The sequence below is a fragment of the Tubulanus polymorphus genome, chromosome 9 (assembly GCF_964204645.1).
Source record: "Tubulanus polymorphus chromosome 9, tnTubPoly1.2, whole genome shotgun sequence".
NCBI classification, from domain to species: Eukaryota; Metazoa; Nemertea; class Palaeonemertea; order Tubulaniformes; family Tubulanidae; genus Tubulanus; species Tubulanus polymorphus.
The window spans coordinates 5,972,247-6,099,498 of record NC_134033.1 but is presented as its reverse complement, the minus strand read 5'-3'; the positions used below and the strand labels follow the sequence as shown (position 1 = coordinate 6,099,498).

Sequence of the window (127,252 nt, the reverse complement as noted above, 5' to 3'; positions counted from 1 at the left end):
TCTGTATCGCCGTCTTCGGTTATATCGGGCAAATCGTCGTAATCATAGGCGCAGACTCCGCTCGTCGCTGCAGCCGTAACGGAATCATCCCCCGGCACCGCCGACGTCGGTTTGTCTTCGTTGTCGGATAATTTACGTCTGGCGTTGTTCAAACGATTCAAACAGGCAGACGTGTTATCCCTCATACGATCGCGTTTACGCGGACTGTAAAACGTACGCCCGGACGCGCGGTACATCCGTCTGCGCATATCACGTGCCACCTAGAGTCAAATAGATACACTGACGTAATCGATAAGCGGAGTAGTTTTCGACTATGCAGTTATTTCCAGACCCCGACTACATGATATCTCAAATTGTAGTATTTTTCACCGAACATGAGTGTAATTTGACAACAAAATAGTAGTTTAACTCAAAATGTAATAGAAATACTCTGAGATTATTTTGAAATTTTTTGGTACGTAGTTGGGCTGTTAAAAGAGTTGAAACTACCTCATAGTAGTGTCTGTGAATGCAGTTCTGTTTTTGTCGAGGTTAAGGTAGTACTATCCTGCCAGATGGCTCGACCCAGATTCAATCGACCATTGTCAGAACTAGCTCTATTAATTAACGTTGAACTTAAAAATTTCAGGATCCCGAATCCATATTACAGGAATCTGTTTTCATCAACTCTAATCTTATTAATTATTATGATTGGAGTTGATATAGCGTGTTGAGCTGACTACAGCAATAACATAAATCATGTGGTATGAAAAATACATTTTCTTAAACATTATAAGCCAAGTTAAAACAACCTGTAGTAGTTCTATCTTTAGCTCTACCGCTATTTTTGGCCTTATAGACAAGTGTCAGAGCAGGGATAAACAAAGAACCAGTCATCTACGTATGAATTATCAACGACTTACCCTAGATTGTCGGAGGAACCCTTCCACGGGCACGGCGAGAGGCTTCTCATTGATAAAGTTACTGAGAATTAAAGCAATGACCTCAAGTGTTTTTCCGAGACCCATATCATCGGCCAGAATACCTGAAAACATATACATACATTTAGACTTTAATTAAGTATTTTATTGCGAAATTTCATGAGTCATAATCAGGGAACTTGGTAGCGTTGAGACTGCTGTAAATATTTCACCGAGTTGAGAATTAGGGAACTTGGTAGTGATGGGACAGTTCATATTTCACCGAGTTGAAAATCAGGGAGCTCATTAGCGTTGAGACTGCTGTAAATATTTCACCGAGTTGAAAATCAGGGAATTAATTCATAGCCTTGGGATTGTAAATATGTGTTGACAATCAGATAACTCGGTAGCGTTGGCACTGTTGTGTATATTCAACCGAGTTGACAATCAGGGAACTCGGTACTGACTGGACTGCTATGGATCGATGAAATTGTTTTGAAATGTCTTCTTACCGCCGCGAACTGGTTTCGGCTTGCGTCTGGTCGAATAGTGCGTTAACGAATTGAAATATTCTCCGTTGCTTTGTTTCTCCCAAAACGGCGGCAAATTGTCGCGATTTTCTCTCGAGATCATCCAGTGTAATGCCTGTTTCTGATGAGGGAACAGTTTCGTAGCTATAGCCTGTATGGTGAGTGTGAGGGAGTAAGAAAATTCTGATCACTTAAACAAGATGAACCAGTCATCCGACAATTATTTTCAATTCCTGATAGCATAAATTCTTTTCATTGTTCATGAGGAACTTCAGCACTGGCAGATGGCTTGACGAGCACCCACTCAGACTTATATCTTCAAAATTGGTCACTTTCAATCAATTTTGAACTAAGATTTTATTCAAATCAAAACATTACCATATGAACCTCCAATAAGAAGATTCACTTTTCTACTCCCCAAGTTTGGTACTTAATTAAATCAATGAAGTTGATTACATTTTCAATTAAAATGTAGCAGAACTTGACACAGGGAAGCCCGAGTAGACCGGCTATAGGCTTTGTCAGTATGTGATTGAATATATTTCCACGTATATTATATTGCCCTGTATAAACATTGCCCTGTATTTTCCGAAACGCACTAGATAATCCATACCACAAAATGCTCAAATACTTTCTGTAATCTGCAACTGAACTTGTAGCGGTATTACCGTAAATTTTGTACATAGATACATAGGTCAGGATTTTCAACTCTTAACTACTGTTTTACCTGGATCAAAATTAACATTCGATTTGTATGATAAGAGAAAATTTGCATCGTTGACATCGTTGAAGATTTTAAACCTACCTTGCACGGTTCTGATTCTGTCGTTTTGTCGCCTTCTTTCAAATTCTCGAACAAATTATCCAATTCATTCTTCATCTGAAAAACAACGAATTCATTGAATTTTCCAACTGTGGAACTGGGCCGTGGATTGAACTTCGACTGAAGAGTGGAATCCTCTGTTGCCGCAGTAGTAGAAGTCCTGCACACTAGTAACACCTGGTGGATCCTCACTTGCCACAAGTGGAATCCTCTATTGGCGCAGTAGTTGATGCACCTGCACATTAGCGACACCTGGTGGATCCTTACTTGCAAAAAGGTAAATCCTCTATTGACACAGCAGTTCATGTCCTACAACTACACACTAGCGACACCAGGCAGATCCTCAATTCCCACAAGTAGAATTCCCTATCGCTATCATAGTTAAACTTTGAAATGAAATATGAAAATTCTAAAAATTTATTTATCCTCATCGTCTGAATGAGAGGTATACAATGGGACATCAAGAAGTATTTAGAATTTTATGTCCTACTGCACACTAGCAACACCTATTGGATCTTCACTAGCCACAGTAGAGACACGCCACCGGTATCTCATTTTTTTCAGGTGAGGATCAACTTTTCTTACTCACCTCAGCAGTAGTCAGCACAGTTCTATACGACGACGACGACGAAGGTTGAGACTGATATTTATTCTTATTCGCCGAAGCCTCATTCGCCGCGCTTTCCGTCATGTAGTAACCGGAGTAGCGCAGTTTGTCGACAACTTTCTGGCGATTCTCCGACGAACCCCAAAAAGTCAACAGAACCGGCATCGAAAACACGTTCGTAGAACCACTCGGTATCGTACTGAAATATATTCAATCAAATAACGATGTATATGCAAAGCAGCGATAATAGGTGGTTCCGTACATATGTCTTGGTTTCCCAGTCGAATTGTTCATTTAACCTCACAACGGCACCACAACCTTTGAAGTGTCGCCCACACACTATCAGCAGCCAGCAGGACTTGAACCCGCCAGTCACTAGGTACTGATAGAGAATAAAACGGTATCACGCCTTATCCCGCTAAGCTACCTAAAGGCATTTAAAATGAGCTGAAATTGACTTCATTTTCAAGTTGGAACCCTCAAGTGGAAATTACTGATGTACTTTTGCATGCCTAATTGTAGCCATCAAACAGGATAGTAATGTTAGCAAGTGAGTCCAGCAAATTATGAGCACTCACCAGGCATCAAACCCGGGTCTTGTACGTAGAAAGCAAGCGTGCTAACCAGTAGACCAATACAACGCGAATGGCCTATGCATAACACTGCCCTCGCCTCTAATTTCAGCTGTCCCCAGGCATATATCAATATGTATTTAACCCTTCATTTTCTGTCCTGATGCCCATGTAGGATGAGAGGGATTACCGAGGTCAAAATCGGGTATTCTACCAATGTAATGATACTAGAAGTGGCAGTGAAATTACGTGCACTCACTGGGAATCGAAACCAGATCTCATACGTAGGAAATAAGCTCGCAAACCAGTAGACCAATGGAACTAGTCCACTTGGCCGGTGGTTATGCAGCTTGTCTGAGTAACAACACGAAAATAACTTACGCGTCGATTCTACATAAATCATTGTCCATAATAAATGCTAATGGAACGGCTAACTGTCGCTTGATATGTCCGACTTGATCGCCATCTACATTAGTCACTCGTATTGCGTTTTTATCATATAAGTTGTTAGGCTCGCGCTGCAAGGCGACCATTTCACCGGTGTTTACCTAGAAATGAAACCCGGCACATCGGTCAAGTTTTACAAATTAGTTGCCGATGTTGGAGCTATAAAACATGCCCATTTTCAAAAGATTGCTCGGAACTTACGCGGCCGAGCAACTGCGCTGCTCGGTTTACTGCTCGGACATTCTGCTTGGTTTTGATAAATTAGCCCATATAGATTTTGATAAATTAGCTCATATTGCGCGGGGCTAATTTATCAAAACCGAGCAGAATGTCCGAGCAGTAAACCGAGCAGCGCAGTTGCTCGGCCGCGTAAGTTCCGAGTAATCTTTTGAAAATGGTCATGTTTTATACCTGGATGTTTGGTCCTTGGTTTAAATTCAATAATTTGACTCTGGATCCAGTTGTGTGGTTTGATTTGATCCAAGATCTAGTTCAAAAGTTGAGTGCGTTTAATTTAACTCTGAACCCAGTTTCACAGTTGTGTGGGTTTAATTTGACCAAATGCACAGTCATGCAGGTGTAATTCATCCTGAGATCTAATTCCACAATTGTGTGGGTAATTATGACTCAGGATCCAGTTCCACAGTTGTGTGGTAAAATTTGACCAAAGATCTAGTTCAACAATTGAGAGGGTTTAATTCGACTCTGGACCCAGTTTCAGAGTTGTGTAAGTTTTATTTGACTCAGGACCCAGATTCACAGTTATTTGACTCTGGACCCAATGCACAGTCATGCAGGTCTAATTCGACCCGAGATCTCTTTCCACACTTGTGCGGGTAATTATGACTCTGGACCCAGTTCCACAGTTATGCGGGTTTAACTTTACTCAGAACCTAGTTCCACAGTTGTGTGGGTTTAATTAGTTTATGAACCAAGTTCCACGATTACGAGTCAAGAGATCGAGCGCAGTTCATAGGGAATATATTTAATCTGTGTAAACTCACCGATCCCGAGTAGAACTGTTTACCGACGACGTCACCGCGAACCGTTCCGTACGTCACTTCTTCCCCGTTGAAATCATCCACGCCTTCGTTGTCATCGGAGTCGCTCTCCATCACAAGCCGTAGCGCCTCGCGGTCGGGCGGGGCTGGACCTGGCGCGTTAATCACGCCCGGGAACACCGACGATAAATCATCGCGCATCCGTCGCCATTCGCTACGCCCGACGTCATCGTCGTACCATCTGCGCTTCCGTGGCCGGCTTTTCCACCCGCCCCAGCGTTTTCGGCCCCAAGGCATCGCGCAGGTGGGTATCTAATCGCAGAATGTGGCGATACGTAATTCTCTTGTCGATCACCACAATACAGTCGAGCACAAACCCTTTAAGAAACGAAACGTACTAAGATTATAGAGGGACCTTGTCGCAACAAACTTCACGGGACGGGATAAATCTGTTTGCGATATGTTCTGATAGTTCTAAAACAGCAGAACCTCATTACAACAAACTTCCATGAAGACTGAACAGCGAACTGGATACTTTAAGATTGTCGAATGTACATTTACCTTTCTATAGTGAACAACAGGGGCTAATTTTCTCAAAGGCAAACTAGTGCATGCGTACACTTCATGGATTAGTGGTACTTATTAAACTAATTAAAAAACTCATGCTGAAGAGCATAAAGAACTCATGAAATAGAAATTGCCACTTAAAGAGCAAATGCCATCTAAATTGTACTAACTAACCAGATGAAACTTAACTTTAGTATAGGCCTATAGGCCCTAATGACCTGAGATTCAACTGATCGAAAATCTCTAATAATCTGTCAATTAGTCATTTATTTATCTTTCACTCGGTGTTGTGTAGTTTGCATACAGCCCGCAGTGACTCTATTGACGATATTATCTGAAAATCAACACAAGCACGTGTGCGCACTAGTTCGCCTATGCACAATTGACAATAAATAAACATTGATTTAGAAAGATGATCATTCCTTCACTGCATTCACAGACTTATATACGTTTATCATGTCATTTCTCATATTTTATACCTCTTTTTTCATCTTTATTGTGCAAAACCAATAATGTAAGGCGTTATGGAATAATAAAGATATTTTAAATTGAATTGTCATTTATAACAGTAGCAACACTATACTATGTTAAGATTTTATCATTTTAAAAACTTCCACAAACGGATAAAATACCATAGGCCTATATGTCTAGTGAAATGACTGGAAGCTGTGAGCATTTGTCAGAGATGACGTCAGAAACGCGCACATGCTAACATAAACAATAACAGTGAGGACGTGCTGAAGTTGCCGATTTATAAGTCGGATTTCTCAGTAATGGCTGAACTAAAATTCAAACCAGTGTTTAGTATATTTGACATTTGCGAATAGGCCTAGGCCTATATCAAATTTCAAAATAGCTTTTACACAATATTCTATTTTGATGGCACTTGCTCTTTCAAGCAGTCTCAGGCTATTGCGATCTTGAGTTGGGAACCACATCAACTCATTGTTTTTCAATGGAAATCAATCACTTCAAAATGTCCTAGCAATTCCGGCTGTGGCCATTGCCTATTTCGATTCGTTTTTCCGTTACTCATTATAAAACATGGCGGATTATCGAAGTAGGAATAAACATATCGCAGGTGAAATATTAAATAAATATCTATCCATTATCAAACAAAGCCCATATTCAAGTGCCTATGGCTGTGCCCCAGCAGTCGTGGCTAGCCCCCGTTGTGCGCTATTGGTGGATGGATTACACACATGGAATGAAAGAATGAACGTCAATTGGAATTGAATCTAGGCCAATTACAGGCGCGGATCCAGACTGTCGCACATGCAGCACGTGCGGTAGTCGCAGCTTTCAAATGCCCTTGAAAGATTTTGGGAACAAAGTAAATAAGAGGGCACACAATTTGTGAGTCATAAGAAATAATTGCCATTCTGTAATAGGCCTAAAGCAATATGTGAATACAAATAAATTCCCCAAAATCATAAAATGCAATCTAAGGCACTCTCATTTGCTCAAAAGGGCACCATTCCAAAATATATTATTGTTGGTCCATAAGTTTAATCGAAACGCAGTGGATATTTTACCGTATACGGCTGAGTATTTATTTCCGCTATTTTACCGTACATCGTCGCTGATTGGCTGATTTGCATGCGCACAGAGCTGCGCGACTTCGTAAATTAAAAAAAATGTGGAGAACAGATGGCACAGAGAGTCAGATGGAGCGGATAGAGCGAGACTCGAACCCAGGCCAGTAAATTACTAGCACAGCGTCATACCACTAGACCACCGAACTCGCTGAAAATCATCAAAATGTTTAACTATCTATAGTATAGTACTTCACCTTACCCGAATCCTATCCCTACCCTAGGGGTAAAACGGAACCCTCTGGACCCTCTTCTCACCCACTCAACACTAACCCTATCCTTAAACCCAATATACTGATTTAATTGCTACTGTTTTAGTTAATACTGTGCGGTAAAATAGCGGGAGTAAATACTTTGCCGTATACGGCTAAATATCCACTTCGTAACCGAAAAAGGGCAAATTTTGCCAAAAAATCCACGAAAGGCACTAGCAAATTGATGTGAAAGCAAATTTAGTGGCACGATGATGTTGATACTGCTGTGTCACACAGACTGTGTGTGGCACTATCATCTCAACAAACTCGCTCGCGCTGACGCTGGGCAATATTCTACGGATCACTTATCAAACTGCTGCTGCTGCTGTTAGAATCTGTAACTGACCCTGTAACTGACCCTTTATCCTGTAAGCCCAGTGGAGAGAGTTTAATCAGAAATAGTCACTTTTTTCTTCAATCCTCTTCAGCATTTATCATCTGGAACTCTGCGGAGCTGCAACAGCGCGCGCCAGATTCCCGCGAGTAGCTCCACACACCACCCGTATCCCTATTTCACGGTTAATGGTTTCGGGAACAGTATCGGACCAGCTGTAGATCTTCCGTAAACGTTATCGGGAACGATCAAAAGCAGTGAAAATCGTAGGATATTGTGTCAAGGATCCATTAACTACCAATGCCCCTCCCCGCTTGCTTTGTTGGTGTGCCCTTAATAAAATATTCCGCTGTGTGTCCTAAAATCCATCTCCAACCTTTTCTTGGAGAAGAGGAACACTAACACGAAATAGGCTGTGTTTACCTTGCGGCCAGTTTGGAGCAGAAACACATTGTTTATAAAAAATCTTTTTCAATTTGTGACTTCAAAGTTGTATAAGCTTAAGCTTTATATTATATTTTATCTTTCTCAAATAATTATTTTGTAGTCAGATAGCCTAAGGCCAAAAGATAGGCAGGCATACAGTATAGTACATTGTTTACGGTCCACGTCCAAAATTTCATAGGGTACATGGGGAGGGAAACTATTTCATATTAAAAAAAAATATATCTTTCACAATATCAAAAAATATTTAAATAAAATTCGATGTCACCAATCAGAGGGTGGCCGAATATTGGAAGTCTTGGAAACCTCTCCCAATGTAGGGCTGCTGAAGCTAAAATACCGGTACCGGTACTGTAAAAAATCGGCCACAAAAAAAAATCGGAAGAGATGGGTGGTCAGCCTTAATATTTGAGCAAGTGTTTAAAAACATAATTTTCAAACAAAATCATAATTAATATTATTGAGGGCCTGTCGCCAAAACAAAACAATGCCCAGTTGAACAATACAAATGACTGTATACTTTTATTTCCACTGGATTCAAGAATAGCTCATATAATCAACAATTTTTAACGATGTTTTACATCACATGATTCAACAATTACACTATGAAAATTAGGATGTGTAAAAATAAAATGTACACGCATTACCATAAATTTGAAATATTATTGCACAATTTTCTTACAAGATTTTTCTAAACATATTTTTTACAACCCATTTTGATTAAAACCATTTTACATTATAACATCATACTAGTATAGGATATTAAAAGTACCTGATATCAATAAAAACATGCAGTCTGGAAACTTATACCTTCAGACATTCCCTACATGTTCCTTGCATTGTTTGGAGAATTGCGGAAGACCACTGATCAAATGTCTAATGTTTGGTTCATTTTGTTCATTTTCAATTAAAAAAATGTCTCGGGCGAAGTGCTAAGCATGTATGAAGAGTGGATGGGCAGTTTTTGAAAGTTTGCTGATAAAATGTCTAATATCTGGTGTTTGTAGTTCATCATGAATTGAAAATGTCTCAAGTGAAGTACTGAACTCATGTGCATACAAAAATTAGAAGAATGTCTGCGGGTATGACGGAGGTGCAGTGTCCAAGCTACAAGTCGACACCAGTCTGGGCGGTGGAACCAGACTCGTCATGATTAGATACATAATATATTTCATGGAGAAATTTCGCGAAAAATGTTCACGAATGATGAAAGTGAATATTCCCTGCATTCGGATTCGCGACGATTCGCGTTATTTTATCGGGACGTTTCTTCAAATTCAACAAATATTCGTTCAAATCGACGCCGACTTCTTTCAATTTACGCAATTCGTCGATTTTCTGTTCGTTCTCTTTTCTTTTCGCCTGCAAAGAAATCGCACGAAAAACGGAATATCAATTTGAATTATTTTCAAAGCGCGAATCCCGTTCGAAATAAGTACTACAATAACTAGATCCGAACTCAAAACGTTAGGGTCGACTATTGTTTGGCAAACTAATTTTCAGCATTTGACCGGGACTTTGAAGTAAAGACCCGGAGGGAGTCAACAGTATTTCTCAAAAATCAGTTATTGTCGACACCAACTTGGCGTAAAAGAACTTAATCATAGTAAGAGACAGTGACTCCTGTATTTCTCTTAGCTACTGGCTCTTAAGCAGCATTTAAAAACGTTTGGGTAGAATTTCCAGGCAGTAAGGGACAGAGTTTATCGGATTTCAAAAACTCTTACTCCGTATTTGACATCGAATCGATATCAACTTAAACTGCCACAGCAAGACACAAACTACCATAAAATTCATTTTCAATCGATCAATTTCGCGATTACTCCATCCATTTTTCAAAATAATATAACACAGGCCTATATTAACTTCATGGTCCCCACTAGGTTTACCGTATTTACCTCAATTGTATTCAGGCGTTTTTGTTCGACGACCTTAATCGTGTTCAAGTGACGTTTCATTTCCAGCTGCAAATGATGTTCATGTTTATCCCTGAAATTACGACATCCGAAAAACAAGTTTCAAGTTGAGGGATACACTATACTTCATCACTCATGTCCTTCCAACCTCGAACCACTCTCCACAATCACTATTGTAAGAGTGAGTGGCATGTGGTGATCAGTTTTTGGATGTGTGCTGATAAAATTTCTTATGTCTGGTGTTTGTAGTTCATTTTCTGTTTGAAATGCCTCAGGCGAAGTTTTGAATTCATGTGATGTGTGAACGATCAGTTTTCTAAAGTGTGAAAGTTCTGAACATATGTAAAGTGTAAATGACTAAAACTTAAGACAAATGGTGAATAATGTATTGAATGACTGAGGGACGGATCCAGGCAGTAGGTTGACTGATGTCTGGATGAATCCAAAGATTAGGGGGAAATCTTTCAAACCCTGATATCGACAATATACTCTAAGTACTTCACTTACTTCTCAAGTTTTTGTGTATGTGTCAATTTATCAATTTCCATGGCACGTTCTGAAAGATATATACCGGTATGGTTGAACAGTGTACATGTGATAGAAATTGACTATGATGCTATCGACTGAACTAGAGTGCTTAGTGTCCTAAATGTACCTTGTTCTGCTCTTTCCGTTTCATTTTTTAATTTCATATCGGTCAAATGCTCTTCCTGTTCAACTGTTTCACTCTACAACATAATAATTAACCGAATACCAACATAAGAGGATTAGACTCCGGATCCAATTCCACAGTTGTGTGGGTTTTATTTGACCCTAAATCAAGTTCCACAGTTAACGCGGGTTTATTTTGACTGTGAATTCAGTTCCGCAGTTGGGTGGGTTTAATTTGACTCCGATCCCAGTTCTACAGTTGTGTAGCTTTTATATTTGACCCTGAATTCAGTTCCACAGTTTTGTGGGTTAAACTGAAAACAATTGTAGCTAATAAATTTGACAACTTATATCCTATGACAACTTCAATCAGTGCAATTGCATTTTTGACCATACTGACCATTATTTTGAGTTTAGTTCGTTCTTTCATCGCGTTGTCATGCATGTCCTGTAGCATCTTACTAGCGAAATAACCTCGGAAAACGACCTTCGTAATCTCGTAGCCGATTCGCTTGCAACACTCGAGCAAATTCGAATAGTTCGACAGATTGTTCAAATCCGACGACTTATCGATGAATTCCATGTACCTGTCGATTGAAAAAAATGAACAATTTCTATAAATCCTTTTTTTTCTAAATTAATCAAAAGATATGATGCATGTACGGGACCCAGTTCAAAAGTTGGCATTTGACGTAGGAGAACGTTCTAGGAATGAAAAACTTAAGTCTGAAATGTTTCCTAGGGTAGGACAGTAAACCTTGCCGTACTTGGACATCGCTAACTTTTTAACTAACTTGGACAAAAACGAAATCATTTTTATGACTTTCTTACGTATTTCCCTATATCCTAAACTCGAACTTTCTTTGCGTTGGACTGATTTTGCCACGGTCTCCATTTGTTCGAGTAAGGCGAGGTTCACTGTTACGCGTAATAATGGGCACTGTTCATTTGTAACCAGTCAAATACACCACGGTTTTTGAGCTTCTACACCGCATTGCAGTGTATAAATTGGCGATGGACTTTGCTATTACACTCTATTGATGTAATTAGTTTTCAAACTATCTCTATGATGACAGCACCGGTGAAAATGTTGAAATATTAGTACGGGGTAACTAACAATACACCGCGCAGCAGTGCAGATGCACTGTGATGTGCCTGTTATACAACACACACGGACGGAATTTCAAAAATTTTCATATATCTCTAGCACTTTTCATTTCGGTATCAATTAGTCAGCACTGAAAGAGTTAACAATCTGTTCACTACCAATAGCGACCAAAATCTCGGAAATTTCGAATATAGGCATCACCACATACATGTATCGTCAGAAATGAGCTAACACAATCTGGTACAGGGTCTGTACAATTATCTAAGAGTGAAGGGTAAAACTTCTGCATTGAGATCATTCATTTATTACATACGCATAAAATTTTTCCAACCCCCTCCCCCTCTGTACGCAAAATCGGCCATATATATACATTAAGCATTACAGTACGCAATGGCACTTACCCCTACTCCCTCCCCTAATGTGTACGTAATAAATAAATGATCCCCTTAAGTTTCTAAAGCCAGAGACAATCAAATGACAGCCAATACGCTGGGAATCTCTGCCCTAAAAATCAACTGCAAATATTTTTCAAAGCGATTATGCCCCGATTCATTAAACTTACGTGTATTTCGAAGCGAACGCTATCACGTCGGCAGAGACGCAACTGAAAAATTAGAAACAATCACACATATATAAAAATATGAAATGCATATGAATTTTTACTGTACAAAGTTACCGCACAAAGTTGTGAACCCTACATCCAATTCAAAAAATTTCATTTCTTCTATTTTGAATGAATGAATTTTATGTCTCAATAAATATTAAACGGTGTACATAATCACCATATAGAGCATGGACCAAGTCTAATTCATTGAGAGGACACTCTTGAGTCTAAAGACTGCACCAAATGATGGAGGTGTGCCCCAAAAAGATCAATAGTTAACTCGACTAGTCAATCTGGACTATGCATTATTGCAACAACCGGTAACTCGAAATAGAAACAATTTCTCAACGTACTTGATGAAATCTGCAATCGGATCTTGCGTATTAGCCAACTGAAAAGAAAACGCAGAAACGAGGTATTCTTCAGAAGATTGATAAAAGAGAACAGAAATTATCGACATTTTTCTGGACTTAATCTGCGAAAATCGTTACCATTCGAGGGATGTCTTTCAGCTCGTAAAATATCATCAGTTTGATTCTCATCAACGCGTCGTCTGCGGTGCGTACTTCATCAACCTGTATGATGACACATCATCAGCGACTTTATTAGAAACTACTGCAGAAAGTTGAACTTCTGAGAGAGATACTTGTTTAACTATTGAACAACAGGTGACCACAATCCATCCACTTGTGAATTCGCTGTGTTTTTTTCGGTAAAAGCGATGCTTTCCATGTATCCTGATGAATGGCAGTAGGTAAGACCAGAGAAGTAAGCTAGCCCAGCGAATATTCTGATCTCATTCGTCTGTGTTTTTCCGTGTTACGCAGAATTGTGGTCACCCTCTTCAACAGAGAACGGTTGAACTCAAGAGAGAACTGTTCAACTAAGAGTGTTCAATTTAGAGATAACTGTTCAACTCGCAAATGACCGTTAGCCAAATCTTTATGGTCCAAAAAGTCCTGTTTAGATGCACATATTTGACTAAAGCTATATGAATTTAAAAATGAAAACTAGGGTTGATAATGTGGTGAAGTAAGGAGTGATTATTGCAGTTTCATACTACAGTAAACCCCCGATATACTGCCCTTCCATTTTATGTCACCCCGCCTACCGCCAGGTTTCCAGGTTTTCTCAATGTACATCTCAATAAAGATACATAGTAAAACACCCTCGATATACAGCCATACTCTGTGTACCACCAAGATCGTTCTGCAGCCATATGGCCGGTATATCGGGGGCTGACTGTAATTATTTTCCAACTCAAATTTACTTACATTATAATAGAATTGGTCTGGAATTACTTGAAGTTTATTAAACTTCAGTAGACCAGGAATTTTCTGTGTTTTATTATCTGGGTTTGTACCGTGCCAATTAAACGTGTGAAGCCTAAAAAACAAGCAAATAAAACTGCAGGTCCAGGAACACCATGCCCTATCGGTAAATTGCTCGACAATCTGGCAATGACAAAAGTTAACACCCCTGGGCAGGGTTTCATAGTTGTGGAAGCAAAATAGTCCCTGTGAACATTTTGAAATTTGTCAGTTATATCCATGGTTTCTCATTATCACTATGGTAGTTGTCACCCAGATTGAGGATTTAACCCTAGGGATAACTTTGATACCCAGTCTATGAAAGCGGGCCCATCAGATGCAGTAATCAACACCTAAGAAGTGCCACAATAACATAAGCGAAGGACTTGAAAATTCTTGAATAAATCACTTCATATTTCAAGCAATGTTTCGGCTACAGACTAATAGCCATCATCAGTCATAGCGTTGGAACATCTGATGTCTATAGCCACAAATTGCTTGAAATATTTAACCTACACATATATAGCCTACACTCATTTATTCGAGAACTTTCCCACCATTAGCTGAAATTATTGTGAGCTTTCATACATATTCATCTAACACAGGATATTCTATATTTTCCCGACCTAACACTAATCGATGACCTTGATGAATTGATTGTGCTTACAGGGATTGCCTTTAAGATAGCAATATATGGAAACGCCATGTTATTCTGCTATTCAGCGCCCCCTAGGGATCATACACAGATTCAGATTTGCCTTGAAACTCACCACAATCATATAATCAATGGGCAATTACTTGCAGTACCTACCATTCATTTGCTTTAGGTATGTAGATGGTCGGTCCATCTTTTAGATAGCGCATCACTTCTTTAGTCTTTTCATTTTTCGAATAGACGACGAGCAGTTCATTCGCGTCTAGCGGAATACCTTGCATTTTATCGATGGACGTGTGCTTGCTGGGATCACGAAACATCGAGCACGGCCTGAAAAGAATGAGTAACCCTTGAGTGTCAAACGTTTGTTTCCACCCGTCGCGTGATCCTTACCCTATAGATGGCAATACTGTTTTTATCAACTATGTAGCAGAACTACTTAATTAAACTTTAGGCCTTACCCTAAACCTTAAACTTTCTGCCAGTGTGGAGGTATTTGCGATCGTCCAAGGCGCCAAGCAATGGTGGGGATCCGGGTCCTCTTTTTGAAAAAGCTTTTGAAATGTTTAGAATCAGCCAGAAGATGCATTCTAACAACATTCTGGCATGAGAGATTTGAAATAAATCCCCTAACATCAGGACAAAATTCACGGCAGGATGATAATAGTTTTTAAAATTATGATTATAGACATTAATACACATAACATCAAAATGCAAAACATGATGAGCAAAGTTTTGGTCCGGCCGCGGTTCTGCCCCCCTGAGATGGCAGCTGTGTGTCCATGTAGCAGTCACTCTAGATTAAATTTGATATCAGACCCGTGTGTGTAAAAAAATTCAGGTCATGATACTGATAATTCATGTCGTTTTTTAAACCTGAATTAATGATAATCATTTCACTGTGTGATGAAGTCCAATGATAACTTGTAAATTTTGGGAAAAGGGTAAACTGTAAAGGGTCAAACGAAACTGATATTGTTAAATAATCATACCGTACAATGGTTCAGAATTACATGTACTTGTAAATATGTTATTGTAGGATATCGGAGATAAATACAAATTCAAGGCATTTAAATCATAAATGAGACGTTGTAAGAGATTATCGAAAAAATCATATTTCAAATCTGTACGTTTTCAATCGGCTTTTCAATCGATTTTCAATCCAAGTGCCCCTTTTCGCAGCGAAAAAGTGCTCTTTCCCTTGAAACAGATTTGCTTCGCAAAAAAGCTTGGCACAGCTGATACCCATTAGATTAGCCTATTTAAAACGTTAACCTATGGATGGAGACACTGGCTCATTACTCTTGACACATGTGAGAGCCACAGATTAAACTTTACCTATAGATGGCGACAGTGTTTCAGTGGATCTCAACTCGGTAGGAATGTATCATCTGCAAACCACCGCATTAAACTTGACCCTAAAGATGACGTCACTTACCCGGGAATGTGATCAACTTTTCCATCAATATATTTCACTTTCAGAAACTCGTTTTGATTCGCCGACAGTCGAGAAAGTTCCGTAAACTTCTCGCGAAATAGAAATAACTATGAAAAAGAGATGAGAGGCAGAGTTTTTAAAAAATCCGTCGATCGGGGCTTGTAGCCTACTGGCAATCCTAACTGTGGCAAGTAAGGATTCCAGATTGTATCCACAAGGTGTCCCTAGTGGTTATATAGTTCCTGCACTTAAATTCCTGCCCGATTCAATAAGGCAGTCTTGCAAGTGAGGATTCTGTGAGGCCCTGCACTTAAATTCCTGCCACATTTCAATAAGGCACTCTTGCAAGTGAGGATTCTGTGAGGCCCCACCAGGTGTCGCTGGTGGTTACCCATTAAGAGCAATTTAATTTCTTCTACTACATTTAAGTTAAATTGAAATAATCTTTTCTGATGAAGCTAGGCGCACACAAGCGTGTTTTTTCGTTGGATAGCATCAATTAAATTCGCCAGCAAATTTATACGCCCAGTACGAGTGAGGGGCGGGCACATGTAGTGATCAAACCGGAATTCGGTCAGCGACTGCCGTTTAGCGTGGGAGAGTTAAACTAGGGGTCCAGGGATGCCATGCCCACTTGGGAAGTGGTTTCAAATGCTCAACAATCTAACAATTTAAATATAAAACCAATGACCTTGAAACTCACTTCAATCATAGAACATGTCAGCAGCTATGATTTTGTAATTTATTGTGATAACAAAATAAGTCACCTTCCCAATTTAATATGGAAATACTAAGTTATTCTACTACTCAACGCCCTCTGGTGACCATATGCAAAACCCAATGACCTTGAAACTCATCATAGAACATGTCATGAGCTACAACTTTGCAATTGATCATGGTAATAAAATATGCCTAGGTACCAATATAATAAGAAAATACCAAGTTATTCTAATATTCAACGCCCCCTGGTGACCATATAGAACAACTAACTCACCACAATTATAGACGATGCCATGAGCTACAACTTTGCAATTGATTGTGGTTGCAAAATATGCATAGGTATAGGACTCAGAATTCGGGCCAAAATTGACATTTTTGGGCACAATAAAGGTCATAGGATGGCCATCTTGAGTCCGATCGACCCAATTTTTCTTATGCTTATGGGCCCTTGGGGGTTTCAAATATATTTGAAAGATCAAGGTAATTGATCAAAGCGTCTTTAAAATTTCCCTCAAAAAGTTCTAAATGTGTAACTAGGGGTCCAGGGACACCATGCCCACTTGGGAAGTGGTTTCCAATGCTCAACAATCTAACAATTTCAATGTTCAACGCCACCTGGTGACCATAAACAAAAACCAATGACCTTGAACCTCACCACAATCATAGAACATGTCAGCAGCTATGATTTTGTAATTGATTGTGATAACAAAATATGTCTCGTTACCAATTTAATATGGAAATACTAAGTATTCTACTATTCAACGCCCCCTGGTGACCATATTCAAAACCCAATGACCTTAAAACTCACCATAATCATAGAACATGTCATAAACTACAACTTTGCAATTGATCATGATAACAAAATATGCCTAGGTACCAATCTAATAAGGAAATACTAAGTTATTCTACTATTCAACGCCCCCTGGTGACCATATAGAATAACTAATGTCCTTGAAACTCACCACAATCATAGATGATGTCATGAGCAACAACTTTGCAATTAATTATGGTAACAAAATATGCTTAGGTATCAATATAATGTGGAAAAACTTTTTCCCACCTTCCAATGAGTACTGATGATACCAAGATGGCCGCCAATTGCGTCACAAATGGCCGATCAAAAATACCTGGCTCAGGTATAAAACAACCCTTTCCAAGGAATATGCATCAAAAATTGCAATGAGAAATGACAAACCAGTAGAAAGCTACAGGACTCAGAATTTGGGCCAAAATTGACATTTTTGGGCACTAAAAAGGTCATAGGACGGCCATCTTGAGCCCAATCGACCCAATTTTTCTTATGGTGATGGGCCCTGGGGGGATTCAAATATATATGAAAGATCAAGGTAATTGATTTAAGCGTCTTCAAAATTTCCCTCAAAAAGTGTAAAAAGTGTTGATTTTGCCGAACAACAATGGCTGCCAGTCGGCCATCTTGAATCTGAGAGGGCCAGTTTTTGGGCTGAAGATGTGTCTAGGGTAGACACATGTATAAACCAAATACCAAGACATTACCTTGAAGCGTCTTATTGTTTAATCGCCCGGCGCCCTGAACAGGCACACGGCCAATTTACAAATTCGCCAGGATCAGGCGAATAATAACGCTCGTGTGCCCCCAGCTTAAGTTAATCAATTTTCAGCTGGATCAATCTCTTATTTGATAACTTTAGGGATTAGGAGCCTAAAAATCCAGTTCAAATTCATTTTTCACTGTAGGCCTTACGAGTGTATTTTTGCACTAACTAGCAAATACTTACCCGTTTGGGACCCTCTTCAATGCGCGCACGTCCATGAAGATCGTAGATCAAAGCCTGAAAAAATATTGAAATTCGAATAGTCTTGGCTACTTTTATGCAAATGTCCCTGCAGATCAGTTATTCTTGGATATGAAGAGTTTCAAAGGAGAAAATTTACAAGGTCCGCTAATAAATTACAAACTAAGTAGTAGTAGAGGCTTCTTAACCCTTTCGCTGCGTACACGCTTGCACCGCCCCCTACGTAAGGTATTTTCCGAAAAATTCGATTTTTTTCAAATTGTTTTTAACCCCGATTTTTCGCGTTTTTATCGAAGATTATTATGTTATTTAGTGAAAATCAGTAAAAAATCATACCAACAGCCTTTTCTGTAGGGGGGGGCGTGTTGGGGGGGGGGTCAGGATGGGTTAGAAATTTTTTTTTTCAGTTTTTCACCCAAGTGCCTATCTCAGTCTTTGGTGATTGATGCTACGGTGTGGATGAAAGAAATTCAATTGATATGGGATATCCTTTTCCGCTGGTAGAGGTACGTAAGTGGGGAGCCATCTCAATCCCGCGCAAATTACCATGTGCTCAACAGGCTGACAGCACCAACTACTGACGCATTTTCGCCATCTGTTGTTTAGAAAGCTAACTATCTTGTCTTACATGCGTTTCCATACTGTTTGCTGTGTACGCGTTCGAGTTATAAATCAATAGGTGCATGACGTTTCTACAACGTCATACGCACAGCAAGTGTCACTCATATGACGTTTCCAAAACGTCACACGTAGCGAAAGGATTAAGGGCCTACAACTGACTACTGTCTGTCGTTTAGTTTCACGATCGGATATTTTCACGCAAGCCCATCCGATTATAAAAAGCTTAACACCAATGATTAGAGGTTACTTTGGAGCATATCGTGTAGCAAAGCGCGGTCAGTTTTGCTGCCACTCGATATCCTCTTGAGTCTGGGTTGAAGGCACTTGTATGGGCTTTGATTGCGGATAAATAGGTCTATTCAATATTTCACCAGCGGTATGTTATTCCTACTTCGATAATCCGCCATGTTTAGCAATCAATTTACCCATGATGCAATGCGTGTCTCTCGTTTAACTATACTATACAGAAAAGCAGGAAATGCTTCCTATCTCTGAAACGCTTAAATCTACCTGCAAATATGGGGACAGCCGAACACTGCCGACGATTGCTGAAGTTCGTTCCCGTGTCAATTTTAATCCTGATATATAAGGAGTGCCCATAATTTCAATTGTAGATGATTTTTTGGAAACATTGACGCTGTTTTAGCTCCGTTAAAGATTTTAACTGGCAACGAAATAGATTATTGAAAATTCGCGATGCCTCTAACTAGAGATAGGAGCGTTTCCTGCCTTTCTGTATAGTAAGCTTATAATAGTTAAACGCCGGACGCGCATTGGATCACGGGTAAAACAGTTGCATCATGGATGATTAAGATGGCAACCCCGGTGGTATTTTTATCGTAGATTACGATAAATCTTATCATTTTTAACACACCAACAAGGTCAAAGCCCATATTCTACTGCCTTTGACATGTGCATTTGAAATAACTTGTTTAGGTTATTCCATTGTATTTTGTATATCGTGTTTTCTTGTTTTGAAATTTGTAACTTTATTGAATTTGGGAATCTGATATGTATTGTTGTTATAAGGATCAATAAAGAATGGAATTGAATTGGTAACTAATTAGGCCTAACTAACTTAACTTAAACTACTGACCTGATCCCCTACATCCAATGTCACCCAACCAATCATCTCCCCTGTCAGGCCCTGTCTATTCTATGTTATCTACTTTACTGCACAGGATCTTAGATTATTTTCGGTGTCTTCTTCGTATCGGGTGGAAGGGAATGATAGCTTGATGATTTATGTTGAAGGTGGATGATCGAACTACTACAGACTAGTAGTGGCCTATTTTTGATTTATTTCCATTTTGTTTGTTGTGTAGTTTTGCAAAGCAAATTTGTTTAATGCAGATGTAATAGATATTTCATTTGCTTAATAAATATCTTTAATAAATTATTCATTTTTCATTTCCGATTTCTATTTATTTCTTTTTTATGAATTTCCTCTCTTATCACAATCTTTAGCAAAATGTTTTCTGTCACAAGCATCCTCTCACGGCAGGGATTCGAACCTGATGGCGCCAAGATCGCCACGGTTCGTGCCGTGGTAGACTGGTTGCCAGTCTCTACCTTCAGCTTTTCTGACTCTGACTGCGAATGCAGGTGGGAGAGGCGACCAGTGGCAGTATAGTGCCGTGGCTGAGCGCGATGCCATCCAGGTTCGAATCCTGCTAGTGAGGGGGTGTCTGGTTTCCCTGGCCGTATCATTTTCCAAAACGTATTCGCCCTACCCGGAATAGCCGACGCAACGCTGTTTTGAATGTTTCGGTGCAAGTTCAAGTTCAAGGTGCGAAAACAACTCGAGCCCCTTCTTATGTGTCTGACTATATATGAAGTAGGCCTCTGGCGTTGGATTCACGTGATTCCAATTGCTATCTGTTCGACTGTTTTTGCACATATTGGGTCATTCTTCACGAGTAGCAGCTATTCATGTCCCGGAGAGAGATTTATCACTAATTCAGACAAATGACCAATATTTCACGACCTTTGACCAAAAACTTCAGCAATAAACCAATTGTTTGAATACAATTTCAAGAAATTTTCTGCATTTAATGGTGAATTTAAATCCATTGAAAATTATTGTGTACGCGATATCGTCATGTCCCCGATACACGGTCCATGTTTCTTTCTCATGATATGACACCTCAAGTGAAGTTATAAGATGCAAAATTTGTGCCGATCTGATAAAATATATTGCATATAAATAAAGAGTTACAAATAACTTCTATTCTTAGGATATAATAAATCCATTTAAATTTATTTGGGGTAAAGGGCGTCCCCTATTTTTCCTCTCCGTCACGGCCGACGTAAAACCATCTCAACCAGTTTCCATTTGAACTATCTATGACGACTTATGGCGCCCCTGTGAACAAGCGCAATCTTTAAACGCTTGAGTGCATGACGCTCATCTTCTACACATTTGAAGGGAAAAAATAACCGCATCTAAACAAGTGATGAGTGCGTATGTTTATTCTCATTCATCTCCGAACGGTCTGTAGAGTAGGAATACTATACATTGTATCAATAAAAAATACATTTATTGATTGAGGACATTATCGCGCTTAACATCAACCTTCAAACAATTTGCTAAAAAAAATCAATAAAAGATGTAACCCCTCATGCTCACCTAGTCATTCATCTCCATCACGTTCATCTCCGTCACATTTTGGAATATCGGTTTCGTGACGAGATGAATTAAATCATAATATATATTTGTAATAAATATTCACAAATCTAATCTTATGATAGGCTCTGTTAACGCAATTTATTTTAAGTAATCCCCTAATTATGGTGGCTGATAAGGGCCATAGCGTAAAATTCCTGGTAAGTAAATGAGGGCGCCAGAACGCCAGAACGCCAAAACGAAAAAAAAACGTCAAATTTTCTTTGAAAGTTCGTTTTGGCGCGCCAAAAAAATGAAAATTCCGTTTTGGTGCCCCCGTCAAAATAACGAAGAACGTCGAAATATCTCTGAAAGTTCGTTTTGGCGCGCCAAAACAAAGAATATTCCGTTTTGGCGCCCCCGCCAAAACGAACTTTCATTACATATGCACACCACCTGGCCAATCAGAATTTCTTATTGCGCCCTGCATTAATAATGCGGCCAATCACCTTTCGCGATGAGCAGCCGCACATGAGCCGAGTGCAAACGAGCAAGGAACCCGCGCCATTAGAATCCTCCATCACCGCGCTTATAAAATAATTGAATATGATTAATTTATAATTATCGAAACTACATCATAAAACACGAAATTAAACAATGAAAAAAAAATTCAGAAACGATTTAACTGACACGGATAAGATGAGCGTGATTTTTAGTCGAGTTTGTCGAGGTTTTAGCATCGCAAATTTTAAGACACGTGAAAAGTTGACCGATTTTCACACGTGTTAAACCTTGCAGTGTATGCCATCTAAACCTCTACCTGTTACTTTTAGACTATTTAGATACAAGGGTAAATTTCTGGGGGGGGGGGGGGCAACATACGCGGAGCACCTTTTCGTATAACGGGGGCACCCCAGCAAAGCGAGTGCACCGAGTCGCGAAGCTGTGAGGGTTTTTACCCGGGAAATTAATTTATTGGTATTTCGTTTAAGTGGTAGTTTGAATTTCTTCTGTTTTTATTTTTCAGACTTCACGGAATTCCAAATGGAATCGATTCAATCGGGAGTTCAATCTAATTCAGCATTATCATGATATAACAAACGGCGCGCTCATAAAAGCTGTGAACTATTATCAAAAACAAGGATAAAGATTGACTGTGAAAATTGACTATGAATCTCAGGATAATCACTGGATTCATACATTACACGCATGATTGGATAAACTGTAAGTTAAAAAAACATTAACAGCTGAAATTATGTTTCATAGGTTTAGTTAGTTACGAGGAACTTACTCGGTGAGTTAGTAAGTTATAGAAATGCATGCAAATGTGTACAATTTCCAACGAACTTAAGAAATTTGGGTGCTATTTACATCAGGGTCCTGTGGGTCTCTGGGTCAGATGGAAAAGCGGCCTGTTTATTTTGATACTTAATATATTTATTTCAGGGTTATGCTTCTATTTCCAGGGTTTCTCTCTCTTTTCAGGTGTTTCCGTTTTTTTTCAGAATTTCCGTTTATTGAAACTATTCGTTTATAAAACACCGGACGTTTATGTAAAAATATTCAGTTGAAATAAACATGAGAAGTTCAGAGTCATCGCTGAGACAAGACCCCAGAAGACTAGGCCACAGAGTACGTGTCTTCACCCCCAGCACACAACAGAGTGGCCTGATTCAGGTGCGGCCTGTATGTTCTATTTCAGTGAAAAGAACAAGACCCCTTAGTCACAGAAGATTGAACCTGAAGTTGAATGATGATGACAGAGTGACTGAAGAATTCCGGTGTGACCTGTATAACATGTCTCTATTTCAGTATCCCCCTGCCCCCAAACCCTCGCCTGAATAGGTAGGCCGACTGGTCTTTATAGGTTAGGTTAGAATAGTTAGTTGATAAATCGTTGAATTAAAACATAATTTCAGCTGTTGATACAAAATACAGTTGCAATTCAAGTGGAACTTTTGAACAGTAAAAGTTGCATTTATTTACAATTGAACTTGATTGAAAATGTTTGACAGTTCGTGAGTTAAGTGTGATTTGAGTAAGATGAAGAGTTGAACAGTTGAACTCTACTTCTTATAAGATACAAGTGACATTTACTTACTACTGGTTTCAGGTTCAGACAGCACCAACCCCACCAGGTTGTGCCCTATTTCTGTGGTACGGATTTCTGGTCTTTTCTTTTTGGTTGAATTTATCAATTGATATTTGATCTGATTTTGGGCGCGCTGTTTGTTTTGATGTCGATATTTTTCGTGTTTATATTTTTTGGCGGTTTTAATGATGAAATTTAGTTTCATTGGTAAATCCGAATCATTAGACGATTATAACCCTGTACGGTACAGGTCAACCCGCGCCATTTTATTTTTGAAATCATTTCGCGTCGATATCATCACTACTGACGACATCGCGAGGTTCATATGAAATATACCGCAGCAAAATGAATGCTGAAAACTAGAGGTAAAATATTCTATCCGAATATCAAAACTGCGTTTAATACGTAATAACTGTTTGTCATGCATTGTGTATTTATAGTGTTGTAATACGCAGAATTCTGACACGCGTCACGTCGACCCGACCCAAAAACCTTCATCTGCCTGGACACGCGTCACGTCGTGCCTGACTGGATGCAATCGTGTAAGTGATAGGTTTCTATATTGCGACCTTTCTTTTCTTCGGTCACAATTCTCGCGCCATTTTCAGTACAGGTTCAACTCCTTCCACATTTTTTTCACAAGTCATTTCGCGTCGTTTCACCCGATCATTCTTTGAACCTTTACTTTCGTTTGCAACTAAATTAGAGTTAACACTTCTAGATAAAAACATTGATCGCAAAAATAACTAGATACAATGTAACAATAAAGGGCGTGATTAAGTGATAAATAATTCCAATATGATAGTAAGCAAACTTCCGAAAAGGTTCTAAAGCTTGACGAGGATTTGAATAATTAGAAATGAATAAATCTCGCGCCCTTTTACTGGACAGGCCAACTAGCACGCTATTTCTTCAGTCAAGGGGTTTGAAAACTGAAAACTGTGAATCTGTGTTAATCCACTTGCGCACTTGAATTCCTTGCGCAAAGACAGCGATTATATCATTTCACCGCATGGAATTGGAAAATAGTTTAGGGTTTACATGAAATCCCACTCTAAAATGAAAAATACGCACAGATCAAAATGTTCCCTTCAGCAAGCAGTTGATTTGTTTCTCTATAACCCCTGGTATTACATCGTATCACTTCATTAGTCACTCCTCATAATTTTATTATTGCAAACCTTAGTTTTCCTGAAGATGCCTATTAGGATCTAGTTGAAAGGTTTGATAAACTGCTAGCTCAAGGAAAACATTTCGGACTATTTTCATTCTTCGACTCGGAGTGTTTCATCTATGTTTTTTGATGAGGACTACATCAGTATTTCTGAACATGACTTATAGGATATAGTCGAAACGTTGGATAAATTGCACTAGCTCAAGGAATACAGTATTCCTGACTATGACTACATGTATTATTAGAATATAGGCGAAACGTTGAATAAACTACACTAGCTCAAGGAATACAGTATTCTTGAGGATGACTATTAGGACATAGTCGAAACGTTCAATAAACTACTAGCTCGAGGAATACAGTATTCTTGAGGATGACTAGTTGAATAAAGTCGAAACGTTCAATAAACTACTAGCACAAGGAATATGACTATTTGGATATAGTTTGTAAAACGGTATGAACGAAGGCGATGTTCTTACAAACAAAAACAATTTGTGCAATCCAATTTTAAACAAATGCACCTCTGATTGGTGCGATTGTACGCGACCATAAAAAATATAATCGTTTCGCTATTATATTTAATTCGCCTGAGCACGCGTATCAATTGCCGATCGAAATTGCTACGGTTGGAAATAATCGCTTGTAAGTAGTAACTAAATTGAGCTATTACTGCAAGATTTCATACTAGGGCTATAGTGTATCATCTGCTTGTAATTGAAGAGTTGAAGCACTGGGAGACGTTCGAATTGATCGTTTTTAGATATGCGGTCTCTGACCCGAGGTACTGTCAGTTAACACGAGTGGACTCTGAAGTATATCAGATATAAGGAGCTTGTTCCTGACGATGACGATTTTAATACATGTATAGTCGAAACGTTGAATAAACTACTAGCTCCTGCAGTAACATTTTCGGATCGTTTTTCCGTTCTTATTGTGGGATTCTAATAAGTGGAATCTGTGTTCCAAGAACGTCAAGCGACTGCTTAGATTCACGAGAATGAAAATATTACACACTTGTAGCCTTCAATGAAAAAGCCCACAGCAGCATTCTGGCAACAAACCCGGGCCCAAGAACATAAATGTATTTTATTGCGGCAATTTGTAATGCCTGGAAATATTCTTTTCATATATAGGCCTAAAGAATACAGTACAGTAGTTGTTTAAAAACGGACATAGTATTTCTTACAATAACATAATGTACTATTTAAACTTCGAGCCATTGAATGCGAAGCCAAAATTTGAATGTGCTCTCCAAAAAGTCTGGAAAAAAAGGGCGGGAGAATTATAGGGGGCGGGAGAATTATATTTTTATTGTTTTGAAAAAGAAAGATTGCAAGAAGCTCAAATTATATATAGAAGAGACGCAGGAGGGAAGTTTTTTACCAATGCCACGGAAAAATTAATGCTAGTAATGCAAGTAGAACATATGCAAACAATTTTATTTGGAATTAAGAAGCTCCTTTAAAATCAAACTATATCGTCACATTTAATCCAAACAATTATTTTTGCTATTTTTGTCACCGTAAAATGTGGATTACCGGTACGTGAACGATGAGCACGTAAACGTCCGGAGAAAAAAACACTGTCGCACATTACACAGCTATGCGGGCGAGCGCATTTGACTATTCAATTTCTATTTTGGGGACTTTCATGACGTAGACGGCATCTGACATCTAGGTTACATGTTTGCGTGGTCTAACAGCGAGCTAAATATCTGGGAAAATCAGGTCCAACTCGTATCGTATTTAGCCTGCACGTCACCAAGGCGTGGTTTATTAGGAAGGCGTGCTTCATGCAATTAACCCTAAAATGGAGTTCACTGTGTGAACCATGGACCTGTTTTAGAGCCTAATGCTTTGAAGATTCTGCATTTTTCCAGTTTTTTGAATATAAAAAAAAAACAATTCTTCGAATCCGGGATGAGTGCGATCTCATTGTAATGATTATGACGTTGGCTAGTACAATAGAATATCCTTCTCCTAATTGAAGGTGTAAAATTTTTTTGGCGAAAGCTCATCGTGCGTCTGTATAATAACCTATAATCTTTATGTTTAAGGCAGTTTTATGAAGTTGTATACAAGTAGTAGGCCTACAGTAACATGTATTATTGTATGAACTTGTATTTTTGTAGTTTGAATTTTAATATGGACCTCCATACCAACTATTGTGAATACGGATTTCTGTTCCGACCACTCCCAATGAAAAAATTCAGCATCTGAACATGTACACTCAAACCTTTATATAAACCATGATCATGTCTTACTATCAAGAATGAAGTGGACGATTAACGTAACTTCGTGTGCTTCTTGCGTTCCCTTATATACGGCCCGCACTGGTTCACTGATGTATAGTGGTCTTCGGCGACGTAACAAGTGATTTTTATATAACCAAAAGTAAAAACAGTGTTCGGATAGTTTGACTTCTTGCGCAACAAGGTGGAAGAAGAAAGGGTAATTAAGTGGCTATTTCAGTAATCTATGGTTTTACTAATTTCAACCTGGCAGAAGGCGCATTGAGGTTTTTTTACAATCAAAATTTGACATGGACACATCCGTGAACAGCCTAGCGCATTGAACAGCTATGTCCATTTCATTTGTCATCGTTATTGTAATGTAACAAATATGTCACTGAACCCCAAAAAGTATCAAAGAACCTTTGTTGCCTCAACGACGCGTAGGTGTGGCTGGAGCATCCAACTCGAGAGTGACTAAACACGATCAATATATATCGTTTGAAATGAAAAATCAAGTTTCCTAACATAGATGAAAACATAACGACGACAATGTTTTATTTTTTCTTGAGATTAAGCATCTTTTTCAATGCCTCTCGCACCTCTTTACCCGTTATCGCGTACAAGTACAAATTAATGGTATAATTTGTGATTAGCCAGAGCCACAGAAATTCGTGAATGACCAACAACTCGGCAGTCTCAGGTTGGGGGTAGATCAAATGAAAAATCGAATCAGGGGCGATGAATATTATAAACGCGATCGACGTCACTAGTAACATTATCGTAACTTGTCGGGAACGTTCGGCCTTCGAGCCACCGGTTCCGGAAACCTCCGAAGATCGCCGAAGTGCGATTATGATGCACAAATTACATACGACGATTATCGAGAGCGGTAAATATTGCCAAATAACGTTCATAATCAGGAAAAACGTGTTGTAATTCGTGTCCGGGCACGAAAACGTACAACCGAGACCCGACTGATAACTGACGCAATAACAGAGATAGGCCATCGACGAGAAACTTGCGACAAAAACCAACAGAGAGACGATTTGAGCCGTGCTACGTCTGCAGACTTGACGAGCCATAAACGGTATAACCACAGCGACCAGTCTCTCCATACAGACAACGCTGATGAACCACGAGCTGCTCATGTTAAAAACTAACGGTATAGTCTCGACTAGTTTACACTCGATAATGCTATCGATGACGATCGGGTACATTTCGATAGTGCTGAACGCAAGCGAGATGGCGAAACGAACCATCGTACAGTTCAAAAACAGCGTATCAGACAGGGCTAGATAGGAGAGATAGACACTGAACGAATGACGGCGCATTGTCGTGAATGACATCAGCACGAAGGTCAGTCCGTTTCCCACCATTCCGATGACGTACAGCACACCGAATATAGTAACACTCGCATAGCGAGCTTGTAACGGGATTTTGACTCCGATTTCGAACTGCACGGCCCAATATTCAATCCTTATTTCACCGTTATTGGCTGGAGTCTGGTTCGTTCGCTGTTCAGCCATTTTAGACTCGTAGTTTGATTCGACGACTAATGATACAATCTCGTATGATTGGGAGATTAAATTACTCTATTTCCAGATATGAAAAGCGAGTACGGTAGTAATAAAATCAATATATTCTTCGAAGATCTCCGTCAAAAATACAATTCCAGTCATATTTTGAAAATTCTTTTATTTGATTTTTTCTCGAAATGAAGTTATTTTTTATATCTCATAACAATTTTCAAGTCGCATAAAATGTTCGATATGATAAAAGTACTGCATTGACAACGACTCGCCTGGTGTTCAGATTTGAACTAATTCAATGGAAGTAATAGGGAATATCTTGTTTCAGATCAAAGGTCGAACGGTCGAGTTCATTAAAAACAAAACATTAAAAGTAATTTAAAACCATAATATATTTTCATAACCGTGTGCATTTTATATTAAAACTAAATATTTATTCTAAGATATCAATAATTTAAAAAGCATATTGTATTAAATCAATTGGTCGCTCCACTTCGCTGCCGCCCCGCTCCGCGACCAATTGATTTATTTACAATACACACATTCATATAATCAAATATATTCAAATAATAATAATAATATTCAACTGAAATACACACGGTTATGAAAATATATTATAGTTTTAAATTACTTTTAATATTTGTTATTAATGAACTCGACCATTCAACCTTTAACCTGAAACAAGATATTCCCTATTACTCTTAAAATATTCATATATATGAATAAGATATAAATGAATAACTTCTAAAATCAATTTTCATAAAAAATTTAGTATTAAAATGGAAGCAAATAAGTACTACTGTCCAACATGTAATATCAATATAAATTAATCCCAAAAAGCAAGACACAATAAAACTAAAACACATTTAGAGAATAAATTGAAACTAGAATATAAAGATGATATATTAGAATCTAAATTAGATGAATTAAAGAATTAAAAAGAAACATACAAATGTGATACATGTAATCAATCATTCAGTGATAAAAGATATTTTAAAGAACATTTAAAATCTAAAAGTCATATTAGAAATATGAATAATGATATTTTAGGTGAGGATTATTTTGATAATGATAACGATAAGAAACATAAGACAATTAAAAGAATAAGAAATAAATTAAACAATAAAAGACCATACATGGAAGATGTAAGAAATTATATTAATTCATTAGATAATAAAAAAGATATAGAGATAACCGAAGCATTAAAAAGTGATATTGGTCCAGCAGCTATTGAGTTTAAATTTCATAAAGGAAAAACATTAGAAGAAAATAAAAAACATTTAGAAAATATGAAAAATATTATAAAAATAATAACTGATGGTGAATACCCTAAAATTAGTATATGTTCTAAAGTAAAGTTTATAAGATCTGAAGATAAACCAATATGTAATATAAATTCTCATTCACAACATATTATTTCAAAACAACATATAGATGATAAATTAGATAAATGTTATAATGAAGTAAAAACTAAAATAGAAGAGAAATATTTTGAAGGATCTGGTTTAATATTTGATGAAATAATATTTATGACTTTACATGTTTATAACACAAAATATAATAAGTTAACTAAATCAAAACCAATTGATGAAAATAATGTATCATATTATAAAGAACAAGATATTAAAGCATCGAGTTATATTAAACTACCATTTAAAACTAATGCTGTAACAAATGTACAAAATGAAGATGATAAATGTTTTCTATGGACAATTATAAGTTGTTTACATCCTGCAACTTATAATATTTGTAGATTAACTCATTATAAACAATTTGAAAATAATTATAAGATAGATAAGTATCCTGTTAGAATTAAAAACATCCCAAAAATAGAAAGAGATAATAATTTAAGAATAAATGTATTTGATTTAATCAAATTACCAAATACAAAAGGTAACAACATAAAACATTATACATTTGAACCTTTATATCTATCAAAAGATTATGATTCAAATGATGTTATAGATATACTATATTATGAGAATCATTATATGTGGATTAAAAGAATTGATTTATTTTTTAAATCAGAAAATGATTTTGATAATAAAATATATCTATGTAGAAAATTTTTACATAGATTCAGTAATGAAAGTGCATTATTAAATCATAAACAATTATGTGAAAATCATGATTATTGTAAATTAGTTTTACCAAATGAAGAGGATAAAATATTAGAATTCAAAAAATATGATTACAAAAATAAAGTTCCATTTGTTATATATGGAGATTTTGAATCATTAAATAAAGAATTAACTGATCAAGATAGAAAAGAAATATATTATAAAAGAAAGAAATTAAATTCTAATGAAAATGATTTTTCAGATAAACCACCAAAAACAAATACTATTAAAAAGATTCATCAATCAGCTGCAGCTTTCGGGTTATATATTAAATCTGATTATCCAGAACTAATTGAAAGTGAATATTTTCATTATAGAAATGAAAATGTTATCAATCATTTTTGTGACTTATTAATTGAATATGAAATAAGATTTAGTAAATTATTGAATAAAAATATAGAAATTATAATGACAGAAGAAGATAAAGAAGCATTTGAGTTTGCAGGTAAATGTTATTATTGTGAAAAGATATTTAATTATAAAGATAAAAAAGTAAGAGACCATGATCATTTGAATGGAAAGTTTAGAGGCGCTGCACATGAGAATTGTAACTTACAAGCTAAGAAAATTAACTTTGTACCAGTTATATTTCATAATCTATCAGGATATGATGCACATTTATTTATCAAACAGTTATGTCATAAAATAGAAGAAATCAATAATGAAATAGAAAGATTAAATTCAAATAGATCAAAAGATAAAATACCAACTTAAAATACCAACAAATCTAGCATACTGCCCCGAACATAAAACTGTAACTCATGAAGAATTATCAAATTACCAAAAAAGAATTAAACCCGAAAATCATATTCATACAGAAAAGTTAATGGTAACTCAGGAAGATAAATATAATTATGTAGTACATTATAGAATGTTAAAGTTTTATCTAAAACAAGGAATGGTTCTAAAAAAAAGTACATAGATATATTTCATTTAGACAATCTAAGTGGTTAGAAAAATATATAGATTTTAACACCAAACAGAGAACTGAAGCTAAAACTGATTTTGAGAAAGATTTATTCAAGTTAATGAATAATGCTTTCTATGGTAAGACTTGTGAAAATATTAGAAATAGAAATGATATTGAGTTAGTTAGTAATGGTAAAAGGAGAAGGCATTTACAAACATATCCTAAGTTCATTGGTAACAGAATATTTGATGAAAATTTAGCTGCAGTTAAAATGAGAAGAACATCAATGAAATTTAATAAACCAATCTATGTTGGCGCTTCAGTTTTAGAATTATCAAAATTACTAATGTATGAATTCTATTATAATATATTACAACCACTTTTTGGAGAAAAACATATAGAAATATTATATTTTGATACTGACAGTTACATATTAAAGATAAAAACTGATAACATAACTGATGATTTAAAAACATTAAAACATCATTTTGATTTCAGTAATTATCCTAAAGATCATGAATTGTTTAGCAATGATAATAAAAAAGTTCCTGGTAAATTCAAAGATGAATTAGGTGGTGAAGAAATGATTGAATTCATCGGTATTAGATCTAAAATGTATTCATATAAAACTAAAGAACATGAAGCTAAAAAGTTAAAAGGAATAACCAAAAATGTAGTAGAAAAGAATATTCATTTCAAAGATTACATCAATTGTATATTCAATGAAGAAGTTAGAAAACATAAAATGAGATGTTTAAGATCTGAAGATCATGAAATGTTTATTGAAGAAATTGAAAAGATAAGTCTAAACCCATTTGATGATAAAAGATATATTTTAGATGATGGAATTCATACAGTTGCTTATGGTTGTAATTTAGATGAATACTTAAAATTTAAAAGAGAAGAAACAAAAGAGAACGAGATAATGAAAAGAATTCTAACGTTTTAATCAAATTTTAATAAAAATATGTTATTAAAAGGGAGAGTAAACAAGCGCACAGTGAGAACAACAAATTATTTCTAGATAGAATTAAAGATATAACAAATGTAAAATCTGTAGATTATAAATTTAAGAAGTTAACAGAATTGATAATCCATAAGAAATATCTAATTACAAATATTGATACAGTTACTAACAAATATGGAGATAAATTAGTTATACACTTAGAATATGAAGGATTAAAAGGAAATACGATTAAATTCAGAACATATTTACCAGATAGATTTCATAGATTATCAAGTGAAGATTTAGAAGAATTATGTTCTGGAGATTTCTATTTCGTATACAAAGGTAAGAATGAAAAAGGGCACCATGAAATAGATTTCGAATAAGAAAATATGTAAAATAAATGGTAGAATTAAAAAAATACAGAATATTTGTTGATTCTAGAAGACTTACTAATTATAAATCACATAATTTACTAGTACAATTAGATAGAGAATTTAAGAATTGTGTTGATTTAAAATTAGTTAATATAAGTTTATGTAATTCTTTTTATAATATTACGAATAAAACTATTGAAGATAATACTGTTTTAATTCATATCAGAAATGTAGATAAATGGTTTCATCTAATTTTAAAACCAGGATTATATAATTTAGAAACATTAGCTCAAGAAATTAATAGAAGAGCACGGTTGAAAATTAGAAGTGAAGATAAATTTATAATTAGATTTATAAAAAGTGATAGCACAAATAAAATTAAAATAAAGTTACATGATGAAAGTCAACATGCATTTATGGTAAAAAAACCTATAGCTAAACTGTTAGGAATTGCACCAGATACTGTTACAGGAAACGTAGATGGTAATTCAAATATAATACCTTTTACACACTTTTATATTTATTGCAATTTAATCGAGCCTACACAAACTTTCGAAGCAACTAAAGATATAACTTGTAATTCTGGTTTATTAAACATTTTACCATTGAAGAATGTTAAAGAATTTGGAATGCAAATAAATTATAATTTAACAGAATGTGATTTCAAACCATGCATTCCTCGTTTTAATAATTTAAGATTAGAAATAAGAAATCACAATGGATATTTAATTGATTTGAATAACTTTCCTGTAATTTATGAATTAGTTATAAGATGTAGAGAGTAATTTTTTCACAATATAAATGAATATAACTGTTGGACCGAGTATATGTTTTGGGTTTGATTTTAAACATGGTAAAGAAATAAGAATTAAACTAAATGATGTAATTACTGATATAAAAAGTAAATCATTTAACAATGCATCAATGATTAATAAAGAAAATTATGATATAAAAAAAGTAATTGATTTAATTAAATCACCTTTAGAATATTATGAATAAAATGAAGATGGAATTATTGATGATATTAAAAACATATTAACAAAAATATATGATAATCATAAAAGTAGTAATGAAATAAATGTTGATTTTATCATAAATAAGTTAACTAAATATTTTGATGATAGTAATTTTTTTATAAATAAATGAGTGATAATAAGTGGATAATAACTGGATTATATAATGGAGCATTACTATCAGTTGGAACTGTTGGTTATTCAATGGTATTAAAAAAAGTATTCAAAATGGGAAGTGTTAATGTTGATAGATTTGATATAAATGATATTTTAAAATTAACATTAGCAGTTACTTTATCTAATTTAACTATTGATTATTTAGAAAAACAAAAATATATTCCTCCCATATAAATGCGTAATTATTTTACTAAATAAATGGCTTCTGCTGCTGTAACTATTATAGGATCGGCAATTGTTAACGCTTTGGCATTTACTGGTGGTAGTTATTTATTCAAGAAAATTGATGGAAGGAAATTGAAAATGGTTCATTATCAGAACAAAAAAGACATAACTTAGCATCAGAGGAATACAATAAAGCTGCAGAAGAATATAGAGAAAAGAGACAAAACTATATGGATTATATCAATAAAGAATTAACTTATCACAATATTTCACATAGAGATTTTCAATCAGTTGATGATGCAATGAGTTTATATAACGCGGTAACCAATAAAGAAAAATTACATCTATACAAACCTAAATTATCAGATTATTATACCCCAAGTAACGAACAGAAGAAATATGAAATAATTTGGATTTTAGGTGGAACAGTTATTGTTATATTTGTTGCTTATAAGTTTACTAATTAGTAATTTTTTTTGCTAAATAAATAGAAGATAAAGTTGATAATATTGATATTATTCCTCATGATATAAATAAAACTAAATTAAAAATATATTTAGAAAAACAAATATTAGAATTTGAAAGTGACTTAAAGATAAAAAAGAAAAAATATTCAAAAAGTAAAATTATATATTATTTGATTATAATTGGTTCGGTTACAATTAGTTCTGTAATAACATTTCTAGCAATATTCAGTCCATTAACACCTTTAGCTATATCAATTGGTGTGTTAGGATTATCATCAAGTGTTTTAACTGGTATAAGTTCAAAATTAAATATAAAAAGTATTAAAAAAAAAATTAAAACTAATATAAAAGAAATTTATAAATTAAAGAATACACTAGATTATATAATAAGTTTAAATGGCCATATAACAGTTGAGGAACAAGATAAATTATTAAAAGAATTAATAAATTATTAATTTTTTAGTTATATAAATGGCAGATAGTTTCCAAAAGCTTTCCAATATAATAAATCAATTAAATATAATATTCCAGCAATAGATTTTAATAAAGATATTACATATAGAAATGAAGTTTTAAATTCATTAATTGATTTATATATTTATTTTACTGAAAGTAATAATTTTCATGTAAAGATGGAAAATATATTCAATGTTTATGAAATTAATTTTGAAAAAGAATTAAGTAAAGCAAAATTATGGATGTTAAAATCAAATATGCAATTCTGGCAAAACCAATTAAATTTTGCTGTTTATTGCGCAACAACAGGATGCGGAATAAGTTGGAATGATCATTTAAATAAACCAAGTTTACCATTAATATTATCACTCTTTAGATTTCATACATACTTTCAAATAAGATTAATATTAAATGAATTAGAGTGTCCTTTACCAGGGTCTAGATATTTTAAAGAATTAGATAATAACATTAATTTATCAAAGTATTATAAAATATGAAATGAATTTAATATAGATATAAACAATTCTGATTTTAGATCAAAGATGGGAACAATTACAGGGGGAGATTTATCTAAAGTAGAGAAAGCTTTGGATGCAACGAATAATTCATCATTTCCAATCGGAGGTTTTTATGTCCCTTATACTTAAGAATATAGAAAAGAAATAAAAAATACAAACTCAAAAACGTTTAAATGGAATGAAATACCAAAATATTATATTTATATCAAACAACAACAAAATAATGATGGTTGGGTTAATTTTATTTTAGAAAATAGTGAAGGTTTTACTAAAGCTGGAATACAAAGAATAAATCAATCAATTAGAACTTATTTGATATGTATTTTAGGCGCGCAAGTTGAAACAAGATCCCCAATAATTGGAAATTTAAATACATCATTTGATACACAAAAACAATTCAAAGTATTATTTGAAGATTCAATTCATAATGATAAAAATAGATCGATTCCGGAAAACATTGCAAGATATCAAAATTATTTAGATAAATCACATATTAGATTAAATTATTGTATAGGCCCTAATCTATTTATTATTTCTAATGATTTAGTATTAAAGATGGGAAATATAATTGGTTATAATAATCTAATTAAAACTGCAACAATAAATAATTCATTTGGATTGAATGATATAAATAAAAAGATTATTACTGCTCCAAAATTAATGGAAGGTGAAAAAAAATAAAAAACAAATTCAATCAACAGAAACTAAAACTGAAAATATTAAATTAAATAATGATTCTAAAATAAAAGATTACAATACATCAGAAAATATAAAAACTGATAATATTCAACATGATATAATTAAACTAAATGATGATAATAAATCCCATGAAAATGCTAAATTAGCTATAACTTGTATAGGAATTGTAATCGGAGGAATATTATATTTTAAATTTTAATTTTTTTATTATGTAAATGGCAGAAGGTTGGGAAGATATTCCATTGGATCCTTTTGGTGACACCCCCGGTATAACTGATGAACAACAACCTGATTTTAGTGAAACAAGTTTTAATGATGGTAATGAGCCAGGATATAATACTAATTTAGGTGAAGATGATGATTATGATGTAATTAATTCCGAATTACGTGAAAATTTAAATGAAATCAAAATTAAAATAACAGGTGTAGTTGTAAACGAAATATTGCCAAAAGATGTAATAGATGAAATTGGTTCAGAAGGTGTTGTAGAAAAATTTTTTAAAGATGACCCATTTTTCATGAATAATTTAGAATTTAAAAATGATGTGTGGTATTATAATCTTGAAATAAATGGTGAAAATGTAAAATTAAGATTATCTAGAATGGGACAAGAAAATATGTATGCACCTGTAATGTTAGCAAGATCTACAATTGAACATTCAAAAGGTGGCACAGAATTTCTCAGAATTATATGGAATGCAATCGATAGAATAAATGAAGAAGAACCAATTCCTAACATTGATATAAACAAATATTCACCATTTAAAAATCCAAATCCAAATCCTACTTTTATTGATCCAGAAACTGATGAAGATTTTGCAAATCGATTAGATAAATTAAGATCTTCAACACCCGAAACATCGAGAAGAGATATTCAACAAATTGATAATGATTCAAGTCAATTACAATTAGGAAAACGTTTAGATAACTTACTGGATACAATGAATTCATTTGAAGAAGATATGATTAGTGTTTTAGATACACCCGGTACTAAAACTGGAATAAATCGAATACAATCTTTACTAGAAAAAGGATTACTTAAATTAACTGATGAAGAATTAGAAGCATTTCCTGAACAAACACGTAGAGAAATTAAAGGTATACAAGAATCAGCCGATGTAAATGCTAATATCAATATGAGATTTTCTAAAATAACCATGTTAGAAAAAGAATTAGCTATTGCAAATGAAAAATTAGAACAATTAAAATTAGATAAAAATCTTCAAGTAATAGAGGAAGCTGATTATGAAAGCAGAAAGTTAGCTTTAGAAAAAGAAATAGATGATTTAGAATATAACATAAAATTACAGAAAGAAGAAAGAGATACATTATTAAAATCATATGATCTTAATCATATTAAAAAATTAAAAGTTATTTTTAAAGATTTAATAATAAAATCAGATTCTAAACTATCATTGAAAGATAGAATAAGATTATTATTTAAGTTAGAAGGAATAACAATTCTTTCAATTCTAACAGCTGTAACTATGTTATTTACAACAATCGGTTTAGCAATATCAAATGCTTTAAAATCTACTCCTACTCCTACTCTCAATAAACCGGATAAACCCTCAGATAATAATTCTATACAAGATAAAGTTAAGGATGGTTTAAAGAAATTAGCAAAATATTTATGGGAACTATCTAAAAAATCTGCTGCAGCTTTACCAGGAATTATTGCGTCAATTGTTGGTTTTATATTGAAATCTGCAGGAAACATTATTAACTTTGCTGCTGAACATATTATTTTATTTTTAATTACAGTTGTAAGTGCTATTATTTTTGGGTTAGTAAACATGATAAAAAATAAATAATTAATTTTTTTGTTAAATAAATGAGTGGGAGTTATATAAGTCCTTCTAAGATTTCTAGAATATCTAATGCTATTAAAGCAGAAAGATCACATCATATAATTACTCATAATCCTTCTAATATTAATCCCGATGAAACTTTATATGTTAGAATTCCTCGATTAACACAAAATACTTTTTACGTTCCAAATAGTATTTATTTATCTGCCGATATAAAAGTAACTGGTCATGATAATAATTATGTTGTTGATAATGTTGGAAGATATTTGATTAAAAAATTAACTATAAAGATTGGTCCAGAAACAGTTTTCTCATTAGATGATTATAATCTATTTATGCATTATAAAGATTTATGGTTAACTAAAGAAAATAGAATTAATATGATATTTCAAGGAATCCAATCAGAAAACCAAAATAAATTAAGATCAGGAGCTAATGACGCAATAGTAACTCGTACCGCAGATAATTTGATAAAAAATATTTATGGAAGCAAATATAAAATTCCATTAGACTTTGAATTGATAAATAACAATGCACCTTTATATAAATATGCAATTCAAGAAGACGTTATATTCGAAATAACATTTGCTCCGGTAAATGAAATTGTATTATCTAGCGTTGTTAAAGATATGAGTTATAAATTATCGAATATATATTTAGAATATGATACAGTAACTGATGAAAATATTGCAAGCATAATTCAAACTCAATACAATCAAGGATTTTCATTATTATATGATTATATTGATAAATTTAAAACTGTAACTATTAATGCAAATGATGAAATTATTAATGAGAATATTAACTTCCCAAGAAGATCTATTAAAGGTATATTAATATTTTTTACTATTGCAGCATACTCTAATGGTGCAATACAGGTTGATAAGTATTATAGTCCTGAAATAACAAAAGTAGAAATAACTATCGAAGGAATAGCAAATAAAATATTTTGTCAAGGAATGAGAATGATAGATCAATGGCCAGAAATTAGAAAACATTTTATGAATGAAAAAGTGAAATCATCTGAGAATTGTAACATTAATCAAATTGATTATTATACCGGTAATAGATATGCATTATGGTTAGATTTTAGAACAACAGAAGATAATTCATTACATGGTTCTGGAAAAAAATTACAAAACACTAAAGATGGAATACAATTATTCATGACAAAGAAAAAAGGAAGTCTAAATTTCAAAATGCACATTTATATTATATCTGACGCGCAATTAAATATTGTAAATTCTCAATTAAATAGTGTTATGTATTAAGTGTTATGAAATATTAAAATTTTAACTTTAATAAAAAATCTTATATTAAATGGAAGGAGGTAAAGTATATAAACATATTCCATACATCGATACACATGAAAATAATGATGGTTTATATCATGTAATACCTTGTAATATAGCTTTGATATTTGATCCTATTTTCAAAAATTATAAAACTAAACTAATAGAAATCGATTATAATAAAAGTGAAGTTGTTGATAATTTAAGTAATGTAATTGATAATAATGTAATACCTACTACAGTAATACCTACTACAGTAATACCTACTACATCTAATAATATAATACCTACTACATCTAATAATGTAATACCTACTACATCTAATAATGTAATACCTACTACATCTAATAATGTAATACCTACTACATATAATAATGCAATAATACTAAATGTTAGTAAAAATAGAAATTATTGTGATTATTGTAAAGGTGAATTTTCAAACGCTCCATCAAATTGGAACAAACATATGAATACAAATTCACATATTACTAATGTAATAGAACGTGTTGGTTTAAAAGAATTTATAGAACACCCATTTAGATATGTTACAAAATTTGTTTCAAATATAAAAGTAAATGGTAAAGAATTATATGAAGATTTTTATTAGCAACACCTAATAAAAATGAATTAGATTTAACCGATGCTAATGAAATATTAGGATCAAACACTGTAAATGAAATATTAGGAGCAAACACTAATAAAGATTCTCTGAAACATAAAGTAGAAAATAATGATAAATTTGATTGGATGAATAAGCATAACAATGAAACAACTATTGATGATTCGGTAAAAAAGGTGAAAAATAAGTATAAAAATAATAAAGAATTAGAAGAAGATACGGTAGAGAATTTGAATAAATTGTTAGGGTCTGATAGTGAAAGTGATTCAGAAATTGATTATCTAACACTCAAATAATAATAAAGGTTGAAAATTGTATAAAATAATAGTAAATAAAAAAGGGGTTTTAAGTATTTAAGGTATCTAACAAGGTATCAGGTATTAGGGTATCTAATAGGGTATCAGGTAATAGGGTATCTAATAGGGTATCTAATACATAGTTATATAAATAGTTATTTTATAAATTTATATTCATAGGGAAATTGTAGTCTCAGTAATAATTTTGAACCTTTATTATTCTTTAATTTATTCATATATTCATCATGTAATTCAGTAGGTATAATTTGATTTTCTTCCAATGATTTTTGCATAGATTTTCTATCTTTGTTATAAAATAAAACTAAAAATCTTATATTCTCCCTAAAGTCTTTAACAATTGAATTATATTTTTGATTTAAAACCCATGTTGTTATCCCGAAATGTCTCCCAGAGAAAGCTAAATAACATAACTCACTTTCTCTCACTTTTGAATCATGTAAATTTGCGCAATCATCTACAATGAATAATGTATTTGATCCTTTATAAGTATCAATTGCTATTTTTATACAATTATCTAAATTTTCTTTTACTGTTTTAGGATCTAATATAATAAACTTTTTTATTTTAACTATATCTCTATTATATGTTTTATTCATTTCATAAGTAGGACAGAATAATATTATATTATCAAAATGATTCTTATAAATAGTTTCTAACAAATCTAATATGAAATGTGTTTTACCACAATTTGTTACTCCAGTAACTAACATATTATGCGGTTCAAATATAAATAAATCTTTATTTATTTATTCTTTTAATTTTACTAGATAAAATCCATTCATTAAATTTATCATCATATCCTTTATATTTCCACAAAGAATACTTTTTTCCTTTAAGAGTTTTTGTTTTCAATACTTTTTCTATTTTGTATTCTATTTCATCTGGGTTTGGTACAAGTGATAATTCTTGTTCATAGAAATAACCTAATATTTCTTCATCTTTTAGATCTTCTAATTTAAAAACAAATGGTTTAGTTAATATTATCTTTTTAATCTTGAATATTTCTTCTGTAAAATTTGGGGTATAACCTTTATAAAATGTTTTTCTATATGTAGATATTCTTACGTGTTGTCCAATTTTAAATTTTGGTTCACCAAAATCATGCGTAACAAACGCTCCATATAAATTATTCCAAACTATTTCCGAATTATCTTCTTTTCTAGCTTGTATAGGTTTCATATTTATAGAACTATGTTTAGAATTATTATAACCTTTCACTAAATCATCTAATATATTTATAGACTCATCGATATAAATATATGTTTCATTAGCAGTAAAATATTTCCACATTCTAGTTTTCAATGTTTTATTAAATCTTTCTATAATAGATGCTTTTTTATCTGAATGTGTTGAAAAATAATCTACATCGTTAGATAATAGTTTTTTAAAATGTTTGTTATAAAATTCTTTACCTTCATCAAATTGTATCTTATCTGGAATAGCTTCTTTAAATATTGATTTAAAAGCATTTGTCACTTCTATACCAGTTTTATTTTTGATTGGATTTGACCATGCGTATCTACTGAATATGTCTATAACATTCAGTATCCAGAAATATCCTTTGTTGTATTCTTCTAAGTTCTTCATGTCAATTAAATCTGCTTGCCATTGTTGATCGATACATGAAACCGTAACTTTTCTTGTTAAATAAGTTTTATCCATTTTCTTGTGGATTTGATATGTTGGTTGATTTTGTTACCATGATTTTAATTCACTATATTTTATACCACCATTATCAGATTTAATTTTATTCCATAATTCTGTAACGTTAGAATATGATACTTCACTTTCTGGGTTATAATATAACTCTCTTAAATATTGTTCTTTTTTCATCTTATTTTAATCCATTAATATTAATCTTGGTTTATTTTCAATGACTTTATCATTTGACTTATTTGGTATGATAGGTTTGTTGTCATTGGAATCATTATTGTTATCATCAGATTTGAATTTTGATTTATATATTACACCGGAGAATATAATAATTGTGATTAACCCAATTGTAATATATAAGTAATTATTTCTTCCACTATTAGAAGAATCAGATGGATTATTATTTGAATCAATATCAGGTGATTCATTTATATCAGTTAATTTCTTTTTCTTAGCTTTTTTTTAATTCTGAAGATTTTTACCTAATTCTCTTGCCCATTTAATTTGTTTCTCGGATCTAGCCTTTTTCTTAACTCCATCACTCATTTATTTTAGTTAATTTTTGTTCTGATTCATTTTCTGTTTCGACGTTTGGTTGTAGTACATCTGTTTCGTTCTTACCTGATTTATATTCCATAGGCTTGATGTTCGAAAATGTTATGACACCAGTAGAAATTAATATCATAACCGATCCTAATTGAAATGAAGCATATCCAACCCATTTTTGTAATTCAGTCATAACTAAGTAGTCATTTTTCAAATCACTATATAATTTATTTTCATCATTAATTGGTATTAACTGGTTACATAACTTAGAATAACATTTGACAATACCATCTGAAATAGAATCATTTATTCGGGCTAATCTTGCCTCTTCATAAATCTTAAAATATTTTATCACTTTATGTGGTTTCATAGCATCTAATTCTTGAAAAGTTATTATTTTTCCCAAGAAATCCTTAGATTTCCCGCCAGCAATTAATAATTCGAGATGATGCTTACAATATAAATAGTATTCATAATCTATATTACAATTAACTTGAATAGAATTAGAAACAACTGGGTCCTTATTATCACTAATACCCAAATCATCTAATGTTTTTTCAATATCAATAATATTCTTACTCGATTTCTTTGACATTTATATTAGAGAAATTTAATAAGAAAAATATTATAAGTATTATAAAATGATACTAGCTAGTTAAAGCTAAAGAATTCTAGTATTAGTTATTGTTTTTTTAGTATTTTTTATTTGTCATATAAAGTATTCTTTTTTGAAAAGAAAATATTAAAAACATAATAGAATTCACTAGCTAGTTGAAGTTATGTAATTTTTAATACTTTTTATTTAAAATCTATTATTCTTTAACCACTCATTAAAGACTCAACGTATTGTTCATTATTTGGATCATTGTTCCATTGATCAATAAATTTCTTTGCCTTTGTTAACTGTTCTAAATATAACTGTAAATCTAGTTTATTTGATTTAATTATGTTTTCCTTCATTTCTAAAGGTCTTAAATTCTTCCAATTCCAAATAAGTTTTTTATTGTATTCATCATTCATGTTAAATTTAGATATTGGTAACACGTGATCAATATGGTAATAATCCCCATAATTAACTATATTCATTTTATCATCGAATTGAAATATAATCCATGATTTGAGAAATTCATCTGAACAACCCAATAAATTAGATAGTGTTTCTGAATGTGTTTCTTTGTTGAATAATTGTGTTAATCTAGATCTTAAACATTGTTTTAATCTAAAATTAAGATCTGTTTGATATCTTTCTCTCATATATTCTGCCATATAATAATTATAATGTTTTATATTATCTTCTCGATATTGTTTAATATATAGTTTAAAACAAGTTTTACAACAATATTGAAAACCATCTTTGCTAATCTTACGCTTACTAAATTCTGTTAAAGCTAATTTATCTAATTCACACTTAGAACACTTCTTGTAATATATATTTATAACACCACCAGTGTTATTTGTAATATTTATAGTTTGTGGTTGTTCTGGTTCCATTTATTATACATATTTTTTAACTAAATTGGTTAATATTTTAGAATCCTCTTCCATTTCTTCGACCAACGTCATCCTTTTTCATTCCTCGCTGCTTTTGATAAGTTGTTTCGATTCCTTGATATCTAAATAATACCAGTTACAATATCCGCGTCACATGCGGGCATACAGGAGCGTTTTTGCTTAATGCGCATGCGTTAATCATAATTATATATTCATTCTATAAATTCTGTAAAATAGAAACAACACATGCGTTACATGCGTCACATGCGGCCATTTATGGCCGGTTTTGCTTAATGCACATGTGTTAATCATAATTATATATTCATTATGCAAATAGAAACAACTGAACATAGAAAATTCAAACGCATTCATGTCCTCGTCACATGCGTTACATGCGCCACATGCGGCCATTGATGTCCGCTTTTGCTTAATACACATGCGCTAATCATAATTATATATTCATTCTGTAAAATAGAAACAACTGAACATAGAAAATTCAAACGCGTTCATGTCCGCGTCACATGCGTTACATGTGTCGGTCACATGCGGCCATTTATGGCCGGTTTTGCTTAATGCGCATGCGCTAATCATAATAGAAACGACTGAACATAAAAATTCACCAAACAGATTTACACAATACATTATACAAGTTGTTCAGTCGTTTCTTCCAATACATCATTTGATTTCTATAAATACAATTTATAATTACAAACACTTTTTCAATTGCTGGTAAATATTTAACTAAAACAACAAATGTTAAACTTAATCATTGGAGTCTTAATGTTTTTGAAATTCTTATATAGTTTCTTCGTCGATCTTTTGGCGATTCTTGTGTTTCTTGTGCTAATTTCTATTGGTTTGATATCCATTGCTGTGGATTCCTCAGTCAGAAAGAGTATCTTGAGTTTCTCTATCACTTCTTGATGCGTATGGCGTTTTATTAATCTAAAAGATATTAGCGGCAACTCTAGCCATCTAAAGGATATACTAAAAACACTTAAATATATCTAAAGGTTTCATATTTAATAGCCCTAATAACTACAACAAACAGTACTTACATTTAGATTTAGAATTGTAAACTATAAACTCCTAATTTCGTTTCGATAGATAGAATATCCTGAGCACAATGTTACAGCGCCTGTTCATGTCTTGCCACGTCATCTGGTTCCGGTTCTAGAGTGTTCTCTGCACGTTTGTAATAATGAGTCATAAGTCTCGGCGTCATAGTAACGGCTGTAACAGCTGTGAATTTATAGATTTATTCCATAGCTCTGTACATGGAATGTATATAGGTTCAAATAGAATCATGTTCTAGTATAAACATCGGATCCTTTATATCAAATTCCTCAACGTATTGTTCATTATTTGGATCATTATTCCATAATTCAATAAATTTCTTTGCCTTTGTTAACTGTTCTGAATATAACTGTAAATATAGCTGCATAGCAGCGATAACGGGTTTCTGCCTAACTTTCATATGTCGCACTGGCGAATGACGAACTACTTACTAGCAACCTGGCGGATTGTCACTAGCTATGAGTGGAATCCTCAATTGCCACAGCAGCACTGCAGGAACCCCATTGTACTGTGGCAGTCGCCATGCCATCAAGCTCAAATCCTTGCCAGGGACAATGTAGTAAATGACATCAGAACTTGGCCAAGCATATGGGGATAAGCACCAAATTTGGAAACAATAATTATACACAACACATATCATCATACCATCCACCTTTTATTTATATTTCATCCCACAACATTGATTACAAAAATTTCTGAATACTATCTCACTGCACAATACAAAATACATACATCGCCACAAATGATTGCTACATGATCAATTACCATTTCCTATATATTCAATACAATCCTTCATACAGTTCCATACATAATCATTCATAAGACTGTACATATGTGTTTAGTAATATTAATGGTGGTAATATATGTACAGTGTTATCACATCAAAACCTATGGCAACAACGCATCAATATCCCCCAGCATGAAATAATACTCATTTTGTACACTGTACATAGCTGTTACATTCCAACACATCCATTCCACACAGTGACTGCTTCATCCCCATGACAGCTAGATATATACATCCACCACCATATCTTACTGTTACATTGCTACATATCAATCACAATGTCAAATATCATTCATGCCCCATTACAACTATCTACATACTTTCCCCAGCTTATACCACTGTTACTTAACAACATATCAATTCCAAATACACACTGTTTCATTCCCTAGAAACTAGGTACATCAATTTACCCATTTACTATTGTCACACAATCTTCAAAAACACTAAAATATAAACCCTGTCACTCATAAATGAATTCACATAAAGGTCACATAAAATTAAAATCATAACTACACATGCCTGTATATACAAAACCCCACTATTGTAACACACCTGACCCTCCTATATACATCCACATAGATGTTTCCACATATCGAAATCAAAACATACACTACATACACACCACAACACAACACCCTGCTTCATTAATACGCGTCACCCTCTGACATATATTCGCAGAGGAGACTCTACAGAACGAAATATTATAACCTCCCATACACATTTACACAACCCAGTACCATAACCTCCTACACATGTGTCATGATAAGCAAACAACATCGAAATTCAAATGTGTACAAGTGGACAGAATTAAACAACATAAACCTATTACCAACTTGTGACATTATCATATTATAACATTACAAAACCCATCCAAATAGGAGACTCTGATAATCGAAACATTTACTACATTTGCACCAGCACACAACTCCCCTATAAACAAATCTGCCTGAATAACCATAAAAGCGATAACATTAAAAACCTCATTTTCTAATGAGTAAATACAGTTTATAAACTGTATTTACTCATTAGTTTTTTCAGTATTTTGTCGCTTGCCACACCAAGAGCAAATACATTCCTCAGATTGTTTCACACATGACACAACTTCATAGTGTACACCTCTGCAATTTTTCAAATAAATGTTGCCATTTAATTCACACACGATTTGGTGCACTGAAAGTAGAACCAGCGAATCGTAACCAACCATTGCCTACAAATGTATATATATCAGCATGCAGTAAATCAGCTGTTGCAAGAATTTCAACCTCTGTCACCCAAGTACCTGTATATTTCATACGGGATTCATCAATATACTCATTTATAGTAAGTTGTGGATTTCTCAGATGTGGTTGGAATTTGTCGGAATTCTGCCACATGTGCTTTAAAACTTCGGTGCGTATAGCCCGATGATATTGCTCAGTTCCACAGATTGAATATGAAATTGCCCGAAAAAAACAGCTTCCATCGCCTTTAATTTTCTGCGTATTACATGGAGAGTAGAGTTGTCCATCATATTTGGGCATACATTCATATCCGAGAGTTGAGGGTCGACAATGAATACCTAGAATAGAGCATAATGTTTTGCACTGACCTTTTTCTAGTGGGTTGTAAATTAAATCATCATGCTGCACGGATTCACTAGTAACAATTACATCGCATTCATCTACTTTTGGGTTTGTATAGGGCAGTTCATCTTCACTACTTGTTTGTTGGTAGTTTGGAGAGTATGTAGTCGTTGTTTCGATAATGCTATTCTCTACAGTAGTTTCAATTTCATGGTTGATAGAAGCCACTGTAATTTCATACTGTATTGGTTGCCTCTGATTCATTGAAGCTGCAAGATTCTGACAATGTTTGACAATACAATTAACACAAGAGTACCTTACTAATACAGCATGTCCATCAGCGGTCATCATTCCTGATGCATCTCTCGAATGTGAATCAAATATCCAGTACATGTCATCCTGTTTTAAAACACAAAATGTATTTCCAGAAAATGTTATAAAGCATGTGTCGTAATTAAGCAGATTATTGTGCAAACATTCATGTAGTTCACTGATAATTCCAAAATTTCCAGCTCTCATTTCATCAGATAATTCAGATATAGCAACTTGAGGGGATCCAACAGTCACATTATAAATGGAATTTCCAATCTCAACAGCAGTTGGTAGCTCACTGATCAATAAATACATATTTGTTATTGTATTCATATTAGTCAATGTTGCGTATAAATCATTTCCAATATTCAATACTGAATCAATATCATGAGGCATCCAGTTTATTACAGCTTTATTTGATGCATGAATCATTGCAGCTAATGCATTTGTTACACATTGCTTACCTGAATGAATATCGTATTTTGGATGACCCTGGTGGAAATTTCCATGAATTGATGAACATCTCATATTCTCAGCACTTAAACATGACTCACTGTTACCAAAATTGCCATCACAATCTCTACACGAAATCATACTCGAAATTGGTTGAATAGATGAGTCAGCTTTCATTTTCGATGAGGTTTCATGTATATTGTGACCAGCGTTATCATGTTGAATCTTATCACAGTTGTCAAGTGTAATCTTTTCACAGATTCCATATATAGCCTTATCATAGTTGCCTTGTTTAGTCTTATCATAGTTGTCATGCATAATCGTATCACAGTTGTCATGATTGAAGTCACAAAAAACTGATTTCACTTCAATTGTCTCAACTTTGTTTTTTGTCATATCTTCATTCGAATTAGTTCCACAATTTTGATTCATAGTCTGATCATAGATCTCATTAATATTCATTTCATGTTTTTCAGTCATTTTCATTTCATTTTTTTCATTTGTTTTCAAATCATAGTTTCCATTCATATGCATTTCATATTTTTCATTCATTTTCATTCCATGTTTTTCAGTCATTTTCATTTCATCTTTTTCATTTGCATTCAATTCATAGTTCTCATTAGTTTTTGGTTCAAAGTTTTCATTGATTTTCACTTCATACTTCTTGTTTTGATTGTTATCAGAGTTTTCTTTTTGCGTTTCGTTAAAGTTTTCATTTTGAGCGTTTTTTAGGTTTTCATTTAAGATTTCATTTTCAACTCTTCTGTAGTCTTCATCTTGAGATTTTTCATAATTTTTTTCCATTGATCCTTTTTTCATCTCTCTGTTTTGTCCAGTTAGGGCTGAGGGAACTCCAACCACCTCCACCTTCTGAAAATAGAAAAAAAATTCATTCACTATACGTTCGTAGAATTTTCTAATGAGTTCAATTCAATTCAATAGCTTATAATTATCTCAACAAGAACCAGGGATGATACGACACTGGTCAGTTACACACCCTCTAAGCAACTGGTTTATGATTTACTGATATGGTTTTTTCTGATAAAATACCAAAATCAGGCACCAAAATATTGCGCAGCTAACACATGTGATGAACAGTTTAATGAATTTTTTACTCGGAAAAAAGGCCTACATACTTCTTACTAGAAGATTAACATTTGCCTATGACAAGAGGGTCTTACCTTCTTCGGCTGAAAGCTACCAGCTCTTCTTTTCCTTTTAGGCATGATGAGTAATGTACTGATCAATATCCTATTTCAAGTATCAACAAGTATCAAGTATGTGACCTATCACAAAAGAAACATTATCACAGCATTATTAATCAGCCTGTAGGAACTTTCTCTAAAATTTCGAAACAATAGGTGACACCTGCTACAAATAGGTATGGTGTGTTGAACAAGCAGCCTGTCAGCTGTGATAGCTCCGCTGGGTTTGGTTGATGGCAAGATTGGAAGAAAATTGAATAAAATGTGTTGAAAACAATGCATCAAAAATGTCTCCAAAACTAAACAAATTAACTGGATTTTGTTTGCAAACTTTTGGAATAAACCCTATAACCCACATAGGCTAGACGTAGTATCCTGAACAAATGTGCAACGACGAGTATTAAAACAGGTAGTGAACACTATTATGGTTCGCCCGATTACCGATTGGTGGCTCATTTTAAGATGGGTTGAAACAAAAATAAAAGGCTGGTCTTCCCTCTGAAACCTGTTGTTGCGGGGAATACCTGCATGATGAGTCTTGTTTAAAAAAATAAATAAATAGGAAATTGAATAATTGGTCGTCAGGTTCCGTTTTAGAAAAGGAATGATGCCAATACAAATATCAACAAATTCAAGTTCTGGAATTACTCGTATGATGGCACTAGTCAGAACCGGAAATTGGAACCTAAATCCACCTTGTTTTGTTGATTTGCAATAAAGATCTCTCGCTTCAAGTTTTTAATGAGCATTTTTTTTCACTAAATTTGTGATTTTTGGAAAATTTTTGACAGTTGAAGTAACGTTTTGTCCAATCTAACAGATTTCCAGGATATCATACTTAAAGGATTAAACGTGATGATGTATGTACGTAAAATACACTTACTAAAAAGGAAGTGCATATTTAACCTGGATCCGGTCACCGACTTCTGAACGCTATTTTGCCAAATCCATTTATTATGTAACAATTAAATCATTTTATTGGGTTTAGGGTAAGGGTTTGGATAGGGTTAGTGTCAAGAGGGTGAGAAGAGGGTCCACAGGGTTCGATTTCACAAGTAGGGATAGGGTTAGGGTTAGGTGAGGCTAAATGTAGCTAAAACATTCGGATGGTTTTCAATGAGCTCTGTGATCTAATAGGAAGACGCTAGGCTAGTAATTCACTGGTCCGGGTAAACTCTGTTCTCCACACTTCCTTCCAATTATCTAAGCCGCGCACCTCTTTGCGCATGTGCGTAGTAAATCAGCCAATTTAGAGACAATATTTGGCAAAATAGCGTTCAGAAGTCAGTGACCAGATCCAGTAAAATAACTACTGCCTACTAAAAAATTGAGAGGCCAGATTTTTATTGCAAATAAACTAGAACATGGCAGATTTAGGTACCAATATCCAGTTCTAACTAGCGCCATCAGTCGAGAAATTCAAGAACCTGACATTGTCGATTTCCCCAATAATTAGGCAGGCACAATTAGGCCTATGGGCCTAGGTAGATTGAATATACAAACAGTAGACTTAAGCTTGAATCAGATCCAGAAAGCAGGATACATTTTTACACTCCCAAATGGTCTGACATGAGTGGGCGGAGTGTACTGTAATTTATGTATAATAGGCCTTCAATTTGAAATTAGCTGACATACGATTTCAATTAAGATATTTCTGTGTTCATTAAAATTGGCAGTCCCTTCTTATAGTATTTATTCACATTCACGAAAACCTGATGACTTGTTCGCATTCAGCAGAATCGGGTGGCTTAATCATAAGTCACAGGGTCAGGGAGATGGAGTGCTCCCTGCTCTCGCACACAGACACACACACACTAGTGCAATTCAAATCCCATTATTCAATATTTAAGCTGCTGTCTATATAGGCCTAAATATTTTCTACCCATACCACAAACACTATTATTAAATCATACGCATTGGGTCAACCTTAACACCTAGCCCAAATTTGGCCTTTTAAAAGCTACTTCTATGTGTAAGTCATGCGGGATTCGATATCGATCTCACACCAACCAGACCCGACTGCTACCACAACGCGCGGATCAAGACGAATTCCGGTCGGCTTTTAATACCAGTCGTCAGATTACGTGGAAAAATACATCATATTAGGCCTAACCGTTATATATACATACCTCTCTGAAGATTGGTCACAGAAACACACAACAAAGTCGTAAAAATGCAAGTAACGTAGAGTGGCGTCGCACGTTGTAAATAAAGAAAATGGCGTCTGAGCTAAATTGACGCATGCGCCCGAAATCTGAAAACATTGAATGGATGTCGTAGGTCGAACCCCGATTTATAAATCCGAATCCGTGATTTATTTTGAAGCTCAAGGTCGTCGGGTAATTTGCAGGCTTTTCACGATGTACATTTATCAATGGATGATGATTCTTGCGACATTCTTATTGCCTGTTTAGACCAAATAATTACGCGGGATTAATTCATAATCAAATATAATACGCAAATTGGAAATGGTCAGGCGCTGAGTTATATTTCTTTCATAATTGAAAATTAGGTTTATAAGCTGCTAGTAGTCGAATCTGAGAGGAGTTACATTTTATGAAAAATTTTTGGCTGGAAAGGGGAAAATTAATAATAATAATAATAATAATAATAATAATAATAATAATCAACAGAATTACAAGAGGGTTTCTGCGAAAGCAGCAGAAACCCTAAATATTCTAGTTTCAATTTATTCTCTAAATGTGTTTTAGTTTTATTGTGTCTTGCTTTTTGGGATTTATCTATATTGATATTACATGTTGGACAGTAGTACTTATTTGCTTCCATTTTAATACTAAATTTTTTATTAAAATTGATTTTAGAAGTTATTAATTTATATCTTATTCATATATATGAATATCTTATGAGTAATAGGGAATATCTTGTTTCAGGTTAAAGGTTGAATGGCCGAGTTCATTAATAACAAATATTAAAAGTAATTTAAAACTAAAATATATTTTCATAACCGTGTGTATTTCAGTTGAATATTATTATTATTCGAATATATTTGATTATATGAATGTGTGTATTGTAAATAAATCAATTGGTCGCGGAGCGGAGCGGTAGCGAAGTGGAGCGACCAATTGATTTAATACAATATGCTTTTTAAATTATTGATATCTTAGAATAAATATTTAGTTTTAATATAAAATGCACACGGTTATGAAAATATATTATAGTTTTAAATTACTTTTAATGTTTTGTTTTTAATGAACTCGACCGTTCGACCTTTGATCTGAAACAAGATATTCCCTATTACTAATGGATAAACAAATTTTGCGTTAATATATTTAGGCTGGTACTGCAGTTATAAGACAATCTAAATCTGATTTGTATAAATTTTCTTATCAAAATTTTCGCTGTCAATGATCTGTTATCTATGATCGCTGCATTCATTCTTAATCTGCTAAGAACAGCGTACGTTAACGCCGTTTTAGGAGATATCGTGTTTCGACGAAATAGAATTTTGGTTGGGTTTTCATCTCCGTCATTTTTAGGCGTATTGCACTTTTTTAATTTGGTGGCCATTTTATTCAATTTTTGCCTCGGCGAGTTCTTATATTCATAAATTGTTCAGTTGAGTGGCCATATATTACGGTACGTGGTGGTTATTATAACTATCCCGGGCTATGTACATCTCGAGATGGCGTTTCAGTTTTCTGGGGTCTTTCTATTCCCGTATATAACTGTTGTGGTACAAATTTGCTTTTATGTTGTTATCAATGTTATTGATAAGTTTCATTTTCTACTAGGATTAGAAATTGTTCTTTTTTGAGCGAATTCTCAAATTGTGTTGCCAAAGTTGATCTTCCTAAGTCATTTAGGCGGGTAAATCGCGCTACTGTCGTTGTATCATTGTTGACGAAGTTTATCTTCCATTGCTACATAGCGTATGATCTAATTAATCGTTGTGGCGACAGCGTTGAATTCTTTATGTATTTCGGGCTTTTTTCCACGTGGTTTTTTCATGGTAAGCATTTATAGTATATGAATCAGTCAAGATGTTCGACAGCGTGCCTCGGTTTTACCAGCTGTTGGTGACGTTAGATGTAAACAATAATAAACCGGCGCGTGCACAATGCAAACAGGAACAACTAACTAAGAAAAACTGTAAATTGTAATGTAAAATGTTATTTCAATAGGCATCCGTGCTGTTTTTAATAAGTCGAATCTTAATTGCCTCCTTTCCCAACAGTAACATTGCATAGGCCTAAGCTTGGCCCTCAGATGTGTGGATGGAATTGAATTCGACACATCGATACAGTCTGTAATTCCCGATGGACTCTTTTAGAAATTAGCTTGAAGATTGGGTTCAAAGGTGAAATGTCCAGTCCACCGCTATTGCAAATAACGATATTAGGTGATCAAATATGGCCGCCAGGGAAACCATCTAGAATTTCTTGTTTCCAAGATGTAGCCCACTGCGATTCTTGTTGGATTTCTTCAAGAGGAAATGTGAGGATCAGGGTAGGTAAGCTGTCCATCCCAATTGAATATGGCGGTCATCGGCTTTCAAATATGGGGTGGTCATCCGTCTTCAATATATTTTTAGCACGATACAGCTTGCAGTTCCTGATGAATTTTTAAACTTAATGGGAGGTTTGGGGTATGTGAGATATCCATCCCAATTGAAAATAAACTTCGTTAGCCATAAGATATGGCCACTAGAGCAGCCATCTTGAATTTCCTGTCAGCACGAAACGACCTGCAACTGAAGATTGACGAGGTCATCGGCTGTGAAGTACGACCGCCAGGGTGACCATCCATCTTGGATATCCTTTTAAAACGATGGATTTTTTTAATGTAGTGCGTCTTTTGGGTAGCTAAGATTGGTTTGGCTCTCTTGTTGGTTGTCCCGGTCTTTTCATGTGAGGATATATGAACAGAAAATGAACATTATCACCAAAGAATCATTCTACTTCTACTGCGTCATGAAGGTATAAGTAATTGGAATATGGCGTTTTCAGATCAGAGGTCGAGACACCACTCATCACCACAAGTAATTTTTTTTCTTAATAAATGGGAGATAGAAACGCACTCTTAGCAACAATAAATAACAGAATAAAACCAGCAAAAAAACAATTTGAAATAAAAAAGTTAGTTGATGTTACAAAAGGAATTGAACATAAAATATTAAAATTAGAAAAGATAAAAACTAAATATGGAGAGAAAGAATCAGCGAATTTAAGCTACTGTAATGTTAGTACATCGCGGAATTAAAGTATTTTAACCTGATAAATGGGCTTCATTGAGTACAGAGGAATTATAAGATTTAGAAGGATTTAAAATAATATATCATTGAAAAAATGAAGACGGTCATCATGATTTAGAAATTGTTGATTAAAAAAATAAATTGATAATAAAAATAATGAATATCTAGAATCCGAAATGACTTATCTGGACAATCCAATTACTCCGCGCAGATGGTACCATAAACGGCACCCACACAGTGATAGACAAAAGTAGTGAGATGGTGCCGTACGGCACCCACATGGTGATATTCAATTAATTTAAAAAAATTATTTTTTTGCTTTTTTTCTAAAATATTAATCCATTCTTTTATTGTGAATTTTGGAATTTCAGAAGTATTTTCATTTTTAATAGCAGTAGTTTCAGAATTATTAATATCATAAATTTTATTTGATTTCTTATACCAACTACACCCAATCAAAATGAATACAATTACAAATCCAGTTGTAAAATATAGATATTTATCAAATATTCTATTATTAGAAGGAGTAGAAATATCAATATTTTCACCATTTTTATTAACATTTTTATTACTTATTTTTTCTTTTACAGCTTTTTTATATTCCTGTGATTTAATTCCTAATTGCCGAGACCATTAAATTTGTTTCTGAGTTCTCGGTTTTTTCTACACAGTTAATTCTTTCACCTCTCGCACTTCACTCATTTATTATAGAAAAATTTTTACTTTCAATATTTGAAAATGTTAGAAACAAATTAGTTGTGTTGTTGCAACTAGACTTCAACTAGAATTTAACTAGAATGTAACTAAAAATATACTAGATTAACAAGCTAGTTGAAATATTGTTAGTTTTATTTATTTTTTGTTGAATTTTATTTTTTTTTTCAACTACCAATAACTAGAATTCAACTAGAATGTAACTAAAAATATACTAGATTAAAAAGCTAGTTAAAATATTGTTGAATTTTATTTGATTTTTGTTTCAACTACCAATAACTAGAATTCAACTAGAATGTAACTAAATATGTAATAGATTAACAAGCTAGTTGAATTTAAATAAATTCATATTCAAATGGGTGTTGTAATCGAAATAGTAATTTTGATCTTTTATTATTTTCAATTTATCCATATATTCATTATGTAAATCATTTGGAATTATATCATTTTCCTCAAGTGCATTTTCCATTGATTTTCTATCCTTATTATAGAATAATACTAAAAATCTAATATTCTCCCTAAAATCTTTCACAATTGAATTATATTTTTGATTTAAAACCCACGTTGTTATCCCAAAATGTCTCCCAGAGAAAGCTAAATAGCATAATTCACTCTCTTTAATTTTTGAATCATGTAAATTTGCACAATCATCTATAATGAATAATGTATTTGATCCTTTATAAATATCTAATGCTATTTTAATACAATTATCTAAATTTTCTTTTACTGTTTTAGGATCTAATACAATAAATTTATTATTTCTAGTAATATTTCTATCATAAGTTTGATTAAATTCATATGTTGGACAAAATAATACTATATTATCAAAATAGTTTCTAATAAATTTAATATAAAATAAGTTTTTCCACAATTTGTTACACTAGAAATTAACATATTATGAAGTTCAAATATAAATAATTCCTTATTCATTTATATATTTTCAATTTTACTTGATAATATCCATTCATTAAATTTATCTGGCCATCCAACCCATTTTACTAAAGAATATTTTTTTCTTTTAACAGTTTTTGTTTTTAGTACTTTTTCAATTTTATATTCTTGTTCTAGATTTTCAGTAGTAAACTTAATTCTTCTTCATAAAAATATCCATCAACTTCTTCACCATCTAAATCTTCTAATTTATAGACATATGGTTTAGTTGTTATTACCTTTTTTATTTTGTATATTTCTCTAGTAAAATTACGATCGTATCCTTTTTCAAATATCTTTTTATACTTAAAAATTCTAACATTTTGACCAACTTTAAATTTAGGTTCACCAAAATCATCAACAAGAAATGCTCCATATAAATTATTCCAAACAATTTCAGCATTTTCAGGTTTTCTAGCATCAATAGGTTTCATTCCAATAGAAGAATGATAAGAATTATTATAACCATTTATCAATTTTGGTAAAATATCAATCCATTTATAAGTATTATTTGCTGTCAAATATTTTGACATTCTTGTTCTCAATGTTCTATTAAATCGTTCAACAACTGCTGCTTTTTTATCCGATTTTGTTAAAAAAAATTTAATATTATGAAAATCTAAGAGACCATGAACAGATGAATTATCAAATTCTTTTCCATCATCAAATTGAATTTTTTCTGGCTTTAGTTTACCACCTGAAAGAAATTTTCTTAAAACATTTGATGTTTGTACAGCATCTTTTCTGTAAAGTGGGAAGCTCCATACATAACGACTAAAAGTATCAATTATATTCAATATCCACCAATAATCATCATTATCTTTCTTAACATTTTTCATATCAATTAAATCTCCTTGCCACTGTTGATCTACATAACTTACCATAGTTTTACGAGTTTTATATTTTCTAACAATTTCTTTATGTGTTGTATATGTTGGTTTTTCTAACATAAATTCATTTATATCTTTATATTTAACTAAATTTTGTGGGATTATCTTATCTAATTTATCTTGTTTTACTTGACGCCATTTATTTTTGGTAGAAGAATAAGCAACCGAACTCTCAGGGTTGTAATATAAATTTCTTAAATATTGTTCTTTAGTATTAGGAGTTTTTTTTACCACCCATTTATATATCGTTCATTTTAACTTAATATTTCTAATATTGAATACTATCTAATTGAGAATTTATAATATTTAATTGCGCGTCAGATATAATGTAAATGTGCATTTTGAAATTTAAGCTTCCTTTTTTCTTTTTCATGAATAATTGTATTCCATCTTTTGTATTTTGTAATTTTTTACCAGAACCATGTAATAAGTTATCTTCAGTTGTTCTAAAATCTAACCATAATGCATATTTATTACCAGTATAATAGTCAATTTGATTAATATTACAATCTTCAGATGATTTTACTTTTTCATTCATAAAATGTTTTCTAATTTCTGGCCATTGATCAATCATTCTCATTCCTTGACAGAATATTTTATTAGCTATACCTTCAATAGTTATTTCTACTTTTGTTATTTCAGGATTATAATACTTATCAACATTTATTGCGCCATTAGAATATATTGCAATGGTAAAAAATATTAATATACCTTTACTAGATCTTCTTGGGAAGTTAATATTCTCATTAATTATTTCATCATTTGCATTAAATGTTACAATTTTGAATTTATCAATATAATCATATAATAATGAAAATCCTTGATTATATTGAGTTTGAATTATGCTTGAAATATTATCATCAGTTACTGTATCATATTCTAAACATATGTTTAGAATATGATATGGGATATAAATTATCAAATATATTATATTTGATAATTTCTATCCCATATCTTTAACAACGCTAGATAGCACAATTTCACTAAAAGGAGCAGATGTTATCTCAAATATAATATCTTCTTGAATTGCATATTTATATAAAGGTGCATTATTATTTATCAATTCAAAGTCTAATGGAATTTTATATTTACTACCATAAACCTTTTTTTATTAAACTATCTACGTCATTAGCTACTATTGCGTTATGTGCCTCAGATCTTAGTTTATTTTGATTTAAGGATTGGATGCCTTGAAATATCATATTTTTTCAATTTTCTTTTGTTAACCATAAATCTTTATAATGCATAAATAAATTATAATCATCTAATGAGAAAACTGTTTCTGGTCCAATTTTTGTAGTTAATTTTTTAATCAAATATTTCCCAACATGATCAACAACATAATTATCTTTATCACCAGTTACTTTTATATCGGCTGATAAATGAATACTATTTGGAACATAAAAAGTATTTTGTGTTAATCTCGGGATTCTAACATATAGAGTTTCATCGGGGTTAATATTTGAAGGATTATGAGTAATTATATGATGAAATCTTTCTGCTTTAATAGCATTTGATATTCTAGAATTCTTAGAAGGATTTATATAACTCCCACTCATTTATTTAACAAAAAAATTAATTATTTATTTTTGATCATATTCACTAATCCAAAAATAATAGCACTAACAATTGTAATTAAAAATAAGATAACATGTTCAGCAGCAAAGTTAAGAATATTCCCAGCAGATTTTAAAAACCAACAATCGATGCAATAATTTCTGCAGCAAATTTTTTAGATAGTTCCCATAAATATTTTGCTAATTTTTTCAAACCATCTTTCACTTTATCCTGTATAGAATTATTATTATTTGGTGGTTTATCTGGTTTATATGGTGTAGGCGTAGATTTTAATGAATTTGATATAGCTAAACCAATTGTTGTAAATATCATAGTTGAGATCAAAAGTGTAATATAAAAGTGTGTGTAAGGTATTAAGTTTGATCTACCTTCTGCGTTTACTGTAACAATATCTGGGTTAAAACCCCTGTGAAGCTGGCTCCCGGTTCCCGGTTCCTTATTCGGCTCCCGATTCAAAAGCATTTTGAATAGGTAGCCGAACCAGTAGCCGGCTCCCGGTTCCCGGTTCCCGATTCGGCTCCCGATTCAAAATGTTTTTGAATCGGGAGCCGAATAAGGAACCGGGAACCGGGAGCCAGCTTCACAGGGGTTAATTCCTAACAGTTTAGCTAAAGGTTTTCTTACTGTAAATTTAAATTGTTCATCATGAGCTAACCTAATCTTTATTTTATTAGAACTATGTCTTTTTGAAAATCTAATGTTAAATCCGGAATCACTTCCTAATTTAGCTCGAGCTTTTTTATTAATTTCTTGCGCTAATGTATCTAAATTATACAATCCTGGTTTTAAATATATAAAAAACCATTTATTCCTTTTTTTTGTAAAAGATTGAAAAAATTAAATGTTCTAGACTTTTATCTGATATATTATGAAAAGAGTTACATAAACTAATATTGACTAATTTTAAATCTAAACAATTCTTAAATTCTCTATCTAATTGTACTAGTAAATTATGTGATTTATAATTTAACAGTTTTCTAGAATCAACAAATATTCTATATTCTTTTAATTAGATGAGAAGATAGGATGTGAAATTTGTGGTGAACTTCAAAGAAAAAGTAATATGGCTCGACATATGAAATAACATGATAAAAATTATAAACCCCCTAAACTAAACTGCCCAAATTGTAATAAATTATTTTCAAGAAATTATGTTAAAAAACATTCAGAGAAGTGTAAAATTAATGACACAAAGGTTAATGTTGATAGTAACGAAAGTAATAGTAATTCTGTTGAAGTTGAATCTGAAATTATTTGGAAAAGACCTTTCTTATTCTTTGATAAGAATGATATAAAAGATCATTTCTGTGAGCCTTGTCGAATAGAATATAGCCCGAAAATATAGAAGATTGGGAGAATCTTCAATTTTGTAAAGTACATATAGATAAAATTTCTAGGAAATTTGAAACAGAATTTAATGAAAGAAAAAATAAAATATTAGAAAAAATAAAATATGAGAAAACGTTACCAGATAATGAAGAAACACTTGAAAAGTTGGAAAAACAATATAATGAATTAGTAAGAAAAACATATTATTGCAAATATTGCAAATTGATTATTACAACAAGTAATTTAAATCTACATAATTAAACAATAAAACATAAAGAAAACGTAAGAAAATACCAAGAACTTAATGAAGATCTATTACCAAGATATGATAGACAAAAATGCCCAGAATGTATTCATTAATTTGAAGAAATCTTTTTCAAAATCTGTTTTTGATATGGTTCTCTGTTGAGTATTGAAATCTATATATTTTTCTAACCACTTCGATTGATTAAAGTAAAGATAATAGGAATTAGAAATTAGCCTGATAGCTCTTTTTTGCAATACAATTAATGGCTGAAGTTTATTTTCAAAATTTCGTCCCCAAACTAAGTTACAATACTGGAGGTAAGGATCAATAAGCGACAAATAAAGGGTACGAAGAGAACTCACTGGCGGCTTATATCTTACTCTATTTATTATACCAATGCTTCAAGAAACTTTTTTTTCAACTGATTTTATTTGATCGTCCCAGGTTAGATTTCTGTCAATAAAAACTCCAAGAAAATTTGTGACATTGACTTGTTTGATCTCTATATTGTTAATTGATATTCTCAAGTTATGTTTCAATAGTTTACCGAACACCATAAATGACGTCTTCTTTACATTTAATGACAGCTTGTTTGTTTGAAACCAGGTATACAATTTTGATAATTCAATGTTTACTGTACGTACTAATCTGTATAAATTAATGTCACTATAAAAGGCATTTGTGTCATCGGCAAACAATATAAGTTTTAACACATTAGAAAATTTAATACAGTCGTTTACATATAATAAAAAAAGCAAGGGACCTAAAATTGAGCCTTGGGGTACTCCAGCTTTAACGGTACATAACGAGGATTTATAATTTTGAATTTGAACAAATTGTTTTCTATTCTTCAAATAGTTTTCAAACCAGTTGTTAGAGATGCCTCTTATTCCATAAAAACATAATTTTCTTAATAAGATTTCGTGATCAACGGTGTCAAAGGCTTTTGATAAATCTAAGAATACCCCAATAGTTGATTTGTTTTCTTCTTAATTTTGTGAAATTTCATCAGTTATCAATGTTAAGGCCATGGCAGTTGAATGGTTCTTTCGAAAGCCGAACTGGTTTGGTTGAATGATATGAAACTTGTTACAATATTCGGTTAATCGATTATACACTATCTTTTCGAGAATTTTAGAAAAGCAAGGCAGTACGGATATCGGTCTGTAATTATCAAAAGAGTCATTATTGCCAGCTTTATAGAGTGGACGTATTCGCGCTACCTTCAGTTCAGCCGGCACTATACCGGAATTTAAGCTACAGTTAAATATATGAGTTAGCGGGTATTTTACAGAATCAATTATTTTCTTAACTACTTTTACAGACAAACCATCAGCACCAGCGCCTTTGCTGGGTGAGAAATCATTTACAATCTGACTGATTTCATCAGGGTGGGTCGGGAAAAAGAAAAAGTTTTCATTTACTGGATCTGTCAGATATTCACTGAAGTGGACACCTGTATCTGGTATTTGATTGGCTAGGTTGCTACCAATATTTACAAAGAAAGAATTAAATTCATTAGCGATATTTTCATAGCCGTTTACAACGATACCGTTCCTTTTGAAAGAGCAAGTAATCTACACCGATCATTGGAAGATTTTCCAATTAGACTGTTTAAGATATTCCATGATTTTTTCAAGTCGGATTTGGCTGCAAGTAATTTAGTCTCATAATACTTTTTCTCGGCATATTTGAGTGTACGAGACAAGGTACTTTTGTAATTCAAATAATTTTTCAAATGTGATCTATTACGCAAAGATTTTCTGTACAAGCGATTTTTGTGTTTAATACATTTCAATAATCCAGATGATAACCACGGTTTATGTAATTTATTTTCGTTTATTTTACGGGGAATTGAAAAAGGAAAACATTCATTATATAATTCCATGAATTTAGTGTTAAATGCGCTGTATGAGAGTTGTGGGTCTGCATTACTATAGATATCCGACCAATCAGTGACCAGAAGAGCTCTATTGAATTTTGAAATGTTACGTTCACAATAGTTTCTGTTCGAAGTCACCTCTTGGTCAATTTTGGGCTCGACGTGATTACAGACAGTAAAAATAGGAAAATGATCCGAAATATCGGTACAAATAATACCCGTACTAAACACATGGCGAATGTCGTTACAAAAAATATTATCTATAAGCGTCGAGGATGTGGGAGTGATTCTTGTAGGTTTATCAACTAATGGAATGAACCCAAATGAAGTCATATTTTCTAAATAGTTATCAGTTGGTCTGTGGGCGTTAACTTGTAGTAAATCGATATTGAAATCGCCCATAAGATAGCATACTTTGTCTTCTCTATTAAGTTTCACTAAAAGTGGAATTAATTCATTATTAAAGCCATTTATGCTTTGTCCGGGTGGTCGATAGATCAGACCAATTAATTAATTTTTTTTTCAAGAATCAATTCAATAAATAGACATTCAAAAGTATTTCTATCCTCGGATAGATCTGGTCTAAGTTTCACATTAAAACTTTCTTTGAAAAATAGGGCCAAACCTCCTCCCTGACAATTTTTTCTACACTTAAAAACACTTTTCATACCTGGGAGATTATACAGCCTGCCATTATCATGAAGTTCGCTAGTCCAGGTTTCGGTTAACCCGAAAATAGAAAAGTTAGTTTTTAAATTGCTCAAAAAATATGAAAATGTATCAAAATTTCTGTTACAACTACGAATGTTTAAAGCACAGATTGAAAAAATGTTGCTTTTCAAACTCTACAGTAGAGTTTACATCAAAGTATTGACATTTTTTATTATTAAAAATGTCGATGATGAATAAGTATAGGGTAGATAATACTCGTTAATAGGTAGCATTATTAGACTGATGTTATCGGTAAATCATCTGGGACTGAAATTCTGTCCTTTTTGGCCATGTGAACAGTTGGGCTAAACCAGGTTAAACCAGGACTAGAGTACCAATAACAAGGATCAACATTAAAATGATTCAAATTAACTTCTCTAAATTTTTCAAATATGTCAATATCATAACATCTGATTTTAAGTATAAATCTACTAATTCACCATGATTTTCTATCTTAGAGTGATTCCAAATATTTAATGTTCTATTAAACACTTCATCTGTCACATACTCCTCTTTTAATTGATCATAAATTGATCTTTTAATAATTCTGTTACATTAAAATCATCATGTGTTTTATAAAATGAATAAGGAATTGCGCCTTTATATCTCAATAATTTAAAATCTTGTTCATTTGGGTAATAATATCGAGTTATTACAAAATCATTATCAACTAAACTTTTTGCTAAATTATCTAAAGAACTTGCTAGAAATCTATATAAATCTAAAAATCTAATGCAACCAAATTGAAATGAAATATAATTTTCAGATGTTTTAGCTAATAGTTTAAAATCATATTTTCTTACATTTGTATCATTCATAGCATTATATTCGTCTATTTCTTGATTAATTGCGCCCAATTTTCCTGATAATTGTTTTATAAATAGATGGGTATCATAACCTGATAAATTATGAAATAATATTGGTACGAAATTAACTTTCTTAGCTTGTAAATTACAATCTTCATGAGCAGCTCCGCGGTATTTTGAATTTAAATGATCATGATCTCTAACTTTTTTATCAAATGAATAAAAACGTTTTTAACAGTAAACACAATGAGTTGCACAATTGAAATCAATTTCATCTTCTTTTGTCATAACTATTCTTTTATTTTTGTTTAATAATTTTGCAAAATCATTTTCTAATTGTATTATTTTATTACAAAATGGCCGCCATCGAGAAAAATGGTAAATGTTCATTTTCATCTTTTTATAGTATAATAAATCTATAACATTTTCATCATCATTATATTCTGTTAAATATAAAGCTTCTAATGTATAATCTTTAATATTTTCACCTTTTGTCTCTGGTTATTGCATTAATTCGAATACATTTATTTTTAAATTATTAACTTTTTCTATTGTAGGAATCATTTTTATAGTTACTGGATATTGATCAATTTTATATAATGTTTCATATTTCCGGTAATCTGTTATTCTACAAACATTTTCCTGAGTTGGGTGTAAACAACTTATAATCGACCGCAGAAAACATTTATTATCTTCATTTTAAACATTTATTACTGCTTTTGTTGTAAATGGTAATTTAATATAAGATGATGCTTTGATATCCTTATCTGTTGTAAAGTTTGAATCATTTTTAAACATTGTATTACTTTTTGATGTTTTATTCCTTTTTGTATTATAAACATTTAAATCTAAAAATATGATTTCATTCAATGTTAAACCAGAACCCTCAAAATATCTCCCTTCAATATGACTTTTAAATTCATTAAATATTTTTTCTAACTTCTCTTTTATTTGTGTTTTTGAAATTATTTCTTCAGAGAGTGTTTGAATATTATAATCCATTTTATCTTCTGACTTTATAAAACTTACTTTCCCAGAGATACTAATTTTTGGATATTCAACATCTGTAATAAAGTCCATTATTTTTTCCATTATTTCAATAAATTTACTATAATCTTCTATTGTTGCTCCTTCAAAAAATCTAAATATTATAGCTGCAGGGCCAATTTTACTATGTAATGTTTCTAAAATTTCAATTGTATCTTTTATTTCTAGTGAATCGATATAATTTCTAACATTTTCCATGTAAGGTTTATTTGAAATGGATTTAGTTTTTGAAGTTGGTTTTTTTACTTGTTGAGGTTTATCATCGAAATAATCTATTCCTAAAACATTATTACTCAAATTTTGATGGTGTTTTTGTGATTTGATATGTCTTTTATAATTCCTTTTTACTATAAATTATTTACAAACTTCACATTTTATTTCATCCACATTCATATCATCTAATCGCTCTTTTCTTTCATTGGAATTTTCTGGTGTCTCAAAATCTATAACATTTTTTGTATGATTTTCAGTTTTTTCATGGCGCGATTTTTGAGATTTATCGATGAATTTTTTTACAATATGGGCAATAATATTGATTTTTATTAACATTATTGTTTTCTGTATGTTGTTCATTCTCCCCCATTTATTAGGAAAAAAAATACTTGTGGTGATGAGTGGTGTCTCGACCTCTGATCTGAAAACGGCATATTCCAATTACTGGTATAAGGCCCGTATAAACGTAAAATTTCTGTTGAGCCCCATCCAATGAACGCAGTGGTCAGTCAAATTCCCGATAGTCCATATTTTTTGGGTGTGGGGGTAAGGACATTAAGTAAATTTGAATGTAATCGGTTATGTAATGAATGAGTCGTAGGAGGTTTAGAGATTTAACTGCTTTAAAAGTGCCAGAGGCGATAACTAAAGTATAAACCTCCAAATTGTTTTTAAATGAATAATCCTTTCTGCAAAATTTGTTTTCGAGTTAGATGCAAATGAATGATGGTGAGCCAGGTATTCGTCTTATTTGGTATTGCAAACATTTTCAAAACCCTATCGAAATTTAACCACATGATGCGTTAGGCGTTTGGAAGCTTAAAAGGATTGTAATAAAATTCTGTAGCTATATATTTCGCATTTAAAGCTTTTAGTAAGTCATGAAATCGTTACGGTAAGAATTAAGTAACAAAGTAACGGTGGCTTTTAGATTAAATGGCGACAAATCACTCGAATGCTATACGACTAAAAAGTCTGACAATTGTTGATGTAAAGTTTCTAAATCGGAGGCGGTATCCTACAGCATTCGTAGCGAGTACAGGTGTCAATATGTTTCTTGTCGTTTGGTTTAGTCGGTAATGCATTGATTGTGATGCTGATGCTAACACCTAAATATCGTAAACAACTCTACGGCAATTTGTTTCTTATTCTCGCTGTTTCTGATAGTGGTTTCATCGTCTTTTTTCATTAATGTATCTCAATGCAGTTTATTACCACGTAAACAGAACTATTTTGATCGATATTCACCGCTCTGATTCTGTTTGTAAATTGGTATTAGTAATTTACTCATGTCTATCGTCATCAGGTCCGAACCTACTTTGTATAATATCTATAGAACGAGTTTGTATCGTAGGGTTCCCGTTCCGTGGACCACGGAATTCAAAGACGGCCAAACTATTTTCTCTGGTATACATGTTTGTACAAGTCAGTATAGTCGCTTCTGATGCGAGCGATGTACTGTATATCCCGGGAACTGGTTGTGTTCACACAACGGATCGAACCGTAAACCAAGCACTTCAAATTATTTGCATTCTATTCATACCATGCTCAGCGATGATTATCTCCACGATTCTTATAGTTGTGTCTTTAATGTTTTATCGCTTGCAGAAAATACAGTCGTCTTCATCGGTATCTGTAATGGTGGTCGCTACGTGTGCACTTTTCTTACTGCTAAGTTTACCGGCCAACATAATTTGGGTGAAGTCTTGGGTCAATCCGAACGTCTCGCAATCACAGATAGAATTTAAAATAGCCGACGCGATTTATCGTTGGAATTGGGCAGTGAATTTCTACATCTATGTACTGACGGGTAGAGAAATACGTGCGACTTTACGGCGTTATTTACCTCGCTGTAGAAAACCATCTCGAACAATTTGAATTGATTTCTCCGTCAAATTGCCCGTCATTATGAGACTAACACATTCAAGAAAAACGTTTTTAGTTAAATCGTGTTTTAATGCGAAAATATGACAGGGCTTGTTATGTTGATCAATGTAGATTGATGTCACTCCATTACTTCCCATGCCGAAATACAAAAACATGCAAATCCCCCTATAATTTGTAAGCGTCTGATTTTCAAAGGCTGAGAGCCAATGAACATATGCTCCCGGTTCTGCCATATGTAAAGAAACCCCTGGGAAAGTAAGGCTTAATGACTTCCCACTGTTATGAATTTCTAAAATGTCTTTCTCCCTCAATCGTGTCTCACTGTTTGAGTCGTCAATTGAGCAAATTGAGGAAACATCGGTACATTTTACCCTTTAAAGCGCATGTTTTGACGAAATCGCGTAGAGCGCGGCCGCTCTCGAACATTGTCGGCCTACAAATCGTCACCGGCGACAAGATCGCTCAGTATTCAGCAGGCCGATAATCGGCAGCAAATCACCTAGTGTGCGGCTACTAGCGACACATCGCTTCGAGTCCAATTACTTACAGCCAAAACGGTGGCCCCGGTGGCATGGGATACCCAGAAAGAGGACACATTGGTGGAAATGTGGTCGAAAAAGCCATGTTTCTTCGAAGTGTCGTGTGAGGGGCCGTGTAAAAAAAGCAAAAGGCGTAAAACGACATAGCTTTTACGCTGGATATGACCGGTATCTATTTCACTTTTCCCATTATCAAGTTAAGTTCAAATTCACTTCATTCAGCCAATTTTCTTGAAACGGCATTTACTACAGTTCGATTTTTCATATTTTTCTGTTGAACAGGTTCAAAAACGCTTGAAGAGCCTAACGATTCCAGTATACCAAGGCCAAGAAATGGCTTTTAGAGAAGCTCCAATCTATCCACCCACACATTAGAATGCGAGCTACAATTTCCAATTTGGAGGTTTGTATAATGTGCAAAAATAGAGAAATAAGTTTGTTTAATCATATGTGATTTTATTTGATTGATTTGATTTTCAAAGAATATGATAAATAATATATCACCGACGAACAGATATTCACATGCACGGAAACGCGTGCGATAGACTAAGATATCACGTTTTCCCTAAGGTTATTTTGATGATTTTTAGTTAATACGTTCTACCTTCCATTCTGCTAATACTATCAGATATGTTTGTCGTTGTTTCGTGCGCAATGGACGACAACTAACGACACCTCGTCACTCGAATGCAAAGGCTACGGAAGATATTTCATCGTTTACTCGTTCAGAACCAGGATGGATACGGGATTGCTAAACGAGCTGTGTTAAATACTTCACTCACCTCGTGCGGCACTGCGTAGAAATTTAAGATGACGATCAAAGATTGGTGACCCTTTCTTGAGTCGTAACAATATGATAATTTTCTAGATGATTTACTTTATCATTCAAAAATATATAGGCTATGTCTTTTTTCGTCACGGTGAAATGTTCGCCATTTGCATTTTGTTAGCGGATACCGGGAACATAGTATAGTATATTACATGGTTGTCTATTTGTCACCATCAATATGTAAAATTGAAAATAACAAAATAGGTTACAGACAATGAGGTGGAGCCATAAAGACTGTATATCCAATAGGATGTTCGAACACCTTGAAATAAACATGAACAAATGAAAGAAAAAAAACACTTGAAAAGGGATGACGATGAAGAATGAAGATGAATTTATTACATGCAGAAGTCTCCCTGAGTGTACATTATAAACAAGTACCTTAAACTCAATATTGATATCGGTTAGAAATATATCCATTGAACTTCTTACGAGGGGTCTCATAGTTGGAGCGAATGTAATGAGTACAGGTTGGTTTTGCCAAATTGAACGAACTTTAAAGAGGAATGACTTATTGATAATGCTAGTTTTTTTGGGGCCTGGATTCTAGGGTGGTTTCGAGCTCTGGTATTATATCTATGATCTATTAAATAGATTTAGAATTGGTTGCGGAAGTTGGTTATTCACAAATCCACATGCAAGTTTGATAAGTCCTACAGTTTATCATATCTTCAAATTTCGGAATCTTGAACTTTTTAAAAAGAGGCGAAGTCGGTGCGCTGTATTCAGCACAACCAAATACACGAATAGCTTTCTTATGTAATTCGGTTAAAACATCAATTTGATTTTTGAGATTAATGGACCCCAGAGAGATAAATAGTATGCTATATGTGAGTTCATGCAACTGATCAAAATAAAGTAATCGCTTTGACCAGCTTGGTAAAAGATTTTTCACGCACTTTAATAGATAAATATTTTTATTCAGCTTCGAACAAAGAAATTTCATGTGACTTTCAAAAGCAAGCATATTATCTATCAGCAGTCCTAAAGATTTATGCACATGACGATTAACTCGATTTGGCTATTTTCTATTTTTATGATGGGATTGTCAATATTACATGATGTGGTTTGGTACAAAGTCCAGCAGATTTTGTTATATTGAGCGTGAGTTTATTTGCTCTGAACCAATTGATAGCAATTTTGAAGTCGAGCCATTTGGGCGTCCTATCATTGATACTGTTTCCTAATAGCCTATTTAGTAACGGCTGATGTTGTGCCTTATCAAATGCTTTGACGAAATCCACCGTTGAACAGGATTCTAAGACTGTGAAGAAAACAAAATTATGTAATAAAAACGTGTCACCTGATATGGGACACGCTTACTTCATTCATTAGTGAACCCCCGCCGCACCCCGCAGAGTTTGAAACTACCATACGTAAGTATATAAGGGTAAGGAATACCCATCATTTTCACTTCAATTTCAATCCTCGAGACTGTTTTCGTATCGTCGATATTTTCGAGAGCAAAATACGCACAGCCGAGTACAAAAGTAAGTACAACCGAGACGCGTCATTTAGATCACCTTCAACTAAGTCTACAATCAAGTCCTAGGTAAGTGTAAAAAACAAAAACTTTATGTTTTATTCGATTATATCGGAATGAAATAATTTACAATATAGTCTGTAAAAATCTCATCATTTTCCTTGGTATTTTTTCGAAAAATACTTTGCCATTTCATTCATATTCCATTCCGTGACATAATAATAGTTGTACAAACATCGCGTAATAACCACAATTATCAGACATAACATTTTGATATTGGATAGAGTTATAATACCATATTTTACAATTTTCGTGCATATAGTTCGTTAAGATTTCATTATAAAAATTCGGCGTTTTGCCAAAAGAGTCAAAGAAAAATCCGATTTTAGATCCGATTATAAATATGCTTAACTAATGCGTACCCGGTTCGTACGAATTATAGTTATTACAATGAAACCATAGGGTCTCAAACCATTTACCGCAGGCATCATATCGCATGGAAAAACACCTTTGAATCGAGGTTTTATACATTCGTCATTTTTCATTAATTCTAAAATCTGATTTGTGTATAACATGTTTAAAAATGAACTATAAAATATCGAACGCCTTTAAAAATCGATGGTAATGTCTCTGTTTTCAGCGACTTCCAAAACTTCGTCAAACACGGCGAGTAAAACTAAATTTACATTGGTCGGTAAATCTTTATCCAATCGTAACTGAATTTTTAACGATCCACGTTGAATAAGCGATAAATGGTCATCGCCCAATGCAGGAGATATATTGAGTGTACACATGAACATACAGACGCTATCGAACAGTAGAAAATTTACCAATCAATGTTTGTTCAAATTTGGAAGGTACTGGCTTTTAGATTTTTAGGGAATGAAAATCGATTGTGGAAAAAACCCTGCACCGTAAGGGTATTTACAGAAGCTGGAACTTAGATGAACGCTCCCGAAGCGAGACCAGGCAATTTTCATTTCATTGCAGACGTCTATCAAAATAAATATCAAGGCTAATTTTTAGCGGCTAAGATTGATGTTTTTGTTGTGGCATGCGAATAGCAAGTTCGTATATGGTAGCAGGTGACGGTCGAGATCGACATGGTGGTTCGCATCGAAAAAAGCAGATTAAATGATTCGCTCCTGTTTCACTGGTTCTTTTTAATGAATGAACATTCACAAGATCACAAGACTCCCTATTCTCTCATAGTGATCGCTGCCAGTGATCGTTCCTGTTTCCCGAGTGATCACCCGATACCACAGAGCACTGATTTCTGATTTCCTGCTCGTCTGTTTGAGGCATGGATCTAGTTGCACATTTACTTGCTTAATATCCGGATGTATGATTAAAAAAACTATTCTAAACTCTATATTCAAACTGAACATGGAGCTATGGAGATAAGAATATGATGAAATTACTTTTTGTTCGAGCTTATGGATTCACTCCTGTTTTAACGATGCGTTAAAACAAAAAATGAAGAATTAGAAAAAAATTGGTGGAGACTGAGTGTCATTTTAATTTGATTTTAATGTGGCCCGAATCAGCCACCATAGTTTAATGTGATCTGTGTGCATTTGTAGCCAGCACGCAGATCACAACGATCATAGTTAGTGTAGTTACGTTCAGGGAGAGGCAACATGTGAAATGAGGTTATAAAAAATTCAGTTTATTTCCAATCCACATTTCCAATGAATTTCTTTGAAAGAATCGAATGATTGAGATTTCATCTTTTATTTTCGATCACTCATCATCGTACGAGATACTATAATTTCCATTTCAAGCACTAGCGGAGCCGATGGTGCATGTGCGATCATTTGAAGGCTTTACGGCTTTTTCTTTAATAAAATCCTCCGAAAGTTTATGAGTTGAAATATATGAATGACATAGTGGCAAAAAATTAATACGGTATTTCAAAATATTTCATATGTTCAAAGAGTCCCCCGGTATGCTGATTAACACGTCGTTGAAACAATAGATACACGATTAGAAAATGCGAAAACGGTGTCAGAAATCGGTATTCGAAAAACGCCTAATAAAAATACCGAATCGGAAAACGCATAACGCCTAACTGATAGTAACATCCAAGAAATTGACCTAAATCCCGTCGTGAACTATGTACGCAACGTTACATAGTTCACGTAGGAGTGCGTAGAGCCCCGCTTGATACATCTTCGCTTCTACTGTCGTTTCGACGCTCGTTTGGTTACACAACCAAAACACTAACTTATCTATGTTATTATTTCATATTAAGATAGAGTATAATGATAATAAAAGACATTTATTTTTCATATGGAACATATAGTTTATTATTTTTGTTCAAGGAAGTTCAGGGGCTAGACATTATTTAGTCTCTCATTGGTTCGGTAGGCCTAATCCATAAGCGTGGTTGTGAACCGTTTTGGCGGAAAATTTGAGGAAGGCTTTATCAGTCTTTGTGTGCTTTGTACCTACGAGCGTAGGTTGAACCATATTCATGCATTCCGGTTTCAAAATTCAAGAAAGCCGGTTTATAAGCGCGGCGTTTGTTTTCGCGTTACGGTATGTAATTAATTGCTTGCACGGCGGATATTCATCATCCTTTAATGCAGTTTGTCACGAGTAATGTGACCGGATGCCTCAATACCAAAAAACGGAAGCCGGATTTCAAAAACGAATGTAAGTTTATAACACTATGTACATCGGATGTGATACTTAAATCATAATTCGCACAACGAGGAATACGAATACTCGGCACTGGCAGCCGACGAACGACGAACGATGATGAACGACGAACCAGACACTCGGCACTGGCAGCCGACTAACGACGAACGATGATGAACGACGAACCAGACACTCGGCACTAGCAGTCGACGACGAACAAGATACTCGGCACTGGCAGCCGACGATTACGATATCGGTTGAATACCCCGGCTGGTCATAAATATATTTCTGGTTACAACCACCATCATTACGGGTCGATACCGGACCGGCACTTGCAGCCGGAAACTAGTATACCATCGTACACTATAAAATATAAACTGGAAACAATTCTGAAAATTACCAAAAATGCAATAATCTAAATTTAATGCAATTCATTATCAGATTAAATGATAATCTTAAAGTTAAGTCTTCAATCTATATCTATGAGTTAACAGTCAAATGCCAATACTTTCTGAATCTTATATCTAGATTCTAGCACTAAAACTAAACAATTATAGAATTAATAGAACTACAACTCCGTCTGAATATCTAATATTTAACTGTTCCGTTATTATAGAATATTAAACACGAAAAAAATACTAGAGGAAACCCCTCAAGCTATCAAGGATATAGGTTATCCTATCCAGATAGGTAGCTTCTCGCAACCACGAGCGCCATTCTGATAATTCCTTGGGCTGCATGTCATCGTCCCATCCAGCCTTTCGCTGACACAGCTTCTGCAGTAGAACCTTGGCAGGCAAGACGAAAGGAGCTAAAAGCCCCAGCGGATCATAAATGGAGCTTATAACAGACAGGATCCCCCGCCGCGTAGCCGGCCGATTCGGAATCGAACGGTTAAACACGAGGGTATCCGCGATTAGGTTCCAGGATATCGCTAGGGCCCGTTCCTGCGCCTGCTCGAAATCCAAATCTACTTCGTTAATTGTTGAGGCACGAAGATCACTGGGCAACGATTTGATTGCTTCCAACTGGTTACTCGCCCATCCGCGAAGGTTAAAGCCCCCCTTTTTACAGAGGGCCACTACCTGTTCTATTACCATTCTTTCATTGTAATCTACCGATTTGAGATAGTCATCCATGTAAAAACTGCGAAACATGGAGTCGACGATTTCTGGATCGAAATAGCTTCGATTATCGGTAGCCGTCTGACGGAGAGCGGCGTTAGCGCAACTGGGCGACGAAACGGCGCCGAACAGCTGTCGTGTCATGCGATAGACCTTCGGTTGGGATTCGATATTGGCGTCCGGCCACCACAGGAAACGCAGTAGGTCCCTGTCCTTCTCGGGCACCATGACGCGAAGAAACATCTGTTCAATATCCGCCATCAGGCCGATCTTGTTTTCTCTGAAACGCTGTAACACTCCAACCAAAGTGTTCGTCAAGTGGGGCCCTTACAACAGATTACTGTTGAGGGACGTGCCACAAAAAGCCGATCCATCAAATACAAGTCGAATTTTATTCACCTTCGTCTTGTGGTAGACTCCGTGATGGGGGAGATAGAGTCACAGCGACCTCTATTTGGTTCTTGACTAACGAAGTACGAACCCACTGAGCGAGTAGGTTTCGACGCGGGCTCAGGCCTTTTACTGAATTTCGAAACAAGTGCTCCGCGTCCGTACATCGGGTCATTCGCTTTTGATGATTCACGGCGTACAAAGTTAAACTAAATCATCAAACCTAATAGGCTGACCCCGATCTTTAATCGTAGCGACGATACTCCTCCAGCGATCGTGCAGATAAAAGGGCAGTTTTGCCACCAAGGGCTTGATATTCGCCGAATACTCGAGTACCTTGACACCGTCGATGTGCCTTACCGCGTGGAGACACTCCATCAGAAAAATAGAGAATCTATCGAGCTCCTTTGGAGCGTCCGGTCGGATGTTCTGCCAACTTAGGGCACAATTGATGAAGGCTGAAGCCACCACTTCCGTATCCCCATACCTTTTCTCGAATTCTTCGAAGGGCGGCCTTATATCCGAGTTCAGGGTCAAGATAGCTGTACCCCGAACCAATGCTGTGGGCTTCACCACACGTAAAGTTCTCTAGGTAGGTGAGTAGCTAGGCCGCGTCTGAACTGTAACGAACGATTTGTGATCAAACTGTCCTCGGAATATCCGATAACTAAGGGGGTTCCCGTCGAATTTAGTCAGTTCTATATTAGGCTTTCGCAACTCCTTCACGATATCGAACGAATCGAAAGTCAAAACGTTTTTGTTGATTTCTACGTGGTTTGAGATCGAGCTAGGCGGCCTCACCGGAATAGCAGGCTGGGGAGGTTCCACCTGAGGGCTCGGCTCCGCTTCGACGGGTGCGGAAACGTTAAACGATACCGGCGCAATGCTTGATGCGGTATCTGAGAGTTCATGTTCGGCAAGTTCCGTGTTTATCTTAGCCAAGAGGTCTAGCTCTTGCTCCAACGCTAATCGTTTACGGACAAGTTCGTGTCTACGTTTCAACAATTTAAGTTCTTCGTTCAGACGGGATCGAGAAGATGATGTTGATTTAACAGATTTATTATCAGCGGTCTTACCCATTACAGCGTCAACAGCTTCTGCTGGCGCGTTTCCAGGCGGCAGACTTCCAATCCAGGACCTGGCTCGGTCTTGGGGGAGTTCCGTCTCAAGATCGTCTACGACACTCATGATGTTACCGTAGGTGCAAGTTCATTTCGTCAATAGATTAATAATTTTTCAAAACATCAAAGTAAGCGATTAGGGTATGATTATCTCAAGAAGTGACATGCAAGTGGTCAATGGATAATTTTAATAGTGGTAAATAATTAACTAGATTAATATTTCAAAACATCAAAGTAAGCTATTAGGGCACACACTAAATCATCAAAGGTAAATGCATTGAAATTGTGTGGTGATTTATATAGCAAACTGGTGCAGTGTCTGAGAACATCAAAGTGAGATATTATCAATGTAAATTTACCTCAACTAATTCAGGAATTGGTCTAATAATCTCAAAAAGCGACATGTCAAAAGATCGATGCATAAATTTTGTGGTAGTTAAAATGATAGTTTTTGATTTAATCTTCCTTGGCCCTTTTTTTCCGTGGCTATTTTTTGCTTGGCCATTTTTTCCTTGGCCATTTTTCCTACGTTCCTTTATTACAGAGATTCCGATTTAGGTTTAGGTGGCTTGCGGATTTTTGAGGAGTCGGCATTCCCGTTCGCTGTTAGTTCTATGGTCCTACCAACTTACTTAGAACTACCACGACCGACAACGACTAGCAAACAAATGAATTCATAGAATTCTCTTATAAATTGAGAACCGATCAGGCCAGCATAGACTTACAGTAGAATAGATCTATAATAATTATATAGATTTAAGCTACTGTCTCTCACACCTGCTCTCGTGCGACGTTTTGGTCCATTATTTCGTTAATAATTGATTGATCCGTGAATACTATCCATCAATTTTACAACAAAATACTTCATTATTCTTACGTTTGGTTTTTAAAAACTTTATAGTTTCCCTACATAATTGATTGGTGTGATTTCACAATAATCACTTTGGATAATCATTGACTTCACCACGCTACGTTCACCAAAATGACATTATTCTGTGAATTTTAGAAGCAAGCAGCATGCATAAAAATCGTATGATCTTAGTACAGTAGAAGATATCTTTGAAAAAATCTAGTTTAAAAGTAATATCATCTGTTTTTATCTGGGTTTTAAACTTAAGTTTGATATACAACTGAACTTGGGAGGATTTTTACCTACATTCCCCAGGGGATGTTTAACAGGGAATTGCTACCTACATTTCTGGTATACCCCTTTTTCGCCTCACTGAGTTAAATTGTATAACTAGCATGTGGTTTTATGATTAGGTTATGTTTTTTGTTTTCAATTTTTCTTAGGCAGCGTGTATTGTTTCCACAATGAAGCCTATTGTATTTTTAGAATTTGCAACGCTGAGAAATAATATCAAGTCCTATCAGCACTATAAACTAACACAACGGCTGAATCCCACCACCTGTTCATTGTTGCTTACAAAATAATCTGTAAAATCTGCAACTCCCTGAATACAGGTCCTCTCCTATTCTTCTGTGTTACAATGACTGAATCCCACCACATGTTCATCATTGTTTGCATTCATAAATTCTTCGCGTTTTTTGTGGCAACCTTTAATGCGAGAGCATGGTACAGACACCTTAGAAAATAAATCCAAGAATCTGTAAAATCAGAAATTCTCAGACAAAGAGGTCCTACCTGCAAGACAATGACTGGTTCCCACCAGCTTTTTAACAGTATTTTCTATTCATCAATTCTAGGCGTTTCGTGTAACACAATGACTTTTTCCCATCTGATTGTCAGCGCTATTTATACTAAGCGGTTCTTCGAATTTTGTAACTGCTTTTGGGCTAATGCGATTGCAATTGGTGACACGACTTTGACGACGACGCAAATAATCTTGTAATTCAACAACAACCATAACAAGGTATGTGATTAATAAACTTATTATATATATTTATATTTTCTGCCCAATCCGCAGAAACTCCTTTTGCTAAAATCAAGATAGCGTGTAAAATGCTGCGTCATCTTTCAGCCGGAATCCTTTTTTCTAGATTCGGTACCAGTATAGACACCTTTGTGCGCGGACGAAATCATTTAAAATATTCACTGCTGAGGTGTAGGCCTACGCATTCAATTTGGAATCCAAAAGCAATATGTTCGTTCATAAGATAAACTTTTAAAGTCCCTCAGCATTTTTCTGTATTTTGGAAAAATCCCAGAATTAGGAGTTTTAAGTCTACACGTACAAATTTCATACCATCACAGGTTGATAAAGCTATGTTTATTTGTCTTAGTTATACTAACCGAATTTTCTAACCGAGTTTAGCTTTGCATCTTTTTGACTGTATGGTTACGGATGTTTTAACGCATTTCAATTGCGAAATATGGGGATTTTAGATATCTGAATAATTGCAGAAGTTCAGATCATAATTTTCAAATACTTTTTAAAACTAAAATGATCGATTACGAACTTTGTATTTGGGGACTTATGCGTTAAATAAGATAAAAACCCACTATAATTACGCCCGAATGCACAAAATTTTCAGCGCGCTTAAGTTGGCTTTACGATGGCCTGGTGACCGTTTGAAAGCGGTTTTAGAATATTTCGAATGTGCTCATTTTAACGATATCAAATTTGTTACCCTTTAAGAATATTTTATCTTTGACATTTTTTGTCTGAAATAGTATGTTCAGGGGCTGTAAGTCGGCGGGCAAATTAACTCAAAGACAGTTTATCATATTTTATATGAATGAAAACTTCAGAACATTTCCAACAAGTTTCTTGCTGGTTGTGATGGTCTATCTTGAAAAATAAAAAGGTTTTATGCTGGTGAACGTTTTTAAGTCATGTTTTTCTAAAAAGAACAATCACTCCATTTTGAAAAATAACGGATCATTGTTGCTACGCTACAAGGTCCGCAACAATTGAAAACAAATCAATGGCAGTGCGTGCAGCGGCCAGATATTGCACTATTATGGCCGAAATAATTGGTAATGATTTGTGAAAACAGGCCCACGATCCCGGCCACTGGGAATTAGCAAATACAATCCAACGATCCTAGCCAGGTATTAGCGAATACAGGCCCACGATCTTAGCCACTATAAATAGGGGATCCAAGCAACAGAAGTTAAAAATTAAGTAGTCATTTGGTCAATACTGTCGGCGATGTCGACTAGCATTTAAAATGCACATTTGATTATGTCAGCGATGTCGGCGATGTCAACGTAGTAGACTTGATTTGATCGTTGTCAACGATGTCAACAACAAAAAATGGTCGGTCACGCGTCACCCAATATTACTTCCTCGAGTTGAGCGTATTGATATATAAAATAAGAATGGGACTTTTTTAACCCGTTCAGGAGTTGAGCTGTGCGTATAAATCCAGGGGTATCCTGCTTATGGCTCATAGGCCAGCATCTTACGCATCGAAGTGGTTTTCGCCCCACATACTCAACCTAACTTTTAAAATAATCAAACCTTTGATCCAGTACGTGGATTGGTGCGCATGTCGCTCCGATGAATATGAGCTCAAATTAAGTTTTATATTCACCCGGCAGGCCGGATTTATTTCTAGATTAATTTCACACCTGCTTTTCGAAGGGACCCGGCCGCCAGAATTTCATTTTTACAAATTTTCAGCATAAATTTTCCGACCCGGCCGCTGCGGAGAAACAAGATATCATTTTTTAGCTAATCAGAGGTGAATTAAAAAAAGCGCGCTGGTTCCCGTTGCGATAATCTCATTTTGCATTGAACTGTTGGCTATCGACAATTTTCGTTCAAAATATTCGCAGGCGTAACCCGCACATCGGGCGATTTTATCGGGCGACAAAATCGCCTGTGTTTCAGGGTCGGCGACGGAATCGCCTGGATCCAACCTGTTTGATTTCGCCTTTGTGTTAGGCTACGCTGATCGTTCGCCTCGAAGACTGTATTCAACCAACCAATCACGGCTCTTCAACTATTCACGTGATTTATGAAATCCAGTGTGCATTTAGCAAGCGCTAGGGCAGGCCGTTGATGTTAACGGTGATTGAATTGAACGATGCTACCAAGTCCATAGAAAATCTATTGGGCCCTTATTGGTTTGCCCTTATTTTAGAAAAATAACTTACAATGTATGTAGAACTTTGTTCTCATGCTTGGAGCCACGGAAGGAGTTGAGTGTTGAGTGATAGGTTATTTTTTTATTAAAAACTGAGCGAGTCGAACCATTTCACATCGTACATGTACATGTACTTGCATGAAATATCATGTTATTTGGTACCGGTGACAATTGTAATTGAAAACGTTAATATGCAGTCAGTTGGTCATAACGGCGTCATAACTCGGGTCTTTCCCTGCCATTTTATATCCATATTTGGAAATTTCAATCTTTTTTATTTAAAAAAAGTTACATGAATTTGTTTTTAATGAAAATAAAATCCTGCCTGCCGGGTGCTGAGTTTCCACAAATCTGTGTTTTTTTAGACAAATAAATAAAAAACACCTGCCTGGTCACTTTGGTGGGTAGAGAAGGTGTAGAAACAAGGTATCATTTTTAGCCTTATATCATCACTACTCTGTTCTCACTCAACCGAGTCTTAATGAAATCAGCCATATCTATGATTGTTCATGTTCTTTCTGTTGTATACCTTATTTGGTCATTTTGTAATATAGTTTTGTGTAGATGTGAGAAATATTTCAATGATTTCAAAATTCTATTGTCGTGTTGCTACACTGATTTTTGCGAGCGAATCTCGAGGAAATCGTAAAAGTGTGATTTTGATCGTATCATCGTTTCGTATGCAATCATACGGTGATTCGATGGTCGCCCGGCTTTAATGTTTGCGATTATTTCCTATCTTCACGCCATCGACTGCTTAGTTTCAATATATTTTCTACATATTCGTTGACAGAAATTACTTCATTATAACATGATAAAGCGCACAGGTATGCTGAGGATAGTCATTCACTGCGCGTGAACCAACACCTTCTCACCGGTTAAACTGGTTTGAGGTGTAAGTATGGACCAAAAGTGACGTGGAGAACAGCAATGGAAGGACATACTAACGCTGTATGTCTTTCGAATCCCTTAGGTATTGGGTATAACAGGAAGAAGCAACATATCGGCTCTCTTCCCTTGTATTATATAGCCGCGATCACACGAGCGTTTTTGGCCTGGGCCAAGTTTGGGATAACTGTTCACACGGGTGCCAAATGGGCCCGAGCCTGTTTGCCCCGGTTCAAATTTGGGCCGACAAAAACGTCGGACCAGGCCCGAGGCAAAATTTAGCACAATGATTGCGTTTGAATTGCACCTGGTATCGGAAATGATCTACTTCGCTCTGTTTGAACATTGTTTAGTATTGAGAGAGTGGTTTCCGTGTGAACACGCTATCTAATGAGGCACGGGCCAAATTTGACTCGAGCCTGATCCATTTCTATATTTTGCCAGTTTGTGATGTTCTATAACATTTCTATATTTCACCGGTTTGTGATGTGCTATTTTTGTTCATGAGCAATCACTAAATGACATACCGCAGAGTATGTGTGACGTAATTTGTTTAAAAAACGCCGCCAGATGGCAGCAACATAAGATTAACTTTTCAGATACAACTTTCCAAACTGCATTATGCAAATACAACGCCAAACGACAAAAACCGACGCTGGGACCGCATTTTGAGCTATTATAAATTGTGAGCTGCTATAAACAGCTCACAATTATGTAGCAGTTCACAGTACGGTCTGGCTAAGCCAAAACACCTCGTAACTCGTACATAGATATATGTATATGTATGTTTCTGAACCGTTAGACGCACATTTATAGTCAGATATAGAAAGGATAAATTAGGAACAACTTAAAAATGATGAAGAAATCTATTTTAGACGCAGAAAAATATCTAAACGTCGTTAATGGGAAAATATTTGAGTTTTCAAAAATAATTGATTTGAAAATAACAGTAAATGTTTCTCAAAATGGCTTTAATAAATACACTTACTGATTGACAGAAAAATTTTCAAACGCGCAATCTAACGAGAAAACGGATTATTTTTCTTCCAGTTGAGCAAACTCGAAAAAGGCCTACTGTTCCAAGTGTTAAGTCACAAGACATTGATTGGTTACGGAACTTAAACATGGGTTTTGTAGCGTCTTTCAGCGCTACCTTTGAAATATCATTGGACGCTTTAATCGTTTATTTTTGTGCTTGAGATATTTTGCAGTTTTTTGTTGTGTTGAGTGGTAGTTTAGAAGGTAACAGGGAGGGAGGGAGATTGGGAGAAGGGGAGAGAGAGGCACAACACAAGTAAGAAGATCTACCAACACTGCACACAACCATGGTAGACATTCAGACACCATAACAATTGCTGGAGAACCATGACGAATGTTGGAAACTCCACCATAACAGTTGTAGTTCCCCTAAAATAGGCAATTTCAGATTGTATTAGTTTTATTAAGTGTGTTCAAGTTCCCAGATCCTTGCTCCCTGATTCGGTCCACATTGAAAAATATATGACACTTAATTTCCGCCAATTTTTTGCAGAGGACAGATACGCCAAGTGAAACAAACTGTTTAGTTTAAGGCCGCATTGAAACAAATTTTTGTTTTTGAAGCTTTTGGAAATTCCACATGGAAAGAAGCTATTGCACTTCACAATCCAATCTATTATTCGTCTGAAAGCAAATTCATTTTCCATTCTACTCAATTAACATTTACAATAGTTTGCTTGATTTTTGAAAATTGATTTTCACCCCGTGGTCGAAAATGAATTGGACACGATTTCATTTCTAACAACGGCTGAACAGAGCTATCATAAATATGACTTCATTAATATCGATGTTTAATTCTTTCACGAAGGAATCATTCATTTACGTGAAGAGACAATCCTCTCCTGAATCCAATCATGAATTCGACTAAGATGCAGAATGTTGGTCGACCTTACAACGGATACATCGCGCATATGTCTATTGCCAACAAATCTGGTAGGAACCGTACGGTATCTAAGGTCATTCTGTTCATTATGTTCCTGTTAGGAGCTTTCGGAAATTCAGCTACTTTTCTGATAATGATAGATCGTAGATTCCGTAGATTATCTTACGCTAACTATCTTATCGTTTTGTCTATCAGTGATTTTACATTTTTTACCAATTCTACGCTGATGCCAGTTATACAGTTTGCTCTTTTGCACGTGAACGGCGGTCCTATATTATTGATGAATTCACTGATCAGTTGTCAAATCTATGAATCTGTGATGGCATTGATGGGTGCCAATAGTTCGTGGATTGTAGTAGCTATATCTCTAGAACGTGCGGCAGTTGTGCTCTTCCCGTTCACGGCTCGTTTGATATGTACACCGAGATTCGCCCGTATCGCAATTATCATTATTTACATAATGAACGCATTAGTAACAGGTATTCAACCATCTGTCATTATGAAATTCTCTGACCAGTTTTTTGGATGCTATTACGAGTTATCCGACCAAACCACCCGCTTTCTCGTGTATACTTTATTCGTTTTTCTTTTTACTTTAACGTTGATTATAATTTCGAATTCAGTTATAATAATTTAGTTATTCAAAGGACCAAAAATTGTTTCGTCTGATAAAAAAACAACAAAATCAAAACGTACAACAGTAATGCTCGTAACCGTTTCACTCGCATTTGCAATATTTACACTTCCAACCACTATTACTGTATTTTTACTACTACCTCCATATCAAAGAGAATTTCTATTAGACATATTCACCCAATTTCTTTTGAGCAACTATTCCATAAATTTTTACATATACCTCTTACTGGGACGAGAAATTCGCGAATATTTCTGTTCGAAATTTGCCTGCCTGAAGTAAAAAATGTTTCTTCATTGACTTCTTAATTAATGTTTGTTGCATGAAAAAGTCATAAATTGCCAGAAGAGCTTAAACCTAATAACACTTGAATTTGATCCAGATGAATTGTTACCTTGGACGCGAAAGGCTTTGTACCGAATTAATGGTAGATGGGTGGGTTCATCGGAAGCGGGTTGATATATCAGAAACTATGTGTGGCTCAATCCAAATGCAGTTCTATCCCATTTTTGAGCTCAAACATCTACTTACAATAATAAGCTATTAGTGCTTTTCCAGTAGTATACATAGTAATGTAAATTATTGGTGAAACTCCTCGACTCGACACGTTATGGTAGAAAAAAAGGAACAAGTCTTCGAAGAAATAAAAAATGAAAGTATGATAAAATTAATAACAGAAAGACGTAACGGCAAAAAGTTGTTCCTATTCAATGCTGCAACAAGGCCTTTCAGATGTGATTTCTAGCTCTCGATGAACAAAAGCTATTAATAGCGTGTCGGCATCCTGTCATGTCAGAAAAAAATTCCAATCTTTGAATGTATGCGCTGTTTGCGAACATCAGTACAAATTTACGCACGTTTACGTTGGATGGCCTGGTTCTTAGCCACGATGCCCGTGTTTTTAAAAACTGTCAGGTAAGCATTACTGTACAGAATCAGGATAACCGTGTAGCATTATTTCCGCAGAATTCGCATCTGCCCGCTGACTCGGCATATGAACTAAGAGAATATGTAATGGTACCGTTCACAGATACTGGTGGTTTAACAAGAAATCAAAAGGATTGTGATTTCAAACATAGCGTTACTCGTGTTCCGATCGAAAATGCCGGCATCTTGAAAGGGCGTTTAAGAAGACTGAAGTATGTTAATATGCGCAAAATGGAAAGACTTGTGACATTTGTTACTAGTTTTTTTTGTTCTGCACAACATCTGCATGGAGACTGGCGATACGTTAGAAGATCGGTTTTTAGAATTTGGATTGGATTTACCACATAACCATGATATGCGCGAAACATATGATGCTAATATGGCTAACAGGCCTTCAGCAGTAGGCAAGAGACAGGAAATTTCAGTTCTTTTATCCACATTTGGATAGGCTTATTCATATCATACTTAAACTACGGAACCATTTTGTTGCATATTAGCAGTATAACAGCTGCCTGGAATAAATTTGGAATATAGAATCATCAATGGAAATCAGTTGGTGTCGCTGTAGGGATGGCGTTATAACAAGCTCTATTGGAGAGTTTATTGGTGCTTACTAGTATTACAGAAAACTTCGTCTAACTCAGGCCAACTAGGATGGTTACAGGCGAAGTCCAAATTAAGGATACGAAAATGCGTTAAGTCACATATGATTTCATTTTTGTCAAGAGTTAATCAAAAGTCAAGAACAAGGCTAGGTTGCTTGTTTGTTTGTTTTGGCTTTAACGTCGCTTGGATCTTGGTTTACCAAGCCTAGACTAACCCTATTGGATAATTCATCTAACCTCACAATGGGACGCATAATAAGCAGCCAGCAGGACACACTCGAACCCAATTGTCACTTAGCACTGATATAGTGGATACAACATCATCATGCCTATCGCTTTCAATTCCTACTGAAGACAAAATGAAAATAATGAAATACGTGAGTAATCCATCCAAACACGAAAATAAAACAAAAAGCTGTCAACTTTCCAGTTCTGAACAGTTTCAGTTTATTTGTTTTAAAATTAGATTTTCCATTATATAAATTTTTGTTAAACATATCAATATATGAATCTAATACTGGGAGAAGAAATACCAGTTAATGCACAGTGAAATCTTTAACACTGACACCAAAATATTCAAACAAAATCTAACCCATAGAATATTACCACGTACAAACTACGTACAAATTGAGGTCATGTATGAGATATAGATAAAATAAATCCATATTGAAAGTGTTAATTTCATATACACACTATTATGAATTACCATTTCACGTCCAACTCCAACGCAAAATATCACAAGTATACCGCATATATTGAACTTGACCCTCATTAATTACAAATTGATAGATAAGTGTTTATGCAATAATCAACAGAACCCCTGAAACAACTTTTTGAATTCTCGCACGAGAAAACCAAACTTTTTGAACTTTTTAGTATGGCCCGAATCAGCCACAATACCATAGATACTGGCAACAACAAAACACTGGATCATTCGTATTAGTCTATATTTTACTCTTCGGACATACGTAGCCGCCGAGCCCTGTGATCAAAGGATTGTGAACTTTTTTGAAGTTCTCGAAAAGACCCTTCAAAATGATCTATCGCCCCTCCGATGTTTTTTTTTGGTAAATTAGCCTAGAAATATAACAATAAGTAGCAAGCAACCGTATCGTACTGTGCAGTCAACTCATCTGGATTCGTATCTTTTGGGGCCGGCGATCTTTATAAGAATGAGGTGAAATACGAATGTGTCCCTTAATTTCACGCATGCCCAACGTGGTTAACCACGCAATACCGATTAAACGGTTAAGTTTGAATTGTGGTCTGTAGATATCCCCCTTAAACGTGCGACAGGCATTCGCTATTTTACCAAAAAATGTTCGTCCAGGTACCCCGGACATCTTTCTTTGAACATCATTCAGGGTGTCTTCTCTGAACCATGCATATTAGTCAGACATTCACCGTTTGTAAAGAATGTATTCGTCTAGACTTCGCCATAGAAAAGGTAATTGACTGACCAGGTGGGCACAGACGGCAGATTGATTGCTGCATGTTTGCATTGTTGTCTCTATTAAAAACATGACGTCACTAATAGCAATTTAACCAAACAATTGGGTTTGACTTTTTCACTGAAACTCGACTCAGAGTTCACCCTCCATACACAAATACTTGCAGTCTAGAACGTACGTACAAGATGATAGAGAATCACTATCATCTGCGCCTGTGATGCCTAAAGCCCAACGTGATGCAAGTTAACAGGGAAACATGGAGACGCATAAACACTGAATTGAATGATCCAGGGAACGGTGTCGCAACGTTAGTCGCAAACATGTTCCAGTCGAATGTATCCAACGTTGCCTGAGTCGTGTGGCTCTAACGACGACGAGACCAAAACGCCAAGCCACAAGACGCCAATGATCGCTTGAAGATTTGCAGCAAAACAATCGTCAAACTCTAGTCACCGGACAATGAGCAGCTGGAACTACGATTGTGTCCTTTGTTATTTTCATATGGTCGTCCTCATCGATTTCTGTGTCACTAATATAACCCTAGCCTAGAACGCGTCTCCCCGCATCTAATTTTAAAGAATTTCCTGACCCCCGTCATTATATATGCATCCCATCCCTCAAATCCTTGTCCGCCGATAAACCGACTGCTACAGACCAGAAGCTAGCCGTGTTTTAGTAAGTGGTGTACCATTCTGAAGTCAGAAAGCGCAACTTATAATTAGACATAATTTGTATGAATTTATAGAATCAGCATTTTCTCTTTCTAAAATTGATCAAGAATGTATAATACTTACCTCATTTTTTCTTTTGATTGCATCATTATTAACCAACGAGTTATCGATTAAACGTCAATATGAACGACAAAAGCACGTCCCGAACAAGTTTAATACATTTTCATTAGTTTATTCATCGGAATTAATTTCGAAATTAATCAATGAACACTATTTCGACAGGTCATCACAATAACGTTTGGTGACATTTAACTAACTGGTAACAGGTGACTTATTTGTTAACGTCAACTTTTTTAAAGTAGTGAACATATGTTAATTTTTCTTGTGCGAATGAGTGAATTGAGCAAATGTCACATTATTTAAAAACAGCTTTCGGTGTATATAATATTTATTCGATTAATTTTCTCTACGGATGTCTGACTTGGTTATCCGAGAAAAAGTTTCGACGAGCAACAGCCAGCGCCTGAATAGGTATGTACGTTTTGGTCAAATTATGAAAGTTCTTAGGTTTTATGAATTAAAACATCTTCCCCATCGGTTGGGCTCAAGTAGGGTATTGCATAGTATAGTTCCTTCGCGTATGCTTACTGCGTTGTTCGGTTTATGTGTATCCCAAAGAAAGTTGTCATGTCGACACATTCACATCGCCAGCCATTAACATTCCATGTGTCAACGTGTCGACGTATCTACCAACCGACAAATTAACTATTAACGATCTATTTACCTCATACACCAAACACACCACGTGACCAAACACAATAAATCCCTTACTTAAAATACAAATTGCATTTCTATTTTTCTTTAGTCAATTCCAGTTCTCTGATATTAGTTTCAACACGGTTAAGCATTCAAATTCACAGGAGATTCATTATTTAACTTCATCACTGTCATCGTGAGATGCGCCTCCCAAAAAACAAACGTGGGGACTATGAAATATGGCATTGTTCACATTGCTACAGAACGACGTCGATACGTGCCGGCTCTTTTTTTTTTCAAAATCAAAAATAAAACTTTCGCAGCTGATGCTTATAGTTTACTGTTTCGGTTTAGATTTACTTCTCTTGTTTGTTTGTGTTTTGTGGTCACCCGTCAACCAGTCAACCAACGATGCTTGTACATACATTGGCGACAACATTGCGACGTGTCGTCCGTCGACCGTCAACCAGCGGATGATATAGGTCTACGCACTCTATCGTCACTCATTTTTGTCACCACGATACACATAACGATGTACATTTTTGTCACCACGATGTACATAAATTGACGACAACATTGCATCGTGTCATCCGTCGACCGTCAACCAGCGGGTGAGATATGCACTCTATCATCTCTTCAATGGGCCAACCAACAAACAACCAACAGTAGTCGACTGTCACTAGTCGTCGGTCAACCTACATGAACTGTTCCTTTGCTGCGCATTAATACCCAATTATCAATGTATTCATGCGCCAATGTATTAATGCGCTGATACATTAACCGCAGAACTTATTAATTCTACACCAAGGCACTATACTATGATATATCCGACTTGCGCCATCGGTTGTATAACCACAGCTTCACGAATTGTTATCTTCTACTGGTTCTTGACACTTCAGTTCGGTTCTGAGGTGAAGTTTTACCGTGTCTCTGGCAAATTCTAGTTGGAGCTCCACAGCGTTAATGTCCTTCTACCGCCGGAATATTTGTTTCTGCCTGACTACAGGGATCCGCTTGATCAAGAGCAGATTCATGGTCAATGGAAGGGGTGTCCACTTAGGAAATGTACGATCTTTTCCATGCTTCAACGTTATTTGGTTGCCCACATTCGCAAGTTACCCCTCTTCAGCTCTAAGTTATTGAAAACCGATGATTTGTATCGTTTTTTTTTTTTAAGAAAAGATTAATGAAGTAACGATATTCAAGAAATTAGCGTACTTTCGGCCTAACGTGCTGATTTTGAAAAAATACTAGAAGGTTCCCTCGATCTGTTGAGTACCGGGATCAAGAAGATTCATGGTACTGAACGCATAATTCTTTTTGTTTACCTTCATCTATCAATAGCGCTTTTTCGATATTCGGATGAAATAAATTTCTACCTGAACGAACATTCTGCGGCCGCAAAGCTAGCAACTGCTTTTGATGCAGTGAAGCACCGGTGTTGTCATATCGCGGAAAGACGGAATCGCGGAATTTTCCAAAAACGCGGAATTTCTTCATTTTTACTATAAATAGTAAACGGGGTTTTCCCACGGGGATACCCACTGTCGGACAGGGCACCGGACCCAGGTTTTCAACACCGGGAATTAGTATTTGATAATTTATTATATCGCCAGTCAACAACTTAACGATACTGTTCCAAATAATGGAGAACCTGCAAAAACCGTAAAGTTTCCCAAGTCTCTGTTTATAACGCATGCGCATTAGGAAGTGTTGGGGAAATCCTATAAGTCCAGAAATTGGTCGCGTGTGCATGCGTCGCTACATGTGTATTTTTTCCTAAACTGGGTCATGTCAGAACGCTGAAACATAGAACTATAACGGAATGAACCTGCGTGAACTTTTGCGCAGCGGGAAGGCACAGTTTGTTTGGTCACTTAAGACTCTTCATGATCCTCTTAGAGGATCATTTGTATTTTTGGGAATGACAGGTGTTCAAGTGGTCTTGCCATAAGCTAAAAATCTAAGATATATATCGGTATATTATAAAGGATGAATGTATTTTTCTGCTACACATTCGAGATTCGAACCTAATAGCACTTAAAAGTAAATCCTGGGACTATCAAAGTTCATTATTTCATATTCGGGATGCTATCACTTTTTTACTCGGCAAACAATAACCCAGTGACACTTTAATCATCAAAGTTCATGTCGTAACGCTTGAAATACGATCAGTAATTTTCGGGTTTCGAATCTGATAGCGCCGCTTATAAGATGAACCAGCGTAAATAAGATCAATATTTTTACGGGATTCGAACCTAATGGAAACTACAGCGACTATTAGTCATTAAAGGTTACATGTAGCTCACATGTAGTGCCGCATGCGCAATGTGCCGATTTCTCGACTTAGAGCAATTCCAGCACTGACTAATGCGCATGCGTTAGGTAGAAACGGAGACTTGGGAAACTTTACGGTTTTTGCGGAGAACCTAGGCAATACGTGCTTTGCGAATTCAGTGATACAGAGTATCGCTGCATTAACTGAAGGAATACAAATCGATGGTACGTAAACGTAGGATTTGTGATGACATCATGGGTCATTCTCCAGGACTCATTTCCGAGTTAAGATTTGACTCTGGTCTCTGGATTTAAAACATTGGAAATGAATTGATTCTAAGTAACTGAGAGTTAACTCACAACTGTGGAACTGGATCGATGTCAGACGAAAATAAATAGACATTATGTATATTTCATTCTGGCTTAGGATTGTTCATGCGTGTTGTGTGTCTACATTGTTGTTATAAGCGAATGTGGTTTATCTTTTAGAATTAAATGATATGAAAGATTATAAAATGGTTTCGTTTTTTTTAATGTTTACTTTGTGACTGCTATAACATATATGTCCCTATGCTGATTATTTGGATCAAAAGAATCTTATTGGTACCGGTACTGGACGGCTTTAAAATTATAATAATTTCAAAGGAATTTGAACCGGTACTTGTTTGGTCGTAGGATTTCATGTTTGCAACCATCTACAGCTACGGTCCTACACCGCGAACGTGCTCAATATTTATCTGATAATATTCGTTTCTGAAGTTCTCAAAAAGTCGATGAACTTCGATAACCGAAGTTTGCCTAGTAGAAATAGACATTAGGTGCCTGGTCTCTGTCACCCCACTTGATTCTGACTTCTTCTACAGGTGGCAGCCAGTCAACGGTATCGTAATATAATATTTCCATATAAAATTGCCTGCAAATAATGGGATTCGAACCTAACTCGTTGCATCGATCGGTCCGGTGCGCTGTCCGACAGTGGGTATCCCCGTGGGAAAACTCGTTTACTATTTAAAGTAAAAATGAAGAAATTCCGCGTTTTTGGAAAATTCCGCGATTCCGTCTTTCCGCGATATGACAACACCGGTGAAGCACACGGGTGAAATGATAAGAATATGCATGGTTTATGGTACAAAAAATGCAAAACTGATTTCCACTATCAAACTACCAGTGTTCGGGGTAAAGGGAATTCCAAAGGGGATTCCAAGGGAGTGCCGATACAACGCCGTCCGCCCTTCATTTTCACGGGCTCCTAAGTGTCATCCTTATGTCAATTATTCAATTATTAACTTTTACGAAATGTAGAGCTTGCTAATCTTTTTTATGAACAGTTTGATACGTATGACATGGAAATACTGTCAAAATTAAAATAGCATTTTTGACGCATCAAATTCACTTTATTCAATTTGATAATACATTTTATAAAAATTTTTTCACTTCTGATTGCATTGCCTGTCCTCCGCAGGGCCGGATCTACGGCTGTCATGGGGAGGGGGCCTGTTAGAGATAAATCTAAAGCGCTCACAATGCGTACCATGGGCGCGCGCATTTTGAGCGCCGTATTAGGCGCGCAACACAGGGTGGCGAATCTGGGGGTCATCCGCCAGAATATTTCAAAATTCCATGTGCAAAATTGTGCAATTTCCTCGCATTTTAGAACTAATTCAAGAGGAAATGAGTAGTTTATTGCAACATAATTCTCAAGCGGGGCAGGACAGCATTCGGGAAAAGAAGAAATAAACGTTCGGAACTTCGATGGGGGCCTGGTCTCTCGGGCCCACCGTCCCTAGATAACCGCTGCTTCGAAAGCCCTTTGTTTCTCGGCAGCTGTTTCAATTCAATGTAATATTGCTACACAATTTACAATACAGACTGATGGCCGCTTAGTAGCAGCAACCCGTCGAACCTTGGGCAATATAATACACCATTGAAGAGTTTGTGTTGGCGGTAGGGAATCAAACCCTTTCCAGGAATGGACGTAGGTCTCTGAATTCAGGCATGAATTACACCACGAACTTTAGTGTCTGATCGTAGAGCAATAGGTGAAGCCAAAATTAGTCGACAAAGGTCACACACAACCCCGCGTCAAAAATGCTATTTTAATTTTGACAGTATTTCCATGTATTGTATATTTTGAAATAAATTACTTATTCAATCATTATTTTCATATATTCACAGGAAATCAAATATGCTATTGTCGCTTTTATTGTGCGCGGTGTTCATCTTGCAACCCGGGACCACGATCGCGGAAGGTAGTGTTACATTTAGAAAAGTAGAATAATCGAAAGTACAGGAGACAGTCTATCATTCAGTTTATAATTAAGTCATCGACACCCGCATCTTCGTACCACTTTATGTTTGACTTAAGTCACAAAGTTATCTACTAACAGAAGTGAAAACAAATTTTTGACGTTAATCACGAACAACTAACACTGGAGACCGTGATGTGAAAAAGCGAACGATTTAGCAAAAGGATTAAATTTTCCAATATCTATGCTTATCATCAATTTATTAATAGTATCAATGTTAAATTGACAAAATGATATTATGGTTGTCTTTATACGTTATACGTTTATTATAGTCAACGTAACTATTCACGCCCACGCCCACCCCTGAATAGTAAAGGTGAAATCATGGTCAAGAAACTAGGGACTCGGTCATATTGCAGATTTTCTCTTAATTAATTTCCTCTTGATGTTTTCTTAGTGAAATTTATTTCATGTCCAGTTTACCGTGAGGATGAAATATATGTTCAGATTCTCATGAGGACGAAATATATCAACACTTAGAGCTTTGTTCAGAAATATATCGTTTTTAGAACGATAACCACACTTAAATGTGGTGAACGGATAATAAGATAAAAACCCACTATCTACTGACGAGGATCTCTAGGGTGAGATCGAAACGTCGTGTCTTATATATATTTTAGATTGAATAAATAAATTCTTGGTTTTAAATTCTTTTAATCTGTAGATAGTGGGTTTTTATCTTGATATCGTTTTTGTTTTTATTTCGACCATACACAAACTTTCCGTTTGGAATTTACAAATAACACTTGCTTCATTGTTGATGTTCGTGATTTTTATGTTATTCAACTAAATGCTTTGTGTTTGGAGTCATTGCACATTGTGAATGATTTTGATTTTTTCTGGCAATTTGATGGTGTCTGGAATCCCCTTTGAAATTCTTTCTGAAGTTTCTTATAAAACACTACTGCTCAAAATCATTCTGAAAAAAAATCAGTTCTACTCCTATGTCAGCGAATGTAAAATTCCAATGGTATGATGCAGAAAATGCATCTAGAGGTTTCTACCTCACCCGCTTTTAGCCTTACCCTATTTGGTATTATCAATCCCTGCTACTTCCATTCTACTCCCTCCTGTACTATACTAAGCATCCCTTAAAATCCTTACATATTAATCATAGTTACTAAATGCTGTTCTTTCTTATCAACATACTTCCTCCTTGTAATTCTAGCCTTCAGTGTGCGCACCAGCACGCATCTAGTGTGCGCTATCGTGCTCACACACTATCTCCATACACATAAAACCCTATAGCTATTGCTTCTACAACCCCCTTTGTCGAATCCGGATCCACTCAAAGATACTAACGCATACACCCTCGTCACTTTATTGATGGACACACACTCTTGCAGCTCAGGCATTCCTGATTTCAATGATAACTTGTAAGTTTCTTCAAACAGATGATTGTGAAGACAATCATGGATCTTGTGCCCAATGGGCGAAAGACGAGGAATGTAAAAAGAACCCAGTCTATATGCTGATAAATTGTAAAAAGTCGTGTGAGCTCTGTAAACAAGGTAAGCTTTATGATTATTTTGAAGCCTTCAGCCAGGACGACGTCTTGCGAACTGCTCACACACGTAACGCTGGTCACTCAATTGCTGATACTTAAAGTTTGCGCTTAAATCAGGTTAAATCTTTAAATAAAAAAAGACTTGTTGTGGTATCATGTGTAAACCTATAAGTTTGAAACCACGTTTAGGTGTCCATTCCGAGATGACTTCAGAAAATCTTAGCGATTCAGAAAATTGCACTTTGCACTTCGTTATTAAGTTGGTTAGCCATCAAAATATTATACTTTCCGTAATTAATAACCAGATGAAACTTTAGTATATGAATAGCGACCTGGGATCTAATTCGAAAAATTTATATCCAATTAGCCTTAAATCAGTCATTCATCTACCGCCCTTCATATAATCAACACATGATTAAGTACGTGTGTGCGCAGCCTATCTGTAATTACGGTAGTAAAATTACAAAAAGAAACAATTCCAAAAGCACCCTACGAAATTTCTATAGTGACTGGAATTGACTGGATGCCGTGAGCGTTTGTCGGAGATAACGCGCACATGATTAACCGAAGAAAAATATTGAGCACGTGCTGAAAGTGCCCATTCACAAGTCGTACGTCTCAAAAATCGCTAAACCAAGCATATTTTATATTTGTTAATATATGAAATTTGACAATAACTTGTACACTATATTTTTAATGGCATATGCCGTTTACAGAGCCGTAGGCTTTATTTAAGATCATTATACAACTTTTGATTGAATAACGCATTGCTTTCTTATCATTCCCTCCGTCATGTGAAACATTGCGTGTTGTTATACCAGAATGTAAAGACGAAAGCAAATCATGCACAAGCTGGGCTATACAAGGAAAGTGCTACGAGAAGCCATTCCAAATGATGTTTAAATGCCAGAAAGCATGCAAAGTATGCGGCAAGCCAAATCGTAAGTTTTGTTCATTTCATGCGTGATTCCACCTGACGATGATCGCAATTTTTCAGTGCAGTTTCCCGCACCGGTAGCACCTTTCAATATCGACGAAACAACTCGAAATAACTTCGGCATCCTGAATTTGGCGTGGCGATCTGATCAAAACCGTGCGTGGCCATCACTAAAATGCGATGTTGCATACTTCTTTTGCAGCAGGGAATACCCTTATTAACCACTTTAATAGTATATTATGTGCATATTTGTTTGCAGCCGATTGTTTGGACAACAATGTACAATGTCCAGAGTGGGCGCGACAGGGGGAATGTTTGAAGAACCCAAAATATATGTTGCTGCAATGTAAAGATTCCTGCCACATGTGCAAACCAGGTAAGTTGGATTCACGCCTGTATATAAGCAGGGGCGTGGATGATCCAATACGATAAATATATCATGCCCTCGGTATTTTTCTTTGATTGTGCGCACCGGCTCTCGCATCGAGTAATATAATAACAAGCTTTTTATACCGCTGTCGGTAATACTGCCAAATTCATCTATCGCCAAAAATGTCCTTGTGCACAGCAAAAATATCCTTCTACATCGTTCATTTGGTATATACGTGTATGTTTATATTCCTCGTTTCTGGACTTCAAAACGCCTATTTTTTTCTAGCCTGACCTCTTGTACTGCGTTTTGAAAAACCGCAGGCTTTGTTCTAGATCGTTAAACAATGTTTTTCCAAAGAACCCTCGGCTTTCTCAGAATAACATTGTCTTGCGAAACATATACGTGTTGTTTTAGAATGTAAAGACGAAAACCAGTTATGCACACGTTGGGCTATATTCGGAGAGTGCTACGAGAATCCATCCTATATGATGTTTAAATGCCAGAAAGCGTGCAAGGTATGCGGCCAAACAAATCGTAAGTTCCGTTCATTTTGTGCGTTATTCTGCTTGGCAATTGGTATAATTGCAATTTTCAAGTACAGTTTCCCGCTGCCGTAGCAACTTTCACTAACGACGAAACAACTTGTTTTGGAATCCTGAATTTTGCCATGTGACTGAATCAAAACATTGCATGCCTCTCAGTAAATTGAAATGTCGTCGCATTCGATTTTTTTTCTCAGCAGAGAATCGCCCTCACCCCCTGGTATCTACTCCGTACAAGACGATTAATTATGTCGTAACATTTGTTTACAGCCAATTGTTTGGACGAACACGCTGAATGTCCAGAGTGGGCGCGACAGGGGGAATGTTTGAAAAATCCAAAATACATGTTGCTGAAATGTAAAGATTCCTGCCACGTGTGCAAAGCAGGTAAGTGGGATTTTTTTCAGTCGCCCGTGCCTGTATGTAGGGGTATGGGTGATCCGAACGGACGAGTAAATCGTGCCGACGGTGGCCAGTGGAAAAACTCTTAGTAACATTTTCCTTGGATTGCTCACACTGGCTCTCGCAGTCAAATATAGTTAAAGCTCGTTGGTAGCCATTTCAAAGCGTAAACAGATATATTAGATTAATGTTAACAATAATCAATGTCATTACATTTGTTTCCGGCCAGTCGGGTCGCTCATAGGCCGTCGAACAATGAAAGCTACATTCAATATACTCGATATCATCACTTGCATCAACATCAACCTCATCTTTTCTTACAGAGTGTAAAGATGAAAGTAAATCATGCAAGCGTTGGGCAATAGACGGAGGGTGCTTCAAAAACCCATATTACATGATGTACCACTGCCAGGAAACTTGTGAAGTGTGTAGCAAACGTGAGCATCTATTTCCAAATTTTACAAATATCTTCTCGGTGTAATACTTATTATTATCTCACTGCCGGTAATTCTATTGTGAGCGTACAGGTCACAACTTTCATTCAGAAAACAAGATAGAGCCGTGCAATATCATCAACCGATTTGCACACTAACAGCAGTTGTATACAAAATGATGAAGTATTTGTTGGTTAAATGAAAAACCGTATAACTGAAAAAAATACAATCCTTCGAAATTGTTCCAAATACAGACTAGATAGTTAGGACATTCTAAGCGCTAACATCAAATTGAGCTCGGAAAATAAGATTATACTATCAGATATTCTCCACAAAGTCTGCTTAGACGTCGAAACTGGATATATTTTCACCGCAGAACTTTAAACTAGCATCCGGTGTCTATGGGCGGCCATCCCCGCCAAAAAGACAAACTTCCTGTGTTCGTGAAAATGACATCAATGCGTGAAAATGTCAGTAGGTGGCGCTGTTTAACAAAAAGATAAACTCGTGTTTTCGTAAAAAACACATCGATGCATAAAAATATCTGTAGGTGGCGATACTAGGGCATAGTTGTAAACCGGAAATTAATTACTTTTAATGGATAAAATAAGATTAATTGAAATTGAATCAAGGTCGCGTGGAAGTTCGTGCTGCAGTGTACCTGTATCGAATATCGTACTCGCCGAATCTATTCTAGTTCTCAGTATCGTGCTCGCCGAATCTGTATCTGTTTTTAACTTTATTCATAAGAATGTTTATCCACACGACCTTGATTCAATTTCAATTAATTTTATTTTTAATACAATAGGGAGTTTGGAACCGTATTTCATTATTCGTGACATCACCCTCTATCGCCGTGTCGAATGCAGTGTAAACGATTTGTAAAGGCTGATAACGATTTTTAAAGTAAAGTGATATCGATGAAAATGCACGGGTCAACCGCTTTTCAAAGTGTTTGAGATAAAAAGGGTATTTTAATAACCTGTACTTAAACACATTGTTGCAAGATATTGTGGCCTACTGCCTAAGTGATAATGTTAGATGTGTAGGATGGGTTCGTCGTGGGAAAACTTCACCCTTCGATCTTATAGTTGGCCTGAGCGGACATATCGTCCAGTGCGAGAAAGCAACCAGAGAAAACTGTTCGATTTCTCTTGTGTCTTTTAGAATGCAAGGAAACGCTCCATGCCGACATCGTTTTTGTGCTCGATGCCTCCAGCAGCGTTAAGAATGAAAACTTTGAGAAGATGCTCGATTTCGTGCGGAAGGTTGTTTCCGATATGCCAATCGGTCCCGAAAAAGTGCGCGTAGCTCTAGTCCGTTATTCTGACAAGAAGAAAGTTGACGTTGTATTCTACCTGAACGACTATTCTACGGCAGCAGACCTCGTGAGTGCTATTGGTGCAGTAAGGTACACAGGTAAATAATAAGTAGCAAGATCCATGCTTGTATACGGTATACCTGGGCCATATAATGCATTTGAATATATTTTTTGCTGGGGGAGGGGAAGAAAAACCAGAAAAATGCATCGCTATTCGATATAACAATACTATTTGCATAAAGGGCAATTTTTTTGAGGGGATCCTTACCTCAGCTATTGCTGGTGCGCAATGGCTCGTTTCTGCTAAAATAGATTCAACAGATAACTCTATTGATTAATACTAACAAGTTGCAGCGACTGGCATTTTTCTGGGACGCCCTGTGTAAATACTATATCTAGGAGTTCTCACTCGGTATTTCAGGTGGTCTTACTTACACTGCAAAGGCCCTCAAAATTGTCCGTAAGAAGGTCTTGGAAACAGAAAGCCGGCAAGATGCGAAACATCTGGTGGTGATTATCACAGACGGAAAGGCAAGCGACAAAAAACATCTACCGAAAGCAATCAAGAAACTACACAAGACCGGTGCGACGGTGATAGCGGTTGGCGTTGGTTCAGAAATCGACGATTCGTCACTCGAGTCGATGGCTTCTCCCCCGAAAGCGCAAAATAAAATTCAAGTCTCTGATTTCAATCAGCTTACCATGATTATGGATGAGGTTAAAATTACCGTTTGCGAATAGATTGTTAAATTGGTACTCGTGGCAGCTTTTTCAAACTTTCATTCTCGATCTAAAGTTCTCAATTGCTTTTCATTTACATTCATAGAAATGTAAGATATTTTCTCTCATTTTATTTTAAATCTAGCTAGGGGTACGAGTGCCGGCTCTAACAATATGGACAAAAGATTAAAATGATTTGACCATGTAATTGCTGCATCATTTATTCAACTATGTATCTAATTCTAGAAACGATATCGCAGTATATTATACCCATTTCTGTCCATTGGAAACATATAACCAAAAGATTTCCATTTTGATCAATATATTCAAATAAAATTAAATACAGTCAATCACATGACCGTAAAAAGATAAAGATAGTCTTTATGGTATTCTTCTGTAATTCTGATTTTGATATTCCAATTTGGACCAAGCTAGGCTAGCAATACCCACTGGCTAATGGAAAATGGAAAAATGGCTTTTGACGAAAATTGAACAGGAACAAGGTTTTATATCGAATCAAGGGATCCAGAATGGTAAAACTCAGCCACTTTGAGTACAACTGTGACCAATATCGACAAGGCTTGTTATCTTCATGCTTCTAACGATATGATGCTAGATCACGTAGGAGTTTTGGCTAATCATTTGACTATTTCGAGCATCGAGTGTGATCCGCAGATCTTTCATGCAAATGAAACTGATAAATCCCGAAATTGACAAATCCGTGAACACGCCATCGATCTCCTGTCATGTCTAGAGCAACTGCTGGCTTTGTTTAATTCGCTATATGGAGTTTGTGTCAGAACTTTGATGAAATTTTATGGATGGGTTACCCTAGAGACCATGAGTGACTGATTAGATTTCGAGTCCTGAAGGTCAAAGGTCAAGGTCACCAGAAGCCGTTTCGTATTTTTCATTTCCTGCCTTCATAAATATGTCGATTTCCGGCCCATAACTCATAAACGGTTTAAGATAACTTACTGAAATTCTATAGATGGGTTATCCTAGGGACCGTTGATTAGATTTCAGGCCCGTAGGTCCAAGGTCAAGGTTGCAGGAAGCCATTTTTGTGAATTTCATTTCTGGGCTCCAACTCATAAACGGTTTAACTCACTGAAATTCTATGAAGGTGTTATCCTAGGGACTGTGAGTAAGATTTCGGGTCCTGTAGGTCCAAGGTCAAGGTCGCTGTGAGCCATTTTGTAAATTTCATAAACGGGCTCATAAACGGTTTAAATATACTGAAATTCTATGGATGGGTTACCCTAGAGACTGTGAGTGAGCGATTAGATTTCGGGTCCTGTAGGTCAAAGGTCAAGGTTACCAGCAGCTGTTTTGTATTTTTCATTTCTGGGCTCTTAATTCATAAACGGTATAAGATAACTGTATGAAATTTTATGAATGGGTTACCCTAGAGACCATGAGTGACTGATTAGATTTCGAGTCCTGATGGTCAAAAGTCAAGGTCACCAGAAGCCGTTTCGTATTTTTCATTTCCTGCCTTCATAAATAGGTCGACCTACGCTCGAGGTGTATTTTACACTCAGGTGTTTCACCTGACGTGGGGACATCAGTGGGGGCATCAGTCGTCTTCAGTGACATTCTAGTTACTATTTACTGACAAACGTTTTACACGCGCGCAGAAAGTTAAACGCATGTTTTGCATGGCCTTATGTAATCAAATTTAATATGAATATATACAAGAATACATTTCAAATGGTGAAAATCGTAAAGTAAAAATATTTGAACCGGTTGAATTGTACCAGTTCTTTTCACTTTCTGTCGGAATGATATTATAACGGATTATTTTCTGTCATCAGGACAATCACATACGACCACCGTCTCAGTAAGGTTGGAAACCCATTTCATTACAAAGATTAATATGAAGATACTTCTTACGAAGAAGTTTTTAGTTACCTCTGAAATGTAAAGTTTTTAATTACCTCTGAACCGATCCTGATGAAACTTGGTGAAACGTAGCTCTTGTCGAATGAAGAAAGTTATGGAAACACAAGTTGGCTTTAGCCTTACATTTTGCTATGGAACTCGGTATTAATTCCCGAAAGCTGATTGTAATTGTACGTTAATAAGGGTTTTTGCAAATTGCGTTATATTGGAATTTTGTTGATAATTATCATTATTATAAATTTTTCACTTAGTTTCGTACATAAAATTCAACTATCAGATTCAATAACTGACAGCTTCCAAACGAAATGTTGGATTCTGAAAGAAATATCACGGTCCTTCTGAAAACGCATGCTTTATACTGTACGTCCTATCTGAGACTTACCGTCAGACAACACCGGTGGAAATCTACTTAGCGATGGCTATCGGCATGTCCCTTCAGATATTCAATACTCACACGCACCCAGGAAAAAACGTGGACTTGACATTTATTCACGAAATAACATAAATGGACTAAAATACGGAATGCTCGTCATTCTGACTCGTACGCAAACACGCAACAGTGAAAAACGCAATATATATGCATTTCAAAAGTATTCAGTTCGCTGTTTTTTGTTCGCGTAAATCAATCATAAGAATATTCAAAAAGGTTTATTCATTCTACGCGTCTTTACATTTAATTGAATCGGTCCGGTACGTCCGGATTCCGTTGTTCCGTGTGTGTCGCATCGGCGGTCATACTAATCAGTCTCAGCAAATTACAGATATCATCGCTGATATTAGGCCCAATGTCAGATGAAATACCTACCCGATGCATCAATTACTAAATATGAAGACTGTCTGTAGCAGCTGTGATACGATCCGTAATTTAAGTGATAGTACCGTTTGCGATTATTGTTGTTAGAATCAGTCTTGGACGTCAATTCCATATGTAAATTGAAGTTCCCTCCTCTCGTGGCTCACCGGACTTAATTGTCACTTCACGGCATATCCTCTTGCAGTGAACGTTACGACTAGTTCTGATTGGCTATTTCACGGAGATGTCATCTTGAATCGTCCATTACCAATACCGCCGTGACGAAACTGCTGTTGTAGGCCTATTCAAACTGGAATTCTGTTCTCACTCAGATTAGACGAAATAAACTGTTAAATTACTATAGTTACTGTTAAATTACTATAGTTACATGAGTACTATAACTTGAAGCATCCTCGTTTTAAATTTTCAGGATTGTATAGTACCAGTGGTGCGAAATTAGGTTCAAACCCCCAAAATGCAATATTGGATTTCTGTAATTCCCTTCATTTCTGATTATGAAATGGAACTGCAGCGCAGAAAACCCGTTACGCTGATTTGCAGCTATTTACACTTTTTAAGTTTAAATAAAATTCATTAAACAAACTCAAAGTATATACAATTTGGGTGGAGTTTGTCACCAATGTTGAGATCGTTGGGGGTTTATCGCAATAGATATCATTGGAAATCTATGTAAAGAACACTCCGAGAAATACGTTTCAACTTGTGAAAATTGCGAACAGGTCAAACAAAATTACCATAGTCTTAAAGTATTCCAACGCCGCCTCTACAAACATTTCCGATCGAAGACTTCACCAGATGGCATATTGACTTCCTTCGCAATCTTCCGGAGACTCCCTGTGGTAATAAGCATATCCTGGTAGCTGGTAGCTAGCTGTAGTAAATGGACCGAGGCTTTACCTCCAAAACTCAGTAAACATAAGAGGTAGCGAAGATTTTCTCAAAAAAAAAATCGCGGGAAAACTGTTTAAGTTAGTTAGGGCTCGCATCTTCTTGAATTATTTTATTTAAAGCAACATTTCACTGCTCCGTACCATCCGCAATCAACACAAGTTTGCGAAAGAACTAATCAATATATTTGGCAATCGCTTGTGATACTATTATGAAGACTTTTAGGACATATATTATTGGGCGTTCATTAATCATACCAACAAGCTTTCGGGAACATATTAGTAGGGTTCAGTTATCAGCGTTTAAACGATATCAACAAGTAATGCACGGAAGTTGGAGTTCATGGCAAGTGTTGGAATGCCAGACAACCTGCGTGGAAATGTGCGTCATACATAAACATAAATAGAAATGATATAAATAAACAAGTCTGGAAGTGACGTATGTGTCTATGTAGGTAAAACTAATATGGTGCGGCCATGAGCTCTGATGAGTGCAAAAATATATAAATAGAAAATTGTGACGTATGCAGATACGTCATCGCCCATACATGGATGGGAGGAATGTTGTGACGTATGAATACGTCACAAGCCCTGTGTGGAAGAGGGCCTGCGCACGTTACTAAAGAGAAAGTAATATAAATAGGGAGGTTTTAGTAAGCACGGGAGCTCCGGGGAATGATCTTGTATACATCTGGTAAGAGAAAATAAACGAATAAATAACTTAAGAAATTGTTAAGTTATATACGGGAACCTTATAAGAAAGTCAAGACCAAGGACTGTTATCCGGCATAAGAGAGTGTCCCTCGCAACATCGTCGAGAGAAATCATTAGCACAACGCTAGTTGGAGAACCCGACCCGGATCCACATCACTGGTCGATAAACATCATCACAACAATACTGAAACTAGAAATAGGACAATTGGCTTACACAACTTTTTCGCGAACCGAGCGATGCTTTTTCGCATTTTTCTGTCCGGCGTTTTCAGTTTTAATTATAAACGCATTGAACATAACAAAATACACTGAAAACGTTTTTTACGAGGATAAAACGGTTTTTCCCTGCCGTTTGCGCTGGGTCTTTAGCATCGCCCAAGTATCTGTTTTTCAAATGTAATTATGATATATCAAGGCTTTTTCCGTTTTCATATTTTCACTCTGGTACTCATTGCGTTGATACATCATGTTAACCATCGTCACTCGTTTGCATGTTAACCATAAATGACCATGGGTCCAGTAGGATCAAATGAGTACATTTTAGTTTTAAGCTCAAAAATTGATTTGTTCTTGGATTTGCAATAATATATTAACAGCTGATCAAGATGAAATCATCGTAGACTGTGTAGTAAGCATGTTGAACTTCGATGATAAGACTTAGTAATGGGTTTTCCCTATAAGTCGTAAGTACATGGTAGAACAGTTCTTGATAATGATGTCACTGGGAAAATCCATCTAGAGGGATTTCCAAGTGATACCCTTCCGAAGGGATTTCTCTGTAATGTCAGGAAACAAGGTCAAGCATCGATTAGAAGAATGGGAATAAATTCATTGAGGTTTTGCACATTTTCTCCTAGCACTTCCAAACGGCTTAGAGCTGATGGACGAAACTTGCCATATCAATTCCAATACCTATTTCCCTCTTAATGACAAAATATCATTTGTGTTTATCCATTGGTTACACTTTGTGCCACCAAGGGCTAACAGAAAGTTACCCTCATGACCATTCCATAAGGATCAACACAGTTGATCCTAAAGGAAAAATCACTCCGTTGAAAGCTTCTATCAAACCAACCTTTATTCATCACTATTGAAGTGCTGGCATGATTAATAAGATACTTTAGGGGTTCGTAATTCCTATTACAGCCGGATGTTTCGTTCAAAGAACGCTCTCCTTCTGACACGGTTTGCCGATTACCGTCGCAAAAACCGACGTGGAATATTTCTACGATAAGATCTGATAAGTTATCTCTACCTTAGCCCTGTTGCGGGCACTATGAAAGTTAGCTATCTGCACAAAGCAGAACAAACAATGCAAGATATTTATAGAAAAAAAGCAGAGATTTATGGAAACTCTTCACCACGCAGGCAGGATTTTATTTTTACAAATTTTCAGCATGATTTTTTCCAACTCGGTCGCTGCGTAGAAAAGAGGTATCATTTTGAACCTAACATTCAATGAGGTGGGTACAGCCTTTAGTGACATGAATGTAGCGAATGTATCGAGACATACAACAGTGCGCGTGGAATATTTGTCGCTTTACATCGTTCTCGTCTCAACGCCTCCACGTCATCCCTTGGTGTTGATGGCGATCAAATTCTGATTGAATCTTATGCAGTGAAATGATGCCTTGATTGAATAGAATGATACCGTGACTTGCTAATCAATCAATAATTTCACTTTTTTTACTAAGTTGTTTCAAATGTTCATTCTTAAGCAAGTTTTACAGTCGTCCTATTGCAACCAATTGATAACATTGCCCATTAAAATCCGTCTAGTCGCATGTTTGTCGAAAAATGCATACAGTTCAAAATTTAAAGTTCAAAATTTAAGTACCCGATTTACACACTACGTACCTATTTAGTACCCTACATAGTATGTATATAGTGGCTTATGGTAGAAATTTGCATATCAATATGTAGTATGAATATAGAATATACAAAATGGTAATGAAGTAAAATTTCGCCACGCAATGATACTATAGACGCGCATATATCACCATTTGTTCGGCATACTGCAGATTTGAAATGCCTGAAAGAAAAGGATTTGCAAGAATATCATCATCGTCATTAGCCACCCAGGTGCTTAATAAAATGCCATGGGCCATGTGCGTATGTAGAATGAACAACGTTAGCTTCCCAAAAAAATCGCAAAAACATCTAATTCTATTTCAGGAGGTTAAACATCTGCTGTAAATGAACTTAATCTTCTACCAAACTTAGATTAAGAATTAAACTAAGTACTTATCAGTCCCGTAATTGCCTACGTCACATTAACTTTAGATTCGAAATCAGATAATCCTTATCTATCGATTCCTTTGCAATTAGTAATAATGAAAAGAATGAAAGTAAACTATGTATCGGTATGCAAGTTAACCATTACCTGTTTTCGTTTCATACGGAGAATAAGCTATGAGAGGTGTATCTGTTCTTCTATCATAACTACAGCTTCCCAATTGAGGCTTCGGGTCTTGAACTGCCATCCATAACTGATCGTTTGGGCACCCACCATAGTTCGAATTTACAAAAAATCTGCGACGAATAATGGCGGACGTCGAGCTAAAATTTTAAAAAGTAGAACAGAAATATTGATCCAGATATTACGTACAATCTATTAATTATTCATTTTCTTGCACATAGAATTCAAACAGCTTGCCAAAATGCATCACAATCCTTACACAGCGCTAGAAAATATTTTGAGGATGGCAAGAAAGAGCCATACTTTATCAATGGTTCCAAATTTCAGGAATGGAAACTCATTCCTTAACGTAAATCATAGATGATAGAAAATCCCCAACCCCCTCCCCATGCGGTGCGGTGTTGTCATATCGCGGAAAGACGGAATCGCGGAATTTTCCAAAAACGCGGAATTTCTTCATTTTTACTTTAAATAGTAAACGGGTTTTCCCACGGGGATACCCACTGTCGGACAGGGCACCGGACCGATCAATGCAACGAGTTAGGTTCGAATCCCATTATTTGCAGGCAATTTTATATGGAAATATTATATTACGATACCGTTGACTGGCTGCCACCTGTAGAAGAAGTCAGAATCAAGTGGGGTGAAAGAGACCAGCCACCTAATGTCTATTTCTACTAGGCAAACTTCGGTTATCGAAGTTCATCGACTTTTTGAGAACTTCAGAAACGAATATTATCAGATAAATATTGAGCACGTTCGCGGTGTCGGACCGTAGTTGTAGATGGTTGCAAACATGAAATCCTACGACCAAACAAGTTCCGGTTCAAATTCCTTTGAAATTATTATAATTTTACGGCCGTCCAGTACCGCTACCAATAAGATTCTTTTGATCCAAATAATCAGCATAGGAACATATGTGTTATAGCAGTCACAAAGTAAACATTAAAAAAAACGAAACCATTTTATAATCTTTCATATCATTTAATTCTAAAAGATAAACCACATTCGATTTTAACAACAATGTAGACACACAACACGCATGAACAATCCTAAGGCAGAATGAAATATACATAATGTCTATTTATTTTCGTCTGACATCGATCCAGTTCCACAGTTTTGTGAGTTAACTCTGAGTTACTTAGAATCAATTCATTTCCAATGTTTTAAATCCAGAGACCAGAGTCAAATCTTAACTCGGAACTGAGTCCTGGAGAATGACCCATGGTGTCATCACAAATCCTACGTTTACGTACCATCGATTTGTATTCCTTCAGTTAATGCAGCGATACTCTGTATCACTGAATTCGCAAAGCACGTATTGCCATTCTATGGTATTGCCTAGGTTCTCCATTATTTGTAACAGTATCGTTAAGTTGTTGACTGGCGATATAATAAATTATCAAATACTAATTCCCGGTGTTGAAAACCTGGGTCCGGTGCCCTGTCCGACAGTGGGTATCCCCGTGGGAAAACCCGTTTACTATTTATAGTAAAAATGAAGAAATTCCGCGTTTTTGGAAAATTCCGCGATTCCGTCTTTCCGCGATATGACAACACCGCATGCGGTGATAACTTACTCTCCTACTATTGAAAAAAAATTTGTTGGCGAATGGGGTGTTAAATCGGTCCACGTTGATGAGAGCAATCGGCTTTTTGAAAACCAGTTAATCGTATCAGATCCAGTACCATCGAATTGTAGGAATGCAACCTCGTGGCCACCGGCATAAAGGCTAAGTTTTACCTACGTAAACGATAGAACGAAAGGAAGTTTTGAGTCTTTAAAGGTCTGATGCCCTATAATTCCTACGTTTTGAGATTTACTTTCCAAATGATACCTTAGTATATGAATGACAAGCTGGAATCAGCCTTATAGAAAAAATCACTTATTTGTCTTATTAACATTATCAATGGTATATACCAGAAATAATTCAGAAATCTTAAAAAACTTCTTAAGTATTAAATATGCGCCACGAACGGTGACTATGCGAGGCGGGATTAGAGATAATTGAAGCTGTTGGATTATATCAGACCAAGGAATGTTTTGAAACGATGAGGAGAGAATCCCACAATGATAATAAAAAGTCCGAAAATGAAACTTCGAGATAGTAGTTTATTTCAACGTTTCGACTATATCCTAATAGTCATCTTCAGGAATAATGAGATACTACAGAAATTATGAGATATATATACAATCCAGAGACAAAGAGACTAATTCAAGTAATCAGAGATGATACAACCTAAAGGAAAATTAACGTAGAAACAGTTACACGCTAAAATAGATTAAAGGGAAGCAAACTAAGGGGTGATTATAAACAACAATAGTGAGTATAAATATAAATGAAACTTAAAGTCAGTAGTAAAAAGAAAGACAAACTAGGGGGCACTTAAATTAAAACAAAGGTGAATACAAGTTAAGTCAGAGACGAAATTGATGAGAGAACAAATAACAAATAATCAAAGGGGAAATCAAGTGTTGAGTTTAACCAGTTATCTCGAAGTACTATCTCGAAGTTTCATTTTCGGACTTTTTATTATCATTGTGGGATTCTCTCCTCATCGCGTCAACACGGATATTGTGTTCTACCTATCGTGATAATGTTTTGAAACCTATCTAATAAAGCTAAGTTTATTGTTCTTAATCAAATCTATTAGTTTGCCATAGCTTCGCTATTCATAAAGCGTACCAAAAGTTAGTTATTCTTCAGTGGAAAAACGCGCGCAGAAATATCTGTTTGAGAACACTGACGTCAGCGATCGTGGGTGTTCCACAGCAAACGCGCACCTGCTGGGCAAGCTGGTGAAAGTAGCCCACTTAGTCTTATTTCTCAGTAATGGCTTTACTAAAATCTAAATTGGTAACACGCGTATCATTTATACACATTTCACATTTGAAAAATAGGTTTTACACAATATTCTATTTCGCTTTTGACGATGCACAGGATCTTGTTTCACGAAGAAGTTTAATTCAAACCATGGTTTTAATTGCTACCGGTACAACATGGATAACGATTCAAACTTTGTTTTTAGCCTAAACTTTTTAACGAACCTTACATCAGTAGTGTGTCTTTTACAAATATACCTTAACAAGAAAAATATCTTGAAAGTTTATTCAAAAATAACTTAAATACATTGCCTTAAACTGTCGACAATGAATTAATAAGATATGACATAAAGCACCAATAAAGTTGGATTGAATTTGAATAAAGCGACAATTGAATTGAATTGACCTTTTACCATTCTAACGAGAATAACCCCAATATTGGTGTCGGAGCTCACATCCATTCAAAATTCATCGTTAAAAATGTCTAAATTCATTGAATTAGAAAATGTCGTGATGTGATTACAATAAAATATATTCACCAAAATGCACATTTATCAATAATTGTAAACGAAGATATTGCTGACGTAGTGAACATCGACTCACACTGTAGCACACTTAAATGGTGCATAGTAGTTAGCGAGGTATACAAATTTTGAAAATTCGTAGCAACGGATTTGGAATTGAATGCATATGTACGTTGAAAAATAGAATGTTCTAGAAATATTTTACCTACCTTTTTTATACCTAATGAGTTCCACTGTGTAACTATTGGACTTTTCCAAATACAGTTACATCTATATTTAGAGCCCCCTGGCGGTGGCTCTTTCGCAGATGGTGCGCCTATCCATCCATCATATATACTACCAGGGGATGAACTGCTGTCTCCAGAGCTAGCTATGAACAGCAAAACCCACGCGTCTGCAAATGAGAAATTATTTCATTGAGACACAAGCATTTCCCTACTTCAGCCAACCCAGAAAGTTACTGGTTCGCAGTACTAGGTATTACACATTTGGAAGCTCGGTATGCGATTGCAGCAGAGGTTCTTACTACATGTTCTTAAATATCAGGCAATTGGCGCGTCGGTGTCTCAATGCATTTTCTTATTTACTTGGAATAATCGGTACCTACTTAATATCTAGGAAAAATGAAAAGAGGTATTGTTTTAGTATCGCTGATTTTTGGTTGACCTTTGTGAGCGATATTGAAGTTTGCATTGAGCCAATTATGTAAATTCGTGGTACGTTTTTTACGTGAGCAATTTGTTTCATTGGTTCTCGGCCTAAACCACGTATAATCGATGCGATCGATGACATGGTCAACTTTGTTAGAATTCTACGAAAAGCAGTTTTTGGCAGGAAAATTCTAAGCTCTCGCGTACAAAATTGGAATGACCTCGGCTGGGGGTGTTGTCTCTACGAGCGAATCTGATTGGCTGTTTTTGGAATATACGGGGAATTGCAGCACTACAAAAGATAATTATGGGAAAGCCATAATGGCGAACGTTTCATTGGGCAAGGTGCCCTACACGTGCGAATTCCAAATGCAGTAGTAGTGATACTGTAACGCTGCTTGCTGGCGCGTGCACGTTTGACATGAAAATAAGCTTTCATTTAAACTATTATAGCAGAAGATGAGCGCTGTGTTTTCTGTTTGATAGAATTTGTAACAAATTATACTTTCTTGTGACCTGAAAAAACTTAGCTGCAAACTATAGGTATAGGTAGAGGTCTGAATGCTTTAGTGGTAAAATCCAGGATTTAAAACGATCTACTAATACATACGCCGATTTTTAGCCCACTCCGGACTTAAGTCCCAGCGGGCTATTGCGTTCACTTTTCGTCCGTCGTCCTTCCGTCCGTTCGTCCGTAGACGGAATCCAGTTATTTTGGGAAGTTTTAAAGACGCTTCAATGTAATGTCTTGATATTTGGGATACACATCTACCCTAACCACATGTTCAGCCCCAAAACTGGCCCTGTCAAAATCAAGATGGCCGACTGGCAGCCATTGTTGTCGCCAAAATCAGCACTTTTATACACATTTTTGAACTTTTTGAGGGAAGTTTTGAAGACCCTTCGATCAATTAACTTGATGTTTCGTTCATATTTGATTCCCCCAAGGGCCCATCAGCTTAAGAAGAATTGAGTCGATCGAACTCAAGACGGCCGTCCTATGACCTTTTTAATGCCCAAAAATTTCAATTTTGGCCGGAATTCTGAGTTCTGTAGCTTCCTACTGGTTTGCCATTGCTCATTGCAATTTGTATTGGGTATTATTTGAAAAGGGATCTTTTATACCTGAGGCAGGTATTTGTGATCAACCAATTATGACATAATTGGCGGCCATTTTGGTGTCATCAGTACTGATTCGTAGGTTGGAAACGTTTTTCCACATTATATTGGTACCTTAGCATATTGTGTAACCACAATCAATCGGAAAGTTGTAGCTCATAACGTGTTCTATGATGTTGGTGAGTTCCAAGGTCAATTGGTTTTGTATATGGCCACCAGGGGGCGTGGAATAATACAATAACTTGATGACATCATCTATGATTGTGATGAGTTTTAAGGACATTAGTTATTTTCTATGGTCACCAGGGGGTGTTGAATAGTAAAATAACTTAGTTTTTCCTTATAAGATCGGTACAAAGGCATATTTTGTTACCATGATCAATTGCAAAGTTGTAGTTCATGACGTGTTCTATGATTGTGGTTAGTTTTAAGGTCATTGGGTTTTGCTTATGGTCAACAGCGGTTGTTGAATAATAGAATAACTTAGCATTTCCTTATAAAATTAGTAACGAGGCATATTTTGTTATCACAATCAATTACAAAATCATAGCTGCTGACATGCTCTATGATTTTGGTGAATTTCAAGGGCATTAGTTTTTGTACATGGTCACCAGGGGGCGTTGAATATTGAAGTTGTTAGATTGTTGAGCATTTGGAACCACTTCTCAAGTGGGCATAGTGTCCCTGGACCCCTAGTTTGTTACGGTACCGGTATGTTGCTTCCGCGGTCATACATTGGAAAAGGTTGTCAAGACTCAATATTTAGCCACCCTCAGATTTGTGATATCATATGAATTTTGTTAAAATATTTTTCATTTTGTGAAAAATATTTTTTTCCAAATATGAAATAGTTTTCCTGCCTACCTGTACCCTACGAAATTTTGGACGTGGACCGTAAACAAATGTATATTTTTGGCCTTGATTTGACTACAAAATAATTAATTCAGAAAGATAAAATGAAATAATAAAAGAACTTTGAATTCACGAATTAAAACAATTTTTCATAAGGAATGCCCGTGAGTAATAGGGTATATGTCTTTTCATACCAGAGGTCGAGAGGTCGAGCTCATTTTCACTCACTCGCCCCTCTTAACCTCTGATATGAAAAGACATATACCCTATTACTCTAATAATATTCAAATAAATGAACATTATTTATATGAATATCATATATATGAAAATCAATTATATAATAATTATAAAAGTGTGAGTAAAGTGTGAGAAATAATTCATATTTTAACATTGAATATTTATATTTGAATGAGTTAGATTCATTTTAGTAAATGTTTTTTTTATAAAAATGAAGAAAGAAGAAGAACCTAAATTCAAAATCGAAATCAATGACACTGATGACTTATTTTCATTATTTAACATTAAAAATTAAAAATCTCAGCAACAAATTTAGTGTATGGAAGCCAATATAAAATCTATAATATTACTATGATTAAACAAATATCATTAAAAGAAACATATTTTATTACTGAACTTATAGATACTTTAGATAATGGCGTCAAAAATCCTAAAGTATTTATTCAATACAGTTTTAAATTATATACATTTTACTATTCCATCACTAATAGAATCATCTATTCGGGCTAATTTAGCTTCTTCATATATTTAAAATATTTTATTACTTTTTCTTTATCCATAGAGTCTAATTCTTGATATGTTATAATTTTACTTAGAAATTCTTTGCATTTACCCCTAGCAATTAGTAACTCAAGTTGATGTTTACAATATAAATAGTACTCAATGTCAATATTATTAACACTATTAGTTGCTACATTATCATTATTATCAGTAATACCTAAATCATCTTATGTTTTTTCAATATCAATATTATTCTTATTAGATTTCTTAGACATTTATGAGGACATTTATTAGACTTTTATAATTAGGAAAAAGTGATTTAAAAAAATTATACTTATTCTTCAAGTGATACTAGTAACTCTTTGCGTTAATACTAGCTAGTTAAGTTAAAGAATTGTGATATAAAGTATTCTCTTTTTTGAAAAGAAATAATAGATTTTGAATTAAAATATAATAGAATTTAATAGCTAGTTAAGATATGTAATTTTTCTAATATTTTATTTGAGTTCTGTTTAATATCTCACTACTTTTGTCTATCGATGCGGAGCAGTTACTATAACTGTCCAGATACGTCATTTCGGATTCTCGATATTAAATTCCACAAACTATTCTTCAACCACTTAATAAAGATTCAACGTATTGTTCATTATTTGGTTCATAATTCCATAATTCAATAAATTCCTTCGGTTTATCTAATTAATCCAAATAAAATTTCACATCTAGTTTGTTAGACTTGATTATATTTCCTTTCTTTTCGAGGGGTCTCAGGTTCTTCCAATTCCATATCAATGTCTTATTATATTCATCATTCATATTAAATTTAGGTATCGGTAATACATAATCTATATGGAAATAATCTCCATAGTTTTTTATATTCATATGATCATCGAACTGATATATAATCCATGATTTTGAAGATTTATCTGAACAATTTAATAAATTTGTAAGTGTTTCTGAGTGATTATCTTTACTGAATAATTGTGATACTTTAGATCATAAACATTTACATAAACTTAGTCTTATCTTTATGATATTCTGAAGATTGTTTACTTATTAATTCACACTTAGAACATTTTCTATGATAGATATTAACAACACTATGCGTAATATTTATAGTTTGTGGCTGTTTACTCTCCATTTATCATACATATATTATTAAAGTCGATTAACATGTTAGAACCCTGTTCATAATCTCATTCTCATTCTCTTCATCCCTTTTAAATTTTAAGCATTCATCTAAATTGCAACCATATGCAACTGTGTGGATTCCATTATCTCATATATATCGTTTATCATCGAAAGGGATAAGACTAACCTTTTCTATCTCTTCAATAAACATTTCATGATCTTCAGATCTTAAACATTTCATCTTATGTTTTCTAACTTCTTCATTAAATATACAATTGATGATATCTTTAAAATTAATGTTTTTTTCAACAACGCTTTTTGTCATACCTTTCAATTTTTTAGATTCATGAGTTTTAGTTTCATAACTATACGATTTAGATCGAATTCCAATGAACTCTATCATTTCTTCACCACCGTATTCATCCTTAAACTTCCCAGGAACTTTTTCATTATCATTGTTAAAGAATTCATGATTTTTAGGATAGTAACTGAAATAAAAATGATGTTTTACTGTTTTTAAATCATCTGTTATATTATTAGTTCTTATCTTAAATATGTAAGAATCTGTATCAAAATATAAGATATCTATATGCTTTTCTCCAAAATGAGGTTGTAATACGTTATAGTAAAATTCATACATTAATAATTTTGATATTTCTAAAACTGATGCTCCAACATAAATTGGTTTATTAAATTTCATAGAAGTTCTCCTCATTTTAACTGCAGCTAAATATTCTGTTACCAATAAATTTAGGATATGTTTGAATCTAATATTTTCACAAGTCTTACCAAAGAATGCATTATTCATTAACTTGAAAAAATCTTTCTCAAAATCAGTTTTAGCTTTGGTTCTCTGTTTGGTATTAAAATCTATATATTTTTCTAACCATTTAGATTGACTAAATGAAATATATATATGTACTTTTTTAGAATCATTCCTTGATTCAAATAGAATTTTAAAATTCTATAATGTACTACATAATTATATTTATCTTCCTGAGTTACCATTAACTTTTCTGTATGAATATGATTTTCAGGTTTAATTCTTTTTTGATAATTTGATAATTCTTCATGTGTTACAGTTTTATGTTCGGGACAGTACTCTAGATTTCTAGATTTAAATTTGATATATTCAGGATATTCCAAGTCTACAACAAAAAAGTAACCAGTATCTGAATCATCTGCAATTTCTAGAATTCTTTTCTTCCAATCAAATTTATCAGCATTTTCGTGCTGTCAAATTTCAGTTATTTGAAATACTCCATAAGCCTGTGGTTCCATCATTGCCCAACCATATAGATTATTTGCATCTATATATAATAACTTATATCCAGGATTATCATTTACATTGAAATATCTATCACCTAATATACCTGAAACACCTCCTCTTATAGATTTTACAAATAATAATAATTGTTCTATTTTTGTTAATCCAATTTTATATCTGTATTTTAATCCACAATCCTGAGTCAAACCTGATACTAAAATATTTTAGATTCACATCTCTAAAACTTTCAAATATATCAGTAAATAATCATACATCTGATTTTAAATATAAATCTACTAATTGTCCATGATTTTTCATTCCAAAATGATTCCAAATATTCAATGTTCTATTATAAACTCTATCTTTAACATACTCGGATCTAAATTCATCATAAAATTGTTCTTTTAATAATTCAGTTATGTTAAAATCATTATGCGATTTATAAAATGAATATGGAATCGCGCCTTTATATCTCATTAATTGAAAATCATCATTATTTGGATAATGTTGTTTTAATATTTTTAATTCATCATCAATTAAACTTTTTGATAAATTATCTAATGAACTACTCAAAAATCTATATGACTCTATAAATCTTAGACATCCAAATGGGAAAGATATATAATTCTCAGATGTTTTAGCTAACATTTTGAATTTATAAGTTGGTATTTAAGCAACATCTTTTGATCTATTTGAATTTAATCTTTCTATTTCATTATTGATTTCTTCTATTTTATGACATAGTTGCTTGATAAATAAATGTGCATCATATCATGATAAATAATGAAATATAATTGGAACAAAATTGATTTTCTTAGCTTGTAAGTTACAATTCTCATGTGCTGCTCCTCTAGATTTACCATTCAAATGATCATGATCTCTTACTTTTTTATCAAATGAATAGAATACTTGACTACAATAATAACATTTATCTGCAAAATCAAATTCTTCTTTATCTTGTTCTGTCACTCTAATTTCTATATTTGTATCTAATAATTCATTGAATTTAATTTCATATTCAATTAATAAGTCACAAAAATGATTGATAACATTTTCATTTCTATAATAATAATATTCACTTTTAATCAGTTCTGGATAATCAGATTTTATATATAATCCAAACGCTGCAGCACTTTGATGAATTTTTTTAATAGTATTTGTTATTGGTGGTTCTGAAAAATCATTTTCATTAGGATTTAATGTCATTCTTTTATAATATATTTCTTTTCTATCTTGATCAGTTAACTCTTTGTTTAATGATTCAAAATCACCATATATAACAAATGGTACTTTATTTTTGTAATCACATTTTTAGAATTCTAATATTTTATCTTTTTCATTTGGTAAAATTAACTTACAAAAATCATGATTATCACATAATTGTTTATGATTTAATAATGCACTTTCATTACTGAATTTAGTTATACATTTTCTACTTAGATATATTTTACGAGTATAATCATTTTCCGAATTAAAAAATAAATCAATTTGTTTTATCCACATATAATGATTCTCATAATATAATATATCTATAACACCATTTGAATCACAATCGTTTGATAAATACAAAGGTTCTAATGTATATTGTTTAATATTATTACCTTTTGTATTTGTTAATTTGATTAAATCAAATACATTTATTTTTAGATTATTATCTCTTTCTATTTTCGGAATATTCTTAATTCTCACAGGATAACTGTCTATCTTATAATCATTTTCAAATGGTATATAAATTGTTAATCTAAAACTATGTGTAATATATTCTGTTGGACGTAAGCAACTTATCATTGACCATACAAAACATCATCTTCATTTAGTACACTTATAACAACATTAGTTTTAAATGGTAATTTGATATAACTTGATGCATTTATATTATCATCTTTATAATATGATAAATTATTTTCATCAATTGGTTTTGATTTAGTTAAATTATTATATTTTGTATTGTACACATGTAATGTCATAAATATTATTTCATCAAATATTAAACCAGATCCTTCAAAATATTTCTCTTCAATTTTTTTAAAGTTTCATTATTACATTTATTTAATCTATCATCTATATTTTATTTTGAAATAATATTTTGTGAATGATGTATTGGTTTATCTTAAGATTTTATAAATTTAACTTTAGCAGATATACTAATTTTAGGATATTCTACGTCTGTAATTATTCTTATAATATTTTTCATATTTTCTAAATGTTTTATTGTTATTTTCGTCTAATGTTTTGCCTTTATAAAATTTAAATTCAATAGCAGCTGGTCCAATATCACTTTTAAATGCTTCAGTTATTTCAAAATCTTTTTATCATCTAATGAATTAATATAATATCTTCCATGTATGGTCTTTTATTATTTATTCTTCTAATTATGCTTTGTTTCTTATTAATATCTTTATCAAAATAATCTTCACCTAAAATATCATTATTGATATTTCTAATATGATTTTTAGATTTTAAATGTTGTTCATAATATCTTCTGTTACTGAATGATTGATTACACGTATCACATTTATATATTTCTTTTTCATTCTTTGATTTATTTAATTTAGTTTCTAATATATCATCATTGTAATTTCAATTTATTCTCTAAGTGAGATTTAGTATCATTATGTCTTGTTTTTGAGATTTATCTATATATTGATTTTACATGTTGGACAGTAGTACTTATTTGCTTCAATTTTAATATCAAATTTTTTATTAAAATTGATTTTATATTATTCGAAATCTATATCATGACATCCTTTTTCATTCTTACCTTTATATATGAAATAGAAATCACCAGAACACACTTCTAGATATTCACTGGATAATCTATGAAATCTATCAGGTAAATATGTTCTGAATTTATATTTATTTCCTTTTAATCCTTCATATTCTAAGTGAATAACTAATTTATCACCATATCTATTACTAAATGGTTCAATATTTGTAATTTGATATTTCTTATGTAATGTTAATTCTGTTAACTTTTTGAATTTATAATCTACAGATTTGACATTTGTCGTATCTTTAATTCTATTTAAGAAGTCACTGTGTATTTGTTTACTCTCCATTTATTATACAGGTTTTTTATTAAAATTGATTTCATATATATGATATCCATTTATATAATGTTCATATATATGAATATTATTAGAGTAATAGGGTAAGTGTTGTTTCATATCAGAGGTTGAAAGGTTGAGTGAGTGAAAAATAAAAATAAACTCGAGCGTGTGAGAATTTATTTTCTATCAGCTCGACCTTTCGACCTCTGGTATGATAAGACACTTATCCTATTACACCCGTGCCAAACAGGCTCCAGTTTTGAAGGTAAACCAGACTCTGCCGTCGTCATCTCTTTTGAAATGGAAGGAAACCGTAGTGAAATTAAAACACTTCATTAACTTATTAATTAAAACACTTGAGAGGGAGACAGGGAGATAGGGAGAGCGGGAGAGCAGGAGAGAGGGACAGAGCGTCAGAGCGACTGAGGGCCAGAGAGAGCTATACTACATAAAATGTTTGTTATGAAAATTCATTAATGATTACTAATGATGAAATTATTCGTGATTAATACCATGCGCAGATGATACTGATATTGTGGCTCATCAACTATTTAAATCATAGCAACGTTCGGTTTATCAGAAAACCAATTTGTATACCAAACGACGGTTATATGAATCAATCGTACGCGTCGTCTCTCTTTTGTTTATTAAAAAGCGGGAAATACACACATGAATTATGTACGCAATTATCCTGTGGATAATCTACGTGTTATTTTCATCCACGCAATGTGTGTGGGTAATGCCTAATGCACGTTACTCTAGTTAAACACGAATCATTAAACTCGGAAAACGAATAATGCAAACATTGCTTTTCACTCGTTTCGAGAATGTGCGGATGGCTCCGTAACGGGAAATGCTGTCTCCTGAAACAAACACGAATGAAACAAATCTGTTTCTTCTTGAGATATTTTAATGTAGTTTGATAAGCTCGATGCAGCATCTTTATCTAAAAAAAAGTCAAAATTGGTGCGACATTTCAATCTAGTTTTAGTACTAATATGATTTTGCAATATTGATGAACATTGATGTATGAACAGTATCATTTGTACGCCCGGAACAGCTGCTGAGGTGCTTGGCTTTTCCCTTATTTTCTGTTGCAAAAACATTTTCCCGACATGTTTTGTAATAAAACGTAACATGAAGTTTTGTTCCAATACAAGCGTCAGGTGCTTTACCACATAAATCTACTATTTACTGGACGGATGACCAACAAACAACCGAGTGATATTCACATGGCTCAAAAATGTAAATATTTCATTAAAAAAAGTGGCCAAACGAGCGTAAAGTAGCAGATTTAGTCGACTTAAAATATGAAGCCAACATTCTAGGTCTCCGAAACCGAGAAAAAACTGATCAAAACCGAAGAAGACCACGCTGACTAGAAAGCCCCTTGTTTCTCGCCGCATGGACAAACTTTAGAACATACGTATGTCAAACACACGATATGGTCACTTTAAATTATTATTGCACAAACATTAACGGTATGAAACCAACCACTGAGAAAATAATTATTATTTACCGGTCATGAACAGCTCATCAAAGAAAGCTGGAATCCTTGGAATATCCCGATCGAATAAAACAAGAACATCTGAATAGCTTCTGAATGGAATTCCACAACTTCTATTTTCGGAGTTGTAGGTCATATAGTTACAAGTTTGATACCGCGTTGAACAAAGTATCGCGCATCCCAATAACGACAGATCAGCATGATGTTGTTGTTGTTGCTGTTGTTCTGTCACGGCATTCAATTCCGTAGACAATCTGAGCGTCGATTCAAAAGATTTATACGCCTCACTTTTGCCAATGCAATGAAATATGATGGTGAGATACACGGCTTGCATGGTTGTGATTTATAATTTGTTGGACTGGGTCGATTAAGCCTTCACTTCAAAATGATGTAGCGCGACATGATCATCTCTTATAAATTTCTGCCGCGTGTGGTCCACTTCCCTAGTGATCGAACTGGACGCTTCAAGCGTTGCTACTCTAGTTACACGAACAAAACATACATTCTCATGACAGATTGAATTCCCTGATTCAGGGATAAAAGCGGAGGAACATTCGAATGAGATCAATGCGACTGGACTGATGAGCAGGGATCAAAGAAATATTTATCATCGCCATTATGATCATCATAATTTATTCAAATTCTCGCCATCAAACATAAAAACATGGCCTAATATCACAATAGTGATAACAATGAAAAACAACTCAAAGTCAGGAACCTATTGGGTTATATTTGATAGTTCTCCATTCTTCGTGTCTTAAATTACTTGTATGGGAAAATAATACATAATGATGTTGTGAAAGACGGTTAAATGATACAGGATCTTAATGTGTCATTACTTGTCAACAAGAAACTGCATGCTTTCACTAAACATACTTGCTTTCCCTGTTCCTATAGTCTGTTCGTGGGAGCTAGTGCTCATATAGATCTTTGAATTTACGTATATAGGAATGGATTCCGTCTCAAATATTGTGGAAGTAAAGCGTTTCATGATGAGTTGTACTGCGTACAGCACAATGAAGTATGGTATTCGTCCTAAAAAACATAACATTTTGGTTTCCTCGCGCGGGAATTCAAATCTTTAGGTTATCTCGCGCGAGAAAACAAAACGGTTTGGTTTGAAATTTATTACTAGTCTGACTAGAGGCTAGTTAGAAAATGTTTACATTAGCCAAATTTTTTCGACTGAATGATTCGACTCCAGAGTAAAGTCCGTTTGCCAAAGGATGTTTTCCAATGAGGGCAGTTATCAATTGAAAGTTTTACCGGGGTAATTTTGCGGGAGAATTCCAGCGAGTGATTTTATTAAGGGTAATTGTCAGGGGTAATTCGAAGGATGTTAACTTACTTGGCGAATTATAGGGCCAACTAACCGGGAGACATTTTTCTGATGCCCACTTTTTACGTACAAATTACCACAGGGGTTTGGCGATGGGCTTGGATTTTATTTCCGGGTTGTTGATAATCTCGCGAGAATGGCGCTAAATATGAACTGCGAATAAATTCAAAATATCACGGAAATACCTTGTGTTTATATTGTTTATTTATCCGCTATAAAGTTTCGATAAACAATTGGTCGTTAAGAATCATTATCAGAAGGTCGTCACGCTTTACTATATAAAATCACAAGGGATGAAACGCCAGGCCTCCGCTGTACTTAAATTTTCAGCCAGAAAGTTGGGACAGTCACGTGACATTCTGATGACGTCATCGCATTTAAAACTTTAACACGAAAAGTTAACATATTCACAGACCGATTTCAATTGTCAGATTATGATTCATATGAAATAAATAACTTATAAAGAATAAATTATGATGAAATATATAGTCATAGTCAAAAAATGCATTTGAATGTAAGTTATTCTCAAATATTTTTCGTATCATAGTTTCCATCTTATATGCTTCAGGTACGCGTTCAGTCAAATAAGAAGCGTTAAGTCACGTGACTGTCCCAACTTTCTGGCTGGCACAACTCTGAAGGCGTTTCATCCCTTGTTACATAAAAGTGAAAAATTGAAATGTTAATAGTAAAGTGTATCATATTACCCTCAATGCCGATTACATGCGAATTAGAAAGTTATCAGGACGCCCCTTCCTCTAAGTTAAGCCTTCGTATAACGTGCATGTCAAAACGTTAGTTTCATCAGAACAGAAAACACGATTTTTACAAAACGTTTTGCGTAAAAGGTTTACCCGCAAACGACAAAATGTTCACCGTCAACGGCATAACAAAACACGTCGAAAAAGTTTTTCACGAGGGAAAGCGTATTTTCCTCGCTGTATACGCTGGGCTTTAAACTCTGCGCTAATGCCAATGGCGTTTTTTTCCAAATGTATTTATGATAAATCAAGCCATTTTCCTTTTTCACATTTTTTACTCTGTACATATAAGTATCGCTGATACGTAAATAGCATTAATCATTAGTCATTTGATTCCATGGTCTAAAAAAGATATCAATCCATCGAAAGCTTCTACGAAACCAACAGCACTACCGAATTGCTGGCATGATTAATGAAATGCGTAGTGGTTCGTAATCCCTATTATAGCCGGACGTTTCGTACAAAGCAGGCTCGTTCTAACATGGTTTGCCTATTACCATCACATAACTTTATAAAAACTGTTATAAAGCCTAGAAATGGTAACTGGTTTCTGTGTGTCTACGGATCTGAAAAAATCGTGTTGTAAATTTAAACAATAATCTAGTCCTCGTGGCCCTTCAAAACACGGGTATTGATTGACCGAAAAAAATTGAAATTCAAAATGTCTGATTCGAATCGAGGTACTCCAATCTGCACGACCCCGTTATGAATATAGGATTGTTAGTAGAGTAAATTTTTGCCACGCAATTATACTATAGACGCGCATATATCACCATTTGTTCGGCATACTGCAGATTTGAAATGCCTGAAAGAAAAAAAGGAATTTGCATGAAATATTATCATCATCATTGACTATTTATCTAATTGCTAACATACAGTCAACCCCTGAACGACAGAACGATTTTGGCGGTATAGGAAGTATGGCGGTATATCAGGGGGGGGGGGGGGTACTTTGTATTTGTATAGAGATGTACATTGAAAACACCTGGCGGTAGGCGGGGGTGGCGGTATATGGGAGGGCGGTATATCGGAGGGTTCACTGTACAATGTTTTGGATCATGTATTTATGTACTGTGTATATCGTTAACAATAGGATCGCAATGATTTAATTTAAGCCTATAGTCTGCAAATAAAATATAGCTTACATCACTAGTCTATCGCACATCACAATCGCTAGATTTGAAATAATCAATTACGATCTTTAGTACAAGTACGATACGTCGGTGTACAACAAATTTGATTCACCTGTTTTCGTCTTGAATGGAGAATAAGCTATTAAAGGTGTATTTGATTTTCTGTCGTAACTACAACCTCCCAACTGAGGCTTCGGGTCTTGAACTGCCATCCATAACTGATCGTTCGGGCATCCACCGTAAACCGAACTGACAAAAAATCTCCGACGTAAATCGCTGGACCTAAAGCTAAAATGTAGAAAAGATGTAGAATAGAATTGATCCTGATATGCATTTAGCATTTAACCCGTTAATAAAGCATTGGGCGCTAGTCCAGTATACGACATTATAGTGCGTGTGTAGAGTTACACTGCGTTCTTCGGTCAGTGTTAACAGCGTTTGACAGTTGACAGTTGACAGTTAGAGTCCACGACGAGACGAGCTGGCAACCTGTCAACCATGACTGCAGTGTGGCTTTTATTTCATCTGCCTTTTGCTGATATTGTTTATCATATATGCAGTGTGTAAGAATCATAAGTATTCTTATATATATATATATATATAGTATTAACTAATAAAAGTAACAATAAAATCATTATATTGGGTCTAGGGCTAGGGTTTCGATAGGGTTAGTGTCAAAAGGGTGAGAAGAGGGTCCAGAGGGTTCCGTTTTACCCCTAGGGATAGGATTAGGGTAAGGTGAGGTACTGTAGATAGTTAAAACATTCACTTGGTTGTCAGCGGCCTCGTTGGTCTTGTGGTATGACGGTGCGCTCGTAATCGTATCGGTGGGGTTTCAATTTGATCGAATTGCAGATGGCAACGACGTTTACTTTTTAATGATATTTCTTTCTCTTCTAATGCAACCAGAAAAGTCGTTCATCTTGGGTTATCATAGGGAGGATGTGTGAGTGTCACATGTCAAACGTCCTGTGGAGTCGTCACCTAACTGGTGTGTAGGGTGTCCACCTGTCAACCTTCCTGTGGAGTCGTCACCAAAATGGTGTGTAGGGTGTCATCTGTCTACCGTCCTGTGGAGTCGTCACCTAACTGGTGTGTAGGGTGTCATCTGTCTACCGTCCTGTGGAGTCGTCACCTAACTGGTGTGTAGGGTGTCATCTGTCAACCTTCCTGTGGAGTCGTCACCTAACTGGTGTGTAGGGTGTCATCTGTCAACCGTCCTGTGGAGTCGTCACCTAACTGGTGTGTTGGGTGTCATCTGTCAACCGTCATTTAGAGCCATCACCCTAGTATGTAAGGTGTCGCCTGTCATCAGCTGTAGAATATGGATCCCCAATCAAGGATCTATTTTCATGGAACTTCTTTTAGTTCCATATTACTACGCTTTTATATTTCAGCTTGCGCATTAATTCCCCGATTTACTCCAAAAGTATCTCTACACGTTGCACTATAATGTCGTATATCGGACTTGGGCCAATTATTGAATATATAAGTACGATAACCTCACTCAAACGTGGTGAACGAATCACATGATAAAAACCCACTATGTACAATTAAAAGAATTTAAAATCCAATTCGAGAATTCATTTCTAAAATGTAAAAACACGACGTTTCGATCTCACACTAGAGATCACCGTGACGATGATATCTAGTGTGAGATCGAAACGTCGTCTTTTTTACATTCTATGAATAAATTCTCGATTTTAAATTCTTTTAATTGTACATAGTGGGTTTTTATCCTATTTTATATACATTTGCAACCAAAAGCCCGAAAGTGTGGTTGCTAATTACGTTTTTTATCCAATCACCTATTGCATTTTCAGAATTCGTAACTAACTTATCCTGTTAAGATATTTACCACTAGATACAATATGGAGTCAGCTCTTATTTATGAATTTTCGAAATTTAACGAATACTCCGTTTTCTGCACATTATCAATTGATGTCTGGACAAAATCTTTATTTATATTCGGTTAATTCCTGAACCTGTCACTGTGTAATCCATATCCTCTACAGCGGAACCTCGTAACAATGAACGGGACCAGAAAATATGTTCGTTAACCGATTAGTTCGTTATAACCAGAAATGAAATTAATTAAATTTTCTTACTTGGGGCTTCTTCTTGCTTACTTCTCCGATAAAAAGTTGTATTCGAGTTTAAACGAGGTTCCACTTGAGGTTTTTAAGGTACCCCTTGTTGCATTACCCATTTTTTTCTCAGTTTCTGACTCTCTGAGTTTTCTGTTTTTGGTTACTCCATCTGATGACGGTTGATAGGCATCAATCGCCGAAATGTGGTGGCTTCATTTAAATTAATCTTATCACTTTTCAAAGAGGGGCTCATTTTAACTGAGAGCATTGAGACAAAATACATTTCAATCTATACAAGTCACTAAAGAGGCGTTTCATGCAAGAAAAAAACACATGAGCAAAAAGGGCACACAAGATATACATTGTGGTTACAAACTATAAGAAAAGAATATTACGTAAATTCCCTCCTACCACAACGTGGCAACTTACTGTCCTACTATTGAAAAATAGTTTGTTGGCGAATCGAATCGTAGATCCGTCCATGTTGATGAGAGCAATCGACTTTTCGAAAACCAGTTAATCGTATCGGATCCGGTACCATCGAATTCTAGAAATGCGACCTGGTGGCCACCGGTATACAGGCTGAGTTTTACCTAAGTCAACGATAGAATGAGAGGAAGTTTTGAGTCTTCAAAAGGGCGATGCACAGTAGAAAATTTTGAACAGATATAACTCAAAACTAATACGAACTGTTTCAAGTCCAGTATAGTGTTGAATAGTGCCCCGCTAAAAGTAACATTATATAAAAGGAGCAATTCGGCTTGAGTTTTCCTCCCGACATACCGACAAACCGACTGACCGATATACTCATAGTCCCTCGATCCAGCCGGGGATAATCCACGCAAAAATCCAGCCACACGATCCCAGCCACTTTATAATAGGGTAATGTACGCAAACACACAGCCCCTCGATCCAAGCCCCCTGCCACGGGTATGTCGGTATATCGGTTTGTCAGTATGTCGTACTTCAATAAAACCAATATTGGCAGATTAATTTCAAATACCTATCCGTTGTGATTAGTCTTTGCTGGAACTATTTAATGCTATAATGCACTTGAGGTAACGAACGCTTATAGAATATAATATTAATGGAACAAAAAAGTTATTTTGAATTTGAATATATCGACGATTTAGTTTGAATTGGATTGACTGGCAACCAATATAAACCAGGCTAACCCCAAAATCCGTTCAAAATCCAAAATGAGGAAAATATCTACTTAATTCATTGCATTAGAAAATAAGTCATAGCATTAAAAAATGATAATAAAATAAACGCCAAAATGCAGAACTGTATTTTACATATTTTAAACGCCGATATTGATGACGTAGTGAACATCGAATCATGCGGTAGTCATAAGAATGATGCATAGTGGTTATCGATGTATATAAACATTGTTGTAACGGTTTCTACCGCAAAATTTCATAAAAAAACGGAAGTAGAATTAATACATTATGGATAACTGATAATAGAGTTCGAGAAATATTTGCCATACGTACCTTTTTAAAGCCTAGTGAGTTCCACTGTGTAACGATTGGACTTTTCCAAATACAGTTACACCTATATTTAACGCCCCCTGGCGGTGGCTCTTTTGAAGATGGTGCCCCTACCCACCCATCATATATACTACCAGGGGATGAATCGCTTTCTGCAGAGCTAGCTATGAACAGCAAAACCCACGCGTCTGCAAAAGAGAAAACGATATCATTGAGCTACAAGTATGTCACTGTTTCACCTTAAACTTGAAAGTAACAGGTTTTTCGTATTCGGATTAGGCAGTATTTAGTACACCAATATCGAAATTTTTGGTGACCGATTGTATTATAAGTTCTTAGCACGTGTTCTTATATATTGGACAATTTGAACCATCGGTCTCTAAAGGCATGTTCTTCCTTACTTGGAGTACAGATTTTGGCTGGAAAAGTGTAAAGTAGAAATTCTTTGCTGATGTCTTGAAATAGAAAAGAATAAATAAGTGGGAAAAATTGAAAATTAGAAAAGCATCGTAAAAATTGAGGAGTGAAATACTGACCTGGGTACCGGCTCACACCAGATGGCGCATTCAGAGTTACGTACTCGTAGAGAAAAATAGGTTATCTTTTTAAGAAATTTGAACAGGTCTTTCCGGCTCCGAAATCCATGTGGAGATCTTGGAGTTCCACAAAAGAAATCAGTTCGACGCAGAGAAAGAATGAAAGAAGACCTTTTTGTTTGATATGCAGAATACAACTGTTTGTTTCCGACTCCGCGGACAGCACATGCTCATGCTAATATGATTGACATGCATGGCGGGAATACTACAAAGATGACCTATTTCTACTAAACATAAACTATTAACTGGCGTTCGCCACAATCCAAATAACATCAAATTGTTGTGTTGAGAGTTGATATAAGAGCATGCTATATAAATTTCACTAAAAATCTGCATCTTAATTGGCGATGTTCATTCAAATTTAACTGAAATGTAGAAGAAATTGAAGCAACAGAATAAAATTGAAATGAAAATGAATAAAAATTGAAATAAGATGGAATTATCGAGCAATCCTCGCTTGTCACAGTAGCCGTGCCGATATCCCATTGAGATCTACGGAAACGTTTTAGAGACAGAGATACAAATGACACACAATTTCCGTGTTGAATCTAATGAGTGGGAAATCCGACAAGACGATGATGTGCGATTTTGTTTCTTGATCGCATTGGCACAACCATGAATAGATGGCCAGCCTCAGCTTAGTTATAACATTCGCAAGCATATCATACGTTATACAATCTGTAAACTATTCGCCTCTTTTAATTGATACCATTCGATATGATTATGATTTCTAATACATAATAATGCGATCATTTCAAACCACATTGCAACTAGCGTAGATAATGTCACGACTGAGTAATCTCGACATCTAATTGATGTCTAATAACGACAAATATCGTGCGGAAGTAACATACTGACATTGTGGTTCATCAACTAATTAATGTTCTATCATAGCAACGTTAAGTTTATCGCAAAACTATCTAATTGTATACCAAACGACGGTTATCTAACTTAATCGTATGTGACGCCTCTCTTTTGTTTCTAAAAATGCGGAAAATACACGCATCAATTATGTAGCCTACTATCCTGTGGATAATCTTTATTTGTCATTTCGATTCACGCAATATCTATTGGCGGCGGGTTAAACGCCTGGTGCACACAGTGCTTATTAAACACGAATCATTAAACTCAGAAAGCAAAACAAAGCCTGATTTTCACATGATGTTTCGAGAATGCGCACGTTGCTCTGAAACGGAATATACTATAATACATGTAGTATTATTCCGTAAGCAAATATCTTGTTTTCGATCATGAAATCGATTCAATTCATGGTACGTAGGTGAATAAAACTTCCAAACGGATTATCACAATAAGGTTTCTTGTCGAGATACTTTTCTTTTTTTGTGGTTGTGTTCGACCAATTCCGTAGTGCAGTAAGTAGTAAGCATAAAGATCGTAATTTTTACTATGAGAAACAAAAAGTGATTCCAGGAGAAGTCTTGTCCTACTAGGGGTACCGCTTTAAAGTGCATTTGGCATAGGCATACTGAATGGATATTAACCTACTTTTTAAAACCCAGATTTTCTACATACGTCCGGAACCAAACATCCCAACTGTTTAACCGAGTAATTTCGACCGGACAGACAATCAACTAACAATCGGTTAGTAATTAGTCACATGGCTTAAGAATAAAGACATGAATAGAAAAGTGGCTATATGAGCAG

At 34.8% G+C, this 127,252-nt stretch overlaps 4 protein-coding genes and 1 long non-coding RNA gene across 14 annotated transcripts; 2 read left to right on the top strand and 3 right to left on the bottom strand.

Annotated features, from left to right (window-relative positions):
- Positions 1 to 8,230: 8,230 nt before the first annotated feature.
- LOC141911275 (uncharacterized) lies at positions 8,231 to 20,194 on the bottom strand. 2 transcript variants are annotated; one of them, XM_074802273.1, is made up of 13 exons: positions 19,968 to 20,194; positions 18,233 to 18,286; positions 15,756 to 15,862; positions 14,474 to 14,647; positions 13,627 to 13,738; positions 12,844 to 12,927; positions 12,706 to 12,743; positions 12,311 to 12,352; positions 11,041 to 11,227; positions 10,645 to 10,717; positions 10,497 to 10,545; positions 9,972 to 10,062; positions 8,231 to 9,435 (listed from the first exon to the last, which is right to left on the bottom strand). In XM_074802273.1, exons 1-13 carry the CDS (start codon positions 20,001 to 20,003, stop codon positions 9,271 to 9,273), a joined length of 1,212 nt encoding a protein of 403 aa, XP_074658374.1. In that variant the 5' UTR covers positions 20,004 to 20,194; the 3' UTR covers positions 8,231 to 9,270. The 2 variants fall into 2 exon arrangements, with proteins under 2 accessions (XP_074658374.1, XP_074658375.1); XM_074802274.1 differs by lacking the exons at positions 8,231 to 9,435; positions 9,972 to 10,062 and adding an exon at positions 10,078 to 10,305.
- Positions 20,195 to 27,931: 7,737 nt separating this feature from the next.
- LOC141911269 (uncharacterized) lies at positions 27,932 to 92,092 on the top strand. Its single transcript, XR_012619994.1, has 4 exons — positions 27,932 to 28,328; positions 67,742 to 67,862; positions 76,757 to 76,923; positions 91,411 to 92,092. It is a non-coding gene; the product is annotated as an uncharacterized LOC141911269 (long non-coding RNA).
- Positions 45,792 to 51,697, bottom strand: LOC141910909 (uncharacterized). Of its 9 annotated transcripts, XR_012619936.1 has the most exons (5): positions 51,604 to 51,697; positions 49,451 to 49,555; positions 47,592 to 49,139; positions 47,222 to 47,500; positions 46,987 to 47,112 (listed from the first exon to the last, which is right to left on the bottom strand). XR_012619936.1 is itself a non-coding variant. In XM_074801795.1 (4 exons), exons 2-4 carry the CDS (start codon positions 49,493 to 49,495, stop codon positions 46,961 to 46,963), a joined length of 2,115 nt encoding a protein of 704 aa, XP_074657896.1. In that variant the 5' UTR covers positions 49,496 to 49,555; positions 49,638 to 51,594; the 3' UTR covers positions 45,792 to 46,960. The 9 variants fall into 9 exon arrangements, 8 of the variants coding, with proteins under 8 accessions (XP_074657896.1, XP_074657897.1, XP_074657894.1 ...); XM_074801795.1 differs by lacking the exon at positions 51,604 to 51,697 and adding an exon at positions 49,638 to 51,594 and having other exon boundaries at positions 45,792 to 47,112; positions 47,222 to 49,139; XM_074801796.1 differs by lacking the exon at positions 51,604 to 51,697 and adding an exon at positions 51,110 to 51,594 and having other exon boundaries at positions 45,792 to 47,112; positions 47,222 to 49,139.
- A 134-nt stretch (positions 92,093 to 92,226) lies between the features above and the next one.
- On the top strand, positions 92,227 to 98,071 carry LOC141911033 (uncharacterized). Its single transcript, XM_074801981.1, has 8 exons — positions 92,227 to 93,052; positions 93,870 to 93,989; positions 94,245 to 94,361; positions 94,773 to 94,892; positions 95,171 to 95,287; positions 95,626 to 95,739; positions 96,904 to 97,155; positions 97,479 to 98,071. The coding sequence occupies exons 1-8, from the start codon at positions 92,908 to 92,910 to the stop codon at positions 97,796 to 97,798; spliced, it is 1,305 nt and encodes a 434-aa protein (XP_074658082.1). The 5' UTR covers positions 92,227 to 92,907; the 3' UTR covers positions 97,799 to 98,071.
- A 6,005-nt stretch (positions 98,072 to 104,076) lies between these two features.
- On the bottom strand, positions 104,077 to 118,509 carry LOC141910503 (uncharacterized). Its single transcript, XM_074801196.1, has 5 exons — positions 118,188 to 118,509; positions 108,074 to 108,258; positions 106,097 to 106,260; positions 104,481 to 104,656; positions 104,077 to 104,129 (listed from the first exon to the last, which is right to left on the bottom strand). The coding sequence occupies exons 1-5, from the start codon at positions 118,507 to 118,509 to the stop codon at positions 104,077 to 104,079; spliced, it is 900 nt and encodes a 299-aa protein (XP_074657297.1).
- Positions 118,510 to 127,252: the final 8,743 nt, after the last annotated feature.

Bases quoted from the DNA above. Each gene is read 5' to 3' on its own strand.
- LOC141911275 (XM_074802273.1), bottom strand. From the start codon at position 20,003: ATGATTGGTTGGGTGACATTGGATGTAGGGGATCAG. The intron at 14,648-15,755 runs GTAAGTGACGTC...CATTCTTTTCAG, and splicing joins AAAGTTGATCACATTCCCGG to GCCGTGCTCGATGTTTCGTG. The intron at 10,063-10,496 runs GTAAGTGAAGTA...TCGTAATTTCAG, and splicing joins CATACACAAAAACTTGAGAA to GGATAAACATGAACATCATT.
- LOC141910909 (XM_074801793.1), bottom strand. From the start codon at position 49,495: ATGCCTAAAAGGAAAAGAAGAGCTGGTAGCTTTCAGCCGAAGAAG. The intron at 49,140-49,450 runs GTAAGACCCTCT...TTCTATTTTCAG, and splicing joins GTAGCTTTCAGCCGAAGAAG to AAGGTGGAGGTGGTTGGAGT. The intron at 47,113-47,221 runs GTACTTGGGTGA...TTCTACTTTCAG, and splicing joins ATCCCGTATGAAATATACAG to TGCACCAAATCGTGTGTGAA.
- LOC141911033 (XM_074801981.1), top strand. From the start codon at position 92,908: ATGATAACTTGTAAGTTTCTTCAAACAGATGATTGTGAAGACAATCAT. The intron at 95,740-96,903 runs GTGAGCATCTAT...TGTGTCTTTTAG, and splicing joins TTGTGAAGTGTGTAGCAAAC to AATGCAAGGAAACGCTCCAT. The intron at 97,156-97,478 runs GTAAATAATAAG...TCGGTATTTCAG, and splicing joins TGGTGCAGTAAGGTACACAG to GTGGTCTTACTTACACTGCA.
- LOC141910503 (XM_074801196.1), bottom strand. From the start codon at position 118,509: ATGCAAGCCGTGTATCTCACCATCATATTTCATTGCATTGGCAAAAGT. The intron at 108,259-118,187 runs GTAAATAATAAT...TCTCATTTGCAG, and splicing joins TGATGAGCTGTTCATGACCG to ACGCGTGGGTTTTGCTGTTC. The intron at 104,657-106,096 runs GTAAGTTATCAC...TTAAAATTTTAG, and splicing joins TTTTTTTCAATAGTAGGAGA to CTCGACGTCCGCCATTATTC.